The sequence below is a fragment of the Mangifera indica genome, chromosome 20 (assembly GCF_011075055.1).
Source record: "Mangifera indica cultivar Alphonso chromosome 20, CATAS_Mindica_2.1, whole genome shotgun sequence".
Lineage (NCBI taxonomy): Eukaryota > Viridiplantae > Streptophyta > Magnoliopsida > Sapindales > Anacardiaceae > Mangifera > Mangifera indica.
The window spans coordinates 4,454,372-4,598,550 of NC_058156.1; the positions used below are offsets into that span (position 1 = coordinate 4,454,372).

Sequence of the window (144,179 nt, forward strand, 5' to 3'; positions counted from 1 at the left end):
AAGTCCAAAAAGCTCAAAGTATGCCTTTAGTTGGTTTTAAACTAGAAGAAAAGATAATTGTCTTAGTTAAGAAACAAGTTTCCTACATTGTTAGTGTGTGAAATTCCATATTTTTAAGCATTTAATTTCCTTGATTTGTGATATTTAATTTGTTAATTATTTGATTAATTGTTTGTTTTAGGAAATTGGGCATTAATTGCATTATTATGAGAAAAGATGCAAAATAAAAGGAATTTAGAGTTGTCACGTATCAAGACAGAATGACGGCAAAATACATAGGAGATGGTTGATTGTGGAAAGGAGAAAATCGCGCTATTTATTGAGAAATTCACAATTGAAGACTTAATTAACAATTGGAGGAAGTTCAGGTCCTTTGGATGATATTTGGCACAAAAATATTACTCAATGACTGAAGCAGACTTGGTAGTATAAAAAGGACAATTGCTCTCTGTTTTAAGATTTTTTTAGTTTTTAGCATCCTTTTCTTTCAGAAAGAAACAGAGCCGCAACCCTTCACTGGTTCTTCTTCAATTAGTATAGGATTTTTATTTTAATTTTCTGTGAAGCCATGAACATAAACATGAGTGGCTAACTCTTTTCTTTAGTCGAGTAATCAGGACCATGGTTCTACGACGATTGTGAGATCTTTTTTACCCGTTCTTTTCTTTTAAATATTTAATTTGTTCCTGATTTTATTTATTGTTGTCTTGTTCAATTAAATAGGAGACGTCTTATTTATTTTGGATTAAAAACAACTTTGCTAGATTAAATTATTGAATCTGTATTTGTTTGATGGTTTAATCATAAGTGGCTGACTAGCATGCTTGGTGAAGTAGAATAACTATTGTATGTTAGTGGAATAGGTTAATCTAATTTAAACAAAAACAGCGTCTGTGTTTTGTTGATTAGAATCGGTGGCTTTTCTAATTCTTAATTATGTTTTCAATTTAAATTCTAAGATCGTATCTAAAACTGATTGAAAAACAAGAGAAGTAATCAAAGAACGTTTCTTAATTACCAACACCTAAGGAAAAGCAGAACAACGAGCGTCTCGATGTTTCATAACCGGTTTATTTAAAAGGAAAAATTAATCTTTTTATCGATGATCAATTGAATTGAACCATACCTAAATTACTTGGCTAGAACTCGTCTTATTATTGTTTCAATCTAGTTTTCTGATTACTTTGATTATTTAATTCTGAATTAATTTATTTTTGTTTACTCGTACGATTCGAAACAACAAAATCCCTCTTGCTTTATTTTGTTATATTTCAGATAAATAACCCAATCTCTGTGGATACGACTCTACTTGCACTATCTACAAGTTTTCATTGAGAGAGTAGAAAATTTTATTTTTGGTGGATTCGACACCCACCATACATTTAAGGAAAATGTGTACTATTTTGTCTTGTATACATTAATTTGGGCATAGGTTTAGTTTATGATGGATGGCTTAGCATAAAATAAGGATTTTAGTTGATTTTAAATTAATTTTATTGACCAGAGTGTATCATTGCCATTCATGCCTCTTATATAAATGGGTGACCTTCATTTGTAATTTTTTGGTTGACAATTGAATGAAACTTAAGTTAAAGCTTAGTGGAAGATTGGTGGTAGAAGACCCCAAAGTTGGTGGATCTTTTTCCTTTATGCCTTGGTTTTCATTAGTGTGTTCCTTAGAGTCCAAATTGCATGCATATGAAAGGTTTTCAATCCTATGGCAGAGAGTTGTAGCATAATTCCATTTCTACCACTATATTCTACTTGTAATTTGATTGTCTTATTCTATACCAATTATGTACGTCCATAGCTTGAAAGAAAGTTCATTGTGTTGTGATTATGATGAAATGAATTTGATTGGATTTGGAGTTGATTTGGTTGGTTAGATTGCAAGAATAGAAAAACTGCACATACCAAATGAACAGTGAAAATAGTTTTTGATTTTTTGGTTTCTTGTTGCATGTTTGGGTGAATATGCACCATGGAGACACTTCATTTATATCTCAACCTCGAAAACATATTATATGACAAAATGAGCAAATTGTATGAGTAACCGTATCATTAACAGGTTAAGAAGTCATATGTTAACATTATACTAATCAGGTGACCATGATGTCTTGTTAGAGGCTACTTTTGGTCTGTGTCTAGGTGGATGCTAAGTTGGATGCCGATACTAATCCAGTAATAATAAAAGAAAATGAAATATATATATATATATATATATATATATATATATATATATATATATATATAAGGGTATGCACATGCATAATATAAATAATAAATAAATATATATATAAATATATATATATATATATATATATATATATATATATATATATATATATATATATATATATATATATATATGCACTTTACATGTAGAGTTTGGAGACAGAAGAAAGTTGATTGTAGTACGGGAAAATTAAATAAAAGCCCCAGCCACTTTATTTCTTCCATCTTGACTTTATCACATGAAAAAGTTGGTACACATTATGTGCATTACTTCTCATGGAGAAATCACAAGTGGCGTATATAATGTCCCTTGGAAACCTTGGTTGCCTTTGATATTTTGAAGAATTATCTTCCCATGCTGCATGCCAAATTTGATTGGCTCTAGACCACCTACCCTAGCATATACATCTATACATATACATACCAATTATTATTTTTAAAAGATTGAAACATATTCCTTTTGAGGAAATCAAGGATATTTCCTAGTATATCATCCAACGATGCCTATTTGGATATAGTTGATATTTCTAAAAAATTAAAACATCAACTTTGAGCGTATATTATGATATTCATCATCATTCTAATAACTAATATTAATAAAAATCTAATCATCTTTGTCTCTTAATTTATGTGTTTAATGACACATAATCCAAGAAAAACATGTATTATCATGACAAAAAATAATCCTTTTAGATTCTTATTTGTTGAATCCCTTCAGCCTTTATCTGTTATAAACACTCAAACATAAATTTAGTAGTTTATATGATCTACAAAAATATATCAAGTAAGGATATAGACTAAGTTTAAGTTCTTCCATAAAGGATTACTGGGTTACCCAAATTTTATTATGTCAGTTGCAAATTTCACACTTAATTCTAATATGTTTATCATCATATAGATATACAATGTCAGAATGTCATTGTACTCTTACTAGCTTTTGTATACAATTTTCATATTCATATATGTAGAACCAAAAGATTTTATTATTTTATTTGTATGAATATTTTTAGATTCCAACGTTCATATGAGTTCTTACATAGAACTTATCAACTTGCATACTTGACAAACTTCCTTTTAAAGTTAATACCATTGGTTATGAGATGGTCATAACCATTCTAGGTTTTATCCATTGGAGCTATTCTTGACAATTAATTGTCAAACTTTTAATGGCTTTGCAGCAACTATGAGCGCATCTAGATTTTAGTTTCAATTGTAGGCCTCAGATTTTAACATCATAAATGACCAATGTGTTTATCAAGAGTTATGAGAATTTTAATTCTTATAAACTCATAATGCACCTTATCTTTTGTACACAAATCTATATACTTGGGCTGATTTCTAGGAATAAGTAATCTTTATTATGATGTTCAACCATACTTATTGACACATCATTTATTATATGTCTATCTTTTTTGTGAATTAGAACTCGATTGAGTTTTATTATCTTCCCACTTGATCTTTTAAAGAATGACATCTACAAGAATCTTCCAAAATAGATTTTAAAATCTATTTAATACTGAAAGAATAACATTCTTAAGTTTTCTTTAGAATATCATACAATATAATTTATTTAACATATAGTTTAACTAACTCAAGTTAATTACTTAACATTAGTGTTACTACCATTGTTAAATAATTCATTCAATTCAATCCAATGACAATTTGGTTGACCTATTAATAAAGCCTCTATCATAACTAGGGATGGATTCAAGCCAAGCCGAGCTGGAGCTCGGCTTGGTTTACATATAGCTGAGCTCAAGTTTGAGCTCGTGAAAACCAAGCTCAAACTAGGCTCGGCTCATTTTTTATTATTAAAACGATGTCATTTTAATATATATTGGTCAAAACGATGTCGTTTTGTATCAAAATTTTTAATTGAAAAATTTGGCGAGTAACTCGAGCTTAAGGTTAAACTCTTATAGGGCTGGCTCGTTTCAGGCTCATTCGAGTTGAGTTTGAGCTCGAGCTTGAATGAGCTTGGTTCGAGTCCAACCCTAATCACAACGTAAGCATGATAGGAATGTAGCCAGATTAGACATTAGATACATGACTGATCGGCTATAGTGCAAGTGGGAGATTGTTAAGATAAATGCCCTAGGCTGATTAATTTGACATTTGTAATTAAAATTTATCTTATTAATTTATAAAAGGATTTATAGAAATTCATTTAATATGTTTGTCTATTATATGATTGTGTAAATAATATGCCCTTAAAATAGTATAATTGTGATGAAAGGATTAGAAGATTAATCGTGTGAACCCTATGCATATATTAGATGGTCATTCTAGAAATGTCCATAATCCTGATATTATAATGACTAAGGGCACATGTAATGGTGATGGGATTATCATAGTATTGAGTGACCTCACCAAAAAGGTAGCGACAGTTCTCACATGTTAAAACTATTTACTGATAGCTCGATGCAACACATGGGTGCATACTATAAACGTGTTAATCAAATTGACCCCACTAGAGGATATCTATATAGATAGTTGTTCTAGTGTCTATGGAACAAATCCTTTAAATACCACAATGCATGTGATCCTTTGACTTGAGATTGTCAGACTATCTCACATAAAGATCGGTATGGTTTGACATTATCCAATGTAACACTATAATAGGGGTATTATAAAGATAATGAACAACCATATCATGAGATATATAGAGGCTACTATGGTTGATCAACAAAGGATTTTTTATTCCTGAGCATAGGAGAAGATATCTCATATGTGAATGTTGGAAGACATTTATGACTATTTGAATACGTGGCCACAGTGGGATGAGGTTGTAGCTTAATCTATGTAAGTCATTAATGTGTATTAGCTCATATAAAAAACTATTGAGATAGACACATTTCTCTGTCCCAGCCTCGAGAGATATCAAATGATGAAAGGATTGAATTGCACGTAACTATAATGTTGTAAAAGCTTATAGAGATGTTCACTAACACTTTACCGTTCAGGTGGCCACAACGCACTAGAGGCCAATCTTGGTCTATTTGTAATTTCAACTTGAATTTAGACATAATTAGTTCGATAGAGAGCTTATAGGTCGCACGTATTAAAACGTTGATACGAACTAAGAGGCAAGGATTATTTGACGACAATCTTGAGATCATGGAAAAAGAGCAATGTATGGATGTGTTTTGATTAGAATCATTTGGTGTACTTAGTGCCATATGGCATCATGCAAATACACATCATAAGATTAAATTTTACTGAGATAGAGAGCGTAGACTGCTGGGCATAAGTTAAAACATGTACATAGACAAGGAATTGACTAGATTCACTATGGAAGAATCCAAGAAATGATTTCTACCTATGTCCCATGATGTATATCTTTCGAAAGAAATGTGTCCATGTATACAATCTGAAAGAGATAAGATGAGTAAGAACTCATATGCTTTGGCTATAGGATTACTCATGTATGTCATGTTATGTATGAAGATTGATGTTTTATACGCCTTGAGCATTTGTAGTAAATATCAATCTGATCCAAGTGAAAAATACTAGATAGCTGTTAAGAACATCCTAAAGAATGTAAGAAAGACTAAGAATGTATTCTTGGCTTATAGAAAGGATTCTAAACTCACTATAAAAGTCTATAGTGATACAAGTTTTTAGATTGATTAAAATTATTACAAATCCTAATCAGGATTTGTGTTTTGTTTGAATAGTGGTATAGTAAGCTAGAAAAGCTCCAAGAAAAATACAGTGATTGATTCTACAATAGAGTCTGAGTACATTACACTTTCAAAAGTGACAAAAGAAGTTATATGGATCAAAACATTGTGACTAAAGTTGGAGTGGTTCCAAATATGGTTGAGATAATTGAGCTCTATTATGACAACAATTGAGCAATTGCTCAGGGGAAAAGTTATGGTTTTATCAGAGGTTTAAATACATACTCAGACGATAGATAGAAAGAATTGATATATATGACAATTTGGCTGAGTCACTAACAAAGCTTTTGCCATAGTAAAAACATGTTAAACATGTAGCCAAACACGATAGTAGATATATAACCAATTGACTATAGTGCAAGTGGGAGATTATTAGGATAGATGTCTTAAAACCAAATGAATTTAGTATCTATTGATGTAATTTTATATTAATAATTAATAAAGGATTTTTTGTTATTCAATTCATATATTGTTTATTTATGTGATTACATAAATAACATGCCTTTACAATAGTGGAACTGTGACAAAAGGATCAAATGATTAATCGTGAGAACCCTATGTATACATTAAGTAGTCATTTTAGAAATGCCCATAATCTTGACATTACAATGAACAAGGCTATGTGTAATGATGATAGAATTATCATAATGTTAAGCGACCCCACCAAAAGTGGTGACAATTCTCTTATATCGAAACTATTGTAGACAATTTATTGTAACACATGAGTATACACTGTAGACATGTTCATTGGACTGCCCTTAACCAAAGGATATCTATATGGATGATTGTTCCAATTTATATGGAATAAATCCTCTGAACACCATATGCATATGTGATCCTTTGACTTGAGGTCGTTTAACCGTCTCGTGTAATGATCGATATGGTTTGATGTTATCTAACGTGTTACCGTAATTAGGGTAACTATAAAAGTAGTAATCAGCCATATCGTGAGATACATCAGGCTATGGTTGATTGATAAATGACTCGTCACTAGTAAGCATAAGAGAAGATATCTCAAATGAGAATACTGAATGATATTCATAACTATTTGAATCTGTGGCCATAGTGAGATAAAATTGCAGCCTAACTTGTATTGGTCATTAATGTGTAACAATTCATACTGAGGAGCTACTAAGATAGACACATTTCTATGTCTCAACCTTGAGAGATATTAGTTGATGAAACGATTGAATTGCACAAAACTATGATATTGTAAAAGTTTAAGAGATATCCACTAATACTCTATCATCCGTGTGGGCATGATGCTTTATTAAAGACCAATCTTGGTTTATGTCTGGATTCACCTTGAATTTAGACACTATTAGTTTGATAAAGAGCTTATGGGTCACACACTTATAGAGATTGATTCGAACCTAGAGGCAAGAATTATTTTGTGATAATCCTAGTGTTTAGGGAAAAAAGGAATCCAATTGACCACACTTTGACCAAGGTACACTTGGTGTGCATGGTGTTAGGTGGCACCATGCAAAATTATAAAAAGCTTAAAACCATGCTGAGTGGCACATTTGTGGTGCCACTTGTGCATGACTTAATGCATACCGGGTAACACACTTGCATGATACTTGTGTAAGTAATGAAACATGCCAGTTGTGCATGTTTACATGTAAGTCATGCATGTATGCCGAAAATGTTGGTTTTGGATGAAATTCTTGCTGAATTCGAACACTTGCACATATTTAAAACATGTGTTAAAATTCAAATAGACATAACACATATACAATAGAACCCTAGCCACAGGTTTTATATTTTTTTGTCCTTCTTCTTGTAAACACACATAATCTAGTTAAAAAACCCTAGTAGCGTTCTCCTTGGATTGTCTCTTATAAGTTTGTGCTCTGCATGGATACTAAGGCACCACCTCTTGAGTGTAAGATAACATTCAGTTTCAAGCCACATGAAGATTTAGAGGAGCCACCAACACAAGCATAAACTTAAAACAACCTTTTAAGTATTTTGTAGGATTCATGAATAAATGTTCTAAAACGGGTATTATAGCTAGGGTTTCTAGGATTCTTTAATTTTAAAATTTGTAATTTTTACTACATTGCCTTGGTTGACGCCTTGAAAACCCTACACACATCTTTTTCAAGGATATACACCATAGGACATGGACAAAAATCTTTTCATGCAATTTGTACTCTCTATCTCAATAAATTTTAAACCTAAGAATGTAGATTGTTTTATTAAGGTAGATGCCCTAGAGTCAATTGATTTGACATTTTTAATTGTAATTTATCTCATTAATTAATAAAAAGGTTTATAGTTATTTAGTTCATATGCTTATGTGAATCACATGAAATGTTCTTAGAATAGCATGCCTTTAAAATGATAGAATTATGACGAAAGGATCATATGATTGATCGTGGAAACCCTATGTACACATTAGATGGCCATTCTTGAAATGTCCCTAATCTCAACATTATAATAACCAAGGGCATATGTAATGATGATGGGATTATCACAGTGTTGAGTGACCCCTCAGAAAAGTAGCAATAGTTTTGACATGTTGAAGTTGTTTACTGATGGCTTGGTGCAACACATAGGTGTACATTATAAATGTGTTCATCAAGCTGATCCTACCAGAGGATATCCATATGGATAATTACATCAATGTCTATGAAACAAATCCTCTAAAAACTATAGGTGTATATGATCCTTTGACTTGAGGTTGTTAGACGTCTCATGTAAGGATTGATATGGTTTGACCCTATCCAACTTATTGTTGTAGTATAAGTATCATAAAATTAGTGAATAACCATATCATGAGATTCATGGAGGTTATAGTTGATTAATAAAGGATTAGTCACTTCTAACCATAAGAAAAGATATTTCATATGCGAATGCTAAAAGACATTCATGACTACTTGATCTATGGCTACAGTAAGATGAGATTATAGTCTAATCTATGTAAGTTGTTAATATGTATTAACTCATATCAAGAAATTAGTGAGATAGACACACTTATATGTCTCAGCCTCAAGAGATATCGGTTGATGAAAGGATTGAATTGCACATAACTGTGATGTTATAAAAGTTTATTGGTGCATTCTCATCCAAAACATGCGACAACATCTAAAATGCAAAAATTTGTTTTCACTGTTATTTGCAAGAGGCAAGTTTTTAGTTCATTCAATTTGACAACCAAGACAAATTCCAATCCAAACCAAACTTATGTCAATGCATTCATAATACAATGAGCTATCTTTTGATCTATGGCAGCATAAAAAAGAGACAAGATAAAGCAATGAAAATGAAGATAAAATTCAGTGGTAGATTTGGTAATTTCTCTACAACTCTCTAGTGCATACACTTCAAACATACACAAATGTATTCAACTTTCGATTCTAAGGATGTAAAAATTAAACCAAGGCATAAAGGAATGATTCCACCAACTTTCGGGTCTTCCACCAAAATGATTGGATAAAGAAAATGAGGGATAAAAGCTTCAAAGCTTTATCTCAAGTTTCATTCAAAATGCCAACAAAAAAAATACAAATGAAAACCTACCTCTTTATATAAGAAACATGGACGACAATGATACAACTTTGTCATCAAAATTAATTAAAAATCAACTAAACTCCTTAATGTATGCTAAGCCATCCATCATAAACTAAACCCATATCTCATTAATTTACTTGGAAACAAAAGTGGTCATCTTTTTCCTTAAATCTAGAAATATGTCTCCTATCTTTGCAACCAAGTTTCCATCTAGTTCTAAAGCAACTAAATATACAAGTTTAGGCCAAACAGGTTTTTCAAAGCTCTTTGGACTATTTGGGCTTAAAATAGACTTCATTTGTTGCTTCTTTGGGCTAATGAGTGCAAGTTATTCACTTGGACCTTGGGTGCATGTTGTGAGGCTATACCCAAAAGTGAGATTGGGCCAAAAATAAGGAAGCAATGCTTTTTTTGGCTTATGAGTTGCTAGATTTTCATCCTTCTTGGTTTCAAGGGTAGCATGGAGGCTTGAGGAAGCCTTACAACCCAAGAATGGTGATGGAGCCAGGTATGCATCTGTAGGATTTTGGCAAGAAAATTAAAATTTCTAGATCATGTTCATATCATATGTAATAATGGTAATATAAAATTTACATATTGTTTCAAGAAATAAAATATAGAAACGTGTAAACTACCTTGTACCTTGTAATTTGATTTGAAGTTAGGAAGCTTGAATCACTAAAATAAGTGATCTCTTGACTTTCACACTTCAAGGAAGAAAAATGGAAACTTTCCCAGCAAAAGAAAAAAAGAAACAAAATGTATTATTTTTCTACATTTCTCTCCCATTTATTAAACTAAAACTTGATATTTATCAAGTTAAATCATGTGCCTAATTCTCATTGATTGATAATTAAGAGTAAATCATAATTTGACACATGTTGAATAATTTGTGCCTAAAATTATTCATGCAACTTTCTAAACAATTTAAAAGGTGCAATTTTTATCCTCGAAAAGTGCTAGCCAACCATGGATAAATATTTTCAACTTCATAACACTATTTTCTTCCTTGAAATATAGGTGTGACCTTCAAGGTTCATAGTGACATAGTTGTGGGCCCCATATCAGACGATACATTTTATTATATCACTTTATAATCCAAAACTGTCATTAACTGATATACTTCATTTTTCATTACAAACGAAGCTCCCACTGATCATGTGGTGTCATCTAGCAATGCTCCATGACCCCTACATCACAATGAAGTACAAGCTTCACATAATGCCAAATGAAATTTTCTTACTTACACTTACCATGTAGTCTAATCCCTCTGTTGTTACATCCCGATTAAACTTGGATTCATGGAATGTCAAAATATAATATTTAATCTTTTCAAATATCAAATAAAACATCATAACGTGTCACATCGAAACTCTTTTCATGTGGTCTTTTATCTACACTGGCCAGTGTCTTAGATTTTCATGTTTCTCAATATTTATATGAGAACTCAAGAGCAATCGAGCTGACGAATTCCTGTATGATCATCACTCATCCTCTCGCTCAAGCAACATATGATCAAAATGGCTTCTGAACAAGACATGATTAGCCTTGTGGTATACACCGAATAAACCATATGTTCCATAACGAAGCACAATTATGATATCTCAAGTCATAAGATCTATATACTAGTATGATTTACGATGTATCGTTGACTACATATTAATGCTCATATGATCATTATTCATCGGTCACGTTCGATAAACAATATAATATAATAGCCTTTGATCAATTCTCTAATCATCAAACGATTCTATTGTTTATTCATTTGTATATCCACCATGTCTAATATCATCCACTGATATACTGTAGTGATATAGCACATACCATTATGCAATACTATTGCCTAAACAGATTGCCTATGTAGGGAACGATTTGATAACGTTTATTAAAACTCATCAGAACCTTTCACATGTCATATGCATGTAGCTAATATGGATGTAATATAAACTACAACATAGGCATAAAAATGACATAGAAAACATATGAAGTATGACAAAACTCTTCTTTTATTAATAATGTATATGCAAGATATACAACCTTTGAAACCAACAAAGCGAATGGTTTTTAGGGCATATTCTAACAAGAACTCCCACTTGCACTAAAGCTAATCGCTTTAGTACCTAATGCCTATCCTCTCTAGATGCGTCAGTGTTTTAGTTAGTGGGTCTACAAGATTATCTACCAAAACAATCTTCTGAATGACAACATCTCCAGCTCCAATGAATTCTCTCAAGATGTGATATTTTTGCTGAACATACTTTAACCTTTGATGCACTCTTGGTTCCTTTGCCTGTGCAATGATACCAGTATTGTCACATAATATAATTATTGGTTGACCATGCCCAACTCTGTGGCAAATTTATGCATCCAAACGACCTTTTTCGCAGCTTCTAAAGTTGTAATATACTCAGCTTTTGTAGTAAACTCTGTAATAGTCAACTGTTTGGCACTTTTCCAACTAATTGTGCCTCTATTATAGGCAAAAACAAATACAGACATAGACTTTCTGTCGTTTACATCTGACTAAAAATTAGAATCTGAGCATCTTTTAAGCATTAATTCTGAACTTTCATAACCTAATATCAACCATTTGGCCCTCCTTAAATACTTCAGGATAGCTTTTACTGTTGTCTAGTGTCTTTCTCTAGGATTTGACTGATATTTGCTTACTGTACTAACTGCAAAAGTAATGTCTGGTCATGTACATAACATGGCGTACATGAGACTATCTACTACTGAAGCATATGATACCTCACACATTTGCTATCGCTCTTCATCAGTCTTTAGACACATATCTTTTGATAGATGTGTTCCATGAGGAAACGGTAGAAGACTTCTCTTAGAGTCTTGCATGTGAAAACGTTTCAACACTTTCTCTATGTACAACTTTTGAGATAACTTATTAATCCTTTCGCTTTATCTCTATAGATGCAAATACCTAGAATATATGTTGCTTCTCCTAGATCCTTCATGAAAAAAGATTTCGCTAGCCATAGCTTAACCTCAGTCATAGTGCCAATGTCGTTTCCAATTAATAATATGTCATTTATATACAAGACTAAGAAAACGACAATTTTATCTTTATCTAATTTATAGATAAACAATTCATCTAGATTTTTAATGAAACCGAATACTTGAATTGTTTCATCAAACCAAATGTTCCAGCTTCTTTCAATCCATATATAGATCAATGTAGTTTGCACACTTTATGCCTCTCGGTAGCGGATACAAAATCGATTGGCTGCTCCATATAGATATTTTCCTCAATGTACCCATTGAGAAAAGTAGTTTTAACATCTATCTGTCATATCTCATAATCATAGTGTGCTGTGATGGCTAGTAGGATTCTGATGGATTTAAACATCACGACTGGTGAAAAAGTCTCCTCATAGGAAAAACATTTTTTAAGTTATGCTGGAAAACAAGTGTTTTTTGGTTTAATAATAACTCATATGATACAAAAAAGCAAAAAGTATGCTTAAAATCCTTACAAGTGAGTTGTACTATGTGGACAACAAAGAAAGATATCGGTTGTACTGTATGGACAACAAAGAAAGATATCAGCTGTATTGTGTGTACAACAAAGAAAATAGTGAAATGTGCGTGTAAGAGAGGATTATACCTTGTATAGTGACTACGAGTTCTGTCATATATAGTCTAGACCGGTCATTGAAAATATTTGATAAACAAAAAAAAAAAAATAGCAAATGTTTTATAAAAGTCTTACATTAGAATCATGCATGCAAGCCTATATGGCTGATAAAGAGTTAAGAAAGATGTACTATCAAAAAATGGAAAAGTCATGGCATTCATACATACATAAATCATAACGTGTGAATCATATTTGCATAATGATAAAGAGAGATATGATATATGGTTAATGTGTGTTACGTGTAAATTATCTTATATGTGACTAGCCTAGACACGTTGAGTATGGAATAGATTAGTACTAGTATAAAATGGTTTAAGTATTTAGTATGATTTTCTTACTAAGTCGTGGTTGCTCACTCCATACAATTTAATATTTTACAGGTAAAGAGTTACAGTAGAGATTCCTAGAGAGCACTAGCGAGACATGAGGTTGTGGGAGGAGGGTACCATATTTGTGTCGATTTATATGTTTTTGGTGTATATGTGAATATATGTATACCTATATATATCCTTGATGTATATAGGTGAATATGTGTTTTTGTGTGTGTGTGTGTGTGTGTGTGTGTGTATTGGTTCTTATATGTATATATGTAGTTATTGTATGGATGTGCATATACCTCTATCTAATGGATAGTATATACTCATGGGAATATCTATATCTTTTTTTATTATTGGATATATATATATATATATATATATATATATATACACACACACACACACACACATATATACATGGTTAATTGTTGAAATTGGTTATAAAGTTCCTGTGGGTGTAATTTTTATGATGCTTACTATCATTTATTTATTCCATTAATGGTGATTAAGTTGATGAAAATCCAGTCGATGGTAGGACTGATTTGTGTGAATTGCTAATTATGATTATTGCAGGGCATAATAAAAATTCCCCGTACCCTCTAAAATAAGAGAACTCTTGCTGTTTTTCTGTAACATACCTATTAGCTAGGAGAGGTTACAGTAGAGCAGCCTCTACCCTATCCTGTTCGTGAGGTACAAGCTGGTGCATCATTGAATGACACCCATCTAGGCAGTTTTGTCCGAGCTGCGTACTGGCATTGGGGCACTTGCTGCATCTTGAACATATGCATGCTTGGGTAGTTTTTCTGCCTAAACCATAATTGTTTTTTGTGCAAAACGTGTACTATGGTCCACCATCATGCCCTAGACATGCCTTCTAAGATGCCTACATGCCTTTTGAGATTGGGAATTAGATTTTGATTCAAGTTTTGTTGAATTGGAACCAAAATTTAAATTTCCTTGAGTTTTAGGTTTGACCAATTATTTTGCAAAGTTTTTGGATAAAAAAATAATTTAACACTCGGCTAATTAATAATTAAAATTTAATTTTAATTGGATGTGTATGTGTGGATGTATGTATGCAAGATACCCAGTACACAACTAATAAACCGATGTGAATGTTTTTATTTTATTTATTTTCTTTGGGTTATAATTCTTAAATAAGGTCTATGCATCTTGCCTTAATTCCCTTTCTTATTTAGTTTAAGTTATTATTTTATTTTATTTTCTTAGGATAATATAACTAGAAAATAAACTCATGTAATTATTGAAAAATGGAGGCAAAAAGGACAACTACAAAGACAAAGACCTGAAGACAAAATATTCACCTAGGTTGACCAATCAAACCTTGCTTAGCTCAAGAGATTTGACATTAGTTATGGATATGTACTAACACTACAAGAAAATGAGGTTTTAGTAACTAAGTAAACAATTGTTGAAAATTCAAATTTAGTTACAAATTATATTTAGTGTCTATTAAACATTAGTCACATAATAGTTGTAAAATCACTGTTAAGGAAAATATTCAACAACTAATTTAAAATAGTTGTTGAAACTTGCTTTTAGCAACTAATATTTTAGTTACTAATTATAATTAAAATAGTTGTAAATGAGTCTAAATAACCATTCATTTTAGTCGCAAAATAATGTCATTAGCAACTTAAAATTTAAATGCAAATGAATATATTTAGCAACTAACAAAATAAGAAGCAATTGAATGTTTTTAGCAACTAAAAAAATATATACAAATGAATATCATTAACAACTAACAAAATTAGTCGCAAATAAATGTCGTTAACAACTAAAAATATTAGATGCAAATAAATATCGTTAGCAACTAAAAAATTTAGTCATAGATAAATATTACTAGCAACTAAATCAAATTAATTATAAAAGGTATTCTTGTTTATTTTTTATTTTAACATTTCATAACTACTTTTATAGTTACTAAAATGATACTTTGACAACTAAAGATATTAGACATCAATGATTTTGTTTTGACATTATGTTTCTCAAATTTTCTGATTTTATATATACTAAGAAAATAATACAATATCACAACTATTTAAATAATATCACAAAACATAGCTTTTTTACTACATGTAAAAAACACATTCATCTATATATAAGATAATAATTATAGTTGTTGCAAATTGGCTTTTGTTGCCTGTAGGAGTCTTTCACATTCAACTCCTTGGGTCTTTTCTCACACGTTCTTTATCAAAATAGCACATAGAAATGTTACCCATACACATTCAACAATATGAGAAAATAACCATTTGATCATTGAGATCTCTTGAATTTCTAAGTTTATGAAAGAAATTTTAAGTTTAACAAGCTTTTCAAAATAAAATATTGAATATGTAATATCACATACTAAGCAACTGATTCATCAACTAAAACAATTAAAAAAGTATAAGTCATTCCTATATTAAAACATGCATGATTTACACAAATTAAAAAACATGTTGATATATAAATGAATTTTATATCTTTACCTGTGTTTTTGTCATTTTGAGGAGATAGTGATGAACTCTCTATCCTTATAACTTGATTTTTATTTTTTGAAAGGTTTCTTCTTGTACCAAAAGGCATAATCAAAATCTGTAAAATATAAATCAGAAATAGAAATGTCAAAAGTAATGTTTTAAATTTGAAGATGATATAATTATACAATTATTCAATAAAGAAAACTAATGTCCATTTTTTTCATACCATTTTTCATTCACTCTCAGTATCACTAATTAAGTTTTTTTCAATATCACTACAATAATCAATAATTGTTTCATCTTCTTCCTCAACATCATCTTCTATTACTTCAATATCATCATGTACATTACTTGAATCAACTAAATCTAGATCAATATCATTTCTATAAAATTGTCTACTATTTAACTCATCTACTTGCATAATCCACTCACTTTTAGAGTATTCATTTTCTGGGTAAACAGGAACAACATTCTATTCTTCTTCATTTATGTTATCTACCTCTTGTATATCCCATAAGTTTTTATGTTGAGTTTTCGAACCACTGTCCAATGAGCCCCATACTTGTAATCATCAATGTAGAATGCTTGTTAGGCCTAAATTGCAAGTATAAAAAGTCATTTTCACACCAAAACTTGCCAACATTAATGCATGCGAGATGATAATCCCTATGTATTCGTTTTTTTTTTTTTTTTTTGAATATGTGTCAAACCAATCACACTTGAATAATATAGTCCATAATCCATATATATATATCAATTCCAAAACATAAGATAAAACACCAAAAAACTCAATTTACCATTACTCCACTATTTTGAGTGACTTGACTATTTTCTTGATTTTTGTTATGAAAATGCTCTCCATTGACAGTACAATTATTGTAGAAATTAACTTGAAAGTCAGGACCACAAGAGAATGAATATAGTTGTTTAGTTCTTTCATTAGATCCTCTAGCATGCAAGGTGTTCATCTACACAAAAACATTGCCTTTGATGTAAATAAAATAAATAACTAATAAGATAAAATAATTTGTCTTTTTTTTTTTAGGTATGTTTACTTATATGATCTTCAAACTATTTTGGGAATAACTATTCATGTCTTTGGTATATGTTATCACGATATTATGCCTCCAACTCCCCTAAGTATTCACAAGTTATTAAGGGATAATAAGGGAAAAAAAAAGCCTTTTATGGTCATTAACATTTAAAAAAAAAAAAAACCTACCAATTTTTATAAAACAAATTAAAATTAAAAGTGACTTACTGTAGAAAAGGTTGCAGCTCTTCACAATTGTTCAAAACGTACTAATGAGCTTTTTTCAATTCTTCTAGGGGAAGTTGAATTATTTGCATTGAACCTTATGGATGAGCCTTTTGAGACAATACTGAGAGGTCTCCATGTGATTGGTCAAGCCAACCATCATCATTTCTCTCTACTCGATTAAATCTAGTTTCAATTCCCTGAAGATACATTGAACAAAAACTTAAAGCTTCATTCACAATATAAGTTTCTACAATAGAACCTTCTGGTCTAGCTTTGTTTCTAACATATTTTTTCAATTTTCCTAAATACCTTTCTATTGGATACATCCACCAATATCCAACAAGTTTGGTGCATATCCATCAAGGCAATGCAACAAGTCACAAACTAAAAATCTGGAATTTATTGTTCATATGGCACAGCAGCATTTTGTCTTCCAATTTGACCAATCAAATGACTTTCAAAACATACAAATTATGGTTCATTGGAAAGGGCATTCAAAGAGCTTTCTAATGATATATGATAGCAATCACAACTCAATCAACAAGGCATTCAAAACTAGTTTCAAAGTTGGATGGCAAAATCTGAAAATGGCAAAATTACATACTGTGAACAGTACCCGGGCATATAACACACATTCACACTTTGGATTTCAAGGGGTAACAAGAAAGTTAACCAAGGCATAAAGGAAATTTCCACCAACCTTGGGGTCTTCCACCACCAATTCTTCCTCCAAGATGAATTGGATAAAGGAAAGAGCAACTAAAGAAAAGCTACAAAGCTTTACTTGAATTTTTCATTAGCAAAGAAGTCTAGCTTACAAATGAAAATCCACTTTCATATATACAAGAGCAAGTGGCGGCAAAATGGAGCATTAATTTTGACATGGAAGCTTTTCCCTTCATTTAAGCTTAACCATTCATTCAATACTAAGGCCATACTATATTAATTCAAGAAAACAACAAAAAGGGACAACTTTTCCCTAAAAGGTGGAACTATGTCCACCAACTAAAGTTACTTGCTTCCCATTTAGTTGCAATCCAACTAAATGGGCTTCATGGCATCTTGGGCTTCAAGTGGGCTTGGAGTTGGCTTCTTGGACTCATTTAAGTTTCCATTTCATTAAGGCCTTGGATGCAAGTAATGAAATTGCACCCAAAAGTAAAGTTGGGCCAATGTGGAAAAAGCAATGAATCTTTGGGCTTGCATGGAGCTAATTCTTCATTCTCAATGGTGGCTTGAGCCAAATGGAGACTTGATAGAGAATTGGAAGCTAGGGTTGGAGAGGTAGTCGAAAATACATCAAAGTTCCTCAAGTTTAGCTTCAAGTGGAAGGTGTACAACTAAGTGGACCATAATATCAAAAAAAGCATGAGGGAATATCATTTAAATTTTACAAAGAATTAGGGCTATTTCTGGTGCATTTCCATCAAGACAATGCAACAATACACAAACTCAATTATGGAAATTACTATTTATTTAGCATAGTAGCAATTTGTCTTTCCATTTTAACTAATCAAATGACCTCTAAATAAGGCAAATTATATATCATTAGAAAAAACATTTAAAGAGCTTTCTAACGATATATAATGTCAACCACAACTCAATCAACAAGACATTCAAAACTAGCTTCAAAGTTTGCTGGCAAAAAACTAGAAATTGCAAAATCACACACTGTGAACAGTAACCCAAGACATACAACACACATTCAGGTTTTCACACTTTGGATTCCAAGGGTAACAAGAAAACTAACCAAGGTATAAAAGAAATTCCACCAACCTTGGGGTCTTCCACCACCAATTCTTCCACCACCAATTCTTCCACCAAGAATAAATTGGATAAAGGAAAATGGAGAAAGCCAACAAAGTTTTGCTTCAAACTCTCATTACATCAAATTGTCTAAACTCTTACAAAAGCATGGCCACCCTTTATATAAGGAAGAAGTGGTAACAAAATGGACTTTCCAATACAAAATATATTAATTTTTTAATACAAAAATCCTTTGAATTAAGCTAAGCCATACCTCTTAATTGCTAAAGACAAAAAGTGAGTTGTCTTTTCCCTAAATCTGGGAACTTTGTCTCCTAGCTTTGTAACTAAGTTTCTATCTAGTTCTAAGCTAACTAAATACTTAAGTTTGAGTTAAAATGGGCTTCAAAAGAGTCTTGGGTGGATTGGGCTTGGAAAGGCACCATGTGAAGCTTATTTTAGGCTAAAAAAGCAAACTACTCAAGGGATTCTTGAGTCCAACTAATGAGGTTATGCCCAAAAGTGAAGTTGGGCCAAAATTGAAGGTGCAATGCTTCCTTTGGCTTGGGATTTGCTAGAACTTTATTATTCTTGGCTTCAAAGGTTGCATGGAGACTTAAAGATGGCTTAAAACCCAAAAATGATAATAAAGCCATGTATACATCAATTTCTTTCTCCAATCTAGTTAGATCATTTATCGATAATGTCCTAGCACATATTTGTTGAAAGAAGTGACATAGCTCAACAAATGCTATACAAACATCTTTACGCAAATATGGACGTATTCCTATGGGCAAGAGTTGTTGTAACAACACATGACAATCATGACTCTTTAATCCAATTACCTTTCTATCTTTAAGATTGACATTTCAGGAAATATTAGGTGTATACCCATATGGAAATTAAACTAACAAAATTGTCTTCTTTCTTCTAATGTTAGAGTATAACATGCATATGGTTTCATATACCTATCACCATAAGGTTACAGGTGTATCTCTTTACGTATTTTCATGTCTGTTAAATATAGTCGAGCTTTATCAGTGTCTTTTGATTTCTCTTCAATGTTTGACAATGTACCAATGATGTTATTACATATATTTTTTTCAATATGCATAACATCAAGACAATGTCTAATTATAAGTTTAGACCAATTGTCTAACTCAAAGAATATACTTTTCTTTGTCCAATTAGATTCATTAGAAGTATATTTTCTTTTTCAAAGTTTGTTAACATTTTTTTGACTTTTTCCAAAACACATATTTTCTACATTACCTTGTTGTTGAAGAATTTCATATCCTGAGAATATCTACAAGGAAGGTTTGTTTTCTCTTTTCCCATCAAATTGTTTGCTTTTCCTCTAAGGATGATCTATAGAGAAGAATCATCAATGGTCTATGTAACATATTTTACTTCTCAACAATTGTGATGATGTATTTTCATTACAAACTGGACATGCCTTATAACCTTTGGTTCTCCAACTAGACAAATTTCCTAATGCAGGAAAATCATTTATTGTCTACATGATAGTAGCATGTAAGCAAAAATATTCTACACTAAGCGTATCAGAAGTTTGTACACCATTATCCCATAACTCTTTTAATTCATCAATTAATGGATATAAATATACATCAATATCTTTTCCAAGTGCTTTAGGTCCTGGAATTAGAAATGACATCATAAAATGTGACTCTTTCATACACTTCCATGGAGGTAAATTGTATAGGACAAGTCTTACTACCCACATACCTATAAGAATTACTCAATTTTTCAAAAGGATTAAAACCATCAGTTGTAAGACTAGCCTTATATTATGTGGATCAAGTGCAAAACTAGGGTATGTCTTGTCAAACTCTTGCCAAGCTTCAGAATCAGCTAGATGCCTCAACACATCTTCTATATTAAGTCATTTTTCCTTATGCCACCTCATATCAAAAGTCGTGTACAATCTCTACAATCTAGGTTTCAATAGAAAGTAATACAATATTTTATAAGGAATTTTTTTGCTTTTCCCTTCATTAATCTTATACCTATGCTTATCATAAACAGGACATTTATCAGCATTTTTATGCTCCTTCAAAAATAAAGCACAATCAAATTTACACGCATGAATTGATTCATATCCTAATCCTAATCCTAATTCTTACAACATCTTTTTAGCTTCATAGTATGACACTGGAAGATTTGATCCTTTGGGAAATACACTCTTCAATAATTGGAGAATCATGTCACATGATTTATTAGTCATATGATTGATGATTTTTATATGCATCAATTTCATTATAAACTCTAGTATTGAAAAGTTTGTGTAACCTGGATATAGTTTTTGTTAAGCTTTAGCAAATAAATTATCCAACTTCTCAAAATTTTTATTGATCATATTGTTGTTTGTACTATTACCCACATCTATTGATTTCTAAGGATTGAATTCATATACATGTATACTGGACCATGTGCATCATTTAACATTTCGATGCATTTATCCCTATCTTCAAAATCATTGTATATTTAATCAGTAAACATATCATTTCGATTGTTGTCTTGATCAGTGTTTTGCCCAAGATATATCCATTTGTCATAACTTCTGAAAAAACTGTACTGATATAAGTGTCCTTGAATGGCAATTAAATCATGTAATCTTGTATTCAAATAATCTCTACATGGGCAATGAGTCTTACTCTCACTATCTAAATGATGTTTTGCAATGTCAATAAATGTGTCAATTCCTTCAACATATTCTTTACATAACTTATCAAACAAATCAATCCAGCTTCTATCCATCATCAAGTTAATTGAATAATATAGCAAATGGTCAGTTACATTTAAAAGAATAAAAAAGACCCAAAAAAAAAAACAATTTAATTGAATAATATAGATGTTCCATTTATTAACAGACCATTTAAGTCATATTACTAGAAATAACTACTAATTTTATGAGGCCTACTTTGTGTAATACTTATCACATTAATCTAACTCTATTTGTTCCTAGGCAAAGTGTTCCACAAGCACATAATTCAATTCACTCTTAAAACCCTAAAAGAAAATTAAACTAACAAAAAAAAATTTATGAAATTAAAAATTATACAAAAATTATTGAATTTGAATATGAGTTTTACAAGAGTTTATTTTACCAAACCAACAATTTTAGAACACAATTACAATCAAGCTATATAGCACGAAAATAGAAGCTCTAAATTAAACCAATAAGAGCTTATTTCTACAAGAGTTTGTTTCTCCAAACCAATAATTTTAACCTACTTGATCTCAAAGAAACTTTCATCAAACAACATTCAAATCAAACTAGAAGCTCTAAAATGAAGGAAAAACTAGTCATACATAAGACATCAAATCCTCAAAGTCACAAAATGCAAAATAAATAAAGAGTTTTAAAGCACAACACAAATTCACAACTTTCAAAACCCAAATCTCATAAACAAGCCAAGGGTCAAACAATATAAAAAATCAACTCATTAGACCATAAAGATATAAGTTTTGAAGCATACCTACCAAGCAATTAAGGTCTGTTACCTATACTACACTTGAATTGCTCAACAAGATTCTAAAATGACACGAATTACAAGTTTACATAAAAAGAAGATGGCTAAAGAATTATAGGTTTACATAATTGAATTGCAGACTTTCATAAGTCATGTATTATGTAGCTAAAAATTTATTCATGAGAAAAGAATTATATATTACATAATTAATAATTTACATGTGTGCTCTACAAAGATTAATACTGATGGCTAAGGAATTAGTTGCAACGACATGGATTTTCACATATAAGCAGCGTGGATTTTATTATACTTGGGATAAAGTAGAATAAGTGATGCATATTCGGCCACCTCTTCACTTTCGGCCTCCAAACCTACCTCAAGCTTACTTACCACCCAAGAAGCTAAAGAGCATGAATTTTCAGCAATGTACCAGCCTAAGGATGTCATCCTTCTTCATTTTTGGCCCAAAACCACTTTTGGGTATAGTCTCATTACATGCACCCAAAGCCCAAGTAAATAGCTTACTCTAGTTGATCCAAAAGTGTGACTTTAGAAATCCATCAATGGCCCAAACGTCCAAACATCATTTTGAAAATCCCAAAGAGCCCCAAATTGGTTTTTAGTTACATTGGAACTAAATTAAAATTTGGTTGTTTTAGTTAGGAAACATAATTCCTAAAATTAAGGAAAAAACAACTAACTTTTATCTCTAGTTAATTACTATGTATAGGCTTGGTTTAGAATGAATGGCTAACCTTAATTCATGCCATTTTTAGTTGACTTTTGTGGGAAAATATTGTATCCTGTTGCCACTTCTTTCCTATAAAAAGGAGTGGTCATATTCTTGTAAAGGTTAGACAATTGATGTAATGAATATTTGAAGCAAAGCTTTGTTAGCTTTCTCTATTTTCCTTTACCCAGTTCATTCTTGGTGGAAGACCCCAAGGGTGGTGGAATTTCCTTTATGCCTTGGTCAATGTTTATGTTTTTGCCTTAAAATCCAAATTGATTGCATGTGCATGTATTTGAAGTTGCATGGTAGAGACTTGCAAGATAATGATAGTTTTACCGTTGACTTCATCATGCGTTTCGATTGCCTTATCTAATGAGTTATGATTGCTACCATAGCTTGATAGAAAATTCTTTGAGTTCTCTTTGCATTGATATAACGTTGATGTGAATTGGAGATCATTTGGATGATTAAATTTGAAAAAGAAAAAAATTGCCCCATTAAATGAATAGTGATTCCAAGGTTTTGTGTTGTGTGTGTCGTTGCAATTGAATTGATGAAAACACACCATTTGTTATCAGATCTTTGGTTGTTGGTGTGATTTATTTGTGTTGTCCTCCATTTTGGAATTACTATTCAATTTCAAAAGTTACTATTCATCTCAATTACTGTTCACAAAACCTTCATTTTGCCTAAACACAAACCTTATTTAACCTAAACACTTTATACCATTAGCTTTTACCCACTAGCCATTATAAAAAATGTCCCATAAAAGAACTTCATCGTCATCCTCCTCATCTCCGCATCCTTGGGAATTTGCCCACATGACACTAAAAGAAGAGGTCAAAAGATAACTTAAGGCTATTAGGGACCAAATGAATCAAATGATGCAAATGATGAGAAACTTGACCCTCACTCAAAGCTGGGCACCCTTATCACAACCCCAAACTTCAACACAAAGCCAAATACCCCCTCTTCCACCTCACCCAACCGAACTACATCACCCAAGAAGGCATATTAGGCCTTCCCCTCCTCTTTCTAGACATACTAAGGAGGAATTGATGCTTCATGATGGCTCAAGTGGAGAAGAACAAAAGAGGATATCTAGGAGAAATAAGGATGATGATAGGGGATTGAAAATTGAAATTCCAAAATTTGAAGGTAGTATGAATTTGAATGACTTTTTTGTTTGGTTGCATGCTATGGTTTTTTAGTACAAAGGCTATTCAAATGAGAAAAAGTGCAAGATAGCCATTTTAAGATTCAAAGACTATGCTTCTTTGTGATAGGAAAATTTAAAAAAACAAAGAGAAAAATTTAAAAAAATAAAGAGAAAGGGACAACAAAGAGAAAATTAGATCTTGGGAAAAACTTAAGAAGCTTTTAAAAAGGAGATTTCTTCCCAACAATCATAAACAAGAACTTTACCTTAAATTGCACACCCTCAAGCAAGAAAGTGATGATGTTGAGCATTACATAAGGGAATTTGAAAAGCTATTGGTGAGGAGTGAGCTGTCAAAAGTAAATGAGCAAACCATTGCAAAATTTATTGGAGGATTGAATTAAGACATTGCTCATATGGTGGAGTTGCAACTATATTGCACTTTTAAAGATGTGCATAAAATGGTTATTAAAGTGGAGAAGCAAAAAAAGGCTTTGAAGCCCACGATCTCCAAGTTATTCTCCAAAGGGATATTATTTAACAAAAACACATCTTTTACCAAGGGAACTATCTTCTATAAAGGTTCCCCATCCTATACAAATGTTGTTGATTCTTCTTCTTAGAAGAAAGGCAAAGAAAAAGTGGTAAAGCCAACCAAGGACAAGCCTAATATGTTGAAGACCAACCTATCCAACAAAAAGTGCTTTAGATGCCAAGGCAATGGACACTTCCAAGCTGAATACCCTAACAGGAGAGTTTTATCCTTAATGGAGATACAAGCCATTGAGGAGTCCTTTCAAGAAGAAGAAGAAGGTGAAATTTTTAGCCATGAAAGTGATGAAGCCAACAAGAAAGAAGAAGAAATTTTACAAGGAGTCGATGAAGGAAAGTTGGTAGTTATTAGGAAGCTTTGCATGTCAAGCCTCTTTCTCATGAAGAGCAAAGACTCCACATTTTTCAATTAAGGTGCATCATTAGAGGTAAAGTGTGTTTTTTAATTATTAATAGTGGGAGTTGTGCAAATGTGGTCTCATCCACCTTAGTAGACAAACTTGGGTTATCCACTATCCCACACCCTCAACCATAGATAGGAAGATATGTCATCACAGATGGTTGACCACAAAGAGGTTCCTCAATCTCGAAAGGAATAACCTCAGAGCATATAAGTGTTATGTAGATCCACATGAGTACTTCGCGAGCCAAAAAGATTTGGTTTTCTTATGACTCAGAATAGCGACATATTGCTCATCTCTAATGACAAACCTAAGAATTATGATGATGTTGCTTTGAGTCCAGATTTTAATAAATGATTGGATGCAATAAAATCTAAAATAGACTCCATGTACTAGAACCAAGTATGGACTCTGGTGGATGCACCTAAAAGAATAAAACTCGTAAGGTGCAAATGGGTTTTCAAAAAGAAAACTGATATGAAAGGTAACATGCATACCCATAAAGCATGACTAGTTGCCAAAGGTTTCACACAAAAAATATGACATTAACTATGATGAAACCTTTTTTTTAGTTGTTATACTTAAGTTTATTAGAATTATGCTTGCTATTATTGTATATCATGACTATGAAATCTTTCAGATGAATGTCAAAACTATCTTTCTAAATAGTAACCTTATAGAGGATGCCTATAAGGCACAATCCAATGATTTCATTCTTGTTGGATAGACTAATAAAGTATACAAGATACAATAGTCCATTTATAAGCTTAAATAGACTTCTTGAAGCTAGCATATTTTTTTTGATAAAGTTGTATAAGAGTTTAGTTTTATCAAAAATGAAGACGAGTCGTGTACATATAAAAAAGTCAATAGGAGTGTGATTTCATTTCTAATATTGTAAGTCGATGACATCTTAATTATTTGAAATGAAATACCGAATTTGTAATTGGCAAACATTTGGTTATCCAAGTGTTTCTCCATAAATGACTTAGGAGAAACAACCTACAATCTTGGGATTAAAATTTATCGAGATAAAGAGTGTAGATTTTTAGGCTTAAGTCAAAATGTGTACATAGGTAAGGTGTTGATGAGATTCTTTATAGAGGAATCCAAGAAGGAATTTTTGCCCATGTTCTATGGTGTATATCTTTCAAAAGAGATGTGTCATCTTTACAATCTGAGAGAGATAAGATGAGTAAGATCTCATATGCCTTAGCTATAGGATTGATCTAATACTCTATGTTATGCTATGTTCAAGACTTGATGTCTCATATACCTTGAGCATTTGTATTAGATATCAATATAATCTTAGTGAAAAACACTAGATGACTATCAAGAACATCCTAAAGTACCTGAAAAAGACTAGGGACGTGTTTTTGGTTTATAGAGGGAATTCTAAAATCATTATTAGAGGCTCTAGTGATACTAGTTTTCAAACTGATTAAGATAACTTAAAATTACAATTTGGGTTTGTGTTTTGTTTAAATGGTGGTGTAGTAAACTGAAAAAACTCCAAGCAAAATACAATGGTTGATTCTTCAATAGAGTCTGAGTATGTTGTTTTTTTAAAAGTGGTAAAAATGGTGTATGGATCAAGAAGTCCATGACAAAACTTGGAGTGGTTCCAAGTATTACTGAGATGATTGAGCTCTATTGTGACAACAATTGAGGGTTTGCTTAAGCAAAAGAGCCACAGTCTCATCAAAAGTGTAAACACATACTCAAAAATATCATTTGATTGGAGAGATTATTCATTAAGGATTGATACAGATAGCAATTTAGCTAACCCATTAACAAAGTCTCTGTCATAGTAGAAGCATGACAAACATGTAGCAAGATTGGGCATTAGATACATGACTTATTGGCTATAGTGCAACTGGGAGATTGTTAAGGTGGATGTCTTAGAGCCAATTGATTTGACATTTGTAATTTATCTCATTAAATAATAAAAAGATTTATAGTTATTCCATTCATATGTTTGTCTATTATATGATACATGTATTTAGAATGGTAAATTTGTATTGAAGGGATTAGATGACTGATCGTGGGAACCCTATGTACACATTAGATGACCATTCTAAAAATAGTTATTCTAAAATTGTCCATAATGTTGACATTACAATTTTCAAGGGCACATGTAATTGTGATAGAATTATCATAATATTAAGCGACCTCACCAAAATGTGGCAACAGTTCTCACATGTTGAAGTTATTTGTTGAACAACCTTTAAACATGTTTATCAGATTGACTCAACCAGAAAATATCCATATGGATGGTTGCTCTAATGTTTATAGAACAAATCCTCTAAACATCATGGGTACATGTGATCCTTTGACTTAAGGTTGCTAAAACGTCTCGTGTAAGGATTGGTATGGTTTGACACTATCAATGTATCATCATAATAAGGTATCATAAAGTTAGTGAACGACCATATCGTGAGATACATAGAGGCTATGGTTGATCAATAAAGGATTTACCACTTTTAAGCATAGAAAAAGATATCTCATTTGTGAATGCTGAAAGACATTCAAGATTGCTTAAATCTGTGGCCATTATTGGATGAGATTATAGTCTAATCTGTGTAAGTCATTAATGTGCATTAGTTCATATCAAGAAACTATTGAGATAGACACACTTCTATGTCTTAGCCTTTAGAGATATCAGTTGATAAAAGATTGAAATGCACGTAACTGTGATGTTGTAAAAGCTTATAAAGATGTTCACTGACATTCTATCATCCAAATGGCCATGACGCTTTGCTAGAGGCCAATCTTAGTTTGTGTTAGAATTCAAAGTGTCTAAATTCAACCTAAATTCAAACACTACCAGTTTGATAGAGAGCTTATAGGTCACACACATTAAGGGGTTAATACGAACCAAGAGGCAAGGATTTTTTAATGACAACTTGAGATCATGGAAAGAAAAAAACATATGGATGTGTTTTGACTAGAATCATTTGGTGTGCATGGTGTCATATGGCATCATGCAAATGCACTGCATGGTTTCGACTAGACCCACTTAAGAGTCCAACTGAGTAAAGCCAAATGATGGATGTAAGTCAATTGGCTAAGTTAACTCATAGGTAGGGTGTTTTAGTTAAACAAGGATTCTTCAAAGTCTTTATTTAATAGAAAGCTTAAGTTGAGTTAGAATCGTAATTTAATTAGGATTCAATAAATTCATTAAAACTTTCAATAAATTCAAAGTTTTTGTTTGATAGAAAGTTTAGGTTAAGTTGGAATCCTAATTTAATTAGCATTCCTATACATTAAAACTTTCAATAAATTAAAAGTCTTAATTTAATAAGAACTCTTGAACACCTTATCACCTAAATAGTTAAAGTCTTAAAAAACTTAGGATTCATGTATACCTCATAAGTAAAAGTGTTTAGTTTGAGTCAAATCTTGAACATAACATTCTTGAAAAATATCTCTATGCCTAGAATCTTGTTGACACAAGTTTCCTATACCGTGATCTAATTTCCAAGATTTAGTTGACAGAAGCCCTAGCGACCTTCTTCATGGATTGTCTCCTATTTATGCTTCATGTGGATAACAAGACACTACCTCAAGAAGGTTAGATAGCGATTTTTACATAGCTACGTGAAGTCTTTGAAAAGCCAACATGTAGGTATAATTTCTAAACACCCTATGTGTGTTTAACATGTTCATGAATCTATGCATTAAAATTGGTATCTTGGATGGGTTTTCGAATCTTTGATATTTTTTTTTAATTTTTAATTTTGTTGTACTGTCGATTAATGACACCTTTAAACCTTACATGTTTCTCCCAAGTCTTTTATGGAGAAACACTTGGATAACCAAATCTTTATCGATTATGAGTTCGGTATGTCATTTCCTATAATCAAGATATTATCGACATACAATACTAGAAATGCAATCACACTCCTACTTACCTTCTTGTACACATATGGTTTATAGAGTTTAGTTTGGATTTTATGGCATCCAACCATTTATCATTATTTAGACATGAAACAACCTTATTATATGTCTTAGGTTTGTTAGCATTGATGAACAATGTATCATCATGCTAAGTTAGGAGAAAACCAAATCTCTCTGACTCGTGACATACTTATGTAGCTCTTGTATACGTAGAGTTTGTTCCACTTGAAAATGTGACGAAATAGTTTCCCCATATCTACTATATACTGTCATAGACCTACATATGTCACTGTGTATGATCTCTAACAGTTTAGTCGTCCTTTTACTATGTCTAGTGAAAGGTGTTTTAGCTATCTTAGCTAATATGTATGATTCGCATTCATCATATGATTGGAAGTCAAATAATTGCAAGACTTTTTATACAAGAAGTCTGGTATACATTTTGCTTCTATGTGGCTTAGCATGCAATGCCATAGATATGTGGCATTTAAATCATTTGATTCCAATTGTTTATTATTTTGTACATTGAGCATTTCATTATCTAGTTTCAGAATATATAAACCATTATGCAATTCAACTGTTCCATATAGAATATTATTTAAGCTAATGGTTATAATATTACTAGAAAGAAAAAATAAATATCCCCTTTTGTCAAAAACAGACACAAAAGCTAAGCTTTTAGAAACAAAAGGTACATAATAACAATGTTTTAATTCTGAAACTAGCTTAGTGGGTAACCTAAGATAATAAACATCTACAGCTAATGTAATAACACATGTGCCATTTCCAACATGTGGGTCAATCTCTCATTTGGCGAGTAATCTATTGTGTCGCAGTCCTTGTATATTGGAATAAATATAAGAACCACATCCTATGCCTAAACCCTAGGATGAACAAAGAAAATTGTTTATCTCAATGAAAAACATACCTGAAGTAGGGGCTTCAGTTGTCTTTTTTTTTTTTCTTGTTCTCTAGAAAGACCTTACAATGTCTCTTTTAGTAACCTACCTTGCTACAATAAAATAAGTCAACCTTTCCCTTCTTAACACCATCTGTAGGTTGAATAACAATATTAGGTTACTTCTTCGCTTTGGGCTTGTGCTTACGCTTGGCTTTGACTTTTGATGTTTAGACTTCAACCAAAAACATATTAGTTGAAGCTACCTTATGTGCCTCTTGTTCAGCAATCTTAAGTATGTATAGCAACTCCTCAAGGGTTTTCTCCTTTTTCTTCGAGTTAAAATTCATAATGGGATTTCAACACCTAGTCAACGGTAAGCTCATTATCTATGATGAAGCGCAAGCTCATCAACCGCTTAATGTAGCCAATCATCTTAACCATATGAAGACTAGCTTGTCCTCCCTTAGAGAGTTTGTAATCAAATAATAGACTTGACACCTAATATTGTTCAACCCTTACACAAGTGCCATATAACTTTCCAAGGTGTGCAAGTATGAATTGTGCATTCATTTCCTTATATTGTTTTTGAAGCTTAAGACATAGATTGAACTTCCACAAAGTCATCCAGATACTTGTTGAAAGTATCATTTTCCTCCTGGGCAGTATCAAAACTAGGCTCAAAGGGAAACAACCCCTACAAGATATAAAACCTCTTCTCTTGATAGAGAATAATCTGAAGATATCTATACCAATTTGTGAAGTTGCTTCCAGTAAGCCTTTTTTCCTTTTCGAGAATGGATTAATACATTGGGTTTGATATGATGATTCTATTATCTACAATTTACAGATAAAAAATTAGTAATTTTATTTAATTATTAATATCCATTTTAATTATGAATTTAACTAATTAAAAAAATTAGGGTGGTTGTTTTGGCCTTAGCTCAGGGTCTGTCTATGGCAAGGCCATTCCCACCTTAACCCAAGGGTTTGTCTTGTGGTAAAAGTGTTTTTGGTCTTTAAAAAAGTTTAATTAGCAAAAAAAAAAAAAAAACTTCGCTTTGGTGAACAAACAAAGTACATTAGTTAAGTCAAACCCAATATAATCATCTCCTAATTTTTCACCTAGTAAAAGTGTACTCTTCATTTTAGAGAACAAGGTTCTAACAAATAGGGGTTTAATTAAGACATCATATTAGAAGACACTAATTAAATCTTAGACTTAATATTTAAATTGAGGGTTTTTATTAATTAGTCTCATCAAATTTTAAGCCATATGTTAGGTGATATTTTCAAAATAAAATCTACACATACATTTTACAATGTAAAAAAGAAATGTGTCTGTACATAGCCATAATTAATTTCAAGCCTCTTAAGCCAAAAGGAGTTTGATTTGTCAACTTAGGTAAATCTTCATCTTCGGGTCTTCACTCTTGTCCTTTCATCTCTAGTTTTAAATTACTATATGGCTTTGTTTCCTTATTACATAATTCAAACAAAATAAAAACAGCCTAATCTAAAAGAAGAAATGGGGTAAAGGCAAGATGCACAAATCTTGTTTACAAATTACAACCTAAAAAGAAATAAATAAATAAAATGTCCACAAAGGTTCATTGACTATGTACTTGGCAACATCCATACATATACTTACCAATTAAAATTAAATTTTAGTTTTTATTATCCTAAGCTTGAAGTTTTACAAAATTAAAATTCAACCATAAAGCTCAAGAAAATCCCAATTCAGTCTCAATCCAACAAAACAAAACTGAACGAATATTTTCAACTTTACCAGGCATGTAAGTAAAATGTCCAACCATGTTTCTGAAATTCACCAAAATTCTATAATGATGCATGGCTAAAAGCCAACCAAGATGCATGATTAGCACCACGTAAGGGTTACGACTAGATAAGAGATATCCAGCTATGCACCAAGGCATGATGTCGAGAGGTGTCCACCCAACACTTACCATGCACGGCTTGGTTCAAGTTATGCATGGTGGTTTTTTTCTAGAATATGATTTCTAGATTTTCTAGTGATGGAAAAATCCAAAAACCTCCCACCTTTAGGCAAACCAATTCACTGGAGTGAGATAATATGACACGTAAACTATACTTACTTCAACGACAACCGTTGGATCATGCAACGACAAGATTCAAGGGTGATTTTATGTAGTGATACAAAATCTATGGTATTCAACCTATTAAGAACATGTGTATATCAACAAGACTCAAACAAAATTCAAAAACCATCACTCAATAATTTAACACAGTTTATGTTGTACATAATACTTAACAAATCATGCAACAACACGATTGCAAATCATCTTTACCAATTTTATTGAATTCTAATTAATCTCAATTACATGTAATAAACATATAAAAATCAATCAAAACTAACTGTAGATATAATTTTTTATGAAAATTATGCTAAATTGTGGCTTTGATACCACTATAGGGTTTTTAGAGCGCTGATAGCTGTCAGTACAGCAAAATCTTGAAAACCTTAACCAGGATACCTATTTTAAACATAAAATTCATGAAATATGCGAGCACTCATAAGGTGTTTTGGATTTAGACCTACATTCATGGCTCTTTCAAACTTCACGTGGCTTAACACATAACACTATCCAACCCTTGAAAGGTAATTTCTTGGTATTCATGTAAAACACAAACATAAAAGAAGGAATTCCAAGTGAAGAGGTTACTAGGGCATTTTTGGTGAATCAATGTCTTCATGTGAAAAAAAGACTTATAGTTACGACTAGGTTTCTCACTTTGTATGTGTTATATATTATTATTTCAAACTCATGCTTTTCATTTATATGTGTAGGTGTCCAAGCATGGTTGGAATTTGAATCAAGCATGACACTTATCAAGACACACACATGCACGACTAGCATGAGCATACACACTTTGCATATCTTTTATTCATGGTGCTAGTCGGCATCATGCATGGGCATGGTCGACACCTTCCTCACCAAGTGCATGAGTGGCATATTAACATGTATGGATGTGCACTTTGGTCAAAGCATGGTCAACTAGGCCTTTTCAACCCTAATAGGCAAATCCAATCCATCCTAAATTTCTCTTTCAACCCTAAACACCAGGATTATCAATAAATGATCATCGCCTTTATGTTTGATTCAACTTTTTAATGTGTGTGACCTATAAACTCTCTATCGAATCGATAATATCTAAATTTAGGTTGAATCCAGACATAAACCAAGGTTAACCTCTAGCAAAGTATCATGGTCACTTGGACAACAGATTGTTAGTAGATATCTCTTAAGCTTTTACAACTTTATAATTACGTGCAATTTTATCGTTTCGTTAACCAATATCTCCCGAGATTGAGACATAAAAATATATATATCTCAGTGGTTCCTCAGTATGAACTGATACACATCAATGATCGATATGGATTAGACTATAACCTTCTGCCACTATGGTCGTAGATTTATCTAATTAGAGATTTCATTTAGTATTCTCATATAAGATATCTTCTCTTGTACTCAAAAGTGACAAATCTTTTATCAATCAACCATAGCCTCTATATGTCCCATGATATGGTTTATCACTACCTTTATAGTTACTCCAATTATAGCAGCACATTGGATAACGTCAAACCATACTAATCCTTATATAAGATGGTCTAGCGACCTCAAGTATTATAAACACCTATGGTGTTCAAATGATTCATTCTATAAACACTAGAACATCCATCTATATTGATATCCTCTAGTCGGGTCAGTTTAATAAATATGTCTACAACATACACTCCTATGTTACGTTAAGTTGTCTACAACAATTTTAACACATGAGAACTGTTGCCACTTTAGGTGGGGCACTCAACACTATAATAATCCTATAATCATTATACGTGCCCTTGCTCATTACAATGTCAGGATTATGGACATTTTTGCAATAACCACTTAATGCATACATAGGGTTCCTATGATCAGTCGTTTGATCCCCTCGTCACAGTTATACTATTCTAAGGGCATGTTATTCGTAGTATCATAAAATTTAACACATATAAATAGAATAACAATAAATCCTTTTTATTCATGATTAATATAACATTACATCTACAAATGTCAAACACGATTGGCTCTAGGGCACCTATGATGTAGAAGAAATGTTGATGGGGTTATGATATTGTTCACAAATATGCTTAGGGTTGATATCGTTTACTAGACACAAAATGGATAACAAGAATTCAATGCAATTTGTAAAACAATTATTAAAAAAACTCAAACTAAATTTTATTAATAATCTGATAATTGATTTATTGAATTGTTGAATTGAATTGACTTAAGCCCGTTATATAGGCTAATGACTCTTAAGTTTTATGGCATCCTATTTACAATGACTAAAACTCTAACTTTCAAAACCCACTTGCTCTCTAACCTTAACCCATCACTCATCCTCTTTGTTGGTGGTGTAAGGTTTTAGAGAGCCAATAATCGATGGCGCAACAGAATTAAAATTTGTAAAAATCAAATAATCCTAAAACCCTGACAAGGATACCTGTTTTAAAACATATTTAACATGAACATACTAAACAAATTAGGATATTTTAGGGTTTATACCTACATCGATAGCTCTTCCAAGTCTTCACGTCGAAAAAAAAAGGAACACTATCCAACCCTTATGAGGCTATGCCTTGGTATCTACATAGAGCATAAACACAAGAGGTTGTCCAAGATACAGGTTGCTAAGGCCTTTGTGTGTTGGATAGAAATGTGTTTAATGGAGAGAGAATTTTCAGGGAACCTAACAGCTAGGGTTTTTTTGAAACTATATATGTATTATTTTTATTAGATTTCTATTTAACTCACGCTTGTGATTATTATTTATATGTGTGCAGAAATCTGAGTGCTTATGGAAATTCATCCAAACCTATGACACATCATGACTAAACCAAATTGGAGAATGGTCCAATTATGATATTTCTCAAGATGGGGAAGTCTTCATGTAATAGTTGGACCAATTTGAAGATGGTCTAGTGGTGACACTCTTACAGTGCCAAACACCAAGTAATGTGCCATGGTTGGACAAAAATTAGTCTAACCGTGACACTTTCTTTAGTGACTTAAAAAGATCAACAAGCATAGGAAGTCATCCCTCTTCAAACCTGGTGACTTAGTTTAGGTGCAATTAAAAAAGGAGCGATTCCTAAGCAAGAGGAAGAGTAAACATGCTCTAAGGGCTGATGGGCCATTTGAAATGCTTGAAAGAGTGAATGACAATACATATAAAGTGAATCTTCTAGATAAGATGGGAGGAGTCTCGACCACCTTCTATGTTAGAGACCTTTCACCATACATAGAGGACAACCACCTTGAGGATTTGAGGGCAAATCCTTCACAACTCGGGGAGGATAATGCATATTCGGCCACCCCTTCACTTTTGGGCTCCAAACTTACCCTAAGCCTACTTACCACATAAAAAGCTAAGGAGCATGAATTTCCAGCAATGCACCAGCCCAAAGATGTCAACCTTCTTCATTTTTGGCCCAAAACCACTTTTGGGTATAATCTCATTATATGTACCCAAGGTCTAAGTGAATAGTTTGCTCCAATTGATCCAAAAGTGTAACTTTTGAAGCCCATAATTGGTCCAAACATTCAAGACTCCTTTTTGAAGCCCAAAGAGCTCAAAGTATGCCTTAGTTGGTTTTGAACTAGAAGAGAAGATGGTTTCCTTAGTTAGGAAACAAGTTTCCTACATTTAAGGAAAAAGTGTACTATTTTGTTTTATATTCATTAATTTGGGTATGGGTTTAGTTTATGATGGATGGCTTAACATACATTAGGGACTTTAGTTGATTTTATATTAATTTGTTAACCAAAGTGTATCATTGCCATCCATGCCTCCTATATAAAGGAGTAAGCCTTTATTTGTAGTTTTTGGTTGACATTTGAATGAAACTTAAATTAAAGCATTGAAGCTTTTTCCTCATTTTCCTTTATCCAATCATCTTAGTAGAAGATTGGTGGTGGAAGACCCCAAGGTTGGTGGATCTCTTTCCTTTATGCCTTGGTTTTCATTAATGTGCTCCTTAGAATCCAAATTGCATGCATGTGAAGTGTTTTCAGTCCTATGGCAAAAAGTTGTAGCATAATTACTATTTCTACCACTGTATTCTACTTGTGATTTGATTGTCTTATTCTATACCAATTGTGTAGGTCATAGCCTAAAAGAAAGTTCTTTGTGTTATGATTATGATGAAAAGAATTCAGTTGGATTTGGAGTTGATTTGGTTGGTTAAATTGCAAGAACAAAAAAATTGCACATACCATATGAACAGTGAAAGCAAGTTTTGATTCTTTGGTTGATTATTGAATGTTTGAATAAATATGCACCAAGTGCTTGAAAGGGTGAATGACAAAGCATACAAGGTGAATCTTTCAGATGAGATGGGAGGAGGCTTGGCCATCTTCAATGTTAAGGACCTTTCACCATACATGGAGGATAACCACTTTGAGAATTTGAGGGCAAATCTTTCACAACCCAAAAGGGATGATACATATTCGGCCACCTCTTCACTTTCGGCCTACAAACCTACCCTAAGCCTACTTACCACACAAGAAGCTAATGAGCATGAATTTCCAACAATGTAGTAGCCCAAGGATGTCAACCTTTTTCATTTTTGGCCTAAAACCACTTTTGGGTATAATCTCGTTACATGCACCCAAGGTCCAAGTGAATAGTTTACTCTAATTGATCCAAAAATGTAACTTTTGAATCCCACTATTTGTCCAAACGTCCAAGACTCATTTTTGAAGCCCAAAGAGCTCAAAGTATGCCTTTAGTTGGTTTTGAACTAAAAGAGAATATTGTTGCCTTAGTTAGAAAACAAGTTTCCTACATTTGAGAAAAAGCGGTATTATTTTGCCTTGTATTCATTAATTTGGATATGTGTTTAGTTTATGATGGATGGCTTACCATACATTAGGGACTTTAGTTAATTTTATATTAATTTTGTTGACCAAAGTGTATCATTGTCATCCATGCTTCCTATATAAAGGAGTGGGCCTTCATTTGTAATTTTTTGGTTGACATTTGAATGAAACTTGAATTAAAGCATTGAAGTTTTTCCTCATTTTCCTTTATCCAATCATCTTGGTGGAAGACCCCAAGGTTGGTGGATCTCTTTTCTTTATGCCTTGGTTTTCTACTGTGCTCTTTAGAACCCAAATTGCATGCATGTGAAGGGATTTCAATCCTATGGTAGAGAGTTGTAGCATAATTACCATTTCGGCCACTACATTTTACTTATTATTTGATTGTCTTATTCTATACCAATTATGTACGTCCATAGCTTGAAAGAAAGTTCATTTTGTTATGATTATGATGAAATAAATTCGGTTGGATTTGGAGTTGATTTGGTTAGCTAAACTACAAGAACAAAAAAACCAACATACCACATGGACAGTGAAAACAGTTTTTGATTCTTTGGTTGATTGTTGCATGTTTGGATAAATATGCACCACAAGCCTAGACACAATCAAAGCTGAGACTAAACCCTCAATTCGTTTAAACTAACACTAGCCAAAACCCATTTAACCTACATTACAAACACTAAAATGTCTCAAAGGAATGAATCATCTTCCCCACCCCATCCTTGGCAATTTGGACACTAAAAGCTCCAAGGAAAGATTCATGAGCTTAGGAAACAACTAGCCTAAGTCCTACAACTTGTAAGGGACATACACTCAAACGAAACACCTAATCCACCTCAACCAACCCAAGCACTATCAACTTCACCTCACCAACTCCTTCATCACCAAAAACTACCTAAACAACCACCTATACCTGCACGTTATGGAAAGGAATTACTTGTCTCTAGTGATAATAAGGACACTAGGTGGAGTAGGAGACCTATAGATGATGACCATGGCTTGAGAATTGATATCCTCAAGTTTGAAAGAAGTCTTAGCCTAAATGATTTTATGGATAGGTTACATGCTATTGAACGTGTGTTTGAGCATAAAGGATATTTCGATGAGAAGAAATGTAAGGTGCCCATATTGAAGTTCAAAGGCTATACTTCCTTATGGTGGGAAAATATTAAGAAACAAAGAAGTAGAGAGGGGAAAGAAATGGTGCATTTTTGGGATAAACTTAGGAAACTTCTCAAGAAACTAGACACATCAATTGGCCCAACCCAAAGCACCAAAAAAAAAGCCCGCACGGGAAGACCCAACTCAACACTGTAGCGTGTTTGGCCAGGCTCATAGGCCTATTAAGCTAGGCTTGTAGCTTTAATATTAAGCCCATTGGCTAGTCCAACCCGATCCAACATTGTGTGAAAAATAAAAATAAAATATTTTTTTTTACTACCTTATAGCAGAAGTAGAATCTGCTTCTGCTAGGTAGAAGTCGTTGGCCTATTCAACGGCTTCTGCCAAGTTACTTAATTTTTTAAAATTTTTTAATTAGTGTATTTTTTTCTATATAAACCTATTCATTTTTTTTTCATTTTCATTTTCATTTACAAATCTCTCAATCGCTCAATCTCAATTATTTCATTATATTTTCAATTTCATTTTCTCTCATCAACTCTCTTTCAAAAAATATCTGAATTCACAAATAATAATTTTTTGTGTTTATAATTTTATTTTTATTTTAATTTTATCATTACAAAATATTACAAATAGATCCAATATCAACTAAATTCAATCCATTTGAATATTATCATTACAAAATATTAAATGTTATATAGTAGATATATTTTATTTATGTTTTGTAATTTATATAGTATGTAAATTAATTTATTTGCACTATGTTATCAGTTTATAATATTTTTCATCATGTAACAACGGTATTCCTCCACCACAATTGAGGGATTATAAATAAAATATTCGAGATACTATCTTTGGTTTTAATAATTGAAAAATAATTTGTGTTTCAAAATTTTAATTAAAATTTAAAAAAAAAAATTGATTAAATAGGTCGACCCAGCCCGATTAAAGCTCGACCTGACCCAATTAAGGCCCATTATTATACAAGTCGGGCCTTTATATATCAATGAGCTAGCCCGACTAGAAGACCCATTACTGTTTCGGCCTCGGGCCTAGCTCGACCTATTGATACCTCTGCAAGAAACCATTTTTACTCGAAAACCATAAACAAGAGCTTTACCTAAAACTTCATACACTTAAGCAAGAATAGTAGTGTAAAGAAGTACATAAGAGAGTTTAAGAAACTCATAATGAGAAGTAAGATCCCGAATTAAAGGAGCAAACCATTGCTCGGTTACTTGGTGGTTTGAGACAAGATATAGCCAATATGGATTAATTGCAACCTTAATTGCACATTTGATAATGTTTGTAAACTTGCAATCAAGGTGGAAAATTAAAAAAAAACAAACATGAGGGGGATGGCCACAAAGACTTTTACTAAGGGAACCACTTTCTCTAAGGGTTCCACTTCTTATTCCTAGCCTCAACTTAATACTAAAGACAAGGGGATGGAGGAAGTAGTAAAACAACCCAAGGAGAGACCAAACTCGAAGAGATCTAACCAACTAGACAAGAAATGCTTCAAATGCCATGATTATGGACACTTCCAAGCCAATTATTCTAATAGAAAGGTGATGACACTTAGGGAGATTGAAAAGGCTTATCAAGGCATAGAAGATGAGGATGATGAAAAGCATGATGACTTGGCCAATTGTGAAGAAGAAGAGGAAGTGATAGAGGAGGTAGATAATGGCAATATATTGGTACTTATGGGAGCCTTACATGTCCAAAACAACCCCAATAAAGATCAAAGACTCAACATCTTCCAAGCTAGATTCACCATCAACACCAAAGTATGCTCGATCATAGAGGATAGTGGGAGTTATGCTAATGTGGCATTTACTACACTTGGAGAAGCATCGATTACCTTCATCATCATAACCTCACCCGTACAAGCTTTAATGGCTAAGCAATAGTGCTAGTCTTCAAGTATCAATGCAAGTAATCATACATTTCTCTATTGGCAAGAATTACATTAATGAGGTTTTGTGTGATATTATTCTCATGGATGCTTATCATTTGTTGTTAGGGAGATCTTGGCAATATGATAGGGATTTCAGTTCAATGGAAAACTTATTACCTTAGCACCTCTTAGTCTAAATCAATTCCACCACTTACCAAAAGAAGTAGCAAATAAAAAAGAAAACTTGTTTTTAAGTGGTAGCCAAATTAAGAGGATCATACTTGAACATTACTCGGTTTATGCATTACTTGTAGTAGAAGGGAAGGAAGATAGGGTAGTAAGTGCACCAAACCTATTAGAGAGGCTGATAAGTTTGATGATGAGATCATTAATCCACCCCTCAGGTGTAACTTAGATTTTGTAATACATCTAAAGTCTTAGTTATATCGAAATGAAACATTAAAAGTAGCACTTATATTATATTCACCTGGAAGATCCAATCTGTAGGCATTATCATTGATATGCTTAAAGACTTAAAATGGATCATCTCCCCTCAAGTGTAACTTAGGTTTTTGTTGGGATAAAAACTATTCCTTTCACATGTGCACCCAAACCCAATCACTTGGTTAGAACAGTACCCTGTGTCTTCCTTTGTTAGCTTGTTTGGCATATTGTTCAGTTCTCCTCCCAATATTTTGCATAACTTTCTCATGTCCAAAGGTGTAAGTGGATTAAAACCATAAACAACTTCAAAAGGTGAATAACCAGTAAACGTATGCACAACTTTATTATAAGCAAATTCTATATGTAGCAAACTATCTTTCTAAGTTCTCAAGTTTTTTTCTAATACAACACGTAATAGCTGAGATAAAATTCTATTGATTACCTTTGTTTGTCCATTCGTCTATGGGTGACACATTGTAGAAAATAGTAGATTAGCATCTAACTTACCCTATAATACCTTCTAAAATTAGCTTAAGAACTTTGCATCACAATCGAATACAATACTCCTTGGAACTTCATGCAAACACATGATCTTCCTGAAAAACAAATCAACAATGTAAGTTGTATCATTGGTTTTTTGACATGGAATAAAGTGTGCCATTTTTTAAAACCTATTAACCATGGCAAAAACTGAATCACTACCCTTTTAGACCTAGGTAACCCTAAAACAAAATCATAGAAATATCCTCCCAAGGTATAGTAGGAATAAGTAAAGGTGTATTTAAACCATAGGGTAAGACTCTAAACTTGGTCTGTTTACACTTAATGCAACGAGTACAAATACACTCTCCATCTCGTTTCATATGTTGCCAAAGAAATGTTGTTGTAATACATCTAAAGTCTTAGCTATACCGAAATGATCCATTAATCCACCCTCATATACTTCCCTCACAAGCAATTCATGTAAAGAACTCATAGGCACACATAATCTATTTTCCCAAAATAAATAACCATCATGCCTATAAAACTTACCAAATGTAGTTTTCTTACAAGCTTCATAAATATTGGAAAAATTAGAATCATTCACATACAAATCCTTTATCTACTAAAAACCAAGTAACTTAGCATCTAAAGTCGAGATTAGAGTATACCTGCATGATAACATATTTACCATAACATTTTCCTTACCTTGCTTGTAATGAATGACATAAGGAAAAGTTTCAATGTATTCAACCTACCTTGTATGTCTCTTGTTCAACTTACCTTATCTCTTTAAATGTTTTAGGGACTCATGATCTGTCCTAATGATGAACTCACGTGGCCAAAGGTAATGTTGCCACGTCTCCAACGCTTTTACCAAAGCGTATAACACTTTGTCATAAGTAGGGTATTTCAAAGCAGGCTTATTAAGTTTCTAATTGAAATATGCTATGGGCCTATTTTCCTACATCAAAACAGCTCTAATACCAATACTTGAAGCATCACACTAAAGTTTAAATGGTTTAGAAAAATCAGGTAACGCAAGTAATGGTGCGAAACTTAACTTATCCATAATTAATGTAAATAATGCACGCTCTTGTTCCTCACCCCCCCTAAACCCTACATTATTTTTAATAACTTCAGTTAATGGTGTCATTAGTGTACTAAAGTCTCATACAAAGCTCTTATAAAAACTAGTTAAACCATGGAAACTCTTAACCTTAGTCACAGAAATAAGCGTTAGCCACTCTCAGATAACCTTAACCTTCTCTTCATCTACCTTAATCACCTGAGATGAGACCACAAATCCTAAGAACATACACCCAAGACATGGTTCATTAACCTTATAAATGTATTAAGTATGTTAGTAAGCCCAAATGGCATTACCAACCATTCATATAGTCTATACTTGGTTTTAAATGCAGTTTTCCATTCATCGCCTTCTTTCATCCAATATGATGATACCCATTTTTCAAATCAATTTTCAAAAAGATACATGATCCAGACAACTCATCAAGCATATCATCTAATCTAGGTATGGGATAGCGATACTTTATAGTGATTTTGTTGACAGCTCTACAGTCAATGCACATTCTCCACGTCCCATCCTTTTTAGGCATTAGAATCACTAGTATGACACATGGACTCAGGCTCTCTCTCACGTATCCCTTCTTCATCAACTCTTTTACTTGCCTTTGAAGCTCATTTGTCTCCTCAAGATTACCTTTATAGGCTGGTCGGTTGGGTATTGCCACTCCAAGTATGAAGTCGATCTAGTGCTCGATCTCATGAATCGGAGGTAGTCCATCAGGAATCTCTTTAAGGAATACATCTTCAAACTCCTACAAAAGAGAAACAAACACACTAGGAAAAGAATTGTCAGCATTAGTGAAAGATAAAAAACTTTCCTTGTAAACTAACAATAATGGATATTCTTTAGTCACAAGAGCAGCCCTCACATCATTGATCTTCCCATAAAAACTTTATTTTTTCCTTTCCTTGTTTTTTCTCTCATGGCCGAATTGCTCACCCTTTTTTTCATCTCTCCTCTTTTTTACCTTACTTTTTCTTCGCTCATGATCACTCACATTTTCTCTTCTTTTGTTTTCATTCTCACTTTCTTTTTTTTTCTTCATTCATCTTTCTTCTTTTTGATCCTCATAAACCTATTTTGGTGACAATGGTACAAGTGTGATGAATTTATTGTTAATCATGAATATGTTTTTATTTTTTAATCTGTCTTTTGTTACCTTTTTGTCATATTGCCATGATCTTCCTAACAAGATGTGTCTAACATGCATGGGTACTACATCACACAATACCTCATCTTGATACTTACCCACGGACAAGACCACCACCATTTGTTTATTCAACCTAATTTCTCCATAATCATTTAACCACTGAAGCTTATAAGGTCTAGGTTGTTTGATTATAGGTAAACTAAGTTTTTCTACAAGTTTGGTACTGGTTACGTTCGCACAACTACCCCTATCTATAATTAAAGTGCACACCTTACCCTTCAAATTATACCTAATATGGAAAATATTCTCTTTCTACTTATCATTTTCTTCCTTGTAATGTAAACTTAAAGCTCTCTTAGACACTAATGCCTTACCCTCTACTGGATACTCCAACTTTATATCACTAGCATCCTCTAATGGTGGCATAGACTCATCACTAGATTCTTCCTCTGTCTCATACTCACCATCCTCCCTCAGCACCATGGTTCTTTTATTAGGACACTGAGAGGCTATGTGACCCCTACCCAAACACTTAAAACATTTTATCTCACTGTTTCTCTTTAGTGGTTTCTCTTGGCTAGACTCCTCTTCCTTAGGTCTAGAGTACTCAATTTTTAGCTTAAAAGTTGGGTTATCATCTTTTTTTGACATGCTCAACTTTCAAGAACTAGAATAAGACCCTACATCCTTTTTACCCTTCCGTTGTAATTGTCTCCCTCTCTTCATTGCCATATGGTCCAAATCCTCTAACTCTAAATAGTGTTGGAGCTCTGACACATTTGTTATTTCTCTATTCAACCCATTTAAAAATCTAGCCATAATGGTCTCCCTATCTTTCTCTATATTAGCCCTAATCATAGTTATCTCTATTTTCTTATGATAGTCTTCCACACTTTTGGTCCCTTGCCTAAGCCCTTGTAACTTTTGAAGTAAATCCCTATGGTAGTGGCTAGGAACAAAACGTTGTCTCATTATACTTTTCATATTATCTCAAGTATCTATAGGTCTACCTAAATTCCTACGTCTATTTTTTAGTAACTGGTCCCGTCAAATATTGGCATAATCAGTGAATTCTATGGTAGCCAACTTCACATTTTTCTCCTATAAATACCTATGTATGTCAAAAACCTGATCTACCCTTCGCTCCCAATCTAGGTACGCTTTCGAATCATTTTTACCCTGAAAAGGTTGAATTTTTATTTTAATGCTACTGAGACTACTATCACCCTACCTATTCTCCCTATACATATTGTTTCTATGACTTCTATGGACTTCGTTACTTTTTATATTGTTCTGCTTATCATTAATTTCATCATCCTCACTGTCAGTAACTATCTTATCCTCATCCCTCACCAATAGTGTTTTCCTTTTTCCCTTAGTCATACTACTTCCCCTTCTATCACTCTACCATTGCTCCAATCTATCATTAACACTCCCTATTACATGAAAAAATCTTTTAAACTGTTGTTGGATCACTTGCATTGTAAAACCCTTGGTTTTACCCTAATCTCCTACAAAATTGGTATTTTTTTTGTTCTACCATGTTATAATTTCAGAAAACAAAAGGTGTCTATAAATAAGAATCCTCACACGCTCGCTCACATGTTTACACTCGTGCTCATATTTTCACTTTAATATTCTCTCTCACTCTATAATCTGAAATTTTTTTTGTATAACAAATCAAGATGGTACTTGCGAGAAACAATCAGCAGTCAAAGTTGCCCCCAGAGTAGAAAATCTTTAGCTAGCTTCCAATTAGTTACTCCCTTATTGCATCTTCAAAAAGCCATCCAAGTAATAAGGGTTTGTCTCAAGATAGAATACTTTTGCCATATTATCTTATGTTATGGTGCTAGATTCTTCCTTACTCGAAATTTCTCCCACACACTAATACAAGTGAAGCCCTTGAAGCATTTAACATCCAAATTGTTGTGTCATCTCCACAAGTAAGGTTGCTCGTCATTCCTTGTTTTATTTCCATAAGCTCAGTGGTGTTAGTACATGGCCATTTCCATCTATTCACATCTATGATGAAACTCACCTTCGTATAGCAACCAAGCCCTGAATCATAGATTGTATTTTCCCCAAACTTCTTAATGAAGAGGTTTTCACTATGCTAATTGTCGAACCAAAGATGGGTGCCCATTCCATTGCTTACTCTAATCTTTATGTCTTTTCAAAGCTCCTTTCTAATCTTCAATATTTTTCTCCAAGTCCAAGAGAGTCACTATTGGCTTTAACTTCCCAAAAACTTTTCTTTCTTTACCTGACCACTTTCACCTAATTCACACATATAGAAGGACTTGCGGGTTGGGTAAGATTCCACACATGTCAGGCTATTGCTACATTGTTCCAAGCCTTGCATCTCATGAGAACCAATCCCTTTTCTTTTTTAGGGACTCAAATGTCTTCCCAAGCTACTTTGACCTTACTTTTATTAAGGCCTACACCCACCTAAAAGAAATCTCTCAATTTACTATCAATTTCATTATGAATCTTTGAGGGGAGGATGAAAATAATAGAATAATATGTTTGGATACTAAAGAGAACCATCTTGATGAGGACTAATCTATTGGCATATGAGAGGAATTTGCTCTTCCAATAGTTTATTCTATTGAACATTTTCTCCAAAAAAGGCTTGCAATCATTATAGGAGAGCTTGGAATTTATCATAGGGACTCCAAGGTATTTGAATTGGAGAGTACCTTCCCCCATACCAAGGATCAGACCATATCTTTGTCTATCTTCATGGAAGATCCTAGATAAGTACACATTGCTCTTTACATTGTTGTATTTGAGCCTAGACTAATGATGAAATTTTCCAAAACAACTACTAAAGCTATAGGTTTCTTCTCTACTTTGCAAAAAAGATAAGATCAGCCGTAAAACAAAGGTGAGTAATCTTGTTAGGCTTACTCTTCCAATGGAACTCAAAGTCTTTATGATTAGCCACCCTTGCAAGAATTCTAGAAAGCACCTCCATGGCTATAACAAAAAGGTGAGGAGATATAGGGTCCCCTTGCCTAAAACCTCTTTTGTTTTGGAAAAAAAAAAAACTCGTTAGCTCTCCATTCAAATTCACCGAGAAAGAAAGGGTGGAGATGCACTCCCTCACCCAATTGATAAAGATTGAATGCACACCAATTGCCTTGAGTACCACGAGAAGGAATTTCCAATTTACCATGTCATAAGCCTTCATCAAATCAACTTTTATGACACATCTTCTTCTATCCTTGTCTTTGATGTATCCATGAATCAGCTCTTGGCAAAGGAGAATGTTATCACCTATTCTTCTACTGCCCACAAAGGCCCCTTAAACTTGATTTATGAAGTGCTTTTGTGATGGTTCATAAATAATTTATGAAGTGGGGCAGCAAATTTTTTAGTAGTAGTTAATAAATAATTCTCAGAAAAATCTAGAAATTCATATATGATCCCACTTAAAGCTCAGTCTTCTTATACATAATTTATGTAAATCGTACTATTCAAATTTCACTAATGCCATTACTGAATAGCATTACTCCACGTGGATTTCAAACCTTTAGGCATGGTAAAATCAAATGCTTTTCCACAACTAAATCAATAGTAAAATTAACAATGAGATAAAATATGACAATTAATAAAAACAAATTTGTTTAAAGACTATTGATAATATTTTTGTTAATGATCACACATATATTATAACAAAACATATACTAATATAATTTTTGTATATGATTTTAATATACATATGATATGTCATCATGTAATTTTGATAATTTTGAATTAAAGATAAAATAACATTAATCACATGATAACATATTATTTGTATACTAAATTATGTATCATAAGTGTATACACATAACATTGTTCATATACCATATATAATAAACAATAGAATTAAAATACAAACATGTTAAAAATATATATATATCCACTCAAGAATGAGAGTAAAAGAACCTTCAATATGATGAGCAAAAAACCGATAAGCAAACTTAGGTTGAAAATTGAGATTTGTGTAACACAAAATTTTCTTAAATAAATTCACCTTCTTCAGTCAAGTATATAAGGATTTGTGCAAATACTTATTTCCTAAAATACAACTAAAAACTAACAAATTGAATCAAGCCCATAATAATTGAATTACATATCGTATCGTTTATCAAAAACCAAATTTTTTATATCGGGTATTAAGTATCGCATCATAACATATAACTTTTAAAAAATAAAATTATAAAATATTAATAAAATAATAAAAAACTTTAATTGACACATTATTATTTTCAAAAATATCACTTTTGATAATTTAAAATTTTTCATATATACACCTAATATATCATCATTTTTTCTAAAAAATATATCGATCTATATTAATAATATGTATCGTATGTTAGAAGATATTGATATCAACACTACCGCAATAAACCCTAAAAATCACTTAAAAGACTGAGAGAAAACCTATTAGGGATTATAAAAGTGAGAGGTCAAGGTTTGTCTAAAAACGAGAGAAACCTTATTTTATACTGCAAAGGGAAACAAGATACTGAGTTTCACGTTAGATTTCACTATATATCTAAACTTTTCACCTTTCAAAGCCACTACTTTAGCCTTCAATTTCTCAACCTTCAGCATATTAAATTCCATCAAAATTTCCAGCACTTTGTGTGAGGTTTACTTATATTCTAGCCCCATTTTAATCTAATGAACTCAAGCCAAACCCTGTTAAGCAGTCTATCCAAATAATTGGATATCATGCATTCGAGCACTGGAAAAAATCACTTCAAAGGAGCAATATAACAAACGGGATAATGACAGCTTAATCAGCCGTATTTCTAAGTAAATTTTCAAAACAGAAACTGGACATCTTAGCTAGTATCATGATAATCCAACATGAATGTGTCCCTACTCTCTTTTTCTGTGTAAATCACACATTTCAGCATCATTTCAAAATTAAAGAAATGCCTCAACCAATTTCATAGATCAATCACACGAGAAAGCTTCTGGATGTGATTCAATAAGAAATCTCCCTGCTTGATCGTTGCTTGGTAAAGAGCATTCTTTGCATCTGGGCGGTTAGTTTCAAGAACACCAGCAACCTTATCAATCTTACAATGAAGCTTCCCAGCTGCAATAAACCGTGAAAACTCCCTGGAGGAATAAAATGGTTATGCTTAAAGGACCTCACAACAGAAGGAACCATCTATTTCTTTTTTCCTTTAAAAAAATATCTATAAAGAAACATGAATTCATGCAATTATATACTCACAGATCAATGAACTCCACAGTTACCCAAAAAGCCTTTGCCATTGCTTCAATAGTAACACTCTTATAGGATTCCAGAAATTGAGAATAAACAACAGGTCTGACCTCCCTCATGTAATAGCGAAGTGGGGATACAAATAACGGTCCAATTTTATTTGCTCTGTTAAGCCAGCTAGAAATAAAAGCAATAAAGCCTAGCTGTGAGAACATAAATTCAGACACCTGATGAATGGTCAATCATTACATCACAAATTCAAAGGTGATAAAGTGGCAATATAATTCAGAGATAAGCAAGAACAACCACGATTTTGAAGACATTCAATTAAATTGAGAAACAAAAATTATTAGACCTCCACTAACCGAAAGCTGAGAAAAATTATTTGTATTGACAATCATAAAGAGAGTTTAAGAACTCAGAAAGATAGGGGATTTTCCCAATCACTGTCAAGATCTCAGGAGCATCCACAACCTGCAGCATTAGTTTGAATTAGCAACATTGACAATAAGCATGCCATTTGACTAAAAGAACAACTAAAACCAAGAATTCACAGCATAAACACAGGTGCATAACCCCAGATACCTTTTGCTTCAGGGAAACTCTGTCCAAGGATATAATGCTTGTAAGAACAGTGTAAAATATGAAGGTGTCATATGGGAAAAAGCTCATAAGTTGTGAACGTTGAAATTGAATCCAAAAATAAATTGGCTGCCTTCTTAAAATTCCGAGTGGACATGCAGTACAAGCCTTCATACACCTTCAGACGGTTCTTCCTTTCCCAATCACCTCCCTCTTCAAACAAGCTGGCGTCATAAAACAAACAGTTATAATCAGACTTATGAGCTGTACTTTAGGGAAATGAAAACTCTAGTAAAATATTCATGACTCACTTCTTGGCCTTATCAATGCTCTTGGAAATAAGATCAAAATCCATGTAGAAAAATCCAAGCAGCAGTGCATAGAACACCAAATCCATCTTTTGCCCGACAGCTACTGTTTTGCCTTCCGTTATCTTCAGTTGTTCCAAAGCTTTTTCCTGGGTTCATATGGAACAAAAATTTTGAGTAAAAACTACAAATGCAAAAACAACATATAATTGTGGAATAAAAGACTACAAAAAGTAATGCCACAATGCTTATATACCCTATCACCGATTTGAATGTAAAATAATGACTTAGCTACACAAGCTTCACGAACTTCACTTTCTCCCAAGTTCTCTTCAGCATCAGCAATCCTGTAAAAGGCAACCAAAATAATGATTACCCAGCTCTGTGTTTACTAGAACTCAAATCAGAGCAACCAATTGAACCATAAGATGGCTCTTATTTGACATGGTTTGAGACAAGCAACAGTCATAATTAACCCACAAGATCCAACACTGACTCAATTTACAATATTTCTATCATCTATGGTATGTTTGGTCAAGCTTTCAAATCCATGAAATATATCCCATTCAATACTGGATTTGCAACATCTAAAATTTAGTAATATTTCTTGAGCTGATGTTTTGCAAGTGCCATCCAAGATTTCAAATTTTGATAAAATTAAGAGACTCAATCATAGATAAACACATAAATCAAGCAAAACTAGAAGTCGGCCAAACACCTGTAACTAAAATTTAACAATCAAAGACATATTTTGTTATTATCACTATCAAAAACCTATCATGACCAAATAAGCTCAGAAAAGACATGTTCTATAATTTCGAGAGACAAAAACAAACAAAATCAACAAATTTAGCCTCTGAAAAGAAAAAATCTCTGTTATAAAGAAAATTATTGTATGACATTACAAGACATGAGCCAACCAAATAATAGAAGCACAGCAAGAGTTGTAACACCATATATGGAAGGAACCATGAAAATTTAATATCATTATATCTTGGAAGTTATCAACTTATTTCTTGTTTTCTTCCATCAGAGCTACAAAAATTCCTCATTACCAACCAACAGTAAATGATATAATTTTAGATCCCAAAAACAACTAAGCATTTTTTTAGCTGTAAAATTTTAGCTCAGATGAATAAATGTAAAGTAGCAACAGAATTTTTATTTTTTTAGGGGGGGGGGGGGCGCGAGCGGTGTGGTGGTGGAGGAGAGATGTGTTGGTGTGTGAACACAGAGAGAGGATTCATGTTGACCTCTGCTATCAATAAAACTAGAGCACAGAAAACGACTTGGCCACACAATTTCAAAACAAAATATTATTTTGTAACCTAGAACCCTTCTCCTCAGGTCAAGGGCAGATTACAAAATTTGGAGAAAGAGGAATACAGAGGAGAGAATAAATTAAAAAAATTAAAATGGAAGCCAGATACAAACCTTCTGTAAAGACAATCACCCGTCAAATGCTCCATTGATCCTCTAATCCAATTTAGTAAATTCCAGCAGAGTAACAACAAGATCCAATTAATTCTTTATTTCCTCATGTGAAATCCAAGCCCACAGAAGACTTCCAACCATTTCATAAGGTTTAAAACTCTAGAACTCTCTCATAAGCCAACTATAAAACACCTAACTGCAAGTCTTTTATTGATTCTTTAATAATGCACACAGCCATTAAGAACAATGAGAAAAATCTCCCAACAACTCTCCTCACTAAAAATTCCAGTACTAGTCATATTTTTCTCAACTTCTGTCAACACATCAAACTGCAAAAAATTTGGCATGCATGCTGCAATTTAAAAAATATATATATATGAAACAGAGAATCAAGCAGTGTCACTGGAGGACATAATATCAAAACATTCATCAAAATAATGCGTCCCTTCAAACTTCAAGTTCCAATCTCCCTACTTTAAATTGCAGTAGCATTGATAACCACCAACAGCATGAATGATTGCATCGTCGCATCAACCCAAAACATAATATTTCGGGCAATCAAACAAAACAAGCACTGTAAAAATAACTCACTTCTCATCAAGCTTCTTAATCTCCTCTTCGATTTTCGCACGCATCGTGCCAATAACGCTCTGATCCAACGCCAGCACGGACTCTGCCGCTATGGTTTCATAAAACGAAGCCATATCTACATTTGAAAAAAACAAATTAAAATGTGATACAAAAACTAAATAGAAACTCGGAAAAAATGTAAGAGACTCTAAGTGCATCAGGCGAATTAAGTACCGTCGGCTTTGAGCATAGCAAAGACTTCCTCTTTGAGACGAACCTTCTCGATGTCTTGAACATCTGGATGAGTTAGAAGGAGACGCTTGTGTGCGAGGAGAAGGTGAGCTTCCTGAGTTCCATCTTGGCCATCCATGGGTGACTCGGTTAGCCAGTGAGTTACAGTTTCTTGAGAATGGAGAAAGGTTATGAGAGAGAATATCTGTTTTGTGTTGTACTGGTTCGTTGATATATAAATGTCACACGCTTATGTCGACGTGATGGGCCTATGCAACAGTTAGCGGCAATATGTATTAAGTCAGCCTAAATGTTTCAAATGTTGTTGTCCTATTGAAAATACGCAAAAGCACAAAATTAGTTAATTCATACAACGTAAAAAACACAAAAAGCTAAAAGAAGAGAGAGCTCAATATATGTTGGAAAATGCTTTGTATTCCTAATATGCTTTGTGTTGTACAAGTGTGGTCTTTTATATGCAAAGGCCTACAGAAAATGATAAGATACATTGGTATATACAAATGTGACAAGACATGTTTCATCCTCCTAGGTTGTCAGGCTCTTGTACATTGCATGCATGGTCCTCAGTCCATTGCATGCATGGCCCTCTGCCCACTTCCTGTATGAGTGTTTAGCTGCAGTAGTCTGCTGCCCATAGTCTACATGTCTACTCAACTACAGAGCCTCCTGTACACCCTGTTTGCATGTCTGCTACCTCTTGCACATTGTCTGCATGTTGGTCTGGCTAGAAAGTCTTTTGCACACAGGGCTACATGACTACCTTGCTAGCTTGTGACAAGCACAAGTTGTTATCTTTTGCAAAGTGGCTCGACATAGTGAGTTGTGCTACCACATGAGCTTGGTTGGGCTTTTGGCTGCTTGAATGAAGGTGGCCCAAATGTTGGAATTGGGTTGATGCAAATAAGCAGGTTGTGACACCCTCCCCTACTCAATCCCACAATGCCCTCATTGCGTTGGTTTAGCCTTTGGTGGAATTTTTCAATCTTATCCCGAAATTGTCATAGGTCAAGTTCCAATTCCCAACCTACTTCGGAATCTGAAAGCCTCTTCCATTTTATTAAGTATTCTTGATGTATTTTTTGGGCTTGAACCTATGAGCTAGAATTTTCTTAACTTTTTACTCATGGGAAGCAGTGACAACTGTAAGGGCTCGGCTTGACTCACTTTGGTTGGGGTTTTACTTATTTAGTTAGAATGGCTTCGATAAGCTAACATGAAAGGTTGGGTGAAGCTTTAAGTAAAGAGAGAGCTTCCCCCGGTAAGCATTCGGTGAAATTCTAATTTCAATGGAAACAAGCCTTCGAACCTTCAAAGCAGTTCCTTGTATAAATGTTAAGTACGTTTAGACAAGTGAGAAAGAAGTTTTACTAGCACTAAGTCTCCTGCATCGAACTGCCACGAGTTCCTTTTCTTATTTGCCTACTTCTTCATTTTCTTGGCTACTTCGGTCAAGCACGATCTTCCTAATTCTACCTTTTCTCTCCATACTTTGGTGAATTGGAACGCTTTTGGGGCCTTGCCTTCATATGAGGTAGCCCACGTTTATATTGTCACTAGTTATTGCCTAGTTGCAAGCTCAAATGGGCTGGTCCTTATGGATTCACTCTTTTGTAGATTATATGAAAATTGGGCAATGTCTAGTAGCTTAACCCAGTCTTTCTGGTTGGCACTCATATAGTGGCATAAGTACATTTCCAACAAAGCGTTCATGTGTTTGGTTTACACATCACTTTGAGGGTAAAAAGTATTTGAAAAGCTAAGAATGGACCATAAAATTTTAAATAATTTAACCTAGAAATGACCTGTAAATCGGGCATCTCAATCGCTCACAATGGTCTTCGATAGTCCCCAATACTTCACTACATGTCAGAAGAAAAGCTAGGCAGTGTCATGCCCATCAATGTTGTTTAGTGCAGGAATGAAAATGGCATACTTGTTAAATTAGTCCACCACAACTAAAACCTTGCTACATCTTTTGACCTTTGAAAAACTTACAATAAATTCATTGAGACACTCTCTCATGGCTCTGGGGGATAGCTAAGGGTTGTAGTAGTCCTGCGAGATGATTCTGCTTATTTTTATCTTGTTAGCACACAAGGCAGGTTTTCACGTAGAGTTTCACTTCATCCCACATCTGTGGCTAATAGCAAGAATTTTCAATGAGTGATCGGGTACATTGTGATCCTGGGTGTCCTACCATATGGAATCATGGCATTCTTTGATGATTTCTTTCCTCAGTCTGCCTCATCATGTCATTATGATGGCAACAAGCTCAGCCCTTCTACTCAATGCCTCTGTTACCAAGTTAGCCTTACCCAGTTTGTACTCCATCACAAAATCGAACTTAGCTAATAAGGTTTACTACTATATTTGTTTGGGTGTGAGCTTCTTTTGCTTGAGAAAATAACTTGTGGCAATATTGTCAGTCTTGACTGCAAACTTTGAACCTAGTAGGTAGTGTCACCACCTGCATAGACAATACACCACAGTGGTCATTTCCTTTTCCCAGATAGTATAGCGACACTCTGTTTCATTCAATTTTCTGCTTTCAAAAGCGATGAGATGTCTTTTCTGCATCAAAACACCACTTATAGCAAAATCAGAAGCATTAGTATGTACTTCGATTTCAAATTGTCTGGGAGTGCAAGCACCGGTTCCTCTGTCACTGCTTGCCTCAAGGCTTGAAAGGCCCTCTAACATTTGTCACTTTAGTCCCATATACGCCTTTTCTTTAGTAAGTCGATCAGGGGTTGTCTTGGTTGAATAGCTCTTGATAAACCTACGATAATAATTCATGAGCCCCAAAAATAATCTCAGTTCAGGTATAGTTTTTAGTGCTGCCCAATCTTAAATGGCTTGTATTTTGGCTTTGCCCATGCGTAATGTCCCAACGCCAACAATATGCCTTAAAAAGCTCACCTTCTTCTGTGCAAAGGTGTATTTCTCCTTCTTGACATAGAGTTGATTGTCCCATAATGCTTGAAAAACCTGTCGAAGGTGTTAGATGTGCTCGGGCAGTGTTTTGTTGTAAACTACAATATCATCCAAATACACTACGACAAAGTGGTCAAGAAATGGCTGAAAGACCTTGTTCATAAGAGTGTAGAAGGTTGTGGGGGTGTTATTGAGGCCAAAGGCATTACGAGAAATTAAAATAACCCATACTTAGTGACACACGTCATTTTAGGCACGTCTTCTTAAGCTATTCTGACCTGGTAGTATTTGAAGCACAAGTCTAGCTTCGTGAACTAACGGATATCTCCAAGTTGTCGAAAAGGTTAGCAATGAGAAGGATTGGATGCTTGTTCTTAACGATGATACGGTTGAGAGCTCGATAGTCAACACATAATCTTTGGGATATGTCATGCTTCTTTTAAAAAATCATTGGTGCTCTATAGGGTTCCTTTGATAGTTGAATGAACCCGATATCTAGCATCTCCTTGAGTTGTTTCCTTAATTCCTCCAACTCAAGAGGTGTCATTTGGTAAGGCACAATAGCGAGCGGTTTGGTCCCAGGTTCTGGCTCAATGTGGTGATCAACTTCCCATTGCGACGATAAGTGCTTGGGCAATTCCAGCGACATGACATCTTTGAACTCTTCTAAGGTGTGTTGGATGTTTGCAGGTAGGTCAGTTTGTTCATGGCATGATTCTTCCTTAAGGGTTGCAAGGAATATAGGCTCCGTTCTTTTGAGGCCTTTCATGAATTACAAGGTTGAAAGGGTTTTGACCACGAGGTTCTGCTCAGCTCAACGTGAAAGGGGCATCATGTTGGGTTTTCTTTCATCTAGAATCATCATAGTGTTGGCAAAAAGAACAAGCACTGCCTTGACCTAATCCACAAACTTCATACCAAGCATAATAGGGTGATCATCCGTGGGAACAACAAAAAAATCAAGTATACCATCCACCCAAACGCACGTGAACTCCTTATGCAATGCCATACATTGCCTTTGGTGCGGAGTTGACTGCTTTAGGCCATCTTTGTCCCTGGTTATACCAGAGGCCTAGTTGGTTAGCTTTCTTTTGTTTTATGAAGTTATAGGATGATCTCATGTCAACAAAGGCGTGCACCTCCTAGTCCTCGATTTGGGCTATCGCGTATAGTCTCCCTCACTGTTCAGATTTTGGCACATTTACCTTGGCTTTGATGGCTCTCAAAATTTGTAGTGACTCTAGGTAGGTTTTTTACTATGGTTGTGGGTCTGGACAATCCTCTATGAGGGCTGCCAATTTGCCCCTCTTCATACATTCCCTGACTACATACACCCTGTCACACAAGAGGCACTTTGGTAGCCCTCTCTAATGACTTTTGTCCCGTTGGTCCTTTTTATCCTTCTGAACCACCTTGCCTTTGTGCTTGCGTTAGTCTTAGGTTTCATCCTTGGAATAATGGCGATCTCCGTTTTTGCCCTTAACATGCTTCAAGTCTTTACTTTTTTCTAGTTTCCTGTACTCAATGGGTATGGAGGCATTGAGATCTTGAGCTCCTCTCTATTGGATCTCGACCTTAGCCCATTGTTGTAGCCCATCCATGAAGCAAAACAATCCTTTGCTATCAAAAAAGTTATTGATTTCTAGTAGTAATTTAGAAAACCTCTTGACATAGGCTTTCACATTACCTCTGTGTGTGAGTCAATGGAGTTTGGCCTTGGCCTTATACTTAACAATTTTTGGATAAAATTGTCATTTGAGTTCACCTTTGAACTCGTTCTATGATGCAATGCTACTGTTGCCCGTTTTATTTTTGTGTGTCTTTGGTGCCACCAAACCATAGCAGTGTCATCAAGGTAAAGTGCAACATGGTCAATCTTATCGGTGTCCTCCTTAACACCGACAACGTGGAAGAACTGCTTCATACCTTATAGGAAATTATCTATTTTCGTAGTATTTCTAGTCCTTTTGTACTCCTTTGGCATGGGTTTGTTAGTTTTGGAAAGTTTTGTTGTGATTGGTGCTACAAAAGCTTTTCTATGTGCTACACCTATCTTGCAAATGTCCCAGTCGCCTTGCATCTCAACCTACCCAGTTTCTAACATTGCAACTTTCTCTTTTAAAGCTACCACTTCATCATGCAAAACATCAATAGTAGTAAAAAGAGAGTCTCTTAGTCGGTTACCTTGGTTCAAAAATGATTCGGTGATGACATTGAGTGTGCCCTACGTTTCCTCATGCAACTTCTCCTTGTTACCTTCTAGTTTCTCAGTGCGTTCACCAAGTTCCCCTACTTAGTTGAATTTGTCTCGAAAACCTAGCTTCAACCTTACGAGTTTAGTGTTCATGTCTAAGACGGTGTCCCATGACTTCTCTTTGCAATGCTTCCTAGTATCTAGTGTTTTCCTTTCCTTCTCGTGGCCTTCGTGAATGGTGACTTTTCCAGATCTCGTCATCTTCAGTTGAAAGCTCTAATACCACTTGTCATAGGCTTATATTTACATGATGGTCCTATGCAACACTTGGCGACAATATGCACTAAGTCAACCTAAATGTCCAAACATTGTTGTCTATTGAAAATATACGAAAGCACAAAATTAGTTAATTCATACAAAGTAAAGAATATATAAAGGTAGAAGAAGAGAGAGCTCAATATATGCTAGAAAATGCTTTGTATTCCTTATGTGTTTTGTGTTGTACAAGTATGCCCTTTTATAGGTAAAGGCTTACAAAAAATGACAAAGTACATTGGTATATACAAATGTGATAGGACATGTTTCATCCTTCTAGGTTGTCAGGCTCCTGCACACTGCATGCATGGTCCTCTGTACACTGCATGCGTGACCCTCTGCATACTACTTGCATGGGTGCTTAGTTGTAATAACTTGCTACCCATAGTCTGCATGTCTGTTCAACTACACATTGCCTTCATCCTGCACACTTTGTCTACATCTCTGCTACCTTCTACACATTGCCTGCATGTTGGCCTCACTAGAAAATCTTTTACACATAGGGCTACATGACTGGCTTGTGGTAGGCACCAATTGTTATCTCCTACAAAGTGGCCTGACATAGTAGGCTGTGTTGGCATATGAGCTTGGCTGGGGCTCTTGGCTGCTTGAATGAAGGTGACCCAAATGTTAGATTTGGGTTGGATAAACCTTTATTGGGCTGACACAAATAAAAGAGTTATGACATAAAGGCCAGGAGACTTATTTTCCACAAATTTTTATCTGTTAAGTTTTAACAAATTAAATACTCATTTATTATCTAATTTGTATTAAATTTTGTTGTTAATATTAAAGATAAAAATATAATTTAATAATTTTATTTTAAAAAAAGAAAACTTTATTCTTTTTTTCATTATAGTTTTGAAAATTGATAATTTCTCAATAACTTAGTTTTAAAAACCTATTTTTTCATCCCCACCATTTAAGCTTTTCATATTTTAATGTTAACAAACACTTTTTTAAAGTTTAATACATTACACTTAAACCTCAAAAAATACATTCTCTCTTTCTGATGACCCATTTTTTATGTGTTATTGACCCCACCACCGACACCCTCTCATTCTCTGGTGGTTTTTTGATATGAAAACACCTAAAATCCAACTTAAATTGATCAATGGTTGTGCAAATCTATGTGTTGACTGATGCTCAAATTGACTAGAGGACATCGTATAGGTAAATTGGTTTAGATCCATATACCCTATTCTAGATTCTAGGTAGAAGATATAGAGTCATATGAAAGGTAGCCCACTAGTTAAGAAAGACCTAAGATGCACATCTATCTAATATTGCAAAGCAAGGCAAAATAAGGGAATCAAGTACAACCTAAGAAAGAAAATATTTAAATTGTGAGCATTGATTAGATCATAGATCACCATCTCTCAATACTAGAATATTGCTTCATCAATCCACTCATAAGGAAAAGCAGGCATGCTAAGTAAATATGATGGCATTAGAATGCATTGGGTTTTACACCTCAAACATGAAATGCGTATTGCTAGTTAATGGGAATAGTGCGTTTACTTTAAAGTAAGAGATGTTTAGCGTTGTTTTAACCATAACTGCAGTTGGTGTTATATCCATTGTTTAAATAGTCGTAAGTGATGATGGTGGTTTAACAAATTAATCAGAATTGGTTGTTATAGAATGCTTTGTAAGACATTGAAGAAGAGAAGTGGTCAAATCCCTAAGTCTTGTTCGCCCTATTTCTTTCTACAATACTATCTACAAATGCATTACAAAAATCTTGGTAAATAAAATTAAAGCTTTCTTGTCTAACCTTATTAACCGTGCACAAGGAGCATTTGTGAAAAGTAGGAAAATTGGAGATAACATTCTCCTCTGCCAAAGTTTGCTTCTCAACTACCATTGGGCTTCTAATAAAAGCATAGACTACACTCTCAATATTGACATTAGAAAGGCCTATGATTGTGTTGATTGGTGGTTTCTCCTCTCTATTTTATCCCTGTTTAGGTTTCCCTCTATTTTGGTCAATTAGATCAAAAAATGCATTTCAACTCCTATGTATTCTATAGCTTTTAATGGCAAGATAACTAGTTTTTTCAATGGTAACTGTGGGCTTCAGTAAGGTGATTTTCTTTCTCCATATTTGTTTATCATTGTCATGGAAGTCTTTTCAGACTTACTTAAGCATGTGGCTACACACCCTTCTTTCTTATTTCACTCAAGGTGCAAGAAGAAGAAAATAAGTCACTTATGTTTTACTAATGACTTAATGTTGTTTTATAAGGCAAATAAGACTTCGATTTCCCTTTTGAAGAATACTTTTGATATTTTCTCTCATTGGTCTGGTCTTGATACTAACCTTGCTAAAAGTCAGATTTTCTTTGTAGGCACTTGTAATGAGGAGAAAAGAAATATTGCTAGAATTATGGGGTTTGACATTGAATGCCTCCTCATTAAGTATTTAGGTGTTCCTTTTATTATTATCAAGTTAAGGAAAGTGGATTGCAAACCTCTTATTGATAAGATCCTTAGTCATATTCTCTAGTGGAAAAGTAGGTTTCTCTCATATGTTGGGAGGTTTGTGCATATCAAGTTATTGATATATAGCTTGAAACGAGCTTCTTATTGACAAGTTACAAGCCCTGTAACTCCTTTTGGATCAAAACTTATAGTTGTTCAAAGTTTATATATGCATTTTAGATTAAATTTATCTATGGGCTTGGGTTGACCTCTTTGTTGGCTCCTTTAAGCATCCAATCATCCTCGAGTGAGCTGGTTTTAGTCTCTAAGCCCACCATAAGCCCTACTAAGGCTTGTTACACCTTTTTAGCTTTGCTCCTCGTAGTTGGCCCAACTGGAATGTGTAGCAGATCTCTTTGATGGCTCAATGCTCCCACGATGCCTCTATCAGACTATGTCCACCACTTAGCCTTCTCTTAGACTCCAAATGATTTGAAACACACCATCCATAAAATCAGTTTGGGTGCCACCATTTACCATATTTTGTGGGAATGGAATAAAAGGATATTCTCTAATGAAAGAAGAAATTAGTCCCTTATGGTTAAATCTATTAAATCCATAGTCTGGGATAAGGCTTTGGACCTATTAAAAATCACTAAATTTGTGGAGAATGAACAAATTGCTTAATCTTGGTCTATATTGAATTGCATCTTCAAGTGATGGCGGTGGCATTCTAGTATGCTATAATGAAGAAAGGTTGGATGTTTTACTAACTATTTGTTTCCTATGGTGGTTCACTTTGTCTACCTTTTTTTGTCCAAGTCCCCTATGTTTGTCTCTTTTCCATAGCTTAGGTTGGTTCTTGTGCTTTGTCAGGCCTTATAACGTTTAGAGGTGTCTTTTGTCCGTTTGCTTCGTAACTCCTATTGACATCCTTGGCTTTCCCCTTAGTTGTGGTTCTCTACTGCTTTTCATGCATGGTCAGTTATATGTTCCAACTTGCATGCTCAAGTTCTTTCTTATTGGATTAAGCTCATTGCTTTTATTAGATAATTTCATTGTTGATTTATGTAGAGGTTGTTGGTTGTTCCTTCCTCTAGTGTATGATTTCCTTTTTGTGTGTTGGTTTACTTTGGCCTCCCTACTTGCTCCAGGTCTCTTGCTCTTGGCTCTTGTCCTCAGCTTTGCTTGTCTCTTTAAAGATAATCAAGACTTTTGTTTAGTTATGCTCCCTTGCTACTCTATGTGTAATAACAAATGTTATGCTCTAAGATGCACGCTTCATTGTTCTCATATCAAGTCCAATTTTATGCCTTATTTGAGAAGTCTTGTCACTACTCTCTATTGTGGCTATGGGTTGGTCCTTGTTCCTCTTTTTGATTTTCCTTTTCTATGTTAAATCTTCATTGGAATGCTCTTTGTTTTTTTTGTTATGTTCTTTTCTTGGAGTTACTCTCTCCTCCAATTACCATAGATTACTATGAGTTGGTGTTTTAGATTCCTTGTTCCATGATTGATGGCTTGGTTTATCTTGTAATCATTTTGTAGCTAGACATGTTTATTTTGTTTGTTATGGGGCTTTTGAGTTGGCTTATCCTTTTGAACTTTATCTTTGTAGGTATCACATAGTTATTCGATAGGAGGAAAGTTCTTTGGTTCCCTTTCTTGCTAAGTCTTTGCTATTCTTATCTATTTTTCCCTAGCTTTTCATTGTACGACTTGTACCTAGTTTTTAGCTGCCCTTTCTTTTTGTTGGGTGACTATTTGTTTTTTTTCCTTCCTAGGGTGTGGTTTTAATATATATATATATATATATACGTTTCCATGTATTTTTCTCTCTTATAAAGAAATGTAATTATTTTGGGTTTTTATATTATGTAACACCCTTTTATAGATACATACCCCTACATGAAATATACATCAGAATAGATGTACTAAATTTTAAAGCAATTGTTAATAAACTCAAAATCATTCAAATTATGCAACATTTAATAATGTCCTACAACCCTAAAAGTGCATTATTATTTAGAAAATCAAGTAATAAAATTTATACACTAACTCAAGAAATCAAATGTGCATGAATAGTTAAATACATCTCTAAACAAATTAAAAACTCAATCAAGAAAAATGACAGTATTACCCCTGCCTACATATGCCTCTACAAACTGACCCCATTGACTCCCCCGCTACCTCCCTACTACTTCATAACTCTACTTGTAAAACCACATAAATAGAAAATGTGAGTGAAATACACTCAGTAAGTAAAAAATCTTATAATCTCTCAATAAGCAAATTCAAATAATCACAAAAATCATGTGTCTTGTTTTCATAATCCACATATCCATACGAATGTTTATTCAGCATCCCCAATGCTAATCTGAAACATCTTAGCGCCCAACGCCTAACCCATAATAGTGGTGTCATCTTGAATGACTAATGTCATATAGTGTATATCAACATCTTAGATGCTTGGTGAAAGCATGAGACATCTCAAATGTCAATTATAAAGTGCACCTAATGCATATGTCGTCCGGGCTCAAGGCTATGGATACCATATCATAAAGGCAGTAAGACCTCTGGTCTCTTTTGCTATCACACATGCATCTTAGATGCTTTGTGTAACACTCAGATTCAGGTATGCCAGTAAACTCTACTTCCAAAATTACCTCTAAAGTTGATTTTATAAATTGTTGTTTAAAGAAATTGTGAAGGAATTCTTTAAAAACTACAAAATGAGTAATAATTTTTAAAAGGGGTAAAATGGTTATTTTAGAAGAATTTAAGGGACAAAATGAGAATGTAAATTGAATGACACACTGAGAATTATAGATGGTGTTAAGGGTTTTTGGTCATTGTATGGTGATATAATAATCATTTTTTGAGAAGGCTAAAGATAAATTAGTCCAAAATGGTTATAAAGACAATGATGTAAATTGAATGATTACTATTCACTTTCTTCTTTCTCAACTGAGACTTCTCCATAGAAATTTCACTAAGGTTTGCTTAAAGCAAAACTTTACCAAAAAACCTAGTTAAACTACTAATTTTCAAAGTCTTCAGTTATAAAAATTATAAATCTGTCCATTTTGGTAAATTATAAGGTAAAAAGTTTAATTTTTAAAAGATGTCAAGTTTAGAGTTTTAATTGATGATTATTTTTTCGGATGATTAAGGTTGCTAAGAATAATAAAAGAAGGAGAATAGGCCTAAATCACCAATCAACAAAAAAAATGTAAGAATTTCATACTTTACATACTTGAAGTAATTTGAGTTAGGTTATTCAAATAACTTTTACTTGTATAAGTGTGTAGAGTATTAGAATTAAGTGATTTATGCTTAAAAGAATAAAACAATTCATTAGGACTCATGATGTAATTTTACGCCATAAGGGTATTTTAGACATTTCATATTCCTAGTGTTAGCTTAGTGGATTTTGTGTGTTGAGTATGTGAGAAATGATGAATTGATGGAAGAATTTGCACTAAGGGTACGCATGTAATTTTCACTCAAAAGGGTAAAAGCATTATTTTATGTGATGTAAGTTAATTTTGTTTAATTATGTGTATGATATGTGTAAGAATAATATAGAGAAATTAATTTGATGCATGAGATATATATAAATGTATAAGAAAATAATTTGATGCTTAATAAGGATAAAAAAAAAATGAGGAAAAAAAATAAATATGCATATTTCATATTATGGTTATACATGTATACATGAGGACTCATCACATATGCATGTTTTCAGAAAAATAAAGAAAGAGGAAAAATGTTTTCTAAGTTATGCATGTTTTTAGAAAATGGAAAACAAATGTTTTTAATTTTATAAATACTCATACGATACAAGAAAGCAGAAAGCATGCTTAAAGGAAAAAAAATCCCTTACACAAGAGTTGTATTATGTGGACAACAAAAGAAATATGTCAATTGTATTATGTAGACAGTAAAGAAAGATGTTAGCTATAATGTATGGATAACAAAGAAAAATAGTGTAATGTGAGATTAAAATTGCATGTAAGAGAGGATTGTACTTTGGATAGTGACTAAGAGTACTATCATATGTAGTCTAAATTGGTCAATGAAAATATTTGATAAACAAAAAAAAAAAATTAGCAAATGTTTTACGAAAGTCATTTGCATTAGAATCATGCATGCAAGCTTATGTGGTTGATAAAAAGGTGATAAAGATGTACGATCAGAAAATAGAAAAGTCATGATACTCATACATGCATAAATCATAACGTGTGAATTATACTTGCATAGTAAAGAAAAGAATAAATATATGAATAAAAAGAATTATGATATATGGTTAATGCATGTTATGTGTAAATTATCTTGTATGTGACTACTCTTGACACGCTGAGTATGGAAAAAATTGGTATTGATATGAAATGTTTTGAGTATTTAATATGATTTTTTTATTAAGCTGTAGTCGCTCACTCCATATAATTTTATATTTTACAAGTAAAAAGTTACAAAAGAGGTTCTAGGGGAGCTCTAGCGAGACATGAGGCTGAGAGAGGAAGACACTATATTTTTGTCAATTTATATATTTTTGATATATATGTGAATATATGTATCTATATATACTTGATATAAATATTGGTGAATATGTATATATATTTTGGTTCCTATATGTATATATGTGGTTATTGTATTGATGTGCATATATATCTATATAGTGATTAGTACATCCTCAGGGGAATATACATACATACATACATATATATATATATGTATGTATGTATATATAAAATTGTTGGAATTGGATATAAGGTTCCTGTGGGTGGTAATTTTTTCTGGTGGTTACTATTATTTATGTATTCCATTAATTGTGATCAAGTTGATGAAAATCTAGTCAGTTGACAGGATTAATTTGTATGAATTATTAATTGGGAGTGTTACAGAGCATAATAAAAATTCCCCAAGTCCTTATAAAATAGGAAAACTCTTGTTGTTTTTCTATAACACACCTATTGGTTATAAGAGGTTACACTTGAACGCCCATCGTCAGTGCAAAATCATCCAAAGGTATCAATGTCACACAGACTCACCCTGATGCTTTCATTATCACATTGCACACCGCTCGATGGTTCTCTATATGTGATACATTGTTTTTAGGTTTTGATTTAGAACCGCTCTAGTCGAGGTCCATGTTGTCATCCACACAATTAGACATACCCATAATAACCTTCGCTAGGGTTTTACATCTTGTTTCCTCAAAATTCTCCCTTATAGGGGTAGAATACTCATTTGTAAGCGCCTACATTCACTTCAAAACTTTATAAATTCTTTACTAACTCTTTATACCTTTTATTCTTGATTTTTCCAAACATACACAAATGTCTGTCCTTTATATACGAGTTTGTATTTTTATGGTAAGACATATGATCGTGTGTCTTATACCACACGGGTGTGTACCTATTCCCAAATCCACACTCTCATGGCACTATTCTACATAAGGAGAACTTCTTCCAACTACATATGACCATGTATTCCCCATACACAGGCATGTAGCACCAACTTTCTAGATTTTTGAATTTCGTTTTTCCTCTATGTTTTACAACCTTCTATTCACAAATCCACAATCCTAAAAAAACACAACAATTTCCCTAACCATATAATGATTGCTTCTACCTTGTCAACGATTCGATATAAACTTTATAATCAAAGGATAAAGTCTCATTCTACAATCAACAATAGTGCTTATATGCATACTTCCATATAAACTTGATCCAACTCTTTTCCATATATCACTACCTCCATGCCTAAACCTTTTATATCCTTATCTTTCGATTCTTGAGAAGCATATATGTATGTACATAAATGTAAATCACCAACATTCCAAGCGACAAAATAAAATCATGAATTCATCCACAAGAAAACCATATGTTCAACATAAATTCACAATTCTTGCATCATACCAATATAAAAGTATATCCATATCTCAATTATCAGTCTTTTGATACACTGATCAAATCATATATTTTCCTTTAACATAGAATCATCCATGTACATATGAATTTACGCTCCATTAAGACAAAGTTCATATATAAATAATATGTGAACTTTTATCCTCTATCCCTTTCTTATGTTCACGACTTTCAAGACTCACAAATCTCTATTTTTCTCTTTGTATTCTTTGTAAAATTTAGGGTAAAAACTCTTAGACAAATGCATTCTCAATCCTTTTTATTTTCACCTCTGACAGTAGTACACGAGTGTGTAGTTAAGGCACATGAGTGTGTGTGCTGTTATATAATAAAGACATGTTTTGAAATCCTTGGGAAATGCATCTCTATCAATATTCAAATACATAAACGATGCACAAGTGTGTAGATTGTCAAACTTAGTCAAAAACATGCACCAAATGAGAAAATACTATTTTACCTTTTTTGCCAAGTTACACACGGGCATGTGACCTTTCCACATGACTGTGCATGCCAAATTTTACACACAACAATGCTTAAAGGTAAATGTACACAATCCAAGCCAAAAGACATAAATGACCTCGAGTATACCTGCGGGTGTTAAATATTAGTTTAACCTTCTATGTATAAATTTTAATGTATAAAATGATTAATTTGTGAGTTGTGTTTGTGAAGACTTTTGTTAGAAATTTGAAATATGGTCTTCATCGAGATTATGTACACCAGTATACTGTAATTTACGAACGAGGGGGATTTCCACTGTGAAAAGGTTCTAGTTCTGCCTTCTTTTCTACTACATTTTGTCATTTGTGGTTATTGTCAATCGAAATAAGCCTTTTCACCTTAAATTTTTAACTATCAACTATCTTTTCTGAATAATTTGACTTTTACATAAAAGTATTCATTTCATTTTCAAAGTTATTAATTGAAATATTCACTTTTTAAGAGATTTATATGTGCATAACCATCATCGCTTATCCTATACCCATGTAACAAATATTAAATATAATTTTTTCCTTATCCTTAACCTTCCATGAAAACCGTGAAACCTTATCCTACTCAAGGTGAAACTTGTCTAAAACAGTATCTCACACTTTAAACATGAATATATATATAAGACTGAATTCAAGTCAAACTTGTTTAAACTTAAAAATAAGCTCTATTTGAATGAGTTTGAAATGAATTTGACTCAAACAAATTTGAACTTGAGCTTAACCTTTAGAGTTAAATATTTTTGAACTTAAACTTAAGCTTAATCTTGAGAGTGTTGGGTAAATCAAACTATTGAGCTTAGAAAAATTCAATATAAATTGACTAAAATAATGTCATTTTGATCGATACACATCAAAAAGATGTCGTTTTAATTATCTTTTGCTCTACTACAACATCAAGTTGAGCTCAAAACTTGACTTAGCTTGACATTGAAATTGAACTTGAATCAAACTCTAGATTGGCTTCCCTCAAGTAAGTTGAGCTTAAATAACTTTGAAAAAAGTTTAATAAGTTAGAGCTTAACTCTCTTCAAAGCTCGAACTCAACTCAACTCGTATCTAACCTTAGTTACATTAAAGTCTGAAGATTAATCTTAACAATTGGTGCACACATTGTTCAAGGCTTATAGATTGTTAAAGTTAAAATTTCATGTATGTGTATCCGTGCACCGTTAATTTATGAATTTTTTTTTTTAGGTTTATAGATAGTTATAAGGTGTAATATGAGTTATAACAAGTCTATAAATAGTTTATGAGATTTAGAGATGCATTAAATCATATTCAAATTGACATGAAAATATAAAAGAAAATCTTATGTTGTGTAAAAATGTGTTTGATTATGTACTTCTTCCTCTGGGGGTATGCATAATTTTTTTACACAATTAGGGGTAATTGTATTTTTTTTTTTTCAATTGAGTGGAGCTAAATAAAATCTTTGCTAGACTATTGAGGAGGTATATACAAGTTTTTATACGATTTGGGAGTAAATTTAACGTGTGTATATATATATATATTTATTTATTTTTTCCCCTCCCCCAATTTTTACCCTTAGTTTTCAACCTGTTTAGCAGTTTTCTCCAGGCTTCCGTCTCCTACGTTGTAATACCCCTAGATAATAAAAAGGGTAATTTGGTCATTTTGCTAATATTTGGTATTTCATTTATTGCTCAAATAGTTGGATTTTAAAGTGAATATGCCCCATATTTGGAGATTGTGTATGTTTGGGTGTGAATTCAGAGGAGATTATATATGGCACATTATCAAGATATTATATTTACATAAGATATATGTTTACTTATATATATAAAGTACCAACATAAGATATTATATGCTTCCATTTATATAAAGATATTATTATCTATGTATATTTACGTATAGCACACCTTAAAATGGAAATTACAAATTCACAATCAATCCGAATCCCATAATTATGCATAAAAGAATGCAATTCTGGAAGGTTTGCCATGAAGGGCATTGCCTTCAACTTATATATAAAGTAACAACATAAAAAAAAAAAAAAGGGAGGAGAGAAAAGGGAGGCAATGGACGCATTTTATTTCTCTTATACCCAGCAATCGTTTTCGACAAAAGGGAGAGAGAGCGCAGAACCTCCAGAACGTCAATTAGGGAAGAAAGTCATCGGAGTTGTCGTCTTCATGCAAATATTGTTAAGATCGCCAGAGGAGAGGTAGGCCACCAACCATACTTTTCTGTACCTAAGCTTTGTGATATGAAATTTTTGAAGGTTGTGTATGTATATTGTATCTACTAATAATCATGTGTATTATGTGGCTAAGTTGTGTTGTTTTTGAAGAATAGAATTTAGGCTAAAATTGATTATATGTATGCATTCGTACACTTTTATTATGATGATGATGATCGACGATTATGGATGTTAGGAGGTCGGGATCTTGTGTTGGCGCTTAGTTGGGTCACTGTCAACACCTCTAAGAGCTGGCCTAACAGCTAACAATACCGGATAGGTAGCATGTCAAGTGAACTCTCATTGTCGGTATGCTCAAAGCACGTCAAACATGCACCACATCTAGTGAAGTTCTTGCCACTGGCATACTGCACATTCACCAAAAATGTCACCCTCTCATCGGTATGTCGTGGTATCACTGGCACGTACCCTACCATCGAGCAGCATACATAATCGTTGGCTGAGAAGCTGCCTGTGTGCATGGCGGACTTTTCTGCTTTGAAATTTAAAAGAGATGGCCATGTGCACACCACCTGGATATTTAAATGCAGGGTGCAGGTGCACTCAATAAGCTACAGTGTACCTGCACCACATGGCATATACCATTTATTGGGTGTAGACACACCCACCTTAGTTACGACGCACCATATGAATAAAATTTATTAATCATTTAATTAATTAATTATTTATTTATTTATCCATTTTCATCTATTAGCTTTTAGGCCAATTGAATATTATCCATATTAAATTATAAGAAATTAATTCTTAATTTGAGTACTGATATGAGAATAAGTCTATGGTCCATGAGAAATTATAATAAGTTTGGTTAGGAAAAGTAGATATAATTGTACATACTTATGGAAGAATTATTTCGAATGCCAGTTGATGAGATGTCCTGGTATTAAAGAAATTATATCAAAGGCTAGTTGATAAGACAGCCTAGTAATAAGAAAGCACAAATCGATTGATGAGACGTCTCGGTCTTGGGAATTAGAAAAAAAAAGTTTAAGGGAGGTAAACGGCACTTAAGATGGGTGTCCATCCAGATTATAGTTATACGAGATACCTGGGATGGGTGCTCAGTTCAGCATGTATCAAAGATGGATGCTCATAAGAGGCACTTGAGACGAGTGACCAACTGTTATGCCCGAGGTGCATTCGATAGTGAGACTCTATTAAGGGGAAAGGTTAATGGGGAATGCCAATGACCTCGTGAGAACCTATGAGTATTTATACTCACAGTATATCTTATTCTGTGTTTTATAGGTAGGAAGGATGACAGGACAAGCAATGAGGCGAGTGGATCAGTATGCTGAGCTGCAAACTTGGCTCTTATTATTTTGTTATCTTGATTTATGTTATTTATGCACATGAGAATAATTAAATTACTAGTAACAGTTAAACTCATTATTATTGTTATCATATTTGGGATATTTTTGACATTCTAATTTAATTTCAATAAATAATAATTCTTTTTTAGTAAATGAAGTATTTTAATTTAGACATTTTTTTACACAAGACACATTTCTTCGAGATAATTATAGCTAAGGATATATTTCTGAAAAGGGGTGTTACATTTTTTGTATCAAAGCCTGATTTTGGGAACCTTAAAAAGTGTTGAAAATAGTTTTATAAAATTTGCATGAGTTAGTAGTCGCAGTAGTGTCGATCGCTCCCATGCCCTGATCATTGTAAGTAGGATACTTGTTATGATTATTGGTATACTTCATTCTAAATTAAATGTGGCCTTACAATATAAGGAGATCTAGTCGATTAAATGCTCCCATCCTAAAGGAGAGCGAATCTGAGGCACCAGTACCAATACCAGTACTAGCATAAGACCCAACACCGAGGATGGTCGAGGTGTCAGAGATTAGGAATATCATGCAAGAATTGTTAAGAGAGCACTATGAGCAATCTGCCAGTGTAGGACAGTCTATGGAGGCATCAACAACTTCGGTTCAACCGCCACCAATACAACAACCTATTCAACCTCCAATCCCACAGATAACAGAGGTAAGGGGCCAGATGCATCCAATATATAGACTAGTAAGCAGATATCAACCACCAGAGTTTAGGGGTACCATAGATCCATTAGTGGCTCTCAAATGGCTGGAGGTTATGGAGGAGGCCATGACCATGTTTACTATGTCAGACCAAGAAAAAGTTAAATATGCTACTTATCTACTTAAAGGGGATGTCAAGGCTTGGTGGAGACTCATGGGTACTACTCGCTCTATGAAAGGCATGTCATGGATCGATTTCAAGCAAATGTTTAATGAGGAGTACAAGTTAATAGATGTTATGAGGTCTCGAACCCATAAGTTTTTCAACTTAAAGCAGGGTAGTACGACCATTCGAGAGTATTCTACCAAGTTCAATCCTCTTGTTGTGTATGCCCTAGGAGTAACTGGCACAATTCAAGTTAGGATGGAGATGTTTGTTTAAGGACTCTAAGCCAACCTTGCTACAGAGGTGATGATGGGAGACCATGCCCCTACTACATATTATGAGGCCCTAAATAGGGCCATAAGAGCCGAGATCATGTTAGACCGTATAGACAGAGAAAGAGACTCACAAATAATATATAGAGAAGATGGCCAGAGTCTAGTTTCGAGAGATACTACTAACCAGGGGACTAGCAAAGATAGGGATCGAAAAGGGAAAAGAACATTTGAGTCAAAAAGCCATAGAAGAGGTGAAAGAGATAAGAGATCCCATCGAGAAGAACTTACTGTATGCTAGAGGTATAGCCATAAGCACCTAAGTGAGTGCAAACCCTGTTAGAAGGTCTGTTTTAGATACAGTCAACTAAGGCCTTTTGCCAGAGAGTGTTCTATGAGAGCTAAAGTGACTTCAACGAGACTAGAGTAGCCAATAAGTGAAGGACAAGCTAAGGTATACACTATTGCACAAGCACAAGCTGAGGCCAACCCATCTGCTATGACAGGTCAGTTACTTTTGTATACTATTCCTTTGTATGCTTGGATCGATTCAGGTGCAACATATAGTTTCGTAGCTAAGGGAGTAATGGAGAGATTAGGGCTAAAACCTATAGTAGTAAACTGCATCAGTATTGAAATGTCAAATGGTAACAAGATAGTGAGTGATAACATGTTATTGAGTCAAATAGTGGGGTTAAAGGGCCGAGAATTGATAGTAAACCTGATCATATTTGAGATGCTTGATTTCGACATGATCTTGGGGATGGACTTTCTCAATAAGTATGGGGCCAAGATCGATTGTAAGAAGAAAAAGATCAAATTTAACTTGGAAAGTGGGGACAAGTTCTCCTTTGGTGAGGGTCGATTATTGAGCTTAATGGTTAGCAGTGTCAAAGCTCGCAAAATGTTGAATAAAGGATGTGTCGGATATTTGGCACAAGTGATAAACAAATATAAATCTTAGGTAACTCCAACTGTGGAAAACACCCTGATGGCTTTTGAATTTTTAGATGTGTTTCCTGATAACTTGCCAGGGCTAGCACTTGAGAGAGAAGTAAAGTTCCACATTGAATTGGCTTCAGGGATAACACCAATATCAAAAGCACCCTATCGTATGGCTCCAACAGAGCTCCAAGAATTAAAGAAGTAGTTACAAGAGATACTTGAGAGTGGATTTATTCGACCAAGTCATTTGCCATGGGGTACACTGATTCTCTTTGTCAAAAAGAAAGATGGATCGATGCACATGTGTATCGATTATAGAGAACTTAATCGGGTGACAATAAAAAACAAATACCCATTACCAAGAATCGATGATTTGTTTGACTAGTTAAGTGGAGCTACAGTATTTTCTAAGATAGACTTGAGGTTTGGATATCATCTAGTTCGGGTCACAGAAAGGGATATTCCAAAAACTGCATTTAGAACCAAATATGGGCATTATGAATTTATAGTGATGCCCTTCGGGTTAACTAATGCTCTAGCAGTCTTCATGGACCTCATGAATAGGGTGTTCCAGGATTGGTTGGATATTTTCATCGTAGTCTTCATCAATGATATTCTGGTATATTCCAAAACTCGAGAGGAGCATGAACAACATCTAAGGTTGGTATTGCAAAGGTTGAGGGATCACCAACTGTATGCTAAATTTTCCAAATGTGAGTTTTGGTTAGATCAAGTAATGTTTCTAGGGCATGTGGTTTCGATTGATGGTATTTTTGTAGATCCAAGTAAAGTTAAGGTCGTGATAGAATGACAAAGACCAAAATCAATTAAAGAGGTTCAGAGTTTCTTAGCATTAGCTGGTTATTATCGATGATTTATTAAAGGTTTTCTAAATTGGCTCAAACGTTAACTAAGTTAACTCGTAAAGATTTTCTCTTCCAATGGTGAGGAAAGCTTTCAGGCCTTAAAGCAAAGGTTCACTATGACTCTTATCTAAACTTTACCAAATGATAGGGAGGAATACGATTTGTATACTGATGCATCATATTAGGGATTTAGTGTTGTCTTGATGCAAAGAGGCAAGGTGATCGCATATGCTTCCCTCCAATTAAAGGACTACGAGAACAGGTACCTGACCCACGATCTAGAGTTGGCTGTAGTGTTTATATATTATATATATAAATTATAATATAATAAATATATATAATAATATAATATATATTTAAAAATTATTATTATTATATTTATATATATTTTATTAAATATTATAATATTTATTATATATATTTATTATATTTTTTAAATATTATATTAATATAATATATAATATATAAGTAAAGTAAGGGTGCGCGTGCAGTGCGCGCATCCTTTCTTTTATATATATATATATATATATATATATATATATATATATATATATATATATATATATATATATATATATATATATATTAAATATTATAATATTTAATATAATATATATAAATAATAATAATAATAATAATTTTAAATATATATTATATTATTATATATTTTATATATATATATATTATAATATATATAAATATATATAATAATATAATATATATTTAAAAATTATTATTATTATTATTTATGTATATTATATTAAATATTATAATATTTATTATATATATTTATTATATTTTTTAAATATTATATTATATTATTTAATATATATATTTATATATATTTATATATATATATATATATATATATATATATATATATATATATATATAAGAAAAGGTGTGTGCGCACTCTGTTTATATATATTAATGAGTGTGAGCACACTGTGCACGCACCGTGCGCACTTCGCACGTACTCACGCACTTAAACCTTCCTTCCAGTGCCTACGCATACAGGGTTGGAAGGGTATTTTTAGAATTACAAATAAATTTACTTATAAAGATAAAATAACTGTAGATTTGTCTAAAAAGGTTTAAGCGAAAATTTTTTTGTCTATTTTAATTAATAACCCTTTAATTAATATCCTTATTTGTCTGTATTCCTATTAACCTTGCATTTAATAGTGAATATCCACTTACATCCTGTCATCTTCTTTTCTCTCGTCAAATCAACGATTATTCTATGTGCTAATTTTCCTAAGAGCATTTGTCTCTTGCATAACTGCTATTCTCTAATTCGGGTCATCAATGGCTGCCTAAATTTTTTTGGTATATAAAGATTAAAAATTTAGGAGGTAAAGGTTCTATGTTTAGCAGACATCTTGTTAAATGGCATATTTGTAATAGGAATTTTGGAAACAATTTAACATATCATATATTAAATTCTATAAATATTGTAAACATAAATACGTATATTCGGCTTCGAGTTTACAATAAAACCCATTCGAATACGATACAAGGTGTTGATGTGAGTCATTTCTACGATCTCATTTGTTCACGTATTACATTCTTTTTGGGAGACAAAAACTACTATACAATTTTAGTTATGTGTGTGGATAAAAAAAAAGAGAAAATTTCTTTTGAAAAATATTAGGTTAAATTACCTTTGAGAAAAGATAGTTTTAGACTTTAAATAAAAGTTCAATTATCAATAACTTTTACACCAATTATGTTTGGTAATTAAAGTAAACTAGATCGGATTGACCTGTCATAAGTGGGCTCAGGCCTAATAAAGATATTTAGTGTAAATTCGAACATCTTTCCTCATAGAAATCATGAGATTAAATACAAAATTTCATGATAAGGAGGCTCAATAAGGAAGAACTAAAAGTGGAAATGTCTGGAATACTTAAAAACCATCTTCAATGACGATGATTGGGTTGGTACTAGAGGAATCGATGAATTACTACCATTTTTATGAGTTTTTACCCTAATATAAACCAAAACCTCTGAATTGGGATTGTTTAGATTATATAGCATTTATTTCCTTGTTTGTGAGACATTTAAACTTGGCATCTATTGAGTAGGAGTCTTTTTGTTTTCAATAGATTGAACTATTTGTTAAATTTTATTATCAAATTTAATAGGTGAAAGAACATGAGTTGGTAAAATAGTATATATATTCCAAATCCCCCTTAAATTTATTTCGGTTAAAAAAGGGCTAGGTTTTCAGAAAAGGCATAATTTTTTTGTTGCAGGTGATAACGTTTATATCAATTTTTCCTTGATAGTATAACTAATTTTTTTAAAACTGGGTCAAACTAGTTTGTTTGATTGATTAAACTGTGAATTAATTAACAATCCGGTTTGATTTCATAATAGTATAATTAATGTTTTTAAAACTAGGTCAAACTAATCTATTTGATCAATTAAACTGTGAATCAATTAATAATCTAGTTTGATTTCATAATCTAATCCAGTTTATATATGAATATTGATTTATTTGAAATTCGGTCAAATTATTCGTGTAACCACTTTCAAAAATAAATCAACATCTAATCTATGGATTTGGCTAAAATTTGTTTAGATAGAGTGAATCACATTGCCCACCTTAAGTTTGGCCCAAAAAACAATTTTTAAATATCCATTGATAATATATATCACTGTTTTTTAAAATCAGAATCAAACTCAATTAACATAAAATGAACGGTAAAAGGGTATAATAATCAATTCGATTTTTTTAAATTTGAAAAAATATAGAAAAGAAAAAGAAAACAATTAGAGTGGATAAATATGGTTCTGAAAAAAATTCTATTTTTAATACGGAGCATGTTGAATTTGTTGAAATAATTCCTTTATCCTCAATCTAGCGACTTTGCCATTTCATTGACTGAACAAAGTATGAAAAATGCAGCAGGAACGTGAGGATTGGGAAATAATTTCTTTATCCTCAACCTAGTGACTTGATCATCTCTCTGACTCCAAGTATAAAAAGTCCAGCAATAATAATGTAAGGATTGGACTTTGTAACTGAGCTCATGCTTCAGCTGTGGTTCCTATGGTTGAGCAACAAATCATTTATTTAAACCAAGCCGTAGGCAAGAAACCGTTTGATTTGGACTAAAGGTGTAGGCAGGAAATGCGATAATCCATGTGTTGTTGCAGGAAGATCTTTTTGATTTGGATCGGCGTCTTAAACGAAGATGTAATTATGCAAAACAACTTTGCTTTACATACATTATGATTTCAGAGGGTAATCTATAAAAGTTACATTATCATATACTCGCAATTCACATATACAACTTTCTTTAGCATACTGCAACACATGTCACAAAACTATCTATTATCTTCTTGGTTGAATTGGCCTCCAATTTATAAGTTACAGTAACATTTTACAACGAGAGCCAATTAGCAGACAAGATACAATTATATATATACCATCTCAAAATAAACACATTCATAATCCTAATTAAATTATAGTGTTTCTTGTTTGTTGGGATGGAAATTTCGAGCTTGGTTGCTGTGGAGATCTTACTTTGGATGGAGAGGGCTGCTCCTTTATTATTATTATTATTTTTTTAATTAGGTAAAATGTACCTCCATTTAATTTTGCCAGTTTGATTGACAGTAGACGTTTTTTACATGATGGATTGGTTGGATATGAGAGCTCCTTTTGATTTTTGCTTAGTATCTTTTCTTGAATTCTATCCTTTGAGAACTTTAATAGGCATTAAAGAGAATGTGACTTTTGATAGGTTTTTTGCATAAATTGGAATTTTGATAGTATTTTGTTTAGTTTGGCTTATATTATAGGGATCGAAGGGTGGTATATATGTATTGTGTTTATGTTGTTCTTTTTGGCTTGTTATCTTTGTAAAAGGCTTTGCTGACTTGGTACTTATCATGAGGCTAAGTTGAGCTTAGATTGTTCTTTTCGGGTCTTTGGTTTTGTTTTCTTTAATACATACTTATTTTCCGGGTCTTTGGTTTTGTTTTCTTTCATAGATACTTATTTACCAAAAAAGAAAATAAGGAATGGGTTTCTTGAAGCCATTTTTGTTGACAATAAAGTTATGCGCATACATTTTTTATACATAATTTGAGTACACAAATATGTATTATTATACGATTAAATAATTTTGATTTAAATATAAAATAACGTTAAATCAAATAATGATATATCATCTGTATATTTATATTATATATAAAAAATATATATACATAATATTATTTTTTTTGTAGAAGAGAGGAGTGCAAGTGTGTGACAAAGTGTGGTTTCTCAAATCTTGGATGGTACATTTTTTGAATGCGAATATGAATATAAGGCGCTTGGAGGAGATGCAACATTTAGTGTCTATGGTAATTTTTCATAAGAGTAATAGTTAGCGGTAGAATAATAATTTAGTTTTTTTAACAATGCATTTAGCTTCTTTTCCACTGATAGTCTGAAATTTGGTGTGAACAAGTGTGATTTATACAATTAAGGGTGAAAAAATAGATCTTATATCAAACCTTGGGTGGAAAAATGTAATTCGCTCATTATATACTAAAAAAGTGTTTTATAATTAAAAACTCTACCACGCATCCTATTCATTAAATAATCAGCTGTTATTAGATCTGACAAAACGAGCAAGTTGCATGTAGGTACTCGTGGACATTTGCTGCAAAAACTGGTGATATGCTTTTTGTGCGTGGGTCGGGCTTACACATAATTTTTTTTTTTTAAATGTCACATCTTTCACACTTCTTTTATTTTACAAGAGAAAGAAATATGATCAAGTGAAAATAGAAGGTTTTATCAAATTTGGAAGACAAAAGACTATAGAAAGAAAGTAAAAGATGGAAAGAAGGGGAATAAATGATATAAATCAAATGTTTCCAAGAAGAAGGGGAGATGTTGAAGAGAAGAGAAAGGTGAACCGTGGAGAGACAAATATGAGCGATGTGATTAGGAAGTCCGTGATGGGAAGTAAAATTGGCTGATGATCGTTGGTTTTTTGTTGAGTTCAATGGTTTCGCTCAGTAGGGAAATCAGTTTTGAGACATGAGAAATTGGTGTTGATTTGTATTTTGTTTAATTGTTTTTATGCTGCAATTTAATGACAAAACCTACTTATTTTGAAAAAGTTAATGCTTATATGTAGCAATTAATGGCACAATCTACTCTTTTCTTTTATTTAATATTAAAAAAACTTATATGTAACCAATATTAATTAATTAAAAATTAATATATAGACTAATATTCACAAGTCGTTCATAGGTTTACTTGTGTTTGTAGGATATAATATAAGTTCTAAAAATTATTATTCATATAAATCAATTTATTTTCAATCCGAATATGTTTTGACCAGGTTTGTATCCTAAATGACTCGCCTGTTTTTCAAGTTTCGCTGTTATAAAGTAACTTCCCGAAAATATTTGAAAATATTCATAGGAAACATAATGGCATAAATGTCATTTTATAGAAGAGTATCACAACAAGTAGATTGATATGACAACGATCCACACATTTAAACAAGATAGGAAACAAGTATATAAGATATTGAAAACTTGGATTACCCAACCTAAAATGCCACAACCTTATTCATTCATAAACTAAAAGAAAACCAAGGCTACTAAAGCATTGAGTTTGTTTATTACTTGAAGAATTGTCATTAAAGTAGTACAAGTCCATGGATCATCCTAGCACACAGCCCCCAATGACCTTTTCTGAATACAATAGGAATCATAGAAAGTAGCACAACAATTACAATTTTTAGATAATTTACTCACAATGAGCATGACAGTTAAAGTGAAAAGCCATTCTTTCCTTTATTTCTTCATCGACTGAAGGTGGTAGCACTCTAATTCCCATCGCCCACTCAAGCGTGTGAGTTGGGCTGGCAAAAATGTGCGAAGACACTGGTGACTTATTTCCTGTAAATCTGTTTATTCGGTGACATCTTGTTCAACTAATATTTAGCGCTTCATTGGGTTTTGGTTGCTACAAAAGTCAATATTCTATAATTTTGGTTTGCTTGTTCTCTTGCCTACTTTCTAAAGGCTTATAGAATGTCAAGGGAGAAAGAATATTAAATAGTGTTGTCTTTACGGTCAAAATGGGGTTATTTTCTAACACTTCTATCTAGAATGTATGATGTTGGGATTTGTATGATAATCTTTGCTTCAGTGGCATTGCTGTCCCGGTTTCCATTTATTTTTACTTTGACTGGACTGGAGAAAGAATGCAATGTTGGGATGTGTATGATATCCTAGACGCTCACTTTTCCTCTCTTTCCACGTAACAAACTTCTCACGCCGCTTGCCTCTCCCTCTCCCACTCAAACATTGAAGTAATTGTTTTTGTGCTTACCACGTACAGGTTTGAAGAAAAACAAGTTGAACAGCTGCTAGTCTCTTTTCCTAAATTGTTTTTGACTCGAAAGCATAAAAGTTTTGTCTGGTAAATTATGATATATGTCTTCAGTTCTTCCTCTAGAACTCTCAAATGAACACTCATGAGAGTTTGATTAAGATAAACTATACAGGAACAACAAAAACAGAGATAATTTATGTATCCTTATTCGCTTTGGTTTTTGTGACACAACATGATAAATATACCTCAGTGCCGCGTGTGGCAGCATAACTAAAATTGGTTAATCAGAATTTATCATGTCAGAGAGAACTAAAATCCTCAGACGTGTGAATCCTAAACACTAACCTTTAAGCAAAAATGTTATAACTGCCTGATGATTTTATCTATCATTTCCATTTCCAGCCATTCCTGACTCTTCCAATGTTGCAGAATTGCCAAAGTGTGTAAGGGAATTGAGTCCAGAATCAGTTAATGAAGCAACCGGCTGTACTGGATGGTCAAATTTGCAAGCAGGCCCAAACTTGCAAATGCCATTGCGGCTGTAATGTGAACAGATATTTTTATCCTGGTTTTCAAAACAAAAGGTCAAAGAGTGAATCATAAAAGAAAGTAGTTGCTGACATGTGATCAAACTGCTGATTAGATTCTCATGGCTGAAAGACAAAAAAAATAATAGCCATCTGTAGGAATATTTTGCAGAGGTTTTTGCAAGATTAGAGTCATCCTGTTTCTATTACAGCTCTACAAACAAATTCCAAATCTACTTGGTAGCTACAAGTTGCTTCATGATCAAATGCTTTCTGGTTTTCAAAACAAAAGGTCAAAGAGTGAATCATAAAAGAAAATTGCTACTGACATGTGATCAAACTGCTGATCAAATGCTTTTTGCACTCTTTAATTCCTAGTGTAAAAAATGAGAGCAGTTAAGTGTTACTAAAGTAATTACATGAACAAAAGCTGAGGCATTATAGCACAACAATTCACTGCCATAGACAAATAAAGAAATAACTCCTGCTGTTTCACACCGCTCCATACATAAGAACAGTGTGACTTATTGAATTATGTTTTCCTGTATATATATCGATAAAAGAAGCAAAGCTCAAAAGAAACAGGGAAAAAAAACTTACAGGTCTCAGTGGTAAACCCTTATCGTTGAGAGCACATGGCAGTGACCTTGAGATACAATTCTTAGGATGATGATATTTGCAGTTGGATTTAAATTTACAGTCCCCAGTTTTTAAGAAGTAACTGCAGTCTGGTTGTCCAGGTCGTTCTGGAAATTCATCAACTAGCATCTGTTGCTGTTGCGGTTGATGTGTATACACATTGTTTTCTATCACCAGGGGTTTCATGGCATATGCAGGCATTGGATTTATACTCCTTTCTGGTGAATATAGAGGACCCTTGACAAGCCACAAACAGATCAAATTAGCGGGCAATAGTACTGACAGGTATTTGACTGAACTTTAGACACAACGGTAAGCAGAACTGATTCTGGTCCTTTACATCTAGTAATTTGATCAGAGGTTCTGTTAACATCTATTTGCTGTATATACAGAAATAGAACATTAACCACATTAAAAGATTTTCAAAAAAAGGATAATCGATAACCAGACTGAAAAGTGGATTTTTATATAGAAGAATAAATTAATCATAGGTTAGAAAAGAAACAGGGTGAATAAAAAATTTAAATGGCTTAGCAGTCTGAAAAATCATCTAAAACAATATCAAGGATCCTATACAAAGGATTCAAAAGGATGCGGAAAGGAAATTTGCAAGTTCTACGTATGATTTTAGATGGTACAGAAAATGGAAATGAAAGTATACAAAAGAGAAAAAAACATAAAAGGAATTTTAAAAGCTAGATTGAAGTAATGAAAAATTAACAAGGAAAAAAAGCCATGTTAGTACCTGATACCCATTCCATTCGGTATTTTTTGATGCAGCCGCTTGGCTTGGTGGAAATATCATTTGCACAAAGGGTGCAGTCTCATTTAAAGCCCTTGGTGATGACCAGGATCCTAGGCTTGCTTGAGATGAGATGGATCCACCATTACCATATCCTGAAGGAGAGTCAGAGCCACCTACAGCAGTGGGATCAGGATGATTATATCTGCAATTAGATCCATACTTGCAGGAGCCATTACGCATGTAATAGGGGCACTCTTTCTCTCCCTGCAATGAGTTAAAATTTTATAATTAGGATGACTTAATCTCAGGCAGATTTGCGATCTTCACATACAATTTAAGGTAAATCATAACAAGCCAGGATGAGCAAAGATTTAAATAATTCTTTACAAATACTAGAAAAATCATACCGGCCGAATAGGCAGACCCAGAAAATTGAGCTCAAAAATTGGGACAACTGGTGATTTTGCTCTTGTGTGACTGTATCTGCATGCCTTCCCAAATTTACAACCTCCTGTCTTCAGGTAATACTGCAGATAGCTCAAGAGAAAAATTATAATACTACAAAGTTGTCATAATATAGCAATTCCTTAAAAACATCACCTTCCTACCTCCTTCAAAGGCACAAAATTGTTGTAGTGCAAAGAATCAGATGATCCTAGAATCACCCAAGAGACAATGAAAAGGGAAAAAGATTTACACCAACACATAATTTCAACAAAACAGCAAAAAAACACATTGGAAGGCCAAACAAGGTGGGAAATTGTTTAAGTATATAATTCAAATATTATTGTTTCAGCAAGAGAAAAATATTTACATTTTTACCAAGTTTTGAAGAGAAAAAAAATACAAGACATTGAACACCAAATATATGAGATCAGCGACAGCAGCATTCTTTGCATTTTATATTGACAGACTATTCTAGCGCCATGGCTCTCACAGAGAAAGGAAATAAATAGGAGGTACATGGACCAACTCATTTACAACAATAATTCAATAAATTACGAGAACCAATTATAATGAAAAATATTTCATATGCCAGAGCCCAAAGAAAAAACTATAGCTTCATATTTAGAAGATTTCTTCATGGACAAAAGCCAAAGCTACAAAGAAATTCTAAAACTGTATTACATGATAAACATACAACACCTAAGATCTACTCTCACAAATAGAGAAAATTTATACGACACATTCAGATGCTTGAACTTGGTTGTGATAAACTAATTATACTAGAATTATTGACCCAAATCATAAACAAATTGAAATTCTCTTTCTTGCAAAAGCTAATGTTTTTTAACAAGAAATTAAACCTTGCTTTACAATTAAGTTTAAAAAAAAGTAATAACCTTGCATGCTATCTGGCTCTGTCCTGGGCCTCCCGGCTTCTCCACTAACTCCTCCCTTTCCTTCACCTTCTCTTGAGCACCCTTTAAAACAACATAAATCACAGACTCATAACAACTACACATTCCTAATCAAACTCTACGATAAATATAACAATCTATTCACTATATCACAGTCATATTTCAGTTAATCAGCGACAATGGTTAGCATATACGAATTAACCACAATCCCAACGAGTAAGTTCACTAAATTATCCCACAAAAGTAGGTCAATGAAAGAATCATAAAGTGGTCACCTGGCTTTTTCTGCGAGCAGGATGATTAAACTTGCAATTAGATCCAAATTTGCAACTTCCATACTTGATATAATACACGCAATCTTCTGCATCTGGCCTAACAGGGTATGGGTACTTTTTTATCATTTGATATCCATTCTCATTCTCAACTCCACTTTTATTCTTATTATCATCAAAACTGTCACTCTGTTCTTCCTCCTCTCCTAGATTTGAACTCTTCTCTTCTGACTCTCCCAAATCCAGATTCTCCAGATTCCGACACTCTTCCACGAGGCCTGCCGTGGGATGAAGATCAGACGATGAAGGATCGAAATCAGATTTGGATGGAAGAGATTGTAACCCTAACTGAGGGTTTATATTATCATTATAAAGATTTGGTATGGGAAATGGTTCGAAGACCTCCATTGTGCCTACAACATTTCAAACCCTAATTGGGTAGATTAGGAGAAAAGCCGAAAAGGTGTGATTTTCTGGAATCGAAGTAGTATTTGATATTTGTACACACGTTTTAATAATAGAACTACGGTATCTTGGCTGACCTGACAACTTTACTGTTGTTCAATCCACACGAGCACCAACTTGTACCTTTTTTTATTTTAAATATGGAATTTCACTCTAATCGGGGTATTTTTTCAAAACTAAATCAATTACATTATAAATCCAACAATTCATTTTATCCAATTATATTTGTATTGTATTATAATTCAAATTTCAAATTTCAGATAAAAAAACCTTAAACATTAACTTGGCTTAAAATAAAGACATGTAAATAATTTTTAATCTTAAGTTAAATCAAAATATTTTTAAGTTAATCTGACTTAATCTAAATTAACTCAAATTATATAATCGATAAAGTCATGTTAAAACATATAGAACGACATAAGTTAATATAGAACGACCTACTTTATTAAATGTCAACAAATTTGTTACAAAACAATAAACAAAAAAATATTTGATAAATAGTTTGTTCATTGCATTTTTATATAGTCAATTATAAAGTCAAAAAAATATGATATCATAATTAGAAACTCAAATAAGTTTATAATTTCAATTTCAAAATAATACAATTGATAATCAACGAGATTAATAATTATTTATCAAATATTTATGCAATTTAAATTCTAATCTATATGATGGATGTAACTGTTATAAGTATTAAAATCATTAATAAATATATGAATATGACACATCAAACATAAACATAATAAGTTCAAATCACTAATCCTTGAGATATTATGCAATATTTTGTTTAAACTTTTTGTGTTAGTTTAGATCAATTCAAGTTGACTTCATATCAACTCAAACACATAATATGAACTTTTTTGGATAAACCCAAACTACTTTTTGTATCTAAAATTATAACCCTAATATGATTTTTTTTCATATTATATCATGTCTGGTTAACCGATAGTATCAAATTTTGTTAAGTCTACTGAACAAGTAAAATCTCAAATCACCGTATCAAATAAGCAAGAAGTTTAATTTTAAAATATTATTAAAGGAGATTTGAAATTATATCCTCTTATTCAGGAAACACCCCTATTGCCACTCAAACAATGGAGGCAACAAGTGGCTCTTTTCTTGTAGCCCTAGCTTATTTCACAATGTACATCTTTTGTAGTGTAACCAAACAACCTATTCATAATTCTAACAAGAGATTATAGCCCGACAATGTATAGTATAATTATGTAATTTAATGGCTGGAATGGAATACACTTCTTCAAATCCCCACATATATGACTGCTTCAAAAACATGCCTCAATGAAGGACACTGATCTAAAATGATAATATTGTTACCTCAATTCTCAAACACATGAGATGAAGATTTTGATCACAACCAGTCAACCATATAGACACCCATAGTCTAAAACATCACCTTGGCAGATATGGTGAAAAAGGTAACATGATTGCATGAGAAAGTTATTCATGATCAAAGCAATTGACAATTAAATCGGCCCAACTTAGCACTAGAGCAACACAAATATAATCATTGCCCTGAATGACAAATGGCAATTGCACCGAAATCCTAAGCCACTAGCTTAGGTTCATTAGCAATAATTAACACCTTTCCTACAACACAAATATAATCCTCCGGTTTTCTTTGTGGAATGACCAGTCTTCTGCTTGTGACGGCTGAAATCAGACACAAACTGGAATGTCTGCCCACAGCCGGCCTCACTGCACACATAAGTACGAGCACCTGTGCGAACCCTTATGTGTTCAGTACGTGCCCATGCCCATTTGAATGCCATCTTACAACCCTTCCACGACATTTGAGTGGGCGATCATCCAAATGAACTCGCCAGTGCTGTACTAAATATTTGTGAGAGAAAAACTTTTTACCACATCCCTTCACTGGACATATGTTTCTTTTGTGCTGAAGCAACTCTGATTTTGACCCAAAAGTCATGTTGCAACCCTCAAAGTCACACTGGTATTCTGCTTCCTCATCCTTAATTTTTGCATTGTTGTAATCACCTAGAGCCTTCCCAGCTGAAGAATTCTTCACCTTCTTTTTTCTAGATTGCTTTTTGTACTTTAAATTGGATTCTGACTGTTTCACAGGGTTTGATATTCTTTTCCGAAGACGAGTGCTAGGCCTGTCTTCAACCAATGAATCAAATTGTTTGGCATTCTTCACACTATTATTAATATGCTGCCGAGAAGTCCCTTGTTTCATTTGTTAAGTGATCTCTAGTTTTGTGATACGAACCTTAGGAGAACCACACCTCAAAATCTAGCTATTGAGATGGGAGAGCCCAAGACTGTATAAACCCCACACTAGTTGCCCATACTTTCTAATGTGGGATCCAAGTCTCATACCTTACACTTGGAATCCTAACATACCACCACGCTCCGCAGCCCTAGCACCTACGCGGGCTGGTTGTGCGTTAGCTCCCTGCTAGCCCTGGGCAGATATTGCAATACTAGCGTCACCACCCGCGTCGCACAATTGCAACTGGAAGACATGGTGATGGCTCTGATACCAAATGATACGAACCTTAGGAGAACCACACCTCAAAAGCTAGCTATTGAGATGAGAGAGCGCAAGGTTGTATAAACCCCACACTAGTTGCCCATACTTTCCAATATGGGATCCAAGTCCCATACCTTGCACTTGGGATCCTAACATTTTGTCAAATTACCTTTTCCATGCTCAGTGTCTAAGCGTTCTTTTGTTTCATTTTTCTAAAACATTTCACTTTTCACTTGTTTGCTTCTAAAAATCCTCCCAGGTTGCCAATGAGAATTATCCTCCACTAAATCATATGACATAGCATCTTTCCTCTCAGTAAATTTGGTCTTTTTGTCTGCACGATTTCACCAAAGTTGTGGGTGATCATCCTCAGCTGAATCATCTGAAGCTGAATGTTCTACCTCCATTGATTTGACTTGCTTGTCTTTAGGAGTCTTCCTGTGTTGCTTTAAAAAATTATGCTCCAGAGAATCTTTCGAAACTGCATCTTCTCTCTCAATCCATTTGGCTTACTTGCTATTCAGAATCCTCCTTTGCAACTGACAAGAATTATCCTGCAGTGAATCATCTGAAACTGCATCTTCCCTCTCCATAAATTTGGTTTTCTTGCTTCTTGGGATCCTTTTATGCTGCAACTAAGAGTTATCCTCTAGTGAACCGTCTGACACTGCATCATCTCTCCCAATATATTTTGCTTGCTTGCAATTCGAAATCCTTCTATTCTGTAACCTACGAGAAACATCCTCCATCAAACCATCTGAAACTGAGTCTTCTTTCTCTATACATTTGGCTTGCTTGATTCTGAGATTTCTTTTATGTTGCTTATGAGCAATATCTTCAAGGTAACCATTTGAAACTGTATTCTCTCTCTCAACATATATGCCTTGCTTGCTCCTCAGAATCGTCCTATACTGCTTAAGAGAACTCTCCTCAAGTAAATGATTGTCTCTAGCAATACATATGGCTTGATTACTCTTAGGAAGCCTCCTAGACTGCTTAAGAGAGTTCTTCAGCAAATCATTCAAGACTTCAACTTCTCTGTCAATACCTTTGATTTGCTTAAGAGAATCATATGAGCTTCCATCTTTTCCTCTCATAAGATTAGATGACTTTCTTTTGTGATCTTCTCTACTATAAATGAGAGTCATCTTCCTGTGAATCATTTGAACCTTTATCTTCTTGATCAATACATTTGACCTTCTTCATTGACCTGTTTTGTGTTGATATTTTCCTTCTTTTACTTAGCTTTCTTGTTACCAAAGTAAATTTAGTTGGGCAAGTACTCTCAGATTTTTCCTCAAAATACTCATCCACTATTGCCCAACTGCGGAAGCTTATTTCCTTCTCATGTTCTTGATCCTCAAGATCCTTCTGTGTTAGAAAGAGGTGATCCTGATTTGACATCTGTTAGGAACCCAACTCTTATTCAACCAAAACAAAAAATTAAAACACAAAAAACATAATAAACTAAAACTATTTCATTAACCAAAACATTACAATGATAAACTGAATAATTCAAAGAGTTCGGGATCTCCCATTTTTCGATCGTTCGAGACGTCGGAAACCTCCCACAATCAGCCAAGGATGACCGCCCTTAAACAAAACCTTAATATATTTTCTTCCTCCCCTATTTTGAAACACAAACACATATTTATAATAGAAATTAACCGTTGGATTGAGGACAAGTGTCTCAATCCTAACATTCCCCTCCCCTTCAAAACCATCTTATCCTTAAGATGGATATTAATAAAATGATTTTTTTTCTTTTTTTTTAAATTTTTTCTGATTTTTTTCTTTTTTTTTTGTTTTTTTAAATTAATTTATTATTATTATTATTACTATTTTTTTAATCTACATACCCCCCCTCTCTCTGCTATTGTTTTTTTCTAAACGACGTCATATCTTTCTTTTTCTTTTCCCAAAAAAGCTTCTGCCTTCTCTTTTTGCTTTCCCAGCAAGCCACAGTTCACTTTCCCCTTTTCCCAACAAATCAACTGCCACTGCCCTCCATCTTTTTTTTTTTAAATTGTTTCTCTCTCTCTCCTTTCTCTTTCCTTCTTCTCGTCTTTTTCTCTTCTTCTTCCTTCTCTGCATTTTCTCATTTCTGCCTTCTAAAATTTATTTTTTTTAAGACTTTTGCTACATTCCGTTTTCATCTCCTTCTTCTGTTTTCGTTTTCTTCTTCTTTTCTTTTTTTCTTCTTGGCACTTTTCCAGCATGTAGACACCAACTTATTTCTCCCATTCTTCTTCAAGTCAGCCTCCTCCGTGAATATTTTTTGACGACTCTTTACTTTTTCGACCATTATCTGTCCTCCCCGCTGGATCAAATGCTCAGATACCATTTTGTTAGGAACCCAACTCTTATTCAACCAAAACACAAAAAACATAATAAACTAAAACTATTTCATTAACCAAAACATTACAATGATAAACCGAACAATTCGAGGAGTTCGGGACCTCCCATTTTTCGACCGTTTAAGGCGCTGGAGACCTCCCACAATCAGCCAAGGATAGCTGCCCTCAAACAAAACCTTAATATATTTTATTCCTCCCCTCTTTTGAAACTCAAACATATATTTATAATAGAAATTAATCATTGGATTGAGGACAAGTGTCCCAATCCTAACAACATCCAAACTTTTCCACACTATTTCCCTGCCACAACCTTTCTTTGCCTGCCAGATTGTCTCTCATAATTACAGTTTGTTGGCTAGCCAACCAGAGAATTACGACCAAATGCATTATATGTAACATAATTGAATGGCATCCGTTTAGTGTAAAGAGGAGAGCGACTGAGGTTGGCACTATGAAAGAGATTAATTCCAAGCTTTACAGCCCAGTCCCTATTCCCAGGCAATGCATCTTCACTATCCAGAGCCAAATGTATCCCCTCCTCATCCTCTTTGCTGACATTCCTGAATGAGATATCATTCCAAATAAAATCAATTCCCAATTCTTCAGCCACTAACTTTGCTTCATCAACTATCCTAGGATATTCTGCAAGTGGTTTTGCAGATAAATCATGAATGAGGAAATAGAAAAAGACTACTCTGTTATACACTACTACTATCTAGAAAACATAACTGTCAACAAATTGATAAGAGTACTAAAACTTAATCTCAAAGTGATCCTATCATTCAACAAACTAGTATGCTTGAATGACTGCTTCATAAATAAGCTTCACTAACTACAACACACCTGGATGACAAAGAAGCATTATATGCACCCCTTTAATTGAATGAAGTTGTTTTTCTACTTCCATAGCATGCTCAAGACAGAAGACATGCATTCGTGAAGAATCTTTATCAGATCTTGGCATAAAAGGCATATCTTTGTTCCTCACTGGTTTAATGGCCTTTCTAAATTCCCTATTATTAGCACCATGGAAATCTGGAGAAATTGACAGTGTCATTCTATCTCCAAGTAGACCATTCAAACCATTTGATTTAGAGAATCCAGGATTATCAGTTTCAAATTCTCTAAAACAGTCAAAACTTTAAGGACTTCTCTCTTTAAAATTGGCTCTTCTAAATCCAGGTACCATAAAACAGTCAATGGCCTAGAAAAGAGCTTCATCTTGACAATCAAATCTTGTCAATGAGAGACTGCTACTACCAGTTGCATCACCATAAAAATCTTGCTCATATTTTTGTTCTGGTAAACACTTTGTCATGTTAGTTTTATTAACATCAAGCGAAACATCTGGTTTGACCTGATCCTCAGAATCAGATGAATTTTTGTAAGTCATGGCTAACAGGCCAAAGACAGAAGTTTCTCTCTTTTTTCTATATCAAAAACCATTATATTACTTTGCCCTACCATTTGAACTTGGTGAAAAGATTGAACAGGAACATCAAATAAGCTATAAGGACCACCATTTCCCATCCATCCTGATTCTTTCAACAAATAAAATAAAATGTTCAAACTGGGACTTGCAGCAAGGAAAAGTGGAATCATTTATAGATTTAAAAAAAAACCTTAAAAGAGAAAACAACCGAATGATATATAGGTAATTGTGGAACTAAGCGCAATGTATACATCTATATAACTTATGCAATCTAGTAAGCTATTTGTTTCAAAAGAAGACAAATCCCTTGATCACACCTATGTTTGACGATATATTATGTGGTTTTCTTTTATTTTTCTTATAAGAAAACAAGCAATATGTTCAAAGAAATTTCTAAAGCCCCGACCAACACCACTGATAAAACTAATAATTATAATGATACATATTCATCTACATGATAAGTCTTTTATGCAAGGATATGTGTGTATCTGCATATGTGCACGTTGGAAAGATACATTCCAAGATAATTTTTAGATGTAAATAATAATTTAAGCTACTGACTAATGTAGAGGAATATCAACCACTCCCCAATGTTCCCATACCAAAAACCTTTCATGTATACCTGGAAGGAAATTTTACAAATGGCAAGTCTTCTTTAATGATTTCTTAAGTTACATATCTATCATATGTCAACCACTATATAAGATCATGCAAAGGAAAACCAAAAAAGAAGAATTGCAACATACAACCTACTTGGATAAGAATTCAGCTTAGAAGTAATTGCATCCACATCAGCTACATTAAGCCCATCACTAGTTACTCCAGAACCAACAATCCAATCATTAAAGAAGCTACAATCAAATGACATGAGAAATCTAGCAGTTAGATCTTGAGGTTGAATAACAGTTACACAGGAAAAGCTCAAAATTCCGCATATAGCGTAAGAAAACAATCTCTGATCTGACAACCAGTCACCTTGAGTAGTATCTTCTCTTTCAGTTTTTGTGAATAGTATGTGAGAAGTCTGAGTGCATATATGATCAACTCCATTTAATAAGGAGTTTCTTTCACACAAAGAAGTGAATTTTCCTTTCTCTGAATAGAAATCTTTTCTAGGTTTGATTCCATTATTCTTGTCTAGCATGATATCATTAGAAACTAAATCTCTAGTGTTTTTAACTGCTTCTTTGTAACTGCATTGACCAAGAGTTATCCTACGATTTACTCCTAAAATATCTGAAGAACTTTCTGGTAGAAAACTACAGAAGATCATTTCCCAAGAATATGAAGAAGTTCACTATTTTGTGTTACATTCTGTATAAATAGTTCTTTAACCAATGTTTCTCCTTCATCTTTTTTCTTATCTTTTAGTCGAGAACTCCATAGTTTAGCAGTAATGGCTATAGGAACTCTACATTTAAGAAAAGATACAACTGAGGGGGACTCTGATTAGTGACAAACTCTATATTCATATGTACAGTACTTCAAACATTTGAACAAACAATTTTGGTAGAAATCTTAACAGTGAAGGAACTACTGTTTAGCAAATTTCTATCCTTTAGATGGTGTAAGAATACCTTAATAAAAACATATACCAAAGGCAGGATGACAACAAAAAGGCAACAAAGGAATCAAATTTCAAAATCATGGTCAATAAATTGTAAAATCTCCCTCAACAAGTATAACAAAGCATGTCAAATCCACCAACTCTAGGTTTGAATTACATCAGTCTGAGACAACAAAATGCACAGTAAAAGGCAATGGCAAGTGGAAAAATAAAGCCAGCAAAGTCGTAAGGAGAGAAAGTTAGAAATCAATACAGAACATACCTTGAATGGAATGCTATAGCCAGATCATCAAGTAATTGAAAATGAGAAACCATAGGTGGATAATTGATTGAAGCTCCTTGAATAGCAGTAGCTTTCGCAATGTTTAATCACTCAGGAGTTGCAATATTGGCTGCCTCACCACAATTTAAATCCTAATCTAGGAAATTCAAACAGATAAAATAAGATTATTCATTTGATAAAAATAAAAATAACTTTTACCTAAAAATAACTTATTGATTTCAAATGATTCTTACCATGACTAAACCCCATATGATAGGCCCTTGGAAAAGTAACAACAAACTCTCTAGCATTTTGCACTAACTTGATTTAAAGAAACTGATGTAGTAAGAAATAGATAGATGCATTCATGCATCAAATCAAGACATTAAGGGCCTGCTATGAGAAACTTCATGTGATATAATTGTAATGGGTTGAAAGATCATTCCCAAGTTGTATTTTGAGATCTTCTTTTCTACAGAAGAAAAGGGAACATATATGAATTCAGGGCTAACAGAAAGAAAATTTAATTTTAACTGTAACTTTTGTTTGATTACTTATCTTTCAAACTATCATTTCAACTTATACTAATAATTTGATTGAAATTATTCTTTAACAAATATGATTAAAGTGACTTTTAAGCTAATATGCATAAAAAACTACGTAGGTAACTGTTTATGCTCTGAATGCAACTTAAGGAAATGGCTAAAAGTCAAAAGAAAGAATGAAAAGAAAAAAGCAAGGGGAAGAAAAACAGGGAGCAAGAGTTACTTGTAGCATGGAACCCCCACACTAACAATTACTTCGGGCAACATTATTGTTGTTTTCTCACTAAGAGTAGCAAAAGTAACTGATCAAAAACAAAATAAAAAATAAATGTTGCTCAGCACATCTGAAAAACACAAAGTTTCGGAATCATGCCCTATTTGTTAGCAAGTTGCTTCTCTATTGATCTAAACATATTTATAGTTATAAACCCAATCCTCGAAGCCTCTAAAAATCTACCCCCATGTGCAATGCAAGTTATTCTCAAGAAATTGAGCGCAGTAGAACATTATTTATCAATGCTCTAAACCTAATATATGTACTTCAAGCATTTGGAAGATAACAATTGAATGAAAGCAGTAACAAACTCACCAAGAGGATTATTATCTCCGTCATATCCATGAATTCTAACCACCTGCTCAAACGCATTGGCAGCACCCATGGGCATACCATAGCAAGTCTTACTAGCACCCATGGGCACACCATAGCAAGTCTTACTAGCACCTATGTGCACACCATAGCAAGTCTTACTAGCACCCATGGGCACACCATAGCAAGTCTTACTAGCACCCATATGCAAGTAATTCGAGACATTAGTTATAGTTGTGTACTAGCATATTTAATTTACATTATAGAATGTATGTGTAAGTTTATTTTATAAAATATCACATAACATGTGGCTTAAAACTAGTGAGACTATTTAATTAAAACCCTTAATATTAAATATTAAATCTAAGATTAAATTGGTATCTTTCAATATGACACTTTAATTAAGCCCCTATTTGTTGGAACCTTATTTGCTAAAACGAAGGGTACATTTCTATCACGTGAAAAATTAAAAGTTGACCATATTAGATCTAACTTAACTAGTATATTTTGCTTGTTTGTCAAAGTGAAGGTAAAGTACAATAGAGATATGAGTAGGGAATGCATTTGTTGATACAAGAGAATATGTGGTATCCACTCTATGGATACCGAGAGCTATAATTGATGTTGCATGATCTGTTAGGGTAACACATGACTCGAGATCATGGGCTTTCAGTGATTAATTTGAAATTTATCTATTCAATTAATTCAAACTTGTACGCCAAAGTAAAACAGATAATTAATTCAATGAGATATTGACCCATTAGGAACTTTATTGAAACTTTTCGAGTACAAAAGTAAAGGCTATTGGCTTTTGGCTTGAGGAAAATAGTAAAAGCATTTTAATTAATTAAATTCATAATTAAAATGAATATTAATAAATTAAATAAAATTACTGATTTCTTTTATCTATAATTGTAGATAACAAATCACTATCTCAAACCTGACTTATTAATCAATTCTCAAAAAGAAAAATAGGCTCTCACTAAAATTAGCTTCATTAATTGGTACAAAAATCTTCAAATTATACTATGTCAAGAGAAGAGGTTGTATATCATCGGGGGGTCATCGCTTTGTAAACCTGGTCTCAATGCCACCCAAGAGCAAACAAATACCTATAATAAGTATCTAGATGACTTTATGGAGATTTAGTACCTTATGCTAGCTTCTATATCACCTAAGCTTTAGAAACAACATGAGGAAATAGATATGCCATCCATACTTGCATATCTTTGAGAGTTATATGGCACTCGTGCGAGGGTTAGATGATATAAGGTGTCATCAACTGCGTTGTTTGATTGCAAACTGTCTTAAGAAGGCTAAGTTGGCTCTTATGTGCTCAAGATGATTAGCTACATTGAGCAACTGGTGAGATTAGACTTCATCATAGACAATGAGCTCATCATTGACTTGGTGTTGAAATCACTCCCTAAGTCTTGGATTAATTTCATTATGAATTTTAATCTAAACGAAAAAGAGAAGTCTCTTAAACAATTATTGTATATACTTAGGACAGTTGAACAAGAAGTACACAAGGCTATTTCAAACAATGTGTTTATGGTTGAAGCCAACAAGCAACTAATAATGCTACTCATCCCACAGGTGGTATGAGAAAGGGAAAGGTTGTTTGCTTCTTTTGTGGCAAAGCTGATCACTAGATGAGACATTGCAAGCCCTTCCTAAAGAACAAAACAAATTAGGCAACTGAAGCCTTTACTCTATGTATGTTTGTCATTGAGATAAAATATTCTCCTTATCCTGGGTTGTAGACACATGATACGGTTCTAGTATTTGTTTTGATATGCAAGGACCGAGACAGAGTAGATTATTTGCCAAAAGAGATGTTGACTACATGTTAGAAATGAAACATGAGTTATTGTATTAGTCACAGGGTTTTATTATCTTAGGTTGCCCACTAGACTTGTTTTGGAATTGAAAAACTGCCATTTTGTTCTCTTTGTTTCTAAAATCCTTTGCTTCTGTGTCTATGTTGAACAAAGAGTGATATATATTTTCAATTGTTAGTGGTACTATAACTATCAATTTAAATAATATTCTTTATGAAATAGTTAAATTGTCTAATGGTTTATGTATTTTGAAACTTGATAATGAAATTTTCAATATGCAAAATAATAAACAATTAAAATTGGATGAATTGAATACCATATATCTATAGCATTGCAGGTTAGGCACAAAGGATTGAAATGCATATCGAGACTCCTTAAACAAAGAGTTTTGTGATTATTTAACCTTAAGTCATACGATGAATATGAATTGTTTACTGGGTAAGATATTCAAAACACCTTTCATTGGACATAATGAAAAGGTGATTGAACTGTTAGACATTACACATATCAATACGTGTGGCCCTATGACAATGCATAATAGATATGAGGAAGTCTACTTTGTCATATTTATTGATAACTTCAGTAGATATGGCAATGTATTTTTGATAAAATACAAATCTGAATGTTTTGACAAATTCAAAGAATTCAAGAACAAAGTAGAAAAACAACTTGGTAAATAAATTAAAAATCCTTTGAAATGATTAAAAAGGTGAATATCTAAGTGATGAATTCAGAGAATACCTTAAAGGAAATGTGACAACAATATCTCAACTCACTCTTCTAATACACCACAATATAATGGAGCCTCAGAATGAAAGAATAAGACATTGATGGAAATAGTTAGCTCCATGATAAGTTTCATAGAAACTGCTACCTATACATTAAACCATGTCCCATCTAAATCTGTAGACAAAACTTTATATGAGTTGTGAACCAGGCAAAAACCCAATTTTGATTACTTGAAGATTTGGGATTGTAAAGTTGAACATTAATTCTAAAAAGTATATCTTTGTGGGGTACCCAACGGAAACTAAAGGATACTACTTCTGCCACCCAAATAAGAAAAAGCTTTTTGTTGATCACACCGACATATTCCTTGAGAAAAAATTTATTCTCAAAAAGACCTGTAGGAGGATAGTGGAACTTGATAAAGTTTTTGTACCATAAGATACCACAAATTATAGATAAGACAATGTGCCATCACAGATGGTTGAGCATGATAAGGGAGTTCCTCCACTTTAGATGGAATAACCTTAATACACACAAGAACTACATAGGTCTACACGAGTACATCAAGAGCCAAAAAGATCTTGTTTTCTCTTGACTTAACACAATGATGTATTGGTCATCCATGATGACGAATTGATGACCTATAACAATACTAATTTAAGTCCAAATTTCAAAAAATGTTTGGAAGCCATAAAATTTGAAATAGACTCCATGTAGTAGAAATAAGTATGAGTTTTGATAGATGCACCTGAAAGGGTAAAACCTGTAGGGCGTAAATGGGTTTTCAAAAGGAAAACTCACATGGAAGGTAAGTGCATACATATAAAGCACGATTGGTTGCCAAATGTGTCACTCAAAAGCACGACATTAGCTATGATAAAATGTTTTCACAAGTTACTATGCATAAGTCTATTAGGATTATGCTTGCTATAATAGCATACTATGACTATGAAATCTTTCAAATAGATGTCAAGACTACCTTCCTGAATAACAACCTTATAGAAGACGTCTATATGGCATAACTTAATGGTCTCATTCTTGCTAGACAAACATACAAGGTATGTAAGTTACAAAAGTCCATTTATGGACTTAAGCAAGCTTCAAGAAGCTGGAACATTCATTTTGATGAAATAGTTTGTAGGTTCAGATTCATAAAAAATGAAGATAAACTATGTGTGTATAAAAAGGTCAATGGGAGTGTTATTGCATTTATGATATTATATGTGAAGGATCAAATGACCTAAGAGAGGGGGTGAATTAGACAATCTAAAATAATCTTTACAAAATTAAAGAATTAAAACTAATTTATTCAATTTAATGAATGTTGACTATTTTAATATAATTTATGAAAATGACAAAAGATATTTTAAATAATCAACACAATCAAAATAACATAACACAAAATATAAGTTTGAGGGATGAGAAAATCAAACACGTGATATATAATGGTTTGACACAACCCGACCTAAATCCACTCCTCCAAGCTATCTTTCTCGGATTATTCTACTAATCCTTGGTTGACAAAACCCCAACCAAACTTTTCTTTACAAAAAAAAAAAAAAAAAGCTTCCAAGATGCTACTAAGTTTTACAAGTACTAGAACTCAATTTCTCTCGTTAAAAATTTTCTAGTCTCTTCAAGAGTGAACCTTACTCTTCTATAATACGAATTTTTATATGAATTCGAAATATAATGTCTCTCAAAGAGTGTATATGAAAATTTAAGCTTAGTGCAACCTAATACAAATGAAATCAAAAAGTATTTAAGCAAAAATTTTGAATAGAGAAGAGGATTTGCAAGTGAATAGCTCAAAATTGATTTACTCTCAAATATATAAAAGTTTTTAATGGAAAAAGTCCTTCCTAAGTAGATTTGATTAAGTTTATATAAGGGAAAATAAGGAAAGTTACCATTGTGCAAAAAACTAGAGATTTTAATTTTCCAAAAAACATAAAATTTGATCGACCGAATGTAATTCGGTCAATCGAATGTGATGTAGCACTAACTGTTAGAAAATTCATAATACAATTCGATTTACCAAAAGGAATTTAATCAACCGAATTTCTAAAAGCTAAAATACATGACTTTTGGAAAATTCAGAAGCTATCATCGAAGAATTCAGTTGGTTAAAATCAGTCAACCAAATTTTATTACATTTTACCCCTAAATTTTGAAAATTTGTAATTTCTCCTCAAAAACTTTGAAAAGTGATAATTTAACCCATTTTGGAAAACTTTTTCAAAAACAACTTTGAGATATGAAATTTTAGTCCACAAAACTTCATAATTTCAAATAAGTTATTGAAATTTGATAAAAATTTGGTTTAACTCAATAAGTTTGAAAAAATGACATTTTAACCCAAAATTTTGAAAGATATGAAAAATGTCAATTTAACCTATTTTTGAAAAACTTATACAAACTCTAAATTGAGATATGATATTTTAGTTCACAAAACTTCATAATTTCAAATAGGGCATTGGAATTTGATAAAGATCGGTTTACCTCATTAAGTTTGACAAATGACACTTTAACCTTAAAGTATGAAAGATATGAAATAAATCATTATGAGAGCTTTCATATGCAAATAAATATTCTAATAAGAATAAATGCTTTAACATTACAAATATATCTACCTAAACTTCAGTTTTTCTTCAAATCTTTAAGAATTCTTCACTTGAGTCTTGTCTTTCATTTTCATCTTGATACTCTTTCAAGTGTATTAGGTAAATTCTTGTGATATAAACTTACACTTAAGTAAAGTCATTAGTCAATATGCTTAGGGACATATTAGTTTGTTATCATCAAAATAATAGCATAATGACTCTTTGAGTCAACAATATGTCAATGACATATTAATTATTGGAAATGACATACCAAACTTGCAATTACTAAAGGTATGGTTATCTAATTGTTTCTCCACAAAGGAGTTAGGAGAAGTACCTTACGTTCTTGGAATTAAAATCTACCGAGATAAAATGCATAGGTTGTTGGGTCTAAGTCAAAGCACATACATCAATAAGTACTAACTAGATTCAGTATTAAAAAATCTAAGAAAGGATTTCTACCTATGTCTCATGGTATATATCTTTCAAAAGAGATGTGTTCATGTATACAATCTGAAAGAGATAAGATGAGTAAGATCTCATATGCCTCAGTTATAAGATTGATCATGTACATCATACTAAGTACAAGGATTGATATCTCATATGCCTTAAACGTTTGTAGTAGATATCAATCTGATTTAGGTAAAAAATATTGGATAATTGTCTAGAATATCCTGAAGTACCTAAAAGGACTAAGAATGCATTCTTAGTTTATGGATGGCACATTGAACTCACTATTAGAGACTACAATGATGTCAGTTTCCAAACTGATCGAGATGATTTTAAATCTCAATCAAGATTTGTCTTTTATTTGAATAGTGGTGTAATAAGCTAGAAAAACTCTAAACAAAGTACAATGGTTGATTTTACAACAAAGTCTGATTATATTGTCCTCTTAAAAGCGACAAAAAAAGTTGTATAGATCAAGAAGTTTGTGACAAAACTTGAAGTGGTTCCAAGCACTGTCGAACCTATTGGGCTCTAGTACGACAATAATGAAGTCATTGTTTAGGTAAAGGAATTGCGGTTTCATCAGAACTTCAAGCACATAACCAGATGATACCACCTTATTAGAGAGATTATTCAACATGGTGATGTAATATCTCATAAAATAAGTCTATGGAAGGCCATTTATTGTTGCTTGGTAAAGAGACCATTATGTCTTCTTCTCTTTTGTTTTATTGATATTTGCAAAAAGAATTTAAGGTTATGGTTTATTTTTTTTAATTTTTCTTTTCAATTGTGTTGTTCGGTTTATGTCCATTTTCTTCGCTTAACATCATTGAATTTTGTGAGTTCTTATTACTTAGTTTAACATCATTGAATTTTGTGAGTTCTTATTACTTGGCTTAACATCATTGATTTTTTTTTTGTCCATAATCTAATGTGGCCGGTTAGAATCTCATATATATATGAAACCATCACAACATTTTGTGAATAATGCTTAACATCATTAGCGCTAGATTCCAACCAAGCAGAGCTCGAGTTTGGGCTTGTCGAGTTCGTCTCAAATCACGCTCGAGGTTTTAACTAGCTCGTTAGTAAAATGACATCGTTTTAATATATATCGGTCAAAACGACATCGTTTTGTATCAAAATTTTTAGCACGTGAGCTTAACGAGATAAACACTCTAAAGCTTGAGCTTAAAAATATTGAAGTTGCAGGCTCAGGCTCGAGCTCAAGCTCGTTTGAGGTTAGCTTATTCGAGCTCAAACGAGCTCGGTTCAAATCTAGCCTAAACATCGTTAAATAATCTAACATTGAAATTTTGTCCATAATCATTGAATTTTGTTTTTGTTACCTGGCTTAACGTCATTGAATGTTTTGTACATAATCTAATTTTATGAGTTATGTGAGTTTTTCTTGGCTTAACATTATTAAATTTTGTTTTGTTTTCTATCCATAATCTAATTTCAGATTATTGATTTTTCATTTTTTGGCTTTGATGTTTTTGTGAGTTTTGGTGATGGAAAAGCATGAGTTATAATCTGCTAAGTTTATGAAAATTGATGCTTTAGAAGATTATGGTCTAGCAACAATTAAATTACTTGTTAGGATGGAAATATCGAATGTTGGACATGGGTGTAAATTTTTGGATGAAAATCCGGAAAATAATACCATGGTTCTAATGTGGTTTGGTTGTTGAATTTCGAATGAACAAGGTTCAATGATGTTGAAATAAAGGTTCAAAAAGATAAATGGTCACATAGAGATTTTGTACAATCATTCATATGATTGAAATAACATGTATAGCCTTAGATTAGAGAGAGTCTTTATAGCTCAATATAAAATAGATTTATTAAGGGTGTCATGTATACTTGTATTGTTGTGGCTCAATTCTGTATGATAAACAACGTATGATTATGTGTCTATTTAACTTTTTTTTTTTTAAATTAAGTCTTGATTAAAAATTTTTGGTTTAAAGAATATTACAAAAAATTTTCACACTAATAAAAATCAAAACTCTTGAATAGACATGAAGTCTATAGTATACACTCATAGGGTGACGGGACAAAGACATCCTAAGGAAAAGATAAAATTAATTGTTATGCTATACAAATACTTGAGATTGAGGGGGTACCCATGACATAGACTATGCACCCATAGAGAGGACATGTAGTCTATAGTATACACTCATAGAGAGATATTATGAAAAAGATTGATTCATAGGTATCATGGATTGCAATAACCAATACAGAGAAGTCATATGGCCATGGTGCGAAATCCCTAATATAGCCTAGACTGATCCACATAAAGAAAAGAAAAGAATTAAAATGATAGATATTCTTAAATAAATAAGAATCCTTAAAAAAAAAGAAATTATTTTTCTAATAAGAATTTAGAGAGACTAAAAAATAATAATGTACAATGAAGATTCTTACTTACTGAGTAATTTGTCACTCACCTGTTTTTATTCGGTCTTGTAGGTTCAAAATGAGTTTGTGGTGGGCTACGGGATAGCCAATCAATGGTGGAGGCACAAGATGACAGATTTTCTTGTTTACGATTTTTAATAAATATCTTAGTTATGTTATGTGAAATTAGAACAAACGATTTTACTTGTTTGGTCTAAATTATAATATTAATTATTATTATTATTATTATTATTATTATTAATGTTTAAATTCGTTTTAATACTTGGTTTGATTTCTGCATATATAGAATATTCTGATTATTTTAAGACTCCGAAAAAACTAATACTTCGATTTATTTTTTCTCTTGATTTCTAATAACACTACCTTCAAATGGTATGACGCTTAAGGAGGGGATGTTACAATTGGTATCAAAGTCTGGATTTTGGAAAAACCAAGTATTTGATTAATGTATGTTTTTGATAAAAATAGATACCTTGTGTCACATTGATCACCTTCATATGTCAACCACTGTAAGTAAGATTTTATATTCCTTTAATTGAATTTTTTAAATGATTGATTATAAGTTTTTTAGAAAAATGAGAAAAACCAAGAAAGCTACATGTAGTACACCTATAACTAATCCCCTCAGGCTTAAAGTTTAAGGATGTCAACCCTAGCTACTCAACTTGAATTTAAGATTACAAATGTTAAGAATTTAATTGAGGAGGCATTCAAAGAAAGGGAGCATACCAATGTTCAGGTTCAAGTTAGCGAATCAGTTTAAACTCCACCTACTAATGCATTAGTAGAAGTGACTTCCTCAAATACTCAAGTGGTGGCCAGGACTTAACTACATCCTATTTACTCCTTTCCTGTCATGCACCAGCTATAGAAAATCCTTAGGTACTAAAGATCTTATAGTAGCAAAAGAATGGTTAGAATTAGTAGAGAGTGCAATGTCTTTGTTTAATATAACCAAGGCAAAAAAAGTCAGATGTGCAATATAATTGTTCAAGGTTGATACGCAACTTTGGTGGATTTAGCTCTTGGTTTAATCTCGCCCTTACAACTCATGGATTAAATCAATAGCAACATTATTTCACCTTTCTCAAAAATTGTCAATCCTAGGTAATAACAAGCTTTATTACTTGAAAGCCCTCATAATTCCTTTTCTAATGAACAAACTCTCATTAGAATCTAACCATTGGATAACCTAAAACAAGATCTTTAGATTTAATAAAATGATAGCAATAACAACTAGGGAATTGGATTGATTTAAACAACAATCTCGCAAGTTCAGATGTTTAACTTATTCATAGCAATAAAAAGAAAGCTTGTCCACAATCATATATCACTATTTGCCACCTAATGATTAGGAAAAAAAAACCAATTATGTAACCTCTTTCCTAATTCTAGCAATTGATGTCGATATACATGATTTAACAGGCCTTATTCAAATCAAACAAACCAAACATCAAATATCATTAAAATAGAATAACATGAATTAATTTCTTAAGAAGATTGAAGAAATAATGTTACTAAATTGACTACACCATTAACTTGTGTTTTACGTTTGAAATTCTCTCGAGCTGAAGAGAAAAACTTAGTTAGACATGCTAACCCTCAGAAAAAAAACTAGTTCATTTTTCTTGTCTCTCCTCTAAATTTTTCAAAACATGAAAGCCTTTAAAAAAACCCTCCACCTCATGCATAACTTAACTTCCTAATTTGTAGGCATTCTAATTGCTTCTTTTTCAGGGTGACAGATTTTCTGCTGGAATTTATGAGCAAATTTTGGATCTAATATAAATTGAATTTGAGTTTGATTACTTCATGATAATAGTAGCCTAGATGTGAGCGTTTCAATGCATCTTGAATCATCCCAATCGGACTTTTACAACTCAAGTTATGGCCAGATTATTGAACCGTGCCCAAACAATGATGGGATTAGATCTTCTAAATCTGATCCAAAGTTTAACAACCCAAATGAACTTGGATTTGAACGTGTAAGCCCAATTCAAAAAGCTTAGGAGGTCTACTTCAAATGCCGAGAAGGCCTCTTTCTTATTCCAAAACTTTAAGGATATCAAAACCTGTACTTAACCTCTAGAGGTCGAATATGTCAAAGTCTAAAAATTGCACATTATGTTCCACTTTGAATCTGATACCTCCAATCCACCCCTAATTCACAAAATAAATTAATCAGCTCATTTAATCACAAAATATACCACAAAACTAAATATAGAGAAATAAAAAAATATTAAATATTTAGCACCTATCAAAAGCAGTTGAGATCACTTGGGCAAAATTTAAGAAACTGTTTGAGTAGGAGTATTGGAGTGCTAATATGACATTTGTGAGAACTCAAGAATTTATCCATATCTCATAAGGAATAGTTTTAGTCAGTTACTATGCCACGAGATTCAATGCAATTGCAAGGTATGCCCTAAGGTTAGCAAATATTGAATAAATGAGGATAAAAAAATTCATTCATGGACTAAATCCAGCAATTTCTAGATATGTCATGATTGGATAGTATCCACCTCAAACTTATATATAGCGAAGCTTTGAGTCAAGCATTAAGGACTAATGTATTTATTCAGAAAATGGCACAAGAATCAATAACTAGCAAGTTTGTTGGAGACTACAATCAAAGGAGCTTTAGTCAACCTATAGTAGAGATATCAAATAGAGGAAAGAGACCCTTTCAACCTAAAGATACAAAGAAATGGAAAGGTCAAAAGAAACCGAAAAGGAGTAATGCCCCAATGTGCCAAAAGAGTGGAAAACAATATCGAGGAGAGTTTTCACTGGATTATGCTTCAAATGAGAATAACCTAGACACATGATGAGAAACTGTAAAACTGCACCTGAGCGGGCAAATTAGATCCAAACTATAGGAGTGCTAATGCCAAAGTCTACATTTTTACCCAATGACCAGTTGAGGCGAGCCCATTTGCTATTATTGGTTAGTTAATCTATCATGATTCTCCTTTATATGTGTTGATTTATTTTAGTGCTTCACATTGTTTTCTTACTAGTGGTATGGTTAAGAGATTAAATTTAAAACCTACAAAGGTAGCACCAAAATTCAAAATAAAACTGCTAGATGAGGATCATGTGATTAGTGGTCTGATGTTGTTGGGAGAGTCAATTTCATTAAGGGTAGCTAGATGTTAGTAGATTTGATAATCTATGATATGTCAGACTTTGATTTAATGTTGGGAATGATTTTCTTAAGAGATATGGGGATTATCAAAGAAAGAAAGTCATATTCACTTTTGAAGGACATTTGAAAAGCATGATCATCAGTTTTATTAAAGCAAGGAAAATGTTGAGTAAAGGATGTTCTGGATACTTGGCCCATGTGGTAAGTAAAGACAAAAACAAGAGTGTAAGTTTGGAGGAGATGCCTATAGTTTGAGAATTCTAAGATGTGTTTCCAAAAGAATTACTAGGTTTAATACCTAAGAGAGAATTAGAATTCAATACAGAGTTAGCACAAAAAACTGTTCTGATATCCAAAGCCTTGTATAGAATGGACCCAACTGAAATATAAGAACTTAAGAAGCAATTGCAGGAATTACTTGATAACAAATTTATAAGGTCAAGTCATTCCTTATGGGAAACCCCAATTTTATTTGTAAAAAAGAATGATTGTTTAATGAGAATGTATATTGATTACCAAAAACTGAATAAGATGATTATAAAAAACAAGTACTTGTTTCCTTAAATTGATGACCTATTTGATCAATTGAGAAGAGCTTTAGTCTTTTCCAAGACTAATTTAAGATTAGGTTACCATCAGGTGAGAGTTGTTGAGAAAGACATTCCTAAAACAACTTTTAGAATGAGATACAACCATTATGAGTTACCATCTAGCTATTTTTATGGATTTGATGAATAAAGTGTTTTGGGACTATATGGATAAATTCATAGTAGTCTTCACTGATGACATCTTGGTTTATTCAAGGAGTCAGAAGGAGCATTTAAGGTTTATACTCCAAAGGCTAAAAGAAAGATAATTGTGTGCTAAAATTAGTAAGTACGAATTTTGGTTAGATAGAGTGGCATTTTCGAGATATGTAGTGACAATTGATGGTATTTCGATGGACCCTAGTAAAATTGAAATAGGATTAGATTGGTAGAAACCAAAGACTATTAGAGAAGTCAGAAGTTTCTTGGGATTATTTGGGTAGTATAGAAGATTTGTGGAGGGTTTTGGAAGATTGGTGGGACCACTTATAGTGCTGGTGAAGAAGGAAACCCCTTTTATTTAAATAGATGATTATGAAAGGAGTTTTCAAGAGTTGAAACAGAAATTGACCGTTGCTCCAATGTTAGCTTTGCCAAAAGATGGTGTAGAGTTTGATGTATATGTTGATGCCTTACATAATGGGATAGGTGTCATGTTAATGCAAAAGGATAGAGTGATTGCTTATGCATCTAGAAAACTCAAAAAGTTTGAGAATAGATATCTTACTCATGATCTGGAATTGGTGACAATAGTTTTTGTAACGAAAATCTAGAGACATTATTTATATGGGATGAAGTGCAACATTTATACTAATCATAAGAGCCTCAAGTACTTTTTCACTAAAAAAGAATTGAATATGAGATAACAAAGTTGATTGGAGTTGGTCAAACATTATGATTGTGAAATTAAGTACCATCCTAGAAAGACTAATGTGTTAACTGATGCTTTGAGCTAGAAGTTTTTTTTAGACTAGATCACTATAGAAAAAAAAATTGCAATTAGAGCTACTTAGAGAATAGATAAAGGTAGTAATTGGAATGTTGGCAAAATTAAATATCAAATCAACTCTGCTAGACAAAATAAGAGAAGGGCAAAAAAATGATGACTAGTGCCATCAAACTAAACAAAGAAAGTTAAGCAGGCAAAAAAATGATTACCAGGTGATATGAGGTTTTAAGGTTCAAAAACAGTGTTTATGTTTCTCAAAACCTAGAGTTAAGGTAGAAAATTTTAGCTGAAGTGCACAATACACTCCCTGGGAGTGTGAAGATGTATCAAGACTTGAAAAAGAATTTTTGGTGGTCTAGTATAAAGAAGGATGTGGGAGAGTTTGGTGGTCTAGTTTATCAATCTAATGAATCAAGGGAAAGCACTAAAAACCATTAAGACTGCTCTAATCATTAAATGTGCCTGAATTGAAATGAGAGGATATTTCAATGGACTTTTAGTTAGACTTCCCCAAGTATAGAGAGGATTTAATGCTTTGTACGTCAGCATGGATTGACTCATAAAATTAGCCCGTTTTATGTCAGTTAAGGATTCTATGTCAACTGATCAGTTATGAGAGATTTATGTTAAAGAAATAGTAAGACTACATGGAGTGCCTAAAACCATTATATCAGATTATGATACAAGGTTTGTATTAGCTTTTTTGAGGAGACTTCAGAGGTCCAAGGGCACTAAATTAGCTTTAAATATAGTTTATCATCCTCAAATAAATGGACATACTGAATGAATGAATTAGATTATTAAAGATATGCTCCAAACTTGTTGTTTGGATCATACGGTGAATTAGGCAAGCATTGTTCCTTTGATGGAATTTGCTTATAATAATAGCTACCAATCGACTATAGGGATGGCCCCGTATAAAGCTCTTTATAGAAGAAAGTATCAGTCACCTTTGTATTGGGATGATCTGGGTGAAAAAAAGACACTAAAACAGTTGTTGAGACCTAAAATGATAGAAAGGATATTAGATTGATTAAATAGAAAATGAAGCAGACTTAGGATCACCAAAAAAGCTATGCAAATAAGCAAAAGAAGGATTTCGAATTTGTTGTAGGTGATAAATTATTTTTGAAAGTCACCTCATCAAAGAATGTTGTTCGATTTGGGAGAAAAGGAAAACCAGCTTTTATATTTATTGGTCCTTTTGAGATTTTAGAGAGGATTGGCAAGGTGGCTTATTGTCTTGCATTGCTAGCAAATATGGATTGCATTCACAACATGTTTCATGTCTTGTTACTTCATAAGTACATTGAGGACCCAAGTTAAAGAGATTAATTTGTCTGAGGATTTGTCATATGAAGAGTTACTTATTCAAATTTTGAACATAAAGGTACAAGCACTTAGAAATAAACATAGCCTTCTCATGAAAGTCCACTGGAGGAATCATTGTGTTGAGGAAGCCACATAGGAGCTAGATATGAGACAAAAGTTTTCTAAATTATTTGAGTGAATTTCGAGGACAAAATTCCTAGTAAGAAGAGGAGAATTGTAATATCTCAAAAACTAAAAGAAGGGGAAAAACATCTGTGCAGGGAAGTAAAGAGGAAGTTCAACCAACAAAGAGGATTTTTCAACAAGGTAAAGAGTGATTTTGACAATAAATCCTCTAGCATTAAAAGTGATGTAAGTAGGATTTATCTTTATCGTTTGGAAATTAAATTGTATGTGGGATATATTTCTTTTCTTAGACTTTAGAATGAAGATGAATATTATATAATGTGGAAATGTTGAATATTAAGGATTTGGGTGATGCTCTGATTGAAAGTTATAATATTAGAGTTTTGCTATTCTAAATTATTAAAGGATTTAATCTTACTTGGCCATGAAGTGTGGAGCGTATGTGTTAAAAAATTATAAAATAATTACACTTTGTAGTGGTGCTGCATGTTTGAGTTTTGGTTCGGTATCCAAGAAAACTAAACAAGACCAAGTCTTTCGAAAGCCATTTATTGTTGCTCGGTGAGGAGACCATTTTGTCTTCTTCTCTTTTTGTTTTATTGATATTTGCGGAAATAATTGAAGGTTGTGGATTATTATTATTTTTTTTTTTGAACCGTGTTGTTTGGTTTCGGTCCATTTTCTCTGCTTAGCAACATTGAATTTTGTGAGTTTTTATTACTTGGCTTATCATTATTATTATTATTATTATTTTGTGTCCACGATTGGTAGAAGATCAAGGTATTCCAATAGTTGAGGACAAGTGGATGATATGATAGCTAAAAATGATATGACAAAAAGTTTGGCATGATATAGTAAAATGATGTGGTTTACTTTTGTAACATGAGATGACATATTTCCTAATTGTAAAAAAATTAATTTAATTAAACTTTCCAAATGTTGAGTCTTTATTTAAAATTATATTTCTATTATTATAGGGTTAATTATTAAGTTTTAAAAGACTTTTATTTTGATTTAAGAAATAAAAAGTTTTTTAGGATTATTTATTTAGGATAACTTAATTTTAATTAGGAATCTATTAATATTATTTTCTAGGTTTATAGTTTTCTAGAATTTAGAATTAATTGATATTTTTAATTTTAGTTAAACTATTATCCTATTTTAATAATTTTTTTATTCTAGTAGAATTAGGATTTCTATTTTAATTAGGAGAGTTACTAGTCTATATAAAGGGCTTAACTCTTTGTATTTTCTTTAAAAAACTTTGCTTTCTAAAACATTGTTCTTGTTTATCCTTTAATCAATTAAACGATAACAACTTTTAATCATCCTTGCGAACAAAATCATAATCCCAACTACGCTTGTTTTACATAAGGTGGTATCAAAACCTAGTCTTGAGATGGGTAGGCAAGGAGAAGTCCGAGATGGCTTTGCTAGAATGGAGCAACAAGTTACAATAGTAGTTAGAGCCCTTGAGGGACTAACAACATGATTCGATAAGATGCTAGCCAACCTATCCCCAACATATAGATACCCAAATGGTAAAACAACATTTCTTAACTTTAAAATCATCACTTATAACATAAAGCCAAAGAACCAAAAGTATAAAACATGAAACATACCAAAAATAATATCTGGTTCATTTCCATCAAGACAATGCAACAACACACAAACTCAATTCTTGAAGTTACAATTTATTTGGCACAACAACAATTTATCTTCAATTTTTATCCAATCAAATGACCTCCAAAGCATGCAAATTATATATCATTGAAAAAAGCATTCAAAAAGCTTTCTGACGGTATATAATGTCAACCACAACTCAATCAAAAAGACATTCAAAACTAGCTTCAACGTTTGTTGGCAAAAACTGGAAATTGCAAAATCATACACTGTGAACAGTACCCGAGGCATACAACACACATTCAAATCTTCACACTTTGGATTTCAAGGGTAACAAGAAAATTAACTAAGGCATAAAGGAAAGTTCCACCAACCTTGGGGTCTTCCACTACCAATCTTCTGCCAAGAATGATTGGATAAAGGAAATGAGAAAAAAAAACCAACAAGCTTTCTTCAAATTTTCATTCAAGAGCAAAAACCAAAACTTTTACAAATGAAGATCCACTCCTTTATATAGGAGGCATGGATGGCAATGATACAATATTTCCCACAAAAGTCAACTAAAATGACATGAATTAAGCTAAGCCATTCATTCTAAACCAAACCCATCATAGTAATTAACTAAAGACAAAAGTTAGTTGTTTTTTCCTTAACTTTAGGAATGATGTTTCCTAACTAAAACAATTAAATTCTAACTTAGTTCCAATGTAACTAAAACCAAATTTTGGGCTCTTTGGGCTTCTCAAAATGATGCTTGGACGTTTGGGCCATTGATGGACTTCAAAAGTTACACTTTTGGATCAATTGGAGCAAACTATTCACTTGGACCTTGGGTGCATGTAATGAGATTATACCCAAAAGTGGTTTTGGGCAAAAAATGAAGAAGGTTGACATCCTTAGACTGGCGCATTGTTGGAAATTCATGCTCTTTAGCTTCTTGTGTGGTAAGTAGGCTTGGGGTAGGTTTGGAGGCCGAAAATGAAGAGGTGGTTGAATATGCATCAATATTCCTTCTCTTTGTCTTGCTTCCTTTATCACCAAAACCACCTTAATTCAACACCAAAACACACTAACATATTCATATACCATGCATCCAATATATCTAAACATAGGTAAAGGGAAAGGAAGAAAATCTTTTAGTTACCAAGAATTTCAAAGTGCTTCTTTGTTTTCTTTTCTTATTTTGTCTTTCAAAACCCCTTCAATTCCTTCCTTTATCTTCACAAAACAAAAGAAAATAGCATGAAAAAGGCTGGCTGCTGGAATGGACGGGAGAAGATGATGGAAAAAGGCTTGAAGTTTCCTTTTTTTGTCTTTTTTCTCTTTATATATATTCATACATTCTAATATAGATTTATATATATATATATATATATATATTTTTTTTTTCTTTATCATTTTGTCATTATTTTTTTTATATATAAACACACATTACATGTGAACATATATATTTAAAATTGGAAATATCTCGAAATAGAATTAAAAGATATAAATACCCCTGGAATGTATCTGAGGGTATTACAGTTGAGTCAAAAAGACGAATGATGACATTGAAGAAATGAGTCAAAGGCAAGAAGGAAGATGAGTGGATAATGTGGCAACCAAAGAATGACGTGACAACATATTTGGCAGGACATGACAAAGTGATATAACTTGTTTATGTGGGTGGCACGTTTCCTAGCTGTGGGTAATTTAATTTAATTAAACTTTCTTAATGTTAGTGAGTCTTTATTTAAAGTCATTTTCCTATTATTATAGAATTAATTATCAAGTCTTAAAACACTCCTATTTTGATTTAGGAAATAAAAAGCTTTTTAGGATTATTTATTGTAACATCCGAATTCAGGTGTGTCAGTAAACTCCACTTTCAAAATTACCCCTAGAGTTGATTTTATAACTTGTTGTGTAAAGAAATCGCAAAAGAATTATAGAAAACTACTAAATGAGCAATATTTTTCAAAGGGGGTAAAATGGTCATTTTATAAAGATTCAAGGGACAAAGTGGGAATTAAAATTGAAGGGCACACTTGAAATTATATATTGGTGCTAAGGGTTTTTGGTAATTGGCTAAGGATAAAATAGTAATTTATGGAAAAGATTAAGGGCAAAATAGTCCAAAAGGTTTATAAAACATATACCCTATTCATTCTTCACCATTTTTAGCCGAGAGCCTTCCATTTTTTGCTAAAGCTTTCCTTTCAACTAAAATTCACCAAAAAGTCTAGTTAAACCACCTAATTTTCAGAGGCTCCAGTTATAAAAAGTGTAGATCTGTCAATTCTGATCAGTTCTAAGGTAAGAAATTTAATTTTTAAGATATGTGAAATTTGAGAGTTTGATGGATGATTATATTTTTGGTTGATTAAGGTTGCCAAGAAGAAGAAAAGAAGGTGAATAAGCTTAAATCACCAAATCAGCAAAGAAAAGGTCAGAATTTCATACTTTACATACTTGAAGTAAATTTGAGTTAGGTTATTTAAATAACCTTTACTTATATCAGTATGTAAGGTATTAGAATTAAGGTGATTTATGCTTAAAAGGATAAAGAAATTCAATAGGATTCATGATGTAATTTTTGGCCATAAGGGTAAAAAGGTAATTTTGGCCATAAGGGTAAAAATGTCATTTTATGTGATATAGGTTAATTTTGCTTAATTATGTGCATAAAATGTGTGAAATAACCCTTATATTAAGTCTATATTGTATAATTGAAATTAATTTGAGGCATGATATATATATAAATGCATGAGAAAATAATATGATATTTGAGAAGGAATGAAAAGAATAAGGGAAAACAATGAATGGGTATATCTTATATTATGATTATATATGCATACATGAGGAATCATAACATATGCATGATTTAGAAAAAAATAAAGAAAGAGGAAAAATATTTTCTAATCATGCATTCTTTTAGAAAATGGAAAATAAATATTTTTGGTTTTATAATGACTCATATGATACAGGAAAACAGAAAACATACTTAAAATCCTTACACGCAAGCTGTACTGTGTGGACAGCAAAGAAAATTATCGGTTGTACTGTGTGGACAACCAGCTGTACTGTGTGGACAGCAAAGAAAAAAATATCAGCTGTACTGTGTGGACAGCAAAAGAAAAAATATCAGCTGTACTGTGTGGACAGCAAATAAAATAATCGGTTGTACTGTGTGGACAACCAGCTGTACTGTGTGGACAGCAAAAAAAATAATCGGTTGTACTGTGTGGACAATCAGCTGTACTGTGTGGACAGCAAAAGAAAAATATCAGCTGTATTGTGTGGACAGCAAAAGAAAAATATTAGCTGTACTGTGTGGACAGCAAAGAAAAAAAAATATGCGTGTAAGAGAGAATTATACTTTGTATGGTGACTGCAAGTACTGTCATATGTAGTCTAGACCAGTCAATGAGAAAGAGAGAGAAACAAATTAGTAAATATTTTATGAAAGTCATTTGCATTAGAATTATGCATACAAGCCTGTGTGGCTGATAAAGAGTTGAGAAAGATGTACGATCAGAAAATAGAAATGTCATGACACTTATACATGCATAAATCATAATGAGTGAATCATATCTGGATAATAAGAAAATGAATAAATGTGTGAAAGAAAAGAATAATGATATGTGTTAAATGCGTGTTCTGTGTCAATTATTTTGTTGTAAATAGCTCAGACACGCTGAGTATGAAAAAGATTAGAAAAGATCAATACTGGTATAAAATGCTTTAAGTGTTGAGTATGATTTTCTTACTGAGCCATAGTCGCTCACTCCATTTAATTTAATATTTTACAGGTAAAGAAATGCAGCGAAAGTTCCCGGGGAGCACTAATGAGACATGAGGCTAAGGGAGGAAGACACCATATTTTTATTAATATATATATATATGTTTTGATGTATATGTGAATATATGCCTATATATATACATACTTGATGTAGATATTGGTGGATATGTATATATTTATATACAGCTAGTTATGAAAATTGATTACAAAGTTTCTGTGGGTGATAATTTTTATAATTGTTATTATTATGTATTTATTTTACTAATTGTGATTAAGTTGATAAAAATCCAGTCGATTGGTAGGACTGGTTTGTGTGAATTACAAATTGGGAGTGTTACAGGGCATAATGAAAAAGAAAAAAATTTTCCCGGGCCCTCTAAAATAGGGGAACTCATGCCGTTTTTCTGTAACACACCCAATGGTTAGGAGAGGTTACATTTATTTAGAAAAACTTAATTTTAATTAAGAATCTATTAATATTATTTCTTAGATTTATAGTTTTTTAAAATTTGGAATTAATTATTATTCCTAATTTTAGTTAAACTATTATTCTATTTTAATAATTTTTTTATTCTAGTACAATTAAGATTTCTATTTTAATTAGAAGAGTCACTACCCTATATAAAATATTTAAGTATTTGTAATCAATCAATTTATCAAAATATTAACAAAATTCAGTTGAATTTTCTTTAAAAAACATTACTTTCTTAAGTATTGTTCTTATTTATCTTTTCGTCAGATAAATGATATCAATCTTTAATTGTTTTTGTAAATAATATCACAATCTCAATTAAGCTTGTAGCCGGTTAGAATCTTGTGTATGTATGACCATCTCAAAATTTTGTGGATGATGGTTAACATCATTGAATGTTTTGTACGTAATCTAATTTTGTGAGTTTTTCTTAGCTTAACATCATTAAATTTTGTTTTGTTTCCTGCATGATCTAATGTCAACTTATTGAATTTTTATTTCTTGGCTTTGATGTTTTTGTGAGTTCTGGTGATGAAATATATGTATATTGAGTTTTGGTTACATTCACTAAATTATCTGACATTGAAATTTTGTCTATAATCCTTGAATTTTGTTTTTTATTACTTGGCTTAACATCATTAAATTTTGTTTTGTTTCCTCCATAATCTAATGTCAGATTATTGAATTTTTATTTCTTGGCTTTGATAATTTTGTGAGTTTTGATGATGAAAAAAGCATGAGTTTTGCCCTGCTGAGTTTATGAAAATTGATGCTTTGAATAGATTATGGTCTAGTAATGATAGAATTACTCGTTAGGATGGAAAAAACAAATGTTAGACATAATTGTAATTTTCTGTATGAAAATCTGGAAAATAATACCACGGCTTTTTCGTGGTTTGGCTACTAAATTTTGAATGAATAAGGTTCAGTGATGCTGAAATAAGGGTTTGGAAAAATAAATAGTCATATAGAGGTTTTGTACAATCATTTGTATGATTGAAATGACACTTGTATCCTTAAATTAGATAGCGACTTTGTAGCTTGATATAAAATAAATTTATTAAGGGCATCGTGTATGATCGTATCGTTGTGGCTCGATTGTGTATGGATGCACAATGTATGATTATGCATCCATTTAACTTTTTTTTTTAAATTAAGCCTTAATTAAGAATTTTTAGTTTAAAGAATATTATGAATATTTATTCAAATTTTCACACAAATAAAAATCAAAACTCTTGAATAGACCTAGAGTATTCGTATGATTTTATTAGGGTGATGGAACAAAGAGATTCCGAGGAAGAGATAGAATTAATTACCCATGTCATACAAATACTTGAGATTAAATGTTGTATTTAGAAGGTACCTATAACATAAACTATGCACTTATAGAAAAGTGTTGACTGATAGAGAGGACACATAGTCTATAGTATGCACCCATAGAGAGGTATTATAAAAAAGATTGATTCATACATATCATAGGATAACATACCCGGTTTACTAAATCTGACAATTGATGATGATAGATGATTCGATGCACTCCTAGGAGTATCCACAACACACTTTGCTGATTTGTTTCCTTGTTTCTATAAAAAATTTCCAGAGAATAGAATAGAATAGAAGAGTACTGTGTTTTTTGTGTTTTAGCATAAGAATTCTCACTCCCAATGGAAGTTACGCCAGTTTAAATAAAGAGGGAGAATAACAGTTATCTTTAATAACTGTTAAGGGAAAAATTGAAATTATCGTATATTATAGGTTAATATTGTATTTGTAACCATAATGGATTGAGTCAACCCATCATGGGTGGACCGGATCTAATATCTCCCACTCACACATGATGGGATGATCCGAATCACAATACTCTTCCACAGAAATCTTATAAAACAGAGCAATTCATACTGGCAAATGTGTCGTGCGACCTTGCAAGTAACCTATACTAGGGAGCTAATTTACTATGCATCTATTAGGAATAACATAATCGTTTCAACCCAAAATAAAAATAAAGCGTTAGTCTAAAAGTACTCCAGACTTACTCAATAACACTAGCTCCCTTTAATCCCTCATTTATTATTGTGTTATATTTCTATGTATTCATGATCAAGTTCAATCTCCTATATGAGTGACATAATCGGCCGGCCAATGGACACACGTAATATATAAGTCTTCCTCTTCTACTCGAAATTCTCAATTTAAACTTAGCTGCTTTTCTAGTCATGTTCCATAGACCGAATCATTCATGGTCATAGGTTCCAAGCTAAGATAACAACACTACGAATAAACATAAAATGACAACAAAAAGTCGAAGGGTACTATCATAAGGTAATCCTTATAAAGTCTCACACAGTGAAGGAGTAGGGATTCATCCTTCCACTATTTTAAACGATCATCTTATTTATGCACACATGTTATGAATCATGTGCAAAAATGTGTATCTTTTCAAAATGTCATTACCAACATTGTACATATTTTAGTTTAGTCTTTACACTCAGCGCCTAACCTAAGTTCTTAATCATATCTCCAATCATATAAGTATCTTTATCAATTAAGAACTTACATCTGGCATTCACAAGTTATTTGGACGTGGGGAATCCAAATCGGTCGTTTTCAAATTCATCAAGTCATGACCTCATATTGATTAATCATTAAGGCGACATATCTAATAACTCATTTCTTGAGCAATTCTCATATTCTAAGTGCACTCTTTTAGCGACACTAATCTCAAGAAACATGTCTTATCTTTGCACATTTTCCTCAGCGTCAAACGTGATTGCTTGTGTGAGAGAGCCAATCAAACGTATGTGACATTATCATCTTGTTGAGTTTTTAAAAAATAATGTATATATCTATAAACACCACAAATTCAAACACATAAAATAAATTCAAATTCTTTGATGTTCTAACGTTGTGTTACAAGTACAATATATACTCAACAAGTAATCTATCATATTCTACGCAAGCCAAAAGACTTAACATGTGCAAGATATACATTTCTTGAGATCTGTTTAGTTAGAGGATTAGCGATCATGTTACGCGTAGAAATATATTGTACCATCACTTCATTCTTCGAAATGATATCTCTGACAAAGTTATATCTGGTGTCGATATGTTTGGTTCTATTGTGGAATTTGGGATCCTTTGTGAAAGCTATCGCAGCTTGATTATCACAATGCATAACTATAGGACCAACTGCTGTGTCTAGTACACCCAAATTCTCAAAAAATCTTTTCAACCAAACAGCTTCTTGCACAACAGCAGAACATGCTACAAATTCTGCTTCCATTGTGGATAAGGCTATAGTTACGCAAGCCAAGAGACTTAAAATGTGCAAGATATACATTTCTTGAGATCGGTTTAGTTAAAGGATTAGCGATCATGTTACGCGTAGAAATAAATTGTACCATCACTTTATTATTTGAAATGATGTCTCTGACAAAGTTATATTTGATGTCGATATGTTTGGTTCTATTGTGGAATTTGGGATCCTTTGTGAAAGCTATCGTAGCTTGATTATCATAATGCATAACTATAGGACCAACTGCTGCGTCTAGTACACCCAAATTCTTAAAAAATCTTTTCAACCAAACAGCTTCTTGCACAGCAGCAGAACATGCTACAAATTCTGCTTCCATTATGGATAAGACTATGCACGTTTGTTTCTTACTGCTCCAAGATATGACGCTATTTTGGAGTAAGAAAGCATAACCTGAAGTTGATTTGCATTGGTCTAAATCACCACCCCAGTCAGCATCCGAATAGCCAACGATACGTAAATCCTTTCCTTGGTAATATAAACAATAATCCACAGTTTCTTTCAGATATCTCAATATCCTCTTGATAGCCTTCCAGTGTTCTCTTCCTGGATTCAATTGATATCGATTAACCAATCCGATAGCGAAGCATATATCGGGGTGAGTACACATTATCGCGTACATGAGACTTTTAATTGCATTTGAATAAGATACTAGAGACATTTCATTTCTTTCGTTTTGAGTCTTTGGACACAAATCTTGGCTCAATAAATCGCCTTTTGACACAAGATTATATACGGGTTTACAGTTTGCCATATTGAATCGTTCTAAAATCTTTTGGATATAATGCTCTTATGATAGAGCTAAAAGTTTCTTTGAACGATCTCTTTTGATTTTTATACCTAAAATATAATCTGTTTCACCCATATCCTTCATGTCAAAATTTACAGATAGCCAATTTTTAATGATCATTATATATTCCAAATCACTCCCAACTATCAGCACATCATCCACATAAAGAGTTAGAATTATAAATTTGTCATCAGACTTTTTCACATAGACACAGTGATCTTGTTCTAACATCTTAAAATTATAAGACAATATCGCCTTATGAAATTTTAAGTACCATTGTCTTGAAGACTATTTTAGGTCATATATTGATTTTCGAAGCTTGCATATTTTGCGCTCTTGACCTTTTACTATGAAACCTACAGGCTGATCCATGTAGATTTCTTCGTCAAGCTCTCCATTAAAAAAAATTGTTTTGACATCCATCTGATGTAATTCTAGATCTAAGTGTGCTACTATAGCTAGAATAACACGGATTGAAGTAAACCTCACAACAGGCAAAAATGTTTCTTCATAATCTATACCTTCTTATTAGGTATAGCTTTTTGCCACTAGGCGAGCTTTGTATCTATCTATTGAGTCATCCGCCTTTCATTTAATTTTGAGAATCCATTTATTCCCAATAGGTTTTCAACTAGGCGGTAAGTCCACTAGACTCCAAACTCGATTAAGTTCCATGGATTTCATTTCTTCCTCTAATGCTTCTTGCCACTTTTCTTTATTGAGGGATGATAGAGCTTCTTTGATATTTTTAGGTTTATCGTCTTCAAGAGAAGCAGTTATGAAAACTTCATTTTTAATTTTGAAACATCTCTTAGGGATTCGAGAACGTTCATTTCTATTCAATTGAGGATTTTCCCTCCCACTATCCGAAATAGGTTGAAGCATAACCTCATTGCTCCCATTATCTATAACAGGTAGAGACATCATCTCTTGTAACACAACTAACGGTCGTTGAGATGAACCTTCTCCACATTCCTCTTCCGTTTCATACAGATGAAGACTTTTATCAATATCACCCTTTTTAGGAAATTCATCTTCTATGAATGTCGCATTTCAGGATTTTATTTCAGTCATTTTTCTATCAGAGTCCTCTCCTATGAACACGTACCCTTTGGAGTGTTCAGAATATCTTATAAAAATACATTTCTTGCCTCTTGGACCCAATTTTTCAAATTTATGGAATATGTCATGGATATATGCAACAAACCCCCAAGGGCGTATCATTTTTAATTCAGGTTTCCTACATGTTCATAACTCATAAGGTATGGAAGTTACTGACTTAGTGGGCACACGGTTAAGTATGTAAGTCACAGTCAATAAAACGTCTCCCCAATACGAAATTGAAAGATTCGCTTACGCTATCATAGACCTAACCATTTCCAATAGAGTTTGATTTCGTCTCTCCACTACTCTATTTTGTTGCGGAGTTTTAGGAATCGTTAATTGCCTCATAATTCCTTTTTCACTACATAATTCTTTAAATTCGGTAGATAAATATTCACGACCTCGATCAATTCTCAAGGCTTTTATTCTTTTGTCGAATTGATTCTCAACTTCATTCATATAATGTCTAAAGCAATCTATTGCTTTTGAATTATGGGAAATCAAATAGACATAACCAAAATATGAATAATCATCTATGAAAGTGATACAATAGAATGCTCATTTTCTAGCTCTAACATTCATAGGGCCATAAATATCTAAGTGTACAAGTTGCAGAGGAACTTCAGCTCTAACAACTTTGCCAAAAGGTTTTCTAATAGTTTTTCCTGCTAAACAATGCTCACAAATAGGCAAATCTAATTTTGCGACAGGTCCTAATAAACCTTCACGAACCAATCTATTCATTTTCTCTTGGCCAATATGCCCTAATCTAGCATGCTATTTATTTGTATCCACATTTAGACTATTAGGAGTTGTAAATAACAAAAAACTAACAGTATTATCATTAATACAATATAAGGTGTCCAGCACCATAAAACCTTCAGATAGAAATCCACATCCATAAAACACATCATCATAATAAAGTTTAATCAAGTTTGTAGAGAAAATAAAGCAATATCCTAGTTTTAACAGAACCATTACAAAGACCAAATTTTATCAAATTTCTAGAGCATATAAAACATCATACAGGTACAAGGTTTGACCACCTCACAAAACCAATTTGCAAGTGCCCATTCCTTTTACTTCAACTTTGGTATTATTACCTACATATATCCACCGTGTTTCTTTTGGTATTCGACAAAATTCTACGAAAGTGTCTATGTCATGAGCTACATAGTCTGTGGCTCTTGAGTCTACAGTCCACATAAGATAAGATTCAGTTAAGAAAACAGTATTGGAAATATAAATCTCACAATTTGAGACAAGATAAGATAATACCTTTTTCGACTTCGTGCATTCACGGGCGAAATGACCCTTGTTACCATAGTTATAACAGGTCAGTTTTGACTTATCTCTTTTCCTAGAACGCTTGCCTCTTTTGCGCTTGAACCGTTTATTCTTGTTCATAGGTCTTTGGACGATCTTCTTCCTTTTTCCAGATTTTTGCCATTTTCGTTTATAGCCAGAAAACTTCTTTGAACTGGATGCAGCAACATATGCATGAGCATTTGGTCTAGCAACCTCTAGGCGCTCAGCTTCCAATTCAAGATGGCGAGTAATGTGCCATAGTTATCATGTTCTTCTAGCTTTCAGTCCTAATATTGTCATTATGGGTCATATTCACTTTCATGTGCTCTCAACTATAGGCAAAGATCGTATAACAGCCTACACTTGCTATTCATCAGTCAATTCATGCCCAACTTTCTTCAGCTCAGTTATCATGTTTGACATTTCCCTCAGATGTTACTTCATCGGCTTATTGGGAGCTTTCTTATATGTATTGAACTTGATGGTCAACTACCTTAGTTTAGAGACAGTTGTTCCTCCAAACTTTTCTTTTAATGCCACCCACATAGCATTTGTAGTTTCAAATTGCTCATACTGATAAGCAATATCATCATTCATTGAGCTGATGAGTATACCTTTGACAATCGAATATTTCTTTTTCCAGGCATTATAAGCGTCCATATCACGCTTATGTTGGGCATTGTTAGGATTCTTCCCCTCAACTAGCTGGGCTCTTCCACGACCTGATTAACAGCTTCCAAGGTATCATGTTCATCTAGGATATAATACATTCTCATTCTCCATATTTTATAATTGTCCCCATTCAGTATTTCTCCCTTATTCAAATCAACAATTATGTTTTTTGAAGCCATTTCTATATATAACTATAGAGATATGCAACACAACACCAACAATAAGATATATACACATTTTATTATCGCAATTGTGCATTAAAAATTAAAATATTTCACATAAGGCATAGAGTCAAAAGTTCCTATGTTCCCAATCATTGTCTATGGCACAAATGTTTCACATTTTAACAATTAATCCAATCGCTTCAATGTGTATTCTAGGTGAGAATAATTAAATTCTATCAGTCTCAGAATTTTCACAAATAATCATAATATATATTATATTATATCAACATGGAGTTCAACATATCTATAATTCAAAGAAGTTCAATACCATAATATATTAATAAATGAACAAATACGTATGAAAATAAATATGGACATGAAATTCAATCATTTCAATGACTAGGCCCATTCTTGACTAGAACTAGAATCTGAACTATCCTTGATCCGAGGTTTATAATTGTTAAAGCATGGCATCTTAACAATTAATCGTTCTTCCACTCGATACCAAGCTTGGGGACAATAAACCTCTTCTGTCTTTTCAACAATCCTCGGAGTAACTTTATCCAATATAAGATTTTTACATTGTTTGCAATAACCAACATGTCTCGCACTCCGCTGATTTAGGAAAATAGAAAGAGCTGTTGATTTTCTTATATTCATAACAATATTCCGCTCTTCTACCTTTTGTAACTCATACAAACAATCCCAATAGTTCAATACTTCCTTGTCATCCTAGAGAATATTGGTGATTATATTGGTCCAATGATTAGACAATGACATCAATAGTCCATATATCATTTCATTATGAGTTAAGTATATGCCCGCATTTTTTAATTCTAATATTCTTCCAGTCATGGTCCAAATGTGAGTGAAGAAGTTGTGCTTCGGATTATCTTATAGTTCATATAGTAGTCCTTAGTTAACATGTTCACCCTATATATAACCAACAAATGGACAACAATAAATTATACATGCATAACAATATAAACAACACATGTTCACATGTTTAGCAATGTATAATTCAAAACCATGATTAAAATAACACCTATAAGTGTTTAATTCATGTATAAACAGATCACACGAAATAGAATCTGAGTTAATATAAGTTGCTAGACATAAATGGAAGCATGAACGTGCTCCCACTCGCCAAAACACTAGCTCACGTGTTGCCACGTGCCGAAAACATAATTCACCCACTGGCACACACTTCCACGCATCAAAAATAGGTCATCACGCGTTAGCACACGTCGGAACAATGTCTCACATGCGGTCAAACATTGATCGTTGAGTGGTTAACTATTTGACCCATTGATCGATCAAAATTTGATCGGGTTACCCCATGGGTTAGGACCTGAGTTGAGTCGACTTGGTTGACTAAACGGGTTGACCCATTGACCAATTGGGTTGGGCAATTGGGTTGGGCAATTGGGTTTTCCCAATTCGATTGTGACCTACAATGCAGCATGAACCCAAATATTTTGACAGCAAAATTGACAGTCTTCCGGCCACCTAATGGTGACGATATCATAGGGCTTTTGAAGCCTGTGACGCGCAGATGCATATTCATGAAATTTACGATGACAACATCGCCGGATTTTGGTGAATTAAATGCAAGAAAGTCACAGTTTTGGGTGAAAAATAGGCCATTGAATTTCGTCCAATTTCATGCGATTTTGGTGCAATTTTTTCTAATTAAACATGCATCTCATATCCAGAATTCATCTTAACATGATTCTAGGCATCAATTTCACAAAATTACAACGAATTCATCAATAAGCAAATTAATATGGCTCTAATACCAATGTAAGCGAAAATTAATACTAACACAAGATCACAGGAAAACATACTTGGTTTACTAAATCTGACAATTGATGATGATAGGTGATTCGATGCACTCCTATGAGTATCCACAACACACTTTGCTGATTTGCTTCCTTGTTTCTGTAAAAATTTTCCAGAGAATAGAATAGAAGAGTATTGTGTTTTCCATGTTTTAGCGTAAGAATTCTCACTCCCAATGGAAGTTACGTCAGTTTAAATAAAGAGGGAGAGTGACAGTTATCTTTAATAACTACCAAGGGCAAAATTGAAATTATCACATATTATAGGTTAATATTGCATTTATAGTCATAATAGATTAGGTCAACCTATCATGGGTGGATCGGATCCAATAAGTTACATGGTCAAGGTGTCAAATCTCTAATACGATATGGTAATTATATATTTTTATAATACTTTTTCTGTTAAAGAAGTTATAATCTAGGTGGAAAAATGTTATTAATGTTGACTATGAAGGATTTTGGCAACAAAATTAAAATTTTTAATTTATGTTCACATCATATATAACAATGGTATTGAAAAGTTTACATAGTTTTTCAAGAAATAAAATATAGAAACATGTAAACTACCTTGTACCTTGTAATTTGATTTGAAGTTTGGAAGCTTGAATCACTTAAATAAGTGATCTCTTGACTTACACCATTCAAGGAAGAAAAATGGAAGAAAGGAGAAGCTCTTCCCGGCAAAGAAGAAGAAGAAAAGAAAAATGTGTATTTTTCTTTATTTTCTCTCACATTTATTGCATTAAAACTTGATAATTATCAAGTTAAAACATATGTTTAATTCTCATTGGTGGATACATAAGAGAAATGAGAATTTGACACATGTTAATTCATTTGTGCCCAAAATTAATCATTTTAACTTTCTAAACAATTTAAAAGGTGTAAAATGACAATTTTGCCCCTTTTCCGAATCTTATTCAAAAAACACAATTTTTATCCTCGAAAAGTGCTAGCCAACCATGGATAAATATTTTCAGCTTCATAACACCATTTTCTTCTTTGAAATATATGTGTGATCTTCAAGGTTCATAGTGACGTAGCTGTGGGCCCCATATCGGATGATACGTTTCATTATATCATTATATAACCTAAAACTGTCGTTAACCGATATACTTTATTTTCCGCTACTAAATGAAGCTCCCACTGATCATGTGGTATCATCTAGCAATGTCCCATGACCCCTACATCACAATGAAATACAAGCTTCACATAATATCAAATGAACATTTCTTACTCACACTTACCATGTAGTCCAATCCCTCCGTCATTACATCCCGATTAAACTTGGATTCATGGAATGTCAAAATCCAATATTTAATCTTTTCGAATATCAAGTAATACATCATAACGTGCCACATCGAAACTCTTTTCTTGTGGTCTTTTATCTACACTGGCCAGTGTCTTAGATTTTCATGTTTCTCGATTTCGTATGGGAACTCGGGAGCATTCGAGCTGACAGATCCTTGTATAATCATCACTTGTCCTCTCGCTCAAGCAATATATGATCAAAACGACTTCTGAACGAGACATGATTAGCCTCGTGGTATACACCATATGAACCATACGTTCTGGAACGAAGCACAACTGTGATATCTCAAGTCAAAGGATCTATACACTAGTATGATTCACGATGTATCATTGACTACATATTAATGCCCATGTGATCATCGTTCAGCGGTCACGTTCGATAAACAATATAATAGAATAACCTTTGATCAGTTCTCTAACCATCAAATGGTTTCATTGTTTACCCATGTGTATATCCACCATGTCTAATATCATCTATTGATATACTGTGGTGATATAGCACACACCCACTATGCAATACTATTGCCCAAACAGATTGCCTATGCAGGGAACGATTTGATAACGTTTATTAAAACTCATCGGGACCTTTCACATGTCGTATGCATGTAGTTAATATGGATGTAATATACAACTACAACGTATATATATATATAAGTGACGTTGAAAACATGTGAAGTATGATAGAACTTTTCTTTTAATAATAATGTATATGTAAGATATACAATCCTTAAAACCAATTAAAGCGATTGGTTTTTAGCGCATATTCTAACAGATTACAGATAGAAAAGTGTTTTTGCATCAATCCTTGGGTAGGCAAATGTTAATTACTCTGTTTATAATAATAGTTCCATTTCACCACACTCAACTAAGAAGGCCCATTACTATTTCCCACCTAAACTTTGAGAAAAAGTTCCCACCTTCTAATTTTTGAAAAAGTTTATTTTTTATCCATATGCTAAAGTTACATATTATTTTTGATAGTTAAAGAATATTTTTATTGTTTTATATAATATACAATAAAGTTAATATTATTTATCTTTAACAATATAAACAAATTATATTGTCATCTTAATTATTATATATATATATATATATATATATATATATATATATATTTGTTTTATCTATCTTTCTTTTTAATTGTTATTGTCACCTCTTCGTTTTTTTCCTATATTTCACTGTCACTACCTAGATCTCACCTTCCTTCACTTGATCTTGCTTGGGAAAGGCAATTGAGGGCAAGGAATTGTAGTTAGTGGTTGCGTGGTTAATCAAACACCAATTGGTCCTTAGATAGGGCAACGACAATGACAGTGGAGTTGCAACTTTGGAGGCGCACAATGGTGGCTTGCACAATGAAGGAGATGTGTGTTGTAGGTGGTGTAAGGCACAATCTCACAGAAAGTGGTATTTTTGGTGGTGTGATGGTAATGCAAGAGATGTGGATCGATGGAGCTTTGAGACAAAAGTAGAGAGAGGGGCAATGGTGGTGTTTGGAGATGGAGGTGAGCACTATTGAAGCTGTACAACATAGTGGTGGTGACTAAAAACACTGGAAAAATACAAAGAGAGTAGATTATTGAAAAGAGTCAAATGAATAACATTGATATTCAAATGAAAATGGCTGACAATGGACCCCACGACTTTTCACATTTGAGAAAAAATTTTGTACATAAAGTTAATAAAAATTTCATAAAATTTTGGTTTATTAACAAGATGAATGAAAAATAAAGTTTTTAAGCTTGAAAGATGGAAAATTGTGGTTTCATAAAAGTTTGGGAGAAAACTGTCATTCCACAAACTATTTTACTTTATTAATAAATTTCTTGAAATTAAACCAGATTTGAAGACGACACTGCGAGAAAATTGTTTCATCACCATAATTCACAACCAGATTAAATGCTCATTATCCAGAAATAGAAAGCGAAAAGAATAAAAAAAAGGAAAATGGCAGCAACGTTAATAAACAATACACAACTGTCATTTATATTAGTTACTCCAAACCCACTCACATATCTACTACGCTCACGGTTGCCATTTCTGCCTCTGCCCAACGCACCCATTTGTTTTTGGGGCAAAGGAGTATTTTTCAACCAAGTTTTAGTGTAATCTTAAGGCTAAAGGACTATTTTCCACCCAAGGTATGCTGCATTCCTAAGTTTTCTCCTTTTAACTTTGATAATCTCAAATACCCATCTATGAGTAGTTAAAATTAACGGTAGTAAGGACAAAATCGTTATTTTTTTATAATATTAAAAATAAACTAAAATATAATCTCTTTTTACCCTCCTAAACTTTAAAAATTAAAAGTTTCTCCTAGTCTAAGTTTTAAAAAATAACAGTTTCACCCTAGGGTTTCATTTCGAGATCTCTGACGTCATCTCCAGCTCCATTGCCGACGGCCTCTCCCTCCCGAAGCTTCCTCTCCTTCCGACGGTCTCTCTCCTCCCATTTGGATACCCGATCGACGTCGGAGGAGCAATGGAAGACAAAAAACTTCTTCCGGGAAGACGATCGTCTTCCCTGGGAGGACGAAGAACTTCGTCTTCCCAGAGGAAGTTCTTCGTCTTCCACTGCTCCTTCGACGTCGATCGGGCATCCAAATAGGAGAAGAGAGACCGCCGGAGGGAGAGGAAGCTTCGGAAGGGAAAAGTTATCGGCAATGAAGCTGGAGATGACGTTGGAGATCTCGAAACAAAACCTTAGGGCGAAACTATCATTTTTTAAAACTTAGGGTGGGGGAAACTTTTAGTTTTAAAAGTTTAGAGGGGCAAAAAGAGATAAAATTTTAAGAGGTTAGAGTTCCGTTAATTTTAACTGTTTATGGGTGGATATTTGGAATTATCAAAGTTAAAAGGGAAAACTTGGGAATGCAACATACCTTGGGTAGGAAATAGTCCTTTGGCCTAATCTTAAAAATATACATATAGTAGTTAAAAAATTTATGTATTTATCTATAAATTAATTAATATTAAATTTTTTTATTAAAAGAAATGGTGAAATCATCATTTTCTCTTAAATCTTAAAATCCTAAAAATTTATAACATTCTTTCCTTGGTTTGGAAAACTAATATTTCCCTCTTAGGATAAAGTTTTGAAAAGTGATATTTCCCCCCTACAAATTTCCCGGCAAATGATAGTCACACTCTCTCTCTTGGCGATGGCTCCCCATTCGACACCTTCTCTCCGTCCGAAGCTCTCTTCATCTAGTTGGATTTTGTTTGGATTACGAAAGCGTTGTCTTGATGAATCATCATTATTTGGACAACAACGATGCATTTAGACCAAGGGTTCGTCAACTCTAGTGTCTACCTTTGATCTGAACGAGTTATCATTGTCCATACGAAGGGTTTCGTTTGTATTCTTCAAATCTTGACAAAATCCAGTCAGAGGGAGAGAGATTCGAATGGAAAAAAGACACTAGATGGAGAGCCATTGTCGGAAGAAAAAGAGCAATCGTCATTTGTTAGAAAGTCACTAGGAAATTTGAAAGGGTAAAAATGTCAACTTTCAAAACTTAATCCTTAGGGGGAAAATGTTATTTTCAAAAATAAAAGGGGAAATTGTTATAAATTTTTAGTGTTTAAGAATAAAATGATGATTTTATCCTTTTTTCTAACAAAAAAATTTTGACAAAAGTTATCCTATGAGTAAGTATTTGAGTTTTTTACTTGCTGTAAGTGTGTTAAAGTAGGCTAAAACTTGGGTGGGACATAGTCATTGGCCCTTTGTTTTCACCATTTCATCCCCCCTGCCATCACAACCAGAGAAACAAAACAGAGGAGAAAACTTATAATATTCCATTTGAAAAATGGAAAAACCATCTCTTTATTCGTTTCTTTGGAAAATAAATGCAAAAGGGAAGATGAAGTAATAGCTAAGGAATCTTTTTTTCCTTTCCGTATTGAAGGAGACTTTCTCATGATTATTCATCCCCTAACCAACTACTAAACCCCTCAAAATGGTTGAGCCAACTCAACAACACCATGTACTTCTGTGGCTCAAAACCCTACCTTTAACCCCCGAATTTCACCCTACTTTGGCTGAGTCTCAAGATCCAATTGCATACATTTACAAAATTAAGAAAGAAGCTTCTCAATATGGCATCTACAAAATCGTATCGCCTGTACTGCCTGTTCCCAAAAGAACCGCTATTTCTAACCTTAATAGTTCCTTGGCCGAGCCTGCAGCAGCTAAAGGTTCTGGTTCGACCTCTGGTTCCTTATTTACTACCTGTCAGTAATAGATTAGATTTTGCCAGTGGAAGCCACGCCTGGTTCAGAAATCAGTTCGGCAGAGCGACAAGTATTATACTTTCCAACTATTTGAAACCAAAGCTAAGAATTTTGAGAAGACTTACTCGAAGAAATGCAGCGTCAAGAAGACTCCACTTTCTGTCGTTGAAATCGAGAGCTTGTACTGAAAGCCACGGTGGACAAACCGTTTTCTGTGGAATATGCTAACGACATGCCTAGATCAGCATTCATACCCGTTCAGAAAAACAAGGAGGTGGTCAGGGAAGGTGTAACAGTTGGTGAGACGGCATGGAATATGAGGGGAGTTTCTCGGGCGAAAGGGTCATTGTTAAGGTTTATGAAGGAGGAAATTCCAGGAGTTACGTCACCTATGGTTTATATTGCCATGATGTTTAGTTGGTTTGCTTGGTACGCGGAGGATCATGATGAGCCAAGAGAGGTTTAAGTGGTCAACCTTGGTCAGTTTTCATTTTCAGATCTTCATTTTTATCTTTCGTCTTTAGTCTTCAATAATCACAAGGCTTTGTTTCCTAGTTATAATTTTTTATGAAACAAAAATTTAAATTTCGTCTAAAAGAAGAAAAAGAGAAGCAAAGCGTGCAGATCGTATTCAATAAAATTACAACCCAAAAAAATAAGAGTAGTGTTATATACACAACTTTTGTACATAAACAACGACATATCATTATGTAATTAAATAGTTGAAAATTTTTTTGGTGTCTAAAGTTTTGCATAATTGTAATTCAACCCCAAAGACTAAGAAAAATTTTAATTTAATCCTAGTTCATCAAAACGAGACTAAATTGAATCTCTTTACCTCAGCTGGGTGTGCAAGTTGGTGTGCCAGCCATGCATGCAATGCTTTTGAAATTTGCCAAGATTCCATAAGCATGCATAACTTGTGGAACGGCTTGGTGTCGCCTACGTTTGATTAAATTTCCATAAAGCACGGTTTGCGCATAGGGAGCATCCAACCGACTCTTTAATGGAATTTTTAGTATGTTAGGGAGATAATACCTATTCTAGTAAGCATCTGCACTAGATGTTACCCATGCATGGTTGTGTGTCAGACATTTCAAAGTAGATTTTGTGTAACTATACAAAATCAATGGCAATCAACTAAATTGAACAAACCTGTAATTCAACCAAAAAAAAAAACCCAAAAAACCAAAACTCAATAATATTGACACAGTTTATATTGCACATGAAAATCGACAATAGTGCGACAACACAATTTCAAATCATTATTACAATTTTGAATAGGTTTTGATTAAGTCAAATACATGCAATCAACATATACAATTAATTAAAACAAACTGCAATTATATTTTTCATGAAAAATATACCAAATGGTGGTATTGATACCCCTATTATGTTTTTGGGGCATTCGTAACCAGTAGGTTGTCGCCTACGCTTCACTAAATTTCCATAGAGCATAGTTCGTGCATAGGGAGCATCCAACCGACTCTTCAATGGAATTTTCAGTGTGTTAAGGAGATACTACCTATTCTAGCAAGCATTTGCACTAGATGTTGTCGTCCATGCATGGTTATGTGCCAGACATTTCGAAGTAGATTTTGTGTAACTATACAAAATCAATGACAATCAACTAAATTGAATAAACCTATAATTCAACCAAAAAAAAAACAAAAACAAAACCGAAAAAACCAAAACTCAATAATATTGACAAAGTTTATGTTGCACATGAAAATCAACAATAGTGAGACAACATAATTTCAAATCATTATTACAATTTTGAACATGTTTTGATTAAGTCAAATACATGCAATCAACATATACAATTAATTAAAACAAACTACAAGTATATTTTTCATGAAAAATATGTCAAATGGTGGTTTTGATACTACTGTTATGTTTTTGGGGCATTGGTAACCAGTAGTGCAGTAGAATTAAAAATTTGAAAATCATACAATCCTAAAAACTCAGACTAGGATACCAGTTTTGTACATATATTTCATGAACATGCATTAACACACATAAGGTGTTTTCAGAATTATCCCTACTTTTAGACTACTTTTTCTTTTTTTACGTGGCTAGAGAATAACACTATCATACCTTTAGGAGGTGATGCACAAACACGAAAGGAGGTTGGTTCAATCATAAGAAGCTATTAAGGCTCTATGATTGGAAGCTTGTGATTAGGGTGAGAGGGCGGCTAGGGTTTGCAAAATAAGAAACTTATAAATTTTTCATGAAACACATCCTTATATAATGTTTAGACGATTGGAACGATTGACTCCTTAACATAGAATAATCGTTCTATGCCTTACGACAGTGTACATCCAACTAGGACCATGCACGACAATGTATGGTCAAGGAAAAGTCAAACTAGACTTTTCTATCTTATTAGATAAACCCAATCCATTCGTGGTCTTACCCTCATCCCTAAAAACCTAGATTATTACCAAATAATCCTCATGTTTGAGTTTGAATCAATTTATATTTGTGTGATCCATAGCTCTCTATTGAGCCGATAGTATTTAGATTTGGATTGAATTTGAACATAGACCAAGATTGGCCTTTAGCAAGACATCATGACTATCTAGTTAATAGAGTGTTAGTAGACAACTCTTAAGTCTTTCGTTAACCAATATTTCTTGAGGCTAAGACATAAAATGGGTCTATCTCAAAAGCTCATTGGTATGAACTGATACACATCAATGACTATCACAGATCAAGCTGTGACCTTATCTTATTATGGCTATAGATTCAAGTAGTCATCAATGTCTTAGTATTCTTATGTAAGATATTTGCTCTCATGCTTGGGAGTGAAGAATCTTTTATTAATCAACCATAGCCTTCATATATCTCCCAATATGACCAGTCATTACCTCTAGTTATGACAACACGTGGGATAGTGTTAAACCATACCAATCCTTACATAAGATGGTTTGACATAAGTTAAAAGATCACATGCACTCATAGTGTTTAGAGGATTTATTTCATAGAGACTAGAGTAACCATCCATATGGGTATCTTCTAGTTAAATCGGTTTGGTGAACACATCTACAACATGCACCTATGTATTATATTACGTTGTCTATAAACAACTTTGACATGTGAGAACTATCACCACCTGTCGGTAGAGTCGTTCAATATTATAATAATCCTATCATCATTACTAGTGCCATTAGTTATAGTAATGTTGAGATTACAGATGTTTTTAGAATGACCATGCACTATATGTAAGAGGTTTCACAATCAGTCATTTGATCCTTTGTTATAGTTCTACCAGTCTGAGGGCATGTGATCATATAATTGATATACATATGAATTAAATAATAATAAATCTTTTTATTAATAATTAATATAAAATCACAATTATAAATGTCAAGTGTGATGGGCTCTAGAACACCTACCTTAACAATCAACTCACCCATTATAAATAAATTTGTCTTCTTTCTAATTGCACTTCATTTTCTTAACATAGTTTCTTTAATATCCTAACAAACTCCTTGTTTTGCAGGTATAATCAAGGTGTTTCTGCAACCTCTCCTCCTTGCAACAAAATTCATAAAAGACACCTCTTTTCCAACATAGCTTAAGCTCGATTATGTCACTTTCTACCCAGAAGTCTTGTTGGTAGTAAGATCTATTAGTTGTGGTATTTTATTTGTTAGATAAGTGCAATTAAGAAGCCCCTGTCATTTATCTAGAGTTTCATTAATAATTTGATTGCATCATCTCCTACTAGATCCAATGAATATGAATACTCCATTTTGTTTAAAGACATTAGAATTACTCCAGACGTTTAGTCTCCTATAATGATTAGATATGTTTTTGTTCTTACATATTAGATGAATGGTTATTGGATCAAAACCATTTTCAAGTGCCATTAGAGAATTTTCCCTAATTTACATTTTGATAGGATTGTTTTTGAAGACCTTATGGTTGCTACCATTTGTAATGATAATCAGATCCTTTGGTTTACGTGGTATGACTCCAACCCATGCTTGCAAGACATGGATAATTCTTTTCAAACCTACAAGCACACCCATCGTGATTTTACTATAGAAATTTATCAAGTTTAGTCAAATTTAATTAATAAGATAACTACATTGTATAATGTTTGAGTTGTGGAAAAAAATGCAAATTTTTTGTTAGCTGCCTTTGGTTATTTGTATATGTTGTTCAGATGTCGAGAATTCAGGCAACATTTCATTTCTCTTGATCCCTATCTTTGTATGAACTTAGATAGGAATTCAAGAGTTGATGGTTTAATGTCTTTTGTTTGTAGTCACCAAAGGTTTAATATTAGGAATTTTATTTTGATGATTGTAAATAGATTTGCTACAAGGTCCTCTTTTTGTCTTTGGTGAGCTTAGGCTGTAACCCTTGTAGGTTTCGTGTTTTTGGCTTTTAAATTTTATTTACTTACAAAAAAAAAAACATAAGTTAAAAAATTATTTTTGATTTAATTAATAGGTTGGCTTGTTAAAGGTCTGTGGAGACATAACTCGATAGGCCTTGGGTTGTGTCATGGGCCTAAGAGTTTTTATAGGCTAGCTCAACCTACAAGGATGATACGCTGTAATGAAGCTGGGCCGACAGGACCCACTATTATGTCTAGTCCCTAGTCAGATATTTTTGCACATATTTTACCAAATCATTTATTAAGTTTTATGTTTAACATTAGAGTAAGCCTTTGTTTGATACTTTTAATCATTAATATACAATGTTGTACTTAAATTAAGTTCCTGTATATGTATAAAAACGAAATTGTACATGATAAAACAAAATATATATATTTATGGAATATAAAAACTAATCTCCCTCTATTGCCAGGTGAATTTGCTATAGAAATCTAAGACTTGAGTGTAGGGCTTCCATATGATCTGAATTCATAGAATGAAAATGGTGTATGTGTACGAATAATCCATTCAACCTTGGAACCCACACTTGAAAAGCTTAAATAACCATTATACCATTAAGAATGAAACTGATGGATGCAAAAAAAAAAAAAAAAGTTATGGAACACATTTACTTATTTTATTAACTACTCAATAACTATAAAGAACAGTTATGGGAAGAGAAACCGACATTCTTTTACTTGGTCCTTAAGCCAAAAAATTCATATACTGAAGTTATGAAATAAAATATATGAATTATGATGATAAGTCTTTTAAGAACGAGTATTATTTTTTATGTATCACAATGCATCCATTTTATTATAACCTAATGAATAAACTTTACTTTTATTTTAAGTCCAAAATGGTTGTTATTTTCAACAAACATGTGTACCCAAAAAATGAGAAAAACAAATCAATTGACAAACTAAATAAGAGTTTCATTATACAAAAATATCTTTATATCAATTCATACGATGTAACCAACTCTTATCATAATTACAACATGGGACTAATTCCCATTTGCTCTATATAAACCTTAAAACATTTTGGTGGTACGCCTTTTGTCAAAGAATCAATGACTACTGAGCACTCCTCCAAGAAATGGCTTCACCAGAAAACATAACAATGTATCCAAAGGTTGATTTTTTTGAATCAATATAACTAACAAAATTCAAGTTGGAGTAATAAACTACCTCCAAATTATTAGTTTGTCTATACATAAACATGCATTCTTTGCAACTCTCTAATAGCCTATACTTAAGTTACTCTAATATTTAATGAACTAATTAAGTCCATGGCATAAAATTTTTATGATCGAATGATGGACAAAATTTATGTTTTCAATTTTTCAGATACGAGACACCTATCCCCAAATATGGGATTCTTATCCTTCATAGGACGTCAGTTCCTCTACCTGTCCCCTACCCGTCCTTACAATTCAAAAGCTCTTAGAAATTTTTGTCAAATGGATAGGGACATCCATTTCAAATAAAGGGATGCTGGCCCAAGATTAGAAGATGACCATGTGATGCTCGTCTCCTCTTTAATGCATTCAAAAGTTAATTTGGGATAGTCAATAAAGTCAACATGGTGGGATGCCCATTCCTTTGCTTGTTCTTTCATGTCTGAAGTATTTTGGAATTCTGAAGATGTAAGACTAGACGTTGATCCTGTTAAAAGGAACGTTGGTCCCTTGAGTGGCGCGTTTCAAAAACTTCAACCATTGGACATCTGATTCAAAGATACTAAGTCAAAATGTGTAAGAGGATGCCTTTCCCTAAATAAAGATGCCTGTCCCATTATGTTTTCAAGGCCATTTTGGAAGCTCAATGAGTATATTTTCCTAACTAATGGTCATCTAAGCCATTCTAGCCATCCAAGGCTATAAATTGAAGGCTTTTTATAGGAATAGGTTAGAAAGATTGCTAATGTAAAATCTTATACTCTTTTCTTCTCTAAAATTCTCTCTAAAAGTTTATAACTCATCATTTAGAGACACCCTGCATTTAATCTTTGTAACAACCTTGTAGAGGCATTTTACACTCAGTCTTTCTATATTCATACAAACTTAGGTGAAATCCCAGATAACTAATGAGTTGAGCAAAATCTCATAAAATTATTGAGTTGGGCACAATCTCGATCTCTAATGAACATGGGTCAAATCTCAGAGAACAATTGTAAAGAAGGGATTATTTACTAGTGGAATTTCAAGTGGATTTTTTAAAAAAGTGGATATAGGAAGCTTGGAAGAGAAAACACTAAACCACTATAAATCTTGAGAATTTTCTTTCCCTACTCTTTTTACTTTATGCATTATATCTATGTTATATATTTTTGATAAATTGCTAAATATTATCTATGTTTGATTGTTGGAGTAAACTTATTGGACATTGATTTAGTTTGAATATCTTTGTTAAAATTGTTTGTGAAATTGTGATTGATTGGAAATTTGTTTAAGATTTTTATTTGGTTACAAAGTTTTAAATAATCCTATTCAATCTCCTTTAGGATAATTAGCCATTTAAGGTTATTCATATTGAAGCATAAGGAATGTTTTGCATTTGTTCTTCTTCAAGTTCATTTTTAGAACATTGGTTCAAATTGAACTTATTATTACATATGTATTCGTTCATTGTAATGTAGGGATTCTAAACGTTTCTAGAATGGGCACTAAAAGTGTATATAAGGCTCCCACAATCAGTCATCTAGTCCCTTTATCACAGTTCTACTATCTAAAGGCATGTTATTCGTATAATCATATAAATAGACAACATATGAATTGAATAACAATAAATCTTTTATTAATTATTAATATAAAATTACATCCACAAAAGTGAAATTTGATTGGCTTTAAGACATCTACCCTAACAATCTTTCACTTGTATTATAGCTAATTAGTTACATATCTAAAATTACATGTCTATCATGCTTTTGTTGTGATTGAGGCTTTGTCAATGAGTTAGCGAAATTGTCATTTGTATCAGTCCTTGTTATCTGTATATCATCTCATTGTATAATCTCTCAGATTAAGTGATATCGTTTAAGTATATGCTTAGACCTCTGATAAAATGATGACTCTTTTGCCTAAGTAATCGCTCTATTGTTGTTGCAATAGAGCTTAATCCATATAACATCTTTTGTCACTTTTGAAAAGACAATGTACTCAGACTCTGTTATAGAATCAGTCACTATACTTTGGTAGAGTTTTTTAAGCTAATTGTACCACTATTCAAATAAAACACAAACCCTGATTGAAATTTGTAATCATCTCGATTAGTTTAGAAACTAGCGTTACTATAACCTCTTACACTAAGTTCAATTCCCTTCCATAAACCAAGAATGCATCATTAGTCCCCCTCAAGTACTTTATTATGTTTTTGACAACCATCCAGTGTTTTCACTTAAATCAGATTGATATCTACTACAAACTCTTAAGGGATATAAGACATCAATCCTCATACATAGTATCACGCACATGGCTGATCCTTGAACCAAAACATATGAGATTCTACTGATCTTATCTCTTTTTTATTGTGTATATGGACATTTCTCTTTCAAACGATATACACTATAAGACATGGGTAGAAATCTTTTCTTGGGTTCTTTCATATTGAATCTAGTTAATACCTTGTCTATTTACATGCTTAGACTTAGGCCCAATAGTTTACACTCTCTATCTCAATAAATTTTAATCTCAAGAATGTAGACTACTTCTTCTAAGTCTTTTATGGAGAAACACTTGGATAACCAAGCATTTACTAATTGCAAGTTTGATATATCATTTCTAATAACCAAGATGTCATTAACATATAATACTAGAATTACAATCATACTTTTATTAACCTTCTTGTACACACATAGTTCACCTTCTTTTTTTATAAATCTAAACTTACGAACAACTTTATCAAAATGAACGTTCTAGCTTCTCAAAGCCTATTGAAGTCGATAAATGGATTTTTCCAGCTTATATACTTTGTTTGTCTCTTTAGTATGAATGAAACCATCGGGTTGCGCCATATAGACATCCTCTACAAAGTTACCATTTAGGAAAAAAGTTTTGACATCCATTTGAAAGATTTTGTAGTCATAGTATGCAGTTATAGTAAACATAATTCTAATAGACTTAAGCATAGCAACCGACAAAAAAGTTTCATCATAGTCGTTGCCATATTCCTGAGTAAAACTTTTAGCAACCAATCGTGCTTTATAGGTATGCACATTGTCTTCCATATTAGTTTTTTTTTTTTTTGAAAACCTATTAGTGCCTTATGGGTTTTACCCCTTTAAGTGCATCCACCAGAGTCCATACTTAGTTCTAGTACATAGAATCTATTTTAGATTTCATGGCATCCAACCATTTATTAGAATATGGACTTGAAACATGCTCATTGTAGCTTTTAGGTTCGTTGTCATTAATGACCAATACATCACTGTTTGAGTTAGGAGAAAACCAAATCTCTCTGTGTAAACCTACATAGCTCTTATGTGAATTGAGGTTGTTTTACCTGAAATAGAGAAATTTCTTCATCATGATCAACTATGTATGATGACACATCATCCTACCTCATATCTATGGTATTTTATGGTATAGGAACCTCATCAAGCTATACTTTCCCCCCTCAGGTTCTTCTGAGAATAAATTCTTTCTTAAGGAATATACTAGTATGAGTAACAAAGACTTTTTACTCTTACAAGTGATAGAAGCAATATCCTTTAGCAACTTTCAAGTACCCTACAAAAATACATTTTTTAGACTTAGTGTTTAGCTTATTTAAAGCTAATTTCTTGAAATAAGCTTTAGAACCCTAAATCCTCAAGTAATCCTCAAGTAATTTAGATTGGGCTTTCGTCTAGTCTATAACTCATGTGGAGTTTTATCCATTGATTTAGATGGGACATAGTTTAGTGTAAAGGCAACAGTTTCTAGGGCATGACCACAAAAAGACATGGTTAGATCGGTAAAACTTATCATTGACCTGACAATTTCGATCAAGGTCTTATTCTTCTGTTTAGATAAACCATTATGTTGTGGAATACTAGAATGAGTGAGTTGAGATACTATCCCATTTTCCTTCAGGTATTATCTGAATTCAACACTTAGGTATTCATCTTTTTGATTACTTTAAAGGATTTTAATTTGTTTCCCAAGTTGCTTCTCTACTCTGTTTTTGAATTTTTTGAATTTATTAAAGCATTTAGACTTTTGTTTCATTAAAAACATATAGTCATATCTACTAAAGTCATTAGTAAATGTGACAAAATAGGTTTTCCTATATCTGTTATGCACTATTATAGACCTATACACATCGTTGTGTATGATCCCTAATAGTTTAGTCACCCTTTCACTATGTCAAGCTAATAGGCATGATTCACATTCATTATATGATTGGAAGTTAAATAATTGTATTGCATATGAAATGCAAATTTTGTTTATTTGTTAGGCATACTATTAAACAATGTCTAATTTAAAATGGTAAACATTTTAAAATTTAGAAGTTTTAGATTCCCAAAAGGATATCAAAGACTAAAATTGTTGGACAAACCATGTGGGTACTGAAACATAAACAAATTAATTTGTATTGTAGGTATACTAAGGTTTTGAAGAAAAAGATTCTAAGTTGGCATCATCACTTGACTATAGGCTGTAACATCCCTCCCTAGAAGTACTACCCACCGAAGGAGAAATGTTACGAATTAATATTTAGAGCGTCTATTTTTTTCTTTTTAAAAATACTTTAAAATAAACACATCATTAAAAGTGTTTAGAAAGTATTCCAAGAAAACTAAAAATCTGGAAGCGAACAAAAGATGTATATACTCATATGAAGACTCATCTGAAAGTATCTGAAAACAGGGAGTAATCATATGTAACTGTACCATAATCTCAAAAAGTCAAAAGTCGATAAGAACATGCCACTATATGCATGTAATATAACTAGAGATAACCTGCTCCAGCCGGATCTACCTACGCTGACCTGACCCTGCCTCGCAGCTACCTCGATCACTTGTACCTACAATCAGGAAAGAAAAGGGAATGAGTGATAAGAACACTCAGTAAGGGGAAAGAATCAAATAAACTATCTTTTTTACTGTTCTAACTCACTTTTAGGACTCAACCTCACATTCTAACCTCTATAAGAGATTGAGGGGGTAATTTAGTTCACTTTTTATTATTTGGGTCATACTTTGTCCCATCTGGTGTCTGTTTAATACTTTATGGAAGCTAACTATAGGGATTTGGCACTTTTCTAAGCTCAAGCTCTTTTTCTTTCACTATACAATTTCTGAATTTGAATTGAGCTCTACTACGAGCAAACCCTACTGAGGGTCTATGTCCTACTATGGACGTGTCCTACTGCAGACGTGCCCTACAGTGGCGGTGTAGTGTAAAGTGCCCCCTCATAGTTTATAGCATGCATGCGAGTCTTATATCTTACTAATTTTGCTTCCATCTAAATTTATTCATAATTCACCAGACATTACTCTTGGGACGACCCTTGAATCTTGAGTCCCAACCTTTTCTTACTTTTTTTTCTTTTCTTTTTCCCTTCTTTTTTTTTTCCTTTCCTTTCTTTTTTTTCTTTTCCTTTCCTTTCCTTTCCTTTCTTTTCTTTCTTTTTCCTTTCCAAACTGTGAATACTGTTCACAGCCCTGTTCATTTGACAGGGCAGCCTTCTTTTTCATACAATTTCATAGGCCAAACGGTTTCTAATTCATACAAACTATATATCGTTGAAAAGAGGATTTAAATAGCTTTCTAACAAGCTATAATAGTACTCATAATTCATTCAATCGGGCAGTGAAAACAGCAGATAAAGTCAGTGGCAAAAACTACCTCCTCTGTTTATTTGATAAAGCAGTCCTTGTGGTTCATGCAATATTTAACAATCCAAATGATCCCCAATTCATACAAGCTATATATAATTGAAAAGATAATTCAAAGAGATTTCCAACGAGATATAATAGCACTCATTATTCCATAGATAAGGCAGTCAAAACGTGAGATAAACTCAGTGACAAAACTGCCTCTTCTGTTTATTTAGTAAACCAGTCTTTTCGGTTCATACAAATATTTAACAGTCCAAATGATCTCTAATTCATACAAGCTATATATCATTGGAAAGAGGATTGAAAGAGCTTTCCAACAAGATATAATAGCACTCATAATACATCAAATAAGACAACCAAAATATAGGACAAACTCAGTGGTAAAAATTGTAAATATTATGCAACTTTCTGCCATGAACAAAATCACATACATAGACATCCCAAATGGCAAAACAATATTCCTCTGTAACATCCGAATTCAGGTGTGTCAGTAAACTCCACTTCCAAAATTACCCCTAGAGTTGATTTTATAACTTGTTATGTAAAGAAATTGCAAAAGAATCATAGAAAACTACTAAATGAGCAATATTTTTCAAAGGGGGTAAATTGGTCATTTTATAAAGATTCAAGGGACAAAGTGGGAATTAAAATTGAAGGGCACACTTGAAATTATATGGTGGTGCTAAGGGTTTTTGGTAATTGGGTAAGGATAAAATAGTAATTTATGGAAAAGATTAAGGGCAAAATGGTCCAAAAGGCTTATAAAATATATAATATATTCATCTTCTTCCTTATTGCCGAGAACTCCATTATTTTTTAGCTAAGCTTTTTCCCTTAACCAAAATTCACCAAAAACCTAGTTAAATCACTTAATTTCCAGAGGCTCCAGTTATAAAAAGTGTAGATCTGTCAATTCTGATCAGTTCTAAGGTAACAAATTTAATTTTTAAGATATGTCAAGTTCAGGGTTTTGATGGATGATCATATTTTTGGTTGATTAAGGTTGCCAGAAAGAAGAAAAGAAGGTGAATAAGCTTAAATCACCAAATTAGCAAAGAAAAGGTAAGAATTTCATACTTTACATACTTGAAGTAAATTTGAGTTAGGTTATTTAAATAACTTTTACTTATATAAGTGTGTAAGGTATTAGAATTAAAGTGATTTATGCTTAAATTGATAAAGAAATTCATTAGGATTCAGGATGTAATTTTTGGCCATAAGGGTAAAAAGGTAATTTTGGCCATAAGGGCAAAAATGTCATTTTATGTGATATAGGTTAATTTTGCTTAATTATGTGCATAAAATGTGTGATAACCCTTATATTAAGCCTACATTGTATATTTTGAAATTAATTAAATGTATGAGATATATAAATGCATGAGAGGAGAATATGATGTTTGATAAGGAATGAAAAGAATAAGAGAAAACAATGAATGAACATATTTCATATTATGATTAGATATGCATACATGAGAAATCATAGCATATGCATGATTTAGAAATATATATATATATATATATATATATATATATATATATATATATATATATAAAGAAAGAGGAAAAAATATTTTCTAAGTCATGCATGCTTTCAGAAAATGGAAAACAAGTGTTTTTGGTTTTATAATGACGCATATGATACAGGAAAGCAGAAAACATACTTAAAATCCTTACACGCGAGCTGTACTGTGTGGACAGCAAAGAAAATAATTGGTTGTATTGTGTGGACAACCAGCTGTACTGTGTGGATAGCCAAAGAAAAAAAATATCAGCTGTACTGTGTGGACAGCAAAAGAAAAAAATATCAGCTGTACTGTGTGGACAGCAAAAGAAAAATATCAGCTGTACTGTGTGGACATCCAAAGAAAAATATCAGCTGTACTGTGTGGACATTCAAAGAAAAATATCAGCTGTACTGTGTGGACAGCAAAGAAAAAAAGAAAAATATTAGTTGTACTGTGTGGACAGCAAAGAAAAAAATATGCGTGTAAGAGAGAATTATACTTTGTATGGTGACTGCAAGTACTGTCATATGTAGTCTAGACCGGTCAATGAGAATGAGAGAGAAACAAATTAGTAAATATTTTATGAAAGTCATTTGCATTAGAATTATGCATACAAGCCTGTGTGGCTGATAAAGAGTTGAGAAAGATGTACGATTAGAAAATAAAAATGTCATGACACTCATACATGCATAAATCATAATGAGTGAATCATATCTGTATAGTAAGGAAATGAATAAATGTGTGAAAGAAAAGAATTATGATATGTGTTAAATGCATGTCCTGTGTCAATTATTTTGTTGTAAATAGTTCAGACACGCTGAGTATGGAAAAGATTAGAAAAGATTAGTACTGGTATAAAATGCTTTAAGTGTTTAGTATGATTTTCTTACTGAGCCATAGTCGCTCACTCCGTTTAATTTAATATTTTACAGGTAAAGAAATGCAGCAAAGGTTCCCGGGGAGCACTCGTGAGACATGAGGCTAAGGGAGGAAGGCACCATAATTTTGTTGATTTAAATGTTATGATGTATATGTAATATATATATATATATATATATATATATATATATATATATATATATATATATATATATATGACTAGTTTCGAAAATTGGTTATAAAGTTTCTGTGGGTGATAATTTTTTTATGATAGTTATTATTATGTACTTATTTTATTTATTATGATTATGTGATGAAAATCCAGTCGATTGGTAGGACTGGTTTATGTGAATTGCTAATTGGGAGTGTTACAGGGCATAATGAAAAAAAAAAAAATTCCCCGGGCCCTCTAAAATAGGGGAACTCTTGCCATTTTTCTCTAACACACCCAATGGTTAGGAGAGGTTACATTTTTGGTATCAGAGCGCGATTTTGGGCGCTTAAAGGAAGATATAATATAATGTGTGGTAATATAATACAATATATCTATGGTTTTGCATTCTAATATTGCACAGGTGCCCTTCATGTCTCACAGATCAGCTCCCGAGAATCGACTGCAGTAAGTTATTTTCTTTACTTGTATTCAAATAATAGAAAATTATGTAATTACACTTATACAGTTATTAGATGAGTACCACAAGACGAGGACGAGGACGGGGTCGTGGAAAGGGTATTCAGAGAGAGACGGGAGAACCATCTAACCCTGCCCCGTCAGTTGGTTCAGGATTTGGGCTAGCAGAAATAAGAGATATAGTTCGTCAGATGTTGATTGAGAGTCAAGATAGACCCACACTTGAAAATATAGCCAGAGATGCCATCCGAGATGAGATTAGAAGTGAGATTCGTGAGGAAGTCATAGAAGAAATCAGAAATGAATTGAGGAATGAAGGGAGAGGAGAAATTAGAGCTCAAACGCGACTTGAGCCCATTTATTCCTTACCTAATCAGCATACCCCTCCTGAATTTAAAGGTACTAAAGATCTTTTAATGGCTGATGACTGGATCAAACAGGTGGAAAGTGCTATGGTTTTATTTTCTATGACTGATAGAGAAAAAGTTCGGTATGCCAGTTTCTTAATGAGGGGAGAGGCCCACGTATGGTGGGACCTAGTTAAAGAAACCAGAAATGTGGATATGATGACCTGGCAAGACTTTAGAAGGGTATTTGAGGCCCAATACAGAACAGCTGATGTGGTAGCCGTCAAAGTTCAAGAGTTCATTTCTTTGCAGCAAGGGGAAGGTTCAGTAAAGGATTATTCTACCCGTTTTGATGTCTTATCTAGTTTTGCTCCAAGTATGGTGAGTACCCCTAGTCTCCGGTTGGATAGATTTCTTCAGGGCCTTAGACCGGAGATAGCCTTGCATGTATTAGCTGGACCACAACCTCCTCAAACTTATGAAGAGGCATTGGAGAGAGCATTAAGGTTGGAGGTATATGTTAATAAGCTACCCAGGAATGCACCTTCCATGTCAACACCTCCATCAGTGACAGTACCCCAGATAGTGATGCCAAGTCGGTCAACTTTACCTGTTTCATGGACTATTTCAGCACTTGCTACAACATCAGGGGGTAGTTCAATTGGCTCAAGTTTCAGAAACAATAGGGGAAAAAGAAAATTCCAGTCAAAAGCAAGTAGAAAATGCTGGAAGAGTGATAAGAAGCCTAGAAAAGAAAATATTCCCCAATGTCAGATTTGTGGGAAACGTCATAGTGGGGAATGTTGGTACCAGCAGAAACAGGTGATTTGTTATAGATGCCGACAACCAGGGCATATAGCAAAGGATTGCCAGAGAACCGAAGTGCCAATTCAGATACAACCACAACAAAGCCTAATTCCACCAGTGCAACCAATGAGAGGTACTAATGCACGGGTTTATACAGCTACCCATAGTCAGGCGGAGGCTAGTCCATCTGCAGTTACTGGTCAGCTCTTTTTCCACTCTGTTTCTTTATATGCATTGATTGATTCAGGAGCTACACACTCCTTTATTGCACCAGGGGTTATCGAAAGGGTAAGTTTAGTGCCTGTTAGATCTACCCATTCCATTAGAATTGAGATGCCAGATGGGGGGAGTGTGATTACAGATAAAATGCTAAAAGACCAGAAGGTAGTGATACATGGGAGAGAGTTAAAGGTGGACTTGATTGTCTTTGATATGCCCGATTTTGATGTTATCTTAGGCATGGATTTCTTAGAAAGATATGGAGTTGAGATTGACTGTAAAAAGAAAAAGGCTCGATTCCAACTCGATAATGGAGATCACTTTAATTTCGGAGAGGGCCATCAGCCTAGTATGATGATCAGTAGTGTAAAGGCGAAAAAATTATTGAAAAAGGTTTGTACGGGATATTTAGCTCATATGGTGCATGAGCATGATATCCAAAGATTGAGTGTTCAGGATGTTCCCATAGTACAAGATTTCCCAGATGTCTTTCCTAATGAGCTACCAGGTTTACCTCCAGAGAGAGAGTTGGAGTTTAGTATCGAGTTAGAACCTGACTCAGCCCCAATTTCAAAAGCCCCTTACCGAATGGCTCTAGCTGAATTACAAGAATTAAAGAAACAGTTGCAAGAACTTTTAGATAAGGGTTTTATTAGACCTAGCCACTCTCCTTGGGGACCACCCATACTATTTGTCAAAAAGAAAGATAGGTCGCTCCGTATGTGTATAGATTACAGAGAGTTGAATAAATTAACAGTGAAGAATAAATACCCGTTGCCTCGAATTGATGATTTATTTGATCAATTGAAAGGAGTTTTTGTGTTCTCCAAAATTGATTTGAGATCGGGTTATCAGCAGGTGAGGATTACAGAGCAAGATATTCCAAAGACAGCTTTTCGGACTCACTACGGGCACTACGAGTTTGTGGTGATGCCCTTTGGATTGACTAATGCTCCAGCAATCTTTATGGATTTAATGAATCGAGTATTTCATGATTGCCTTAACAAATTCCTGGTGGTATTTATTGATGATATCTTGATATACTCCAGATCAGAAGAAGAACATGCCGAACACTTGAGATTTGTGTTACCAAGTTTGAGAGAAAGGAAATTGTATGCCAAATTCTCTAAGTGTGAATTCTGGTTGGATCGAGTAGTATTTTTGGGACACGTGGTTACTAAAGAAGGCATAGCTGTAGACCCCAGTAAAGTGGAAACAATACTTGAATGGGCGAGGCCAAAGACTGTGAAAGAGATCAGAAGCTTTTTAGGGCTAACGGGCTATTACAGAAGATTTGTACAAGGTTTTGCTCGATTGGCCAAACCACTTACAGCTCTTACCAGACAAAGAACTCCTTTTATATGGACTGATGCTTGTGAAAAGAGTTTCCAAGAGCTGAAAAGGCGGTTGACTACAGCTCCTATTTTAGTATTACCAGAGGAAGGTGTAGATTATGATATTTATTGTGATGCCTCGCATAATGGCTTGGGAGCCGTGCTGATGCAAAAGGGTAAGGTGATAGTGTATGCCTCTCGGCAATTAAAAGATTATGAAACACGCTACCCTACCCATGATTTAGAGTTAGCAGCAGTGGTTTTTGCTTTAAAAATTTGGAGGCATTATTTATATGGAGTTAAATGTAATATCTACACCGACCATAAAAGTCTAAAATATTTCTTCACTCAGAAAGACTTGAATATGAGACAAAGGAGATGGTTGGAGCTAGTCAAAGATTATGAATGTGATATTAAATATCAACCAGGTAAAGCAAATGTGGTAGCTGATGCCTTGAGTAGAAAGATTGCCATAGGTCATCTCACCATTCAGATAGAGTTACAGAAAGAGTTTCAGAGGGAACAGATTGAGGTGTTAAG

At 33.1% G+C, this 144,179-nt stretch overlaps 1 protein-coding gene and 2 pseudogenes across 2 annotated transcripts; all 3 read right to left on the minus strand.

Annotated features, from left to right (window-relative positions):
- Nucleotides 1-47,912: 47,912 nt before the first annotated feature.
- LOC123204267 lies at nt 47,913-51,746 on the minus strand (annotated as a pseudogene).
- A 27,061-nt stretch (nt 51,747-78,807) lies between these two features.
- LOC123204589 (zinc finger CCCH domain-containing protein 43-like) lies at nt 78,808-82,652 on the minus strand. Of its 2 annotated transcripts, none has more exons than XM_044621330.1 (6): nt 82,170-82,652; nt 81,877-81,957; nt 80,941-81,060; nt 80,534-80,797; nt 79,750-80,025; nt 78,808-79,187 (listed from the first exon to the last, which is right to left on the minus strand). In XM_044621330.1, the coding sequence occupies exons 1-6, from the start codon at nt 82,572-82,574 to the stop codon at nt 79,002-79,004; spliced, it is 1,332 nt and encodes a 443-aa protein (XP_044477265.1). In that variant the 5' UTR covers nt 82,575-82,652; the 3' UTR covers nt 78,808-79,001. The 2 variants fall into 2 exon arrangements, with proteins under 2 accessions (XP_044477265.1, XP_044477266.1); XM_044621331.1 differs by lacking the exon at nt 82,170-82,652 and adding an exon at nt 81,142-81,188 and having other exon boundaries at nt 81,877-81,934.
- Nucleotides 82,653-84,217: 1,565 nt separating this feature from the next.
- LOC123204801 lies at nt 84,218-92,100 on the minus strand (annotated as a pseudogene).
- Nucleotides 92,101-144,179: the final 52,079 nt, after the last annotated feature.

Excerpts from the sequence above, each read along its gene's own strand:
- LOC123204589 (XM_044621330.1), bottom strand. The coding sequence starts at position 82,574 with ATGGAGGTCTTCGAACCATTTCCCATACCAAATCTTTATAATGATAAT. Across the intron at positions 80,798-80,940 it reads TGGGTCTGCCTATTCGGCCG|GGAGAGAAAGAGTGCCCCTA; the intron begins GTATGATTTTTC and ends AACTCATTGCAG. Across the intron at positions 80,026-80,533 it reads CCGAATGGAATGGGTATCAG|GGTCCTCTATATTCACCAGA; the intron begins GTACTAACATGG and ends TGGCTTGTCAAG.